At 44.1% G+C, this 135,334-nt stretch overlaps 1 protein-coding gene and 2 pseudogenes across 4 annotated transcripts; 1 reads left to right on the forward strand and 2 right to left on the reverse strand.

The window, feature by feature from the left end:
- Positions 1–644: 644 nt before the first annotated feature.
- PTPN9 (protein tyrosine phosphatase non-receptor type 9) lies at positions 645–120,193 on the reverse strand. 2 transcript variants are annotated; one of them, XM_079768131.1, is made up of 14 exons: positions 97,308–97,377; positions 96,545–96,648; positions 93,740–93,883; positions 75,235–75,324; positions 74,424–74,548; positions 68,532–68,637; positions 44,247–44,357; positions 40,615–40,943; positions 17,295–17,388; positions 12,310–12,376; positions 6,279–6,357; positions 4,903–5,053; positions 4,277–4,484; positions 645–3,546 (listed from the first exon to the last, which is right to left on the reverse strand). In XM_079768131.1, exons 1-14 carry the CDS (start codon positions 97,360–97,362, stop codon positions 3,332–3,334), a joined length of 1,878 nt encoding a protein of 625 aa, XP_079624257.1. In that variant the 5' UTR covers positions 97,363–97,377; the 3' UTR covers positions 645–3,331. The 2 variants fall into 2 exon arrangements, with proteins under 2 accessions (XP_079624257.1, XP_079624258.1); XM_079768132.1 differs by lacking the exons at positions 96,545–96,648; positions 97,308–97,377 and adding an exon at positions 119,716–120,193 and having other exon boundaries at positions 648–3,546.
- Positions 83,372–87,335, reverse strand: LOC307097898 (large ribosomal subunit protein uL22-like; annotated as a pseudogene). Its single transcript has 2 exons — positions 87,209–87,335; positions 83,372–83,815 (listed from the first exon to the last, which is right to left on the reverse strand). The product of its transcript is annotated as a large ribosomal subunit protein uL22-like (transcript).
- LOC307097897 (nucleolin-like) lies at positions 87,870–93,708 on the forward strand (annotated as a pseudogene). Its single transcript has 2 exons — positions 87,870–88,719; positions 90,447–93,708. The product of its transcript is annotated as a nucleolin-like (transcript).
- Positions 120,194–135,334: the final 15,141 nt, after the last annotated feature.

The following is a 135,334-nucleotide window of genomic DNA, read 5'->3' on the forward strand; positions in this document are numbered from 1 at the left end:
TCTTGTGTCCACATGGGGGCAGGATCTTTGACCACATGGGGGCAGCTATATTGTGTGTTGCAGTGATGATCAATCTGTATATTACTCTTTTATTAGATAAGATAGAGGCCTGGTGCACGGGTGGGGGCCAGCTGGTTTGCCCTGAAGGGTGTCACAGATAAGGGTGGGGGTTCCCTTGGGGTGTGGGGAGGCCTGAGCGAGGGGCCTGTGGTGGTTTGCAGGCCAGCCACGCCCCCTGGCAACCCAAGGGGAGGCCCTGGTATCTGGAATTTATTTTCCTTCTACAATTGAAACTTTGTAGCCTGGAGTGGAGCCAAGCCTGGGGCTCCGGCAGCCATTTCTGTGGCAGTTAATTCACCTTCTACAATTGAAACTTTGTAGCCTTAAGCGGGTGAGCCCAGCCAGGGTGTGCGGAAAGCTTTGCTTCCCCTGTTGCCGCCAGCAACCCTGGCCTGCTCTCTCAAGCTCCATTCTACCGCCATTTGTTTGAATTTGTTTACCTTCTATAATTGAAACTTTGTAGCTTGAGTGGAGGCTTAGGCCTGCAATGGCTATGGAAAGCTTGGCTTCCTCTGTTACCTAGGAAACCTTGCTCTCTGTGGCTGTAGCCATCTTGGATTGGGGTTAATTTGCATACTCGCCCTGATTGGCTGGTGGGTGTGGTCTATGTAGCGGAGTGAGGGTTAATTTGCATATTACCATTTTATTAGAGAGGATATATCCCTTCCTCTGAAATCAATTAAAATATATATATATATTTTAAAAATTTGTTTTGAGGGTGAATGAAATAATACCTAGAAAGCACTTTAAACACCTGGACAGTCAAGCACCCAGTAAATGTTAACTGCTATAATTTTTAAGAACACTCCAATATTGTACACACTCCAGGCCAGAACAGTCCCAGCTTGGCAGGCTGTCAATAGGGAGTAGCTATCTGGCATGGGGAATAGGCCTGCATGGATAAAGCTTCTGGTTCCATTCTAAGAGAGAGATGCAAATGATGCAAGATTTTCCCACAAACACGAGTGTACCCATAAGTGTGTAGTGTCCCTAGGAAAATGACCCCTTCAGTACTCTACAGATCTGAAGACCCTACATAAGGAGGTCCTATTTGGGAGAATCAGTCACCAACTCTGTCACCCTTCTAGTCTACTACATGCAAAATGAGCTCAAGATCAATTACCTGGAATTTTAAGCAATGTTTATGCTCTGAAAGAGAACTACAAAAAAGATGTCGTTTCAAAAGACAAAACACTCTATGTTTGAGAAAGCAATGCAGTGAAGAGGCCAAAGGCTTTGTAAGCAGACCAACTTCAGCTCTAGTTCTAGAGCAAATCACTATAACCTTCTGGACCTTACCTTCTTCATCTATATAGAAATAGAATGAAGAGAGAATAATCTTTCATTGGATTGTTGTTCGGTTTGAATGAGGTAATGAGAAGAAAAGCACCAAGCATAGAGATTGGCACCCCATAAGCACTCAACTGGTACGGATTCCCTATTTCTGCCCAGAGGTAAGGTCATGGCCTACAGGCAAGGTAGATAGATGGCTTTCAGACCTGAAAGTCTCAGATATTGAGGCCTTGGGTCCCTCCCTGCCTCTCTATCCCTCCCAGACCAGCTCTTAGACCCTCTCCTTACCTTCCCAGCCCAACACTGCTACTAAATTGATGAAGCTAAAAGAGTTTGATCATGTCAGTATATTTATATGTAAACACAAAACTATTGGTATAAGATACTGAATATGAACATTTACAATTATTTTCTGAATCTGACTCAATCCATTGACATTAAATACAAAAGGAAAAGATTGTAAAATAAGAACATATACATTCAAGAGCTTATTACAGTATAAAATTATTGAGGTCTGATCAGCTACCAACCTCATCTGTGATGGAGGAAGCTTTAGGGGTTCCTGGGATTTTCTTGGGAATATAGAGCACTGGGGACTCGATTCCATCCCTGGCATATCAGGCTGGTAGGCTGGGAGCAGACAGGGATAGGGTGGGTGAATGGGAAGGAAATAGTAATTGCAGGGGGACTGCTATACCCAGTCAGGAGTTAAGATTTTTACTGTCATAGAACCCACCCAGCTTGAGCTCCAGGGTCTGGCAGGCTACTAGGCAGAAAGAACTGGTTATTTGAGTGGATATGACCAAGCTGCATAAGGAAAGGAACCTTTTGGCAAAAGAAAATGGGACCCTAGCACATTCTCCCAGCGCCAGAGTCTCATAGTAGTTTCCTTCTCATACCTAGGCTCCTTCTCTTTCCTTCTAAGAAACTGCTTTTGGCTCTGGCTGCTCAGTGAGTTCATCTCTACTCTCAGGCTTCAATCCCCGAGGGATAGGAAGAGAAAAGAGAATCACAGTGGAGGTCTATTACCAAAATCAGCAAAGTAAACGGAGGAAATCATTAGGTAAGGGCAATCTAAGCTGAATTAAACCAGTGTCACCACAAACCAGTATTTTTGGCTCCAAAAGGTAGCATTCTGGAGTGAGAGAAGTCATTACATAAGGATGAAGGCCTGTGGCAAAAACACGAAGAGTAGATGTACCTGTGTCCTCTTCCACCACTCTGTGGTCTGACAACAGGAGACATGATCCCCAACCCCAGCTAGTCCAGGATAAACAGTAGGGCACAAGAAGCAACGAGTCCTAAACTGCAACATGGAGCCCCAGGAACTTTTATAAAGGAGTAACTGTGTGTATATGTATTTATAGAATACCACCATATTGTCACATACAATATATATTTATATACACACGTACATATGGACCCATACACATGAGTGTGTGCGCGCGCGCACACACACGCGCACACACACACAGAATAACAGAAGAGACTCGAATACACGCTCTAGGTATAAACGTGCTTGGCACTCGGGACTTTCTCTGGAACATATAACTTGGTCAAGCTTTCTGGGAAGGAAGGTGGATGCTCACCAAACCTCCCATCAAATCCTAGCAATGGGGAAGGAATGGGAAAGAGATCTCCAGAAGAAGAAGGCATTGGGAAAGGGGGGCGGGGGGTTCCTTTCTCACTTACCTTGCTTAGAGCCTCTAGCAAAAATCAATAGCCACAATTTGGTTTTAATAAGGCACAGTTCAATGGCAGGTGCTAGGAATTAAGAACACATTGTTGCTGGCCCTTTCTAGTAACCATTTCACCACATCTACCTAGCCAAAGGGAAAGGCCGTCCTGCGTACACTGGGAGACACAAGAAGGAGGTTCATCCATGGCTTCAGTGTCACTGATGGCAGCCTAGAGGCTCAGCGGTGTCCAGGGAGTTTAAGGAAGAAGGCTGGCTAGCAGGAGGAGGCTCATGGGACAGTTACTGACTCTCCATAGCCACGATGTTGTGGCTGGATGGCACCATGCCCTCCCTTTCTGCGAACTCCAGGATTGCCTTGTAGCAAAAATAGTACTGCTCAGGGGTCTGAATACTGAAGGCCCTCTGGGTCCTCATGCGGGACACCGTCTGGAACACATTAAGGGTACCGAGCTCCTCCAACTGTGCCAGGCAGATGTCCAGTGAGCAGAAGGTACCTGAAGGAAGAAAGGAAGCAGTCATATGTGACCTACCTCTCCTCTCCCCACCCTTCCACCAAATAACTCAGGGAGGACTAGATTACTGAATTTAAAGGCAAGGGGCCTTCGGCCTGAAAGTCAAGGAGGAGGGCACAGTGAGTGCTGGAGGCCGGAGAAATGAGAGGGCATATATATAGAGGGAATAGGAAGAGGTGGGAAAGTGGCAATCCTGATAGAACAATAGCACTCCCACACCTGGGCCCTAATTTTCAGACTCACAGTTTCTCCACAGAGGCCTAACACAAACCCGTGCTTCCTGACCTTCTCCCAAAGGGATCTCTGACGAGAAATGCCAGCATCCCTTCAATAATCATCCCCTTAAGGCTAAAGTTGCTAACTGGATCCAGAATGGAGAGATAAAACAAGGTGGAAACCTCCCCAAGGAGAGAGATGGGAAGGAAGCAACAGCACAGCTGAGCTCTCTGAGACACCCAGGTGACTGATGGGGTCAGAAGATGACCATGCTGATGGGATGTCATCAACCCCCAGAGAACTTGGCTTGTGAAGTGTATGCTCTGGACACACACTTAGCACTAGGGATACCAGAAATACATTAAAGAAGAATTTTTCATGGCAATTCACCTCCACTGGACCAAATTCTCTTAACCTGGCAAGGAAGAGCTTGGTTATTCCTCCCCACCCTTACTGCCTCCAGAGGCTATGAGAGCTGCATCAGGTGCATTATTACCTGTCCTGCCAATGCCTGCACTGCAATGGACCACAATGGGTGGTTCAGGGCACTGCCCTTTGGAGTGTGCTCCCAAGCTGCTGACGGCCAACCTCTGCTGGCTCCTGACTGCTCTCAAGAAGTCAATGAGGGAAGCCGCTGAGGAGGGTACACCATAATCTGGCCAGCTCAGGAATTGAAAGTGAGTCACCTGGCGTTTCTGCCGCTCCTTGGATAGAAAAAGAAGAAAAAGTTAGTGAGGTCACTTCTGCTTGCCCTGACTACCTTCAGCTTTTCTAGTTCTTGACATCCTGGGATCTCTACCACCAAGATTCCTGCCTACCACCCTCAACTTTCTCCACAACTGCTTCTCTACAAACCCAAAGGAAAGGCTTAATGAATGGAAAGGGCAGAATTCCTATTTGTAGGATCCAGATTTCTTCTAAGTTTTATTCCTACTTAATGCCACTATTGAGATAATACGGTTATATTGGCTCTGAATTAAATATCCTGATCCTCTTCCCAGAAAAAATGGAAGTAACTTATAGGCCCCCTGGAAGCCTGCCTATTTCCCTTTGGATATTTTCTTTACAGTAATGGTTCTCCCTTAGCTTCAAAAAAGTGAGAAAATAGAAACCTGGATTTACCTCTGTGTTATGAATTTCTAGCGTTGTTTTCTTATAATGGTTCATGTTCTCCACGCCTAGATTGGTCACTGTGAGGAAGCCAAATCGGATCCGAGAGTCTTTTTCTAAAGGCCAGTACTGGCCACACTTCCTCCTGCCGCCCTCCTCAAAGCTGAAGATACACAGAGCAAGGTAAGCCTTCCGCCCTTCCTCTCCACACCGTTAACCATGCCCTCCCCAGGGGCAGGAGTATCACCTCTTGCATCGTTTCTAACTTACACCCTTGCTTTTTGGCAGAAAATAAAGAAAACCCTCATTCTAAACAGATGTAACAACAAAAATTTCTGCAAGTACTCAGTATGCAGACTTTTACTGAGCACCTACTCTATCATTTGGCCCCTTTCCTCTGGGTCCTCCTCACACATCTGGGATAAATACTGGGTGGACATATAAAGACAGTAGATAAAATGTGGTGGGCCAGATTGAACTCTCTGCCTTGTACCTCAGCCACTGTTCATTTTCTTCCCCAATGAGGGCCCTTGAGGAATAGAAGAGTAGGAAAGGCACAGCTCCTAAATGCCAGCCCTGAGGTCTGTGTAAAGGCCTAAAGGCCACCTCTTTACGCATCAGTGGCTCCAAGTTACTCCAAGGGGACACTTCTTCCACAGCCTCCTCTCCAAATCAAAGGTGGCTGTGACAGTACCATGAGAAAGCAAAATGAGCTAACATTCTCATTAATTCTTTTCTCCTCATCTAAATAGGTTATGATGATCAGAATGATAATAGTAATGCTAATGAAATAGTAATTCCTGACGTTTTGGCAGATGTGTACACCAAAATTTCAAAAATACTATTTTCATCAAGAGCTTCCTGCCTACGTGAGCAGAAAATGGTCAAAGTAGCAGGGGAAGGGAGAGCAAAGGGGAACTGGTAACTCAGACACCACACTTGGCATGTCGGTGTCTGACTTGTTAAGTATAATTTAAACGGAGTGACAGTCACTGCCCTTCATATTATTTTTTATACAGCTGCCCTTTGCAAGTATTCAAAGTGAACTGTCCCATGTTTCCCAATACTTCCTTTAGTGGACAAGACCAGGATAGGCTTTAACAGAGCCATGGATTAAAGCTTTGACAAATTAGATCTATCGATTTCCACCATACCCTGGCTGTGTTAACTTTGGATCAGTTAAAAAAAAAAAAAAAAAAAAAAGAGCTACAACACCTAAACTCTTGGCCATGGCTTTCTTAATCCTCATTGCGTCTAAGAGCTAAATGCCTCTTTGCAATCACCCATGATGCGTGTGTGTGTGTGTGTGTGTGTGTGTGTGTGTGTGTGTGTGTGTGTAGGGGGTCGTGGGGGGCAGAGAGCAGTGGGAAGAAAAGTGATGAACTCACCGAGTGGTCATGACAATCACCAAGACTTTTTGCTCCCATACCATGAGCCAAAAATCACGATAAGTATTCTCCAAAGGGCCTGGAATGAAAGGAGAAGACAAGGTCCATGAGCGTGTTAGAAATCACATCTGCATGTTAACAAGGCCCCCAGGAGGAACTGTAGTAGGTTACAGTCCGAGAAGCACTGTTACGGAACTTCTTAGAGCCTTATTACCAGGGCTTCAACTATCATATCCAGACTGACAGTGTCAACTGTGTACAAGTCTGTAGCTGCTTTCATTTCATCTAAGCCTTATAGTCAATCACCAGTTGCCAAGTGAACGGTCCCCTTCCATGTCCCATCATCTCCTCAGACTCAACATACTTGCAATTCAGCTTTCTCCTTCAAAACTAGCTTTCTCTCTACACTTTCCCATCTCTATTCACGGTACTGGCATTCTTCAATCACCCAGTCTTAAAAAGTTGAAGCCAATTCTGACCCATTTTTTCTAAAATTGTTTTTTTAAAATGTATTGATTTGAGAGGGGGGTGATGAGGGGAGAGAGAGAAAGAGAGAGGAAGGGAGAGAGGGAGGGAGGGAGAGAGAGAGAGAAACACATCCATTTGTTTTCCTCTTATTTATGCATTCATTGGTTGAGTCTTGTGTGTGCCCTGATGAGGGGGATCAAATCTGCAATCTTGACATATCGGGATGACACTCTAACTAACTGTGCTACCCATTTTGGCCAAGGTCTTTACCCATTTTCTTTATCTAACAAGTCCTTGAGATTTTTTGCCTTTGAATTGTTTTTGTTTTTTATTCCCATCCTGATCTCCCTACTCAATTTCACTGCTATGAGAACCAACCATATCATCTTTTGTCTGAGTTACTATACTTCCACCTTGGTTTACTTTTCTGAACAGGACTCTCTCTTCCAATCTATTCTGGATACTCCTGCCTGTTTAATCTTCCTAAAAAATTGCTTCATCACAATATAGACACATTATGCTCACTTCTGCCTCTATTCCCTTGCTCAAGCAATCTCTCTCATCTCCAAGGCTTTTCACTTCCTACCCATTTTCAAGTGCTGCCTCTCCCTTGCAGCTTTCTCGGACCACCACACTCCTTGTAGGACCTCCTCTTGTCTCAGATCTTGATGGCACGGCTAGATCAAAACAGCTTAACCATTTAATGTATATGGTCTTACACCAGTCATTTTACTTTGTGAGAATTAATCACATCTCAGCAAACATGGTGCTGAGGGCAAGGGCCATGTCATCAAGTTATCCTTCTGTCTTACAACCTCACAGGATGGGCATTCAGAGGGCACTTGGAAGATACTCGGGCCAGCCAACTCCCTTTCACTCAAAGAAGTAACACCTCAGGGCAGTTCCTTTTACTTTCCTAGTGCTTTTTCCTCTTCTGGTTTCAGGGAAGCACGAGGGTTGATTTTATCCTGAAAGTTTGCAGGTTTCACTACCATTTTTGCTAACCTTTTTAGCAAGCACTGACATTGTATGACACTAGAATTTCCTCTGTGCAGAAGTGGACACTGTGAAGTCTTGAAAACAAACTAAATGTCTAACAAAAGAGGATTAAAGTATCGCATATCCCTAATTTAAACAATCCATATGGTAATAAGATCTGTATCTTTTGCTCTGGAAAAGAGTGCACATGATATCATCAAGTGAAAAAAAGAGAATGTATATAAAGAGCCCATTTTGTTAGATATTTTATAGGTCTATACCTATTTATATGCATAGAAAAAGGTTTAGAAGGAGATGCTGAAAAATGTTAACATTATCTATGGGTCTCAGGTTTATGAGTGATTTTCATCTTCATTTTCTGTAACAGATATGCATTACCTTAGTATGCACATCAAAGATAAAATGAGAATACCCTTGCCCCATCTCTGACTCCCAGCTTATCCAACATCTCACTGCATTGTACCACGCAGCTCACAGTTTACTTACCACATTCAAACCACTGACAAGTTGGTATTGCCTATCAGAGCACCTGATACCACTCAAACTCAGGCTGGGCAGAGAAGGTCATAATTTTCCCAAAGGCATGAGAGAGATTTGGAAGGCAAAGTTGTACTCCCCAGATTAGACTCTTTAACAGCAGACTTTTCTGAAGAAATAGTCACCAGTTTGTACTGACATGGGTAAAACAATCCACTGACTAGGCTTGCTAGGACTTTAAAACCAAACAGACATATTTTCAAATCCTGGCTTTGTCACTTACTAGCTGTGTGATACAAGGTCACCTAAGCTATTTGGGCTTCAGTTTGTTCATGGATTAAAAACCTTCCTTGCAAAGTCTCTATAATAATTAGATGGGGATTATGTTCCTGGTATATACTACATACTCTCAATAGAGACATATATTGTTACTAGAAATATTATGATTAAAAATCAGAATACTATAAATATAGCCAGGAATATTAGCCAGACAAGTGAAACCAGTCTTCTCAACATCACAGGCCCCCATCTCCTGGTACTAACACCTTCTAAATGTTATCAATGTTTGACTCAAGAAACCCTCTGTTGTATATTCCTGGAGTTTCTTCTCCTGGACAGGGCCTACAGAGCCAGCCTGAAAGAGCCAAGCCTTGCATAATTAGCAATGCTAAGCAGTACCCTTGCCTTCTAAACCTGGAGGCAGGAGCATTCTGAAGCCCCCTAAAGCCAATCCTTATCCTCTATAAGCCCAACCATACCAAGACCATCCTCCTAAATAAAGGCCCTACTCTCTCAGGCATCACATCATATCCTATACCTGCCAACAATCTTCCCTGATGGTTCTCTTGTTTCTTCTGGAAAGGACTCCTTTTGGAGGGAGGGGTCCCTCTTAGAGAAAAATAAACCTGTGACCATAAGACCAATGGACAATGTACCAAGAATCCAAAGGCCCTTTTCCTTTTTGTTATCCCTTAACTTTTATTTTGAAAAATGTGAAAACCTCCAAAAAGTTGAAAGAATAGTACAGTGTACTCACATTCTTTAGTTCAAAGATATAATTTTTAGCTACCATTTTGCAACGTTTGCTTTTCTCTATACAGTAGTCCCCCCTTATCTGTAGGGGATATGTTCCAAGACCCCCAGGGGATGCCTGAAACCACAGAGAGTACCAAACCTATATATATAGATATGTATAGATATATATAGATATATATATAGATATATATAGTTTTTCCCTATACATACATATGATACATAACATAAATTAGGCACAGTAAGAGATTAACAACAACCAATTTTAAAAATAAACTGTAACAAAAGTTATGTGAATGTGGTCTATCTCAAAATATCTTACTGTATTCTACTCACCCTTTTCTTGTGATGATGTGAGATGATACAATGCCTATGTGATGACATGAATGAGGTGAATGACTTAGGCATTGTGACATAGTGATAGGTTACTATAAGGGTGACTTGAACACAAACACTGATACTCAATGGGATAACTGAGATGGCTACTAAGTGACTAACAGGCAGGTAGCATATATAGTGTGGATACATTGCACAAAGGGTTGATTCACATCCCAGGTGGGATAGAATGGGACAGGCTAGATTTCATCATGTTACTCAGAAAGCATGCAATTTAAAACTTATAAATTTTTTATTTCTGGAACTTTCCACTTAATATTTCAGATCACAATTGACTATGGGTAATTGAAACTGCAGAAAGCAAAACCGGCCCTATCCAGTTTGGCTCCGTGGATAGAGCGCTGGCCCACAGACTGAAGGGTCCTGGGTTCAGGTCCGTCAAGGGCACGTACTTTGGTTGCAAGCTCAATTCCCGGCCCTGGTCGGGGAGCACATGCGGAGGCAACCAATCGAAGTGGCTCACATACTAGTAGATGTTTCTCTCTCTCTGTCTCTCCTTCTCCTTTCCACTCTTTCTCTCTAAAAAACAAACAAACAAAATCAATGGAAAAATATCCTCAGGTGAGAATTAACCAAAAATTAAAAATAAAAGCAAAACCGCAGATAAGGGGAGGCTACTGTATATAAACACACACACATTTCCTTTTTACGGAACTATTCAAAAGTAAGTTTTAATTCTTTGGAAAATATAATAAAAAATAAATAAATAAATTTTAATGTAAAAATTCTAACTCCCAGAAATAAACACTGTTTATTTTTGGTAAACAAACAAACAAACAAAAAGTTTCATCATGCGGAGTCTCCCTCGGTCTCCCTCTGGGGAGCATGCCTTTCCCTTTCCCCTCTCCTTCCCTCAGGCACATTACTGAGCTCTGCCTTGCTCTCTCCTTGGCCCCAAGGACCCTTCCTCTGCCTCTGTAACTTGTTTCCTTAGCCTAAGCAGCCCAGCTGACTCACTTCTACTACCTCTAACTTTCTAAAGAAACTTTCTTATAATTTGGAACCAAAAAAAGTAAGTTTTAGACATTATGACATTTCACTCCTACATACTTGACCACATATTTAGAATAACAAAGATATTCTCCTACAGAACAATAGCATTATCATACTTAAGTAATTAAACACTGATACAATAATATTATCTAATGCATAGTTTCTAATTGTCCCAATAGTTTGTCCTTAACAGTTTTATTCTCCAAACACAGGTTTCAATCATGGATCACACATTAACTTTGGTTATCATGTCTCTTTAGTCTCCTTTAAACTAGAACAGTTCTGACTTTTTTTTATGACATGAACTTTGAAGAGTGTAAGCCAGTTTTCTTATTGTATGTCCAAAATCTGGATTTGTCTGGTTTCTCATGATTAGATTTGAACTTAAAAGCTATCAACATACAACATAGGCTGATAATGTTCTCACTGTTTCACAACAGGAGTCATATAATATATGTTTGTCCATTATTGGTGCTAAGTTTGATCAACTGGTAAAAGAAGTATCCACCAAAATTGTTGTTATTTTATTTTTTTGTTAATCCTCACCATAGGTTATCTTTTCCATTGATTTTTTAAAGAGAGAGTAGAATAGCCCTCGCTGGTTTGGCTCAAGGGATAGAGCGTTCTGAAGGGTCCCCGGTTCGGTTCAGGTCAAGGGTACATGCCCGGATTATGGGCTCAATCCTCAGTGGGGGGTGTGCAGGAGGCAGCCGATCAATGATTCTCTCTCATCATTGATGTTTCTATCTCTCTCTCCCTCTCCCTTCCTCTCTGAAATCAATAAAAATATTTTAAAGAGAGAGAGAGAGAGGAATAGATGGGGAGAGACATAGAGAGAAACATCGATGTGAGAGAGACACATTGACCATCTGCCTCCCACATGCTGGGGATTGAGCCTACAATCAAGTTATATGCCCTTGTCTGGAATCATATCAGCGATCCTTAAGTCTGCAGACTGATGCTCTAACCACTGAGGCAAAGTTGCTAGGGCTCCATCAGATCTTTTGCTGGCCATGTCCTGCAATGGTCAAAGGGCCTTGAGACCATATGGGCCTGTTATGTCCTCCTGTGTTGTGATTTCTTTCCACCTTCTTAGAAGGCAACCTGATATTCTCCTTGAGATGGCAGAGGCCAGGTAGGGGGAGTAGTAGGCACACAGCAGCATTTATAAAAACTCCATCTGAAACCCTGAGAACATAGTACTGCACTCTCAGAAGACTGCTGAGGTGCTCTGTGATGGCACAGGGATCAGCAAAGCTTCTCAGGACATCAACACCCATTCAAGATTGGACTTAATTTCCGGGAAGTCCCACTGCCATTCCTGGCCTTCTACTGGCCATAAAGAGCATTTAACTGGCCAATGAGTTCTTCTGATATCCTATCTCCGTGGGTTGGCAATACTAAGACAGAGTCCAAAAATTGTACTAGCGCTGTGTGTTGAAATTTCCAATTAATCTCTATGCAGTGAGTTTCCAGGCACATATGTATAAACTCCGCACCTCTTATCTGCCTTCCTCAATAACCCCCAATCTTTATGAAAAACCAAGATCTAATGGCCACAACATCACAGAAAGTAACCATTCCTTTAAAAATTATGCTATCATCTGGTGCAAAGAACTACAGGTAGATGACTCAAAACCAATTTGTGAGGGGTGGACTAACTTACCTTGTGTACCAATGTAAGCATTCTTCTGCTTATAGCCATCCATGAAACTGGCATTGATGTAATCTGTCTAATGATAAAAAGGAAACATCATTGCAGCTGTGTGGAATACACCATTTGGGTGGGAAAATAATGTACTAGTAGGTAAATAAAACCAAGGGTATGGCTATTCTTGTCAGGAAAAAAAAAGAGAGAAGCAAAAAGGCCAAGTCAATTCAAAACCTCACTTCCACAAATATTGCTGGAACAACTGGATATCTACATGCAGAAAAAGAAAAAAACCAAGCTGAATCCTTCCTCACACCATACACAAAAACTAACTCAAAATGGATCACAGACCTAATGTAAAAGCTAAAACTATAAAACTCCTAGAAGAATCTATAGAATTAAATCTTTTTGACATTAGGTTAAACATGGCCTTCTTAAATATGACACTAAAATCACAAGCAGCAGCCTGGCCAGCAGTGGTTGAGTGTTGACCTATGAACCAAGAGATCACAGTTTGATTCCCGGTCGGGGCACGTGCCCAGGTTGCAGGCTCGATCCCCAATAGGAGATGTGCAGGAGGCAGCCAATCAAGGACTCTCTCTCATCATTGATGTTTCTCTCTCTCTCTCTCTCTCCCTCTCCCTCCTTCTCTGAAATCAATAAATAACTATATTTTAAAAATTAGCCCTAATCGGTTTGGCTCAGTGGATAGAGCGACAGCCTGCGGACTGAAGGGTCCCAGGTTCAATTCTGGTCAAGGGCATGTACCTTGGATGTGGGCACATCCCCGGTAGGGAGTGTGCAGGAGGCAGCTGAATCGATGTTTCTCTCTCATCGATGTTTCTAACTCTCTATCCCTCTCCCTTCCTCTCTGTATAAAATCAATAAAATATATATTTTAAAAAATTATAAGCAACCAAAGGAAAAAAAAAACAGATAAATTCAACGCATTAAAATTGAAAGCTTTTGTGCTTCAAATGATACCATCAAGAAAGTGAAAACCAACAAAAAATACCACAGAATGCATATATTTGAAAAGAGATTTATACCTAGAATATATAAAGAATTCTCACAACTCAACAGTAAAAAGACAACCCAATTTTATTTTAATTTTTTAAATGGATTTTAGAGAGGGAGACAGGGAGAGAAAGAGAAACATCGACGTGAGAGAGACACATCTATCAGTTGCTTCCTGAAACGTGCCCCAACCAGGGATGAAACCCCAAGCCTGCTACCGTCCAGTGCACAGGATGACACTACAACCAATGGAGCCACATCGCCAGGGCAAAGGCAGCCCAACTTTAAAATGGGCAGAATAACTATTTCTCCTAAGAAGATGTACCAGTTAAAATCATAACAAGATACCATTTCACACCCACTAAGATGAATATAGGTAAGAGATAATAAATGTTGGCAAAAATGTGGAGAAATTAAAACCCTCATTCATTGCTAGTAGTAATGTAAAATGTTGTAGGCACTTTGGAAAAGAGTCTGGCAGTTCCTCAAAATGTTAAACACAGTTAACATATGACCCAGCAATTCTACTTAGGAAAATGGAGTTTATTTTTCAGGTGATTAAAAAGTTGATTGTGGTATTGGCTGCACAATTCTGTGAATACATTTTTTTTTATTTCTTTATTGATTAAGGTATCACATATTTGTCCTCATCCCCCCATTCCCATCCCACCCCCCTCTCCACACATGCCCCCACCCCCCTGTTGTCCTTAACCGCTGGTTAGGCTCATATGCTTGCACACAAGTCCTTTGGTTGATCTCTCCCCTTTACCTCCACCCTCCCCTCCCCTCCCTCTGAGGCCCGCCAGTCTGATCCATGCCTCCCTGTCTCCAGGTCTGTTCTTGTTCATCAGTCTATGTTGTTCATCATTTCCCCTAGATGAGTGAGATCATGTGCTACTAGAAATACACTTATAAGAACTGAAAATGAGACAAGCAATAATGGTTATGCTGACAGGCAAATGAATCAGTCTGTAGTGAGTTTCTTTCTGGGCCAACAGTTCTTTTGAGACCCAATTTCAATGTCAAACCGTTCCTTTATGTGTACATGTCAGCCATGACATTTCAGTTCTGGATGGTGGACAAATACCATACAATTTATCCATTTAAAGTGTATAATTCAATAGTTTTAAAAAATGTATTCACTGTGAATACATTTTTTAAAACTATTGAATTATATACTTTAAATGGATAAATTGTATGGTATGTCAATTATATATCAAGAAAGCTGTTATTAAAATCGAAGGAAGGAAGGAAGGAAGGAAGGAAGGAAGGAAGGAAGGAAGGAAGGAAGGAAGGAAGGAAGGGAAGGAGGGAGGGAGGGAGGGAGGGAGGGAGGGAGGGAGGGAGGGAGGGAGGAAGGAAGGAAGGAAGGAAGGAAGGAAGGAAGGAAGGAAGGAAGGAAGGAAGGAAGGAAGGAAGGAAAGGAGGGAGGGAGGGAAGAAAGGAAGGAAGGGAGGGAGGGAGGAAGGAAGGAAGGAAGGAAGGAAAGGAGGGAGGGAGGGAAGAAAGGAAGGAAGGGAGGGAGGAAGGAAGGAAGGAAGGAAGGAAGGAAGGAAGGAAGGAAGGAAGGAAGGAAGGAAGGAAGGGAGGGAGGGAGGGAGGGAGGGAGGGAGGAAGGAAGGAAGGAAGGAAGGAAGGAGGGAGGGAGGGAAGAAAGGAAGGAAGGGAGGGAGGAAGGAAGGAGGGAGGGAAGGAAGGAAGGAAGGAAGGAAGGAAGGAAGGAAGGAAGGAAGGAAGGAAGGAGGGAGGGAAGAAAGGAAGGAAGGGAGGGAGGGAGGGAGGGAGGGAGGGAGGGAGGGAGGGAGGGAGGGAAGGAAGGAAGGAAGGAAGGAAGGAAGGAAGGAAGGGAGGGAGGGAGGAAGGAAGGGAGGGAGGGAGGGAGGGAGGGAGGGAGGGAGGGAGGGAGGGAGGGAGGGAAGGAAGGAAGGAAGGAAGGAAGGAAGGAAGGAAGGGAGGGAGGGAGGGAGGGAGGGAGGGAGGGAGGGAGGGAGGGAGGAAGGAAGGAAGGAAGGAAGGGAGGGAGGGAGGGAGGAAGGAACACTTGCAGGACTATAGCTCAGAACCAAAAAGGAGGCAAGCCAAGCACCTGAGCAGGACATCCCGTCAATGCTGCCACACATGAAAGGCAAAGTGTGACTGAAAAAGGAAGAAAGCTATACCTCATATCTAGGACCATCAGCAGCACGGGCCTCACACCCAGCTCCATTACTACCTGAATATTCAATAGAAACTATGACTAATAGCTTTATGATTTCAGGAGCAAGTCTGGTGAACAATTCACCTGACTCCCCCATTTACTGTGGAAATAAAGCCTCTGTCATTGTTTATAGTAATGAGAGGGATTATAACTCAAGTGATGATCTTCAGATTAATTACACGATAACTAGAATAGTCTCCTGGTACACTAAGATTCACTCATTCCTTCACAGATAATTTACTGAACGTCTGGTATATACCAGGCACTGTTCTAAGTATTGGAGACAGAGCATTCAGCAAAACATAAATATAGACATCTCTGACTCCAGAGCCCCAACTTAGCCCTTATATTCTGCTTGTTCAATAGCATATACTGTGACAATCTCAATAATACTGATGAATTTGCCCTCAGTCAGCCAGGCTCTTAACTAATGCTCCTGCAAGAAAACCTTCTGTAAGGGTCCTAGACTGGAATTCAGTTTATGTGCTTAAAACATTAAGGTTACAAGATCCATGCACTATATACAAGGCAATGATTTTCTAAAAACTTATCCCCTAGAAAAAGAAGAAGGGATTTAACAATTCCCTATAATATGTGTCATGTTAAAGTTAAGGGTACTATTTAAATTCCTTTACTTTCAACCTCAACCAATGCTGTTTTTGTGGGGTTTCTTTTTAAATGTGTATATAAGCCACCAGACAAAACTGGTATAAAAGAAGGAAAAAGAAAAAAATGTAATACTTTTTTAGTCATTGACCTCAAAATTGTAAGTGCTGGATGTTGCTGTAAACAAATTATATTAAGGAGGACTTTAAAAAGGAGTAAATGGCCCAGCCAGTGTGGCTCGATGGTTGACCATCAACTTATGAACCAAGAGGTCTGGGCACATGCCCGGGTTGTGGGCTCAATCCCCAGTAGGGGACATGCAGGAGGCAGTCAATCAATGATTCTCTGTCATCATTGATGTTCCTATCTTTCTCTCCCTCTCCCATCCTCTCTAAAATCAATAAAAATATATTTTTAAGAAAAGGAGTAAGTGAATGATTATGCTATAGACAATGCATGAGGTACAGGATGAATGAAAAAAAAAACTGTGCTAGTGTTATGCTAATAGATTTTTCTCGTTTAGAATAAGCTTTCCAGTAACATCACCAAGTACTTAAAAGGAAATAAAAATGATGTGCTCTAGAAAACTTTTATATTAACTCAAAAAGTAGATCCAAATGAGGACAAAACACTGATGTTAAATGTTTGAACAACATTTTCACTAAATATCTCTACTAATGCATTATATGTGATAAAAATATATATCTATTGATTTCAGAGAGAGGAAGGGAGAGGGAGAGAGAGATAGAAACATTAATGAGAGAGAAACATCAATCGGCTGCCTCTTGCACACCCCACACTGGGGATCCAGCCCGCAACCCGGGCATGTGCCCTGACCCAGAACCGAACCAGTGACCTCCTAGTGCATGGGATGATTCTCAACCAACTGAGTCACAACCAGCCATGGCAATAATTTATCAGGCACCTACAATATACCAGACCTTGTGCTATCAGCATTTACATAAAGTATGTCATTTAATCTCCGCTTAATACTATGAGATGGACATATAGGGACTTGCCTATGGTAACAATAGACTAGTATGTAGCAACATCAAAACTCAAACAGTATCTTTCTGACTTAGAATCCATGTTCTTTCAACTACAGTATTAGTAAGCTTCACTTTGTAAGAGGTTTCAATTTCCCTCAGTACTCCTGAAAAGATGGAATTTATCTGTCTACCTGAGTGTGGCCGCTTCGTTTTATCAGCTTTACTCTTGTTTGGTCCAGGCAGGGTACATCCCCATAGCGGTTCTTCTCTAGGTTTCCTGGAGACCTGAAGAAAATGAAATCAGCAAAATAAAGAAAAAGAAAAAGTGGGGGTAGTATGTATGTGTACGTACAAAGCCTGGCAGTGCTAAGGTGGGTATCAGTTACTGTCAGGGGCAGGTATATTGAGCTTTTCATGATCTAGTCTATATAATTCCATATCATTTAATATTTTAATAATAAGGAAGTACTATAGAAATATTTCCATTCAAAAAAGAAAAAAAGAGAAATAGAAGTACAACACCAAAAAAATCTAGCTGCAAATAACATTTTCTACTACTCATTTCCAAAAAGATATTCAAAATAAATCTCTTAAGTTCCAGTTTAACAAGGTAGGTTGGTAACATGTTTGACGCCAGTCCATCCATCAACCTCATTAAAATAAAAAAGGAGCCCCTCCAGTTGTGGCTCAGTGTTTGAGCGTTGACCTAGGAACCAAGAGGTCACAGTTCAATTCCTGTTTGGGCACATGCCAGGGTTGTGGGCTCAGTACCCACTGGGGGGTGTTCCTCCCTCATCCATGTTTCTATCTCTCTATCCCTCTCCCTTCCTCTCTTTCTAAAATCCTATATAACAAAAGTCTAATATGCTAAGTGTCCCGTCATTTGATCATCCGTTCAACCAATCAAAGTGTAATATGCTAATGATATGCTAAGGCTGCTCAACCGCTTGCTTTGGTGTGCACTGACCACCAGGGGGCAGACACTCTGACCAGTAGGTTAGCTTGCTGCTGGGATCTGGCCGATCGGGACTGAGCGAGACAGGCTGAACACACCCTGGAGCCCTCCTGCGGTCCCTCCCTGACTGGCCAACCTCCTGAGTCCCTCCCTGGCCCCGATCGTGCACCGGTGGGGTCCCTTGGCCTGGCCTGTGCTCTCTCTCAATCCGGGACCCCTTGAGGGATGTCAGAGCGCCAGTTTTGGCTGATCCCGCAGGCCAGGCTGAGGGACCCCACTGATGCACGAATTCGTGACCGGGCCTCTAGTAAAAATAATAAATAAATAAATAAATAAATAAATAAATAAATTTTTATAAAAGGAACTAATCAGTACAAACCCAAAAGTGACAGCAGAGACATAAGTGAACAAAGAGGATTACACCCATTTTGGCAGAGAGAAAAATGGAAGGATTTTTGCTGACTTGGCCAATTATAGAAAGCTAGAACTTCTGGCCCAGCATGGCTCAGTGGTTGAGCATCAATCTATGAACCAGGAGGTCACGGTTCGATTCCTAGTCAGGGCACATGTGGGGTTTCAGGCTCCATCCCCAGTAGGGGGCATGCAGGAGGCACCCTATCAGTGATTCTCTCTCATCACTGATGTTTCTACCTCTCTCTCCCCCTTCCTCTCTGAAATTAATAAAAGAAAGAAAGAAAGAAAGAAAGAAAGAAAGAAAGAAAGAAAGAAAGAAAGAAAGAAAGAAAGAAAGAAAGAAAAAGAAAGAAAGAAAGAAAGAAAGGTGGGAAACAAAGATGGTGGCATAGGTAAACACACCCGAACTGCTGCCTCACACAACCACTTCAAAACTACAACTAAAAGACAAAACAGACATCATCCAGAACCACAGGAAAGCTGGCTGAGTGGAAATTCTACAACTAGAAGGAAAGAGAAAGCACACTGAGACTTATAGGAGCTGCGGAAGTAAAGTGCAGAGGTACAGAGGCACGCGCTGAGAGGGCTGGCAACTGAGTGCGCGGCTGGCTTTCTCAATCGGGAGGGAGACAAAAGCTCCCAACTGCTCTGAACTCCGGTTCGGGGCGAGACTCTGAGGACCCAGGCTCATACGGGGAGAAACTGGACTGTCTGGCAGCGGGCGAAACTCGAGGGTGGCTTTCTCTCAGAGGTGCTTGCAGCGATTACTGCAGGACACTGAGACCAAGGGGCCTCTTAGGGCAAGGCTGACGGGAAGCCATTGTTGTTTGCACCAACCTTAGATCCCGCCCCATGACGCCATTGCAATTTGCTCTACCCCGAGAGTCCGCCCCATTCAAGCTGAGCCCAGAGGCTTTTGCATATGAATGGCCTGGTCCTTTGAAATCTAAACTTACCTAACAAACTGCAGCTGAGTCAGTGAGACCCAGAACATCCAAAAGAAGGCCCAAGGCTCCGCAGCAGCTTGCATTGCTTCACAGCTGGGCCTCATCTGGGCACCTCCAAACCCCAAACAAAGAAGAAGAATCTGCAGATCTCTCCATAGCTCCTGCTGGGTGGCCTTAGGCAGAAGCTAAATTTGGACCTCCTTGGAGATCCAAGAGCCAGTGTACTCAGGGGTCAGAGTGGGACCATCCAGATTACAACTCCTCAGATCCATAAGGGACACACTCAGGGAGCAGACTCAGTGAGCACCAAAGCCCCACTGAAGCAAGTCTTGTCTCATAAGGGTGTCTCCAGCACAGAAGTTCTCCCAGCATAGACACAGCTGATCCTCACAGCCAATTGGCCTGGTGGTCAATTCCTCCCAGTAATATCAACAACAATCAAGGCTTAACTACAAGACTGTGCACACAGCCCACAAAGGGGTGCACCAAGAGTGTCCACCTCAGGTAACTGGGGAGGCTGAGCCACTGGGCCCTATAGGACACCTAGCACACAAAGCCACTCTATCAACTCAGGGAAGCAGCCAAAATGTGGAGACAAAGATACAGGTCACAAATGAAAGAAATGTAGGAAAGCAAACTACTGGATATAGAGTTCAAAACCATGGTTATAAGGTTTTCCAAGAATTTTCTAGAAAAGGCCGATAAATTTAGTGAGACCCTCGAGGATATGAAAAAGGACCAACTAGAAATTAAGCATACACAGACTGAAATAAAAAATAATATACAGAGATCCAACAGCAGACTAGAGGATCACAAGAATCAAGTCAAAGATTTGAAATACAAAGAAGCAAAAAACACCCAACCGGAAAAGCAAAAAGAAAAAGAATCCAAAAATATGAAGATAGTGTAAGGAGCCTCTGGGACAACTTCAAGCGTACCAACATCTGAATTATGGGGGTGCCAGAAGAAGAAAGAGAGCAAGATACTGAAAACCTATTTGAAGAAATAATGACAGAAAACTTCCCCCACCTGGTGAAAGAAATAGACTTACAAGTCCAGGAAGTGCAGAGAACCCCAAACAAAAGGAATCCAAAGAGGACCACACCAAGACACATCATAATTAAAATGCCAAGAGCAAAAGACAAAGAGAGAATATTAAAAGCAGCAAAACAGTTAATTACCTACAAGGGAGCACCCATACTATTGTCAGCTGATTTCTCAACAGAAACTATGCAGGCCAGATGGGAGTGGCAAGAAATATTCAAAGTGATGAATAGCAAGAACCTACAACCAAGATTACTCTACCCAGCAAAGATATCATTCAGAATTGAAGGTTAGATAAAGGGCTTCCCAGCCAAGCAAAAGCTAAAGGAGTTCATCACCGCCAAACCAGTATTATATGAAATGCTGAAAGGTATTCTTTAAGAAGAGGAAGAAGAAGAAAAAGGTAAAGATAAAAATTATGAACAACAAATACATATCTATCAATAAGTGAATCTAAAGATCAAGTGAATAAAAAATCTGATGAACAGAATAAACTGGTGAATGTAATAGAATCAGGGTCATAGAAAGGGAGTGGACTGACAATTCTCGGGGGGAAAGGGGTGTGGAGGGTGCGGGAAGAGACTGGACAAAAATCATACACCTATTGATGAGGACAGTGGGGTGGAGGTAAGGGCAGAGGGTGGGGTGGGAACCGGGTGGAGGGGAGCTATGGGGGAAAAAAAGAGGAACAATTGTAATAATCTGAGCAATAAAGATTTAATAAAAAGGAAGGAAGGAAGGGAGGAAAGAAGGGAGGGAGGGGAGAAGGGAGGGAGAAAGCTAGGACCCATAGAGGTATTTATAGAGATACATAATGACTCACCCTTATAAATCCCACACCCTGTAAGGCAAGGTGAGGCACAGGACTAAAAACAGAGGAATAAATAAAAATCTGAATGACAGACAGTGAGAATACCTTGCCCCACTCTCCCTGTCTTATCCTGTCTTATACTCAGATCCACGCTTGGACCCTACCAGTCAAGAGAGTGGAGAATTCCTCTCTGGAAAAAGTGAATAGCCCTACATAAAAGAATTCTGTCATTCGGAGTAAATAAACAACAAGCTAGCTGATCAATTTAATTTGAAGCTCACTCATGCAGCTTTTAAAAAAAAAATTCCATTCTTCTTCTTTTTTTTTCCCAAGAGGAAGGGAGAAGGAGAGAGAAGTTGAAACATCAAAGATGAGAGAGAATCACTAATCAGCTGCTTGCAACCCAGCTTCTGCACACACACACACACACACACACACACACACCCGCCCCACTGGGGACCAAGCCTGCAACCCGGGCATGTGCCCTTGACTGGAATCGAACCCAGGACCCCTCAGTCCACAGGCCGATGCTCTATTCACTAAGCTAAATCAGCTAGGGCCAAGCAGCTTTTAAGGACCCCACTCCTAAGTGTGAACTAACAGCCAAGGATCTCCAGGTAGTTAAGAAAAGCCCTTAACACAAAAGAGATCAATTCAAATACTTGGGGTGGGGGGGAGAGCACAAAACAGAGTTTATATGAGAAAATGAGTTCTAAAGGGGTACAATTAATAACCTCAAAGAAAAAAGGTACTGCATACATGAAATAAGAATAGGATGCAATGAAAAAGGAACAAAGAAGAAAAGCTCTTAGAAATTAAAAAACATATCCAAGATAAGAATTTTAAAAGAAAAGACGAAAGAGAAAGTAGAGGAAATTTCCCAGAATAGGGAAAAAAACATCAAAGTGATGCAAAATGTGAAAAATTTAAGAAAATAAGAGAATCATTCTAGACAGAACTTGGAAAAGTTTGGCCTGGCTACCTGAGTTTATAAATAAAAGTTTTATTGTAACACAACCAAGCCCATCAGTTTAGTACTATCTGTGGCTACGTTCACACTACAATGGCAGAGTTGAATACTTACAATAGACTGCAAAGGCTCATGAGCCTAAAATATTCACCATCTTGCCCTTTTAAAAAAATTTTGTCAATCTCTGCTTTAGGAAATGTAACCAGACTGACAGGAACATCCCAGTGAGAAAGAATTGACATAATACAAGGAGAGAAAGAATGGGGAAGAAAGTTTTTTAAAGTCCCAGAATTAAAGAACACAAGCTTTCAAAGTAAAAGAACCTATTACGCACCTAACAAAATGAATGAAAAAAGGATTCACACCAAGGCACATCATTGTGACATTTTAAAACAGAAAGATACAGATCTAAAAATCTCCAAAGAAAAAAAATATTTAGAAAGACTTGAGAAGGAATAAGAATAACATCAAACAATTTAGTAGTTTTACGCCGAGACCGGTTTGGCTCAGTGGATAGAGCGTCGGCCTGTGGACTCAAGGGTCCCAGGTTCGATTCCGGTCAAGGGCATGTACCTCGGTTGCGGGCACATCCCTAGTAGGGGGTGTGCAAGAGGCAGCTGATCGATGTTTCTCTCTCATCGATGTTTCTAACTCTCTATCCCTCTCTCTTCCTCTCTGTAAAAAATCAATAAAAATATATTTAAAAAAACAAACAAAACAATTTAGTAGTTTTAGGTTTGAAAGAATAATTGAATCAATACCCCTCCCTCGGGGATTGACTTTCAGGGCATTTCACAAAGGACATTCCACTTGCTAAGACCATTCATTATCTTTCCTCTCAGGACTCGCCTAGAGAATTCTCTGCCCAGAAAAAGCCTGCGTAGAGTCCTTTAAAACCTCTGACTCCCCATCCCTGCGTGCTGGTGCCATTTGGGGGCTCAGCCCATCGGGTTTTCTAGATGACCTAATAAATTCATAATTCTTTACCCCCTTTGGCCTTGTGTGTTCCTCCTTCGGCGACCCTAATAAGTAGCATTTTTAGTAATTAGAAAGACATTGCATTAAAAATTCAGAGATAAAATTATTTCCAACCTAGAATTCCATGCTGTAATACAACAATTTTCAACCTTTTTCATCTCATGGCACACATAAACTACTAAAATTTTGCAGCATACCAAAAAATATAATTTTTACTAATCTGACAAAAAAAGATAGATGTAATTTTGATTCATTCACACAGAATGGCTATTGTTGTGTTGGCTGTTATCATTTAAAAAAATATATATTTTCATTGATTTCAGAGAGAGGAAGGGAGAGGGAGAGAGAAAACCACTATGAGAATCATCGATAGGCTGTCTCCTGCACGCCCCACTCTGGGGATCAAGCCTGCAGCTTGGGCATGTGCCCTGACTGGGAAGCGAACCCGGAATCTCCTGGTTCATGGGTCCAATGCTCAACCGCTGAGCCACACCTGCCAAGTGGCTGTCGTCACTTTTGAATTTGACAATCTAAGATAAATTAGTGCCTCTGACTAAAGAGTCAGGGAATGTATAAAAATTATTGTGGCACACGGGTTGAAAATCACTGCTCTAGCAAAACAGAATATAAGTAAAGGAAGAAGAAACTAAACATACAATCACCAGCCCTGGCCAATGTGCTCAGTTGCCTGGAGTGTCATCCCGTATACCAAAGTGTGAGGGTTCAATTCCCAGTCAGGGCACATACCCATGTTGAGGGTCAATCCCCTGTCGGGGCAAGTGCAGAAGGCAACAGATTGATGTTTCTCTCACATTAATGTTTCTCTCCTCTCTCTCTAAATTCAATAAAAACATATTATCAGGTGAGAATTTAAAAATATATAAAACATACAATCACTATGACCTAGCAATTGCACTCTTAGACAGTTACCTCAGGAAAGAAAAGCCAATAAAGGGAAATGGGGAGGGGAAACAACAGGATGAAAGCTGAGGAGCAACCACAGTTTAGACTTGAACAAAAACCTCCCGAAAGTTTTGAAAGTGAGGTCTCTAGGGGAAAAAATAAAATCAGCTAATTATTTGATATATTTGACCACTTATAAAATGAGAATTTAAAATAAATCTGACTTAGCATAGAAAGAAATAAGGATAGGCACATAGAAAACTAAGAGCAAATAAAAAAAGTAGGTCATTACCTCCAGAACAAAAAATGGAATTAATAAGATTTAATATATTTGATCATTTCATAGAAGCACACTTACCTCTGCAATTAAAAAAAAATTACAGACATAATAATATAAACACTGACTTAGTAAAAAATGTGACATAATTATATGGGAAAACAGACAAAAGGGAACTGGAGAAAGAGCATAAGACCTAAATGCCTATCTACCATAAAAATTAATAAAATTTATATAAGGACTAGAATGGGCTTCCAGTCAAGATGGTGGCATAGGTAAACGTGGTACTAGAATCCTCTCACAATCAAATAAAAAATACAACCAATCTTCAGAACCACCTGAAATCTAGCTGAATGGAAGTCCTATAACTCAGAAGCCAAGTAGGGATGGGGACACGAAGGCATGGAATATGTTGGTCCCACACCCATGTGTGGCAGTTTTTAATTGGAAGGGATATCTTTGTTATGGAGGTCACCCCTTGAGAAGTGAGGGATCCCAGCACCACACCAGCCCCCCAGCCCAGGGATGCAGTGCCAGGAAGAGAAGTCTCCATAACTTTGAGCGATAAAAACCAGTGGAGATTGTAGCTAAATGACACCAAGCTACTGGAGTCCCAGGCAGTTCTTCTTAAAGAGCCCAAGCACAGACTTACTCGGACTCACTCCCTTTGAGCTCCAGTGTTGGAGCAGAAGCTTGAAAGAAACCAGGGACACATAGGGAGGAACTAAATTGTCTGGCATCAGGGTAAGAGCTGGGGGGGCGGGGAGAGCTTTCTCCCAAACAAAAGTGCTGGCAGAGGCCACTGTTCTTTGCTGAGCCTCCCCACCACAGCACTGACAGGTAGGTACCATATCTGAGTCTCCATCAACCTGGCTCACACTGTTCACCCCCACTAGTGACTCCCTGAGACCCTGCACTACCTAACTAGCAGGATAATCCAAGCCATTTCCAATGACTTTTCCATACAACTGGCCTTTCTTGCCTCATGTTTGGACTTTCCTAAAATCTCTTAAATAATGCCCTGACAGGTTTGGCTCAGTGGATAGGGCATCGACCTGTGGACTGAAGGGTCCCAGGTTTGGTTCCAGTCAAGGGCATGTACCTTGGTTGCAGGCACATCCCCAGTGAGGGGGTGTGCAGGAGGCAGCTGATTGATGTTTCTCTCTCATTGATGTTTCTAACTCTCTGTCACTCTCCCTTCCTCTCTGTAAAAAAATCAATAAAATATATTTTTTAAAAATAAATAAACAATAAAATAAAATCTCTTAAACAAGCAGCAGCTGGCCTCAGCATGCTCTGTACCTCTTGCTAAGTGGTGCCAGGCCGAGCACTAGCAGCAGCTCGCCTTGGTTCACAGCTTGGCCTCTCCTGGGCACCTTCAAGCCCAGCACAAGTAGCAATCTGCAGATTGCTCGGTAGATCATGCAGGGGAAACCCAGGCACAGCACAGGCAGTGGCTGACTTTTTTTTTTTTTAAATGATTTCTTTCTTTTGTAAAGAAATTATATTTTATTAATTTCTTACAGAGAGGAAGGGAGAGGGACAGAGAGTTAGAAACATCGATGAGAGATAAACATCAATCAGCTGCCTCCTGCACACCCCCTACTGGGGATGTGCCCGCAACCAAGGTACATACCCTTGACCAGAATTGAACCCGGGACCCTTCAGTCCACAGGCTGATGCTCTATCCACTGAGCCAAACCAGTCATGGCAGTGGCTGACTTTTTACCTCCTAGGAGGCTCCAGAGCCAGTGTACCCATTAAACAATTTCAGACCATGCTGGATTATAACCCTACCACCTCCACGAGCAACATACACAAGGGGTGGACTGATTGAGCACCAAAGCCCCAATGAAGCAAGTCCTGCTCTGTAGGGTTGACACCTGCACAGCAGTTCCTTTGCTGTAGTCACAGCTGATTGGCCTGGGGAATCAATCCTTCCCAGTGATGCCAATAGCAATGAAGGCTCAACTACAATAGGACATTGTACACAACCCACACAGGGGTGCAACTGGAACGCCCAGCTCAGGTGGCCTGGACCCTACAGAACACCTACTACACAAGGCCACTCTATCAAGTCCAGGAAACATAGCAGTTCTACCTAATATACAGAAACGAATACAGGGAAGTAGCCAAAACATGGAGACAATGAAACATGTTGCAAATGAAAGAACAGGAGAAATCTGAAAAAGAACTAAATGAAATGGAAGCAAGCAAACTACCAGATACAGAGTTCAAAACAATGGTTATAAAGATGCTCATGGAACTTAATGAGAACTTCAAGGAACTTATTGAGAACTTTAACAGCCTGAAAAAAGACGAACCATAAAAAGGAACCAGTCATAAATCGAGGATTCACTAATTGAAATGAGGAATAAATTACAGGGCATCAACAGTACGGTAGCAGACACCGAGAATCAAATCAGTGATTTAGAATGCGAGGAAGCAAAAACAAAACAAAACAGAACAAAACAAAAAATCAAAACAGCAAAATGAAAAAAAGTATCCAAAAATATGAAGCCTCTGGAACAATTTCAAGTATACCAACATTCACATCATGGGGGTGCCAGAAGGAGAAGAGAGAGAGCAAGAAATTGGAAGACCTGTTTGTAAAAATAATGACAGAAAACTTCTCTTACCTGATGAAAGAAAGAGACATACAAGTTCAGGAAGCGCAGAGAGTCCCAAACAAGATGAACCAAAAGAGGCCCACACCAACCCACATCATAATTAAAATGCCAAAGGTTAAAAACCAAGAAATAATCTTGAAAGCACCAAGAAAAAGGCAGTTTGTTACCTAAAAGAGAGTTCCCATAAGCTTACTCCTCAGCAGAAACTTTGCAGGCTAGAAAGGATTGGCAAGAAATATTCAAAGTGATGAAAAACAAGGACCTACAACCAAGATCACTCTACCCAGCAAAGCTATCATTTAGAATTGAAAGTCAGATAAGGGGTTCCCAGCCAAGAAAAAGCTAAAGGAGTTCATCACCACCAAACCAGGATTACATGAAATGTTAAAGGATCTTCTTTAAGAAAAATTAGGGGAAAAAGGATAAAAAATATTAACAATAAAATGGCAATAAATACATATCCATCAACAATCGAATCTAAAAATCAAAATAAACAAACAAGCAGAACTGAAACAGACTCAGATACAGAGAACATTTTGACAGTTGCCAGATGGGAGGGTATTGGGTGTATGGCTGAAAACAGTGAAGGGATTAAGAAGTATAAATTGATAGTAAGAGAATAGTCATGGGGATGTAACGTACAGCATAGGAAATGTAGTTAATAATGTTCTAATAAGTAGGTATGGTGTCAAATGGGTATGAGATTATTGGGGATGATCACTTAGTAAGTTTCATAATGTCTAATTCTGGGATGCGCACCTGAAAATCCTCTCTAATAAAATTGTAATATGCAAATTAACCATCACTCCGCTACATAAACCACGCCCGCCAGCCAAGCCACACCCACCAGCCAATCAGGGCGAGTATGCAAATTAACCCCATCCAAGATGGCTACAGCCACAGAGAGCAGGGTTTCCCAGGTAACAGAGCAAGCCAAGCTTTCCATAGCCATTGAAGGCCTAATCTCCCACTCAAGCTACAAAGTTTCAATTATAGAAGGTAAACAAATTCAAACAAATGGCGGCAGAATGGAGCTTGAGAGAGCAGGCCAGGGTTGCCAGCGGCAACAGGGGAAGCAAAGCTTTCCGCACACCCGGGCCGGGCTCACCCGCTTAAGGAGACAAAGTTTCAATTGTAGAAGGTGAATTAACTGCCACAGAAATGGCTGCCACCACGGAGGGAGCAGCAGGCTTGGCTCCGCTCCAGGCTACAAAGTTTCAATTGTAGAAGGTAAATAAATCCCAGATACCAGGGCCTCCGCTTGGGTCGCCAGGGAGCGTGGCTGGCCTGCAAACCACCACAGGCCCCTCGTTCAGGCCGCCCCACGCCCCAAGGGAACCCCACCCTGATCCGGGACACCCTTCAGGGCAAACCAGCTGGCCCCCACCCCTGTACCAGGCCTCTATCCTATCTAATAAAAGAGTAATATGCAGATTGATCATCACTGCAACACAAAATATAGCTGCCCCCATGTGGTCAAAGATCCTGCCCCCATGTGGACACAAGATGGCCACCACAAGATGGCCAGCAGGAGAGGGCAGTTGGGAGGCACCCGGCCTGCAAGGGAGGGCAGTTGAGAGGGACCAGGCTTGCAAGGGAGGGCAGTTGGAGGTAATCAACCCTGCAGGAGAGGGCAGTTAGGGGTGACCAGGCTGGCAGAGGAGGGAAGTTGGGGGCAAACAGGCTGGCAGGGGAGCAGTTAAGTATCAACCAGGCTGGCAGCGGAGTGGTTAGGGGGTGATCAGGCTGGCAGGCAGAAGCGGTTGGGGCAATCAGGAAGGCAGGCAGGTGAGCAGTTGGGAGCCAGCAGTCCTGGATTTTGAGAGGGATGTCTGACTGCCCGTTTAGGCCTGATCCCACCAGGATCGGGCCTAAACGGGCAGTCGGACATCCCTCCAGGAGTCCCAGATTGGAGAGGGTACAGGCTGGGCTGAGGGACAACCCCCCGCCGTGCACGAATTTCGTGCACCAGGCTTCTAGTAATATTATATTGTAAGTCAACTGTAATTGAAAAATTTAAAAAATGATTTAAAAAAAGTTATATAATTATTTTATTTAGACATATGGAAGTAATACCAGAAGAAACAGCTACAAGAGTTAAAAATGGATGACTAGAAAAGTAGAACTGAGATTAGGAAGGAGACTGCTGTGGGTTTTTTTAATCATTATTACTAGTGGCCCGGTGCATGGATTCATGCACATTGAAAGGAAATTAATTAGAAGAAATATTTTAATATTGTTATTCGCCCTTTCTCTATAATAGAAGTTTCAACCAAATTCATGATCGACAATGACAGAAACACATGTGTGCTACTGGTGCCAGTGAGAGCTTTATATGTATTGCGTATGTGCGAGGCAACTTAGCCTTTTATAGATATAGAATAAACTTGCTTAATTAGACCTGCTTTCTGATGTAGCTAAACTTTTTCCAGCCCAGTGAAGCACCCCAACTGCTCTTTCAGGTAATTGTCAACAACACAGCAGTAAATATCAACACGAAGCAGGTTATTATTGTAGATCACACAGGGAGAACAAAGGGTAAAATATTTAACTGCAGCAGTGTTTGACTATATTCTGTGCAGTGAGAAAACCTGAAGCCATTTTCAAGGTCCACCATTTCTTACTTCTTTTCAGTCGGGTCAATTTCTAAGTTTTCTAAATCTCCGTTTTCCAGCTAATGAAAAGAAAATAGAATTCCACTGAGTCTCTTATCTACCTATTCCAGGACTTCTGTGAGGATCAAATGAGATGAGGCACAGGAAAACGCTTCACAGACATTTGGTTAAAGTGTGAAATGTTTGCACCTGGCTATAAAGAAAGTCATGTTCCTGGACTGAAGAAACTGCAAGGAGGCTAGTCACTAGGAAGAGGAAGCGCGTGTTGCTACGTGACATCATTACCTGGCACCCACAGCCACCATTTCCAGGCTGGGCTGGGCTATGAGCCGCATTTTGTGCCATGGGGTCTTGGCAGTATCAGCTGCGATTTGGTGGGCTGTTGCTCCGGGGTGGTGGCGGGGCCTGTGTCCCACTTGGGAAAAGCCAAGTGTTGCTTTGTGGGCGCCAGGTCCAAAGTGCCGTTTATTGTTAAATGGCCTGTCGCTAGGGAGAGAAAGCCAGGCATTGCTACATGACGTCATTACCCAGGGCCCACAGCCACTGTTTCTAGGCTAGGCTAGGCTGTGGGCCACATTTTGCACCATGGGATCTTGGCAGCGTTGGCTACAATTTGGTGGGCTGTTGCTCTGGGGTGGTGGCGGGGCCTGTGTCCCACTTGGGTAAGGTGACCAGATCGTCCCACTTTTGGCGGGACAAAACCGATTTTTAACAATTTGTCCCGCGTCCAACGGCGTTTTAAGAAATCTTTCCAAAAATAGGGACTTTTTTAAAACGCCGTGGGATGCTGGACAAATTGTTAAAAATCGGTTTTGTCCCGCCAAAAGCGGGACGATCTGGTCACCTTATACTTGGGGGAAGGCGAGTGTTGCTTTGTGGGTGCCAGGTTCATGGTGCCATTTCTCTGTGTGCATATTAGCCTTATATATATATATAGATTGATTTAGGAGAGAGAGACAGAGACATATCGATTTGTTGTTCCACTTATTTATGCACTTTATTGGTTGATTCTCGTATGTGCCCTGACAGGAGATCGAACCTGCAATCTTGGTATATCAGGAAATGCCCTAACCAATTGAGCTCCTTGGCCAGGGCTAAGATTGCTAATTATATTTTCACTGCTTTTATTTCTTTGGTAGTATTGAGTTTTGTTTTGTTTTTTTTGTTTGTTTTTTTTTAATATATTTTATTGATTTTTTACAGAGAGGAAGAGAGAGGAATAGAGAGTTAGAAACATCGATGAGAGAGAAACATCGATCAGCTGCCTCTTGCACACCCCCTACTGGCGATGTGCCGGCAACCAAGGTACATGCCCTTTACCGGAATCGAACCCAGGACCCTTCAGTCTGCAGGCCAACGCTCTATCCACTGAGCCAAACCGGTTTCGGCGAGTATTTAGTTTTGAAAAATGTTATGTGCATATATTTTTATTAAAAGCAAAAAAAATTAATTACTATAATAATAAAAGCATAATATGCTAATTAGACCAGACTTCCTTCGGGATGAAGCTGGGGCTGCGAGGGAAGCCCGGGTCCCGGATGCCCGCCAGTGGCCGGAGGGAAGCCCAGGTACTGGGTGCCTGCTGGTGGCTGGAGGGAAGCCCAGGTCCTGGGTGCCAGAGGGAAGCCAATGCCGGCAGCCGGGGGAAGGAAGGCCTACTCTTGCACAAATTTCGTGCATCAGGCCTCTAGTATAAAATAATACCCTATATTGTTCATGGATACAAACACATATGTAACAGTATAAACAAAATGGACTGGAAAGAAGCATGCCATATTCATACTAGTAGCTACTTCTGGGAGTGAGAACTTATAGTGAAGAATATAAGGCATTTCAACTTCATAACATTTTCTTTCATATAATAAAAAATGACAAAACAAATTTGACAAAATATTAAAAATTGGCAGTATCAATTTTGATAATGGGAACATAGTTGTTTGTCATTTTATACTGTATTTTCCCATATTTTAAAGAACTCCCTCTTCCCCCACAAATAAGCCCAATTAACATTTTACAAAGTTCCAAAGAAAATCCAATAGAGGATTTTTGGTACTAGAGTAATTATATATACATAGCTTCCCCCACCCCCAAATCAACCTAATCCTTATACATTATACAGAAATTCATAGATTGAAAATGGAAGTGTAAAATATAAAACCATAAAATTTTTAGAAACGGAAAACCCTAGCTGGATGACTACATTAGTTGGAGTCTCGACCCAGACACCAAAAGGTTGAAGGTTTGATTGATATTTCTCTCTCACATCCATGTTGTTGTTGTTGTTTTTCTCTCTCTCTCTTCCTATCTCTCTAAAAATCAATGAAAACATATCCTCAGGTGAAGGTTAATTAAAAAAAAAAAAAAAGAGAAAAAAATCTTTGGAATCTAGGGCTAGGCTAAGTATTCTTATACTTGGTGCCAAGAGTGTAATCCATAATAGGTAAAACTCAGAAAAAGGACTTCAGCAAAATAAAAATGTTTGCTTTCCAAGAGACCCTGTGAAGAGGATGAAAAGACAAGCTACAGACTAGAAGAAAATACTCCCAAACCATATATCCAACAAAGAATCAACATCCTATATAATAAAGAGATAATATAGCCCTGGCCAGTTTGGCTCAGTGGATAGAGCATTGGCCTGCAGACTGAAGGGTCCCAGGTTCGATTCTAGTCAAGGGCACATGCCTGGGTTGCGGGCTTGATCCCCAGTAGGGGGCGTGCATGAGGCAGCTGATCAATGAGTCTCTCTCATCATTGATGTTTCTATCTCTCTCTCCCTCTCCCTTCCTCTCTGAAATCAATAAAAATATATATTTTTTAAAAATAAAGCGGTAATATGCAAATTGACTGTCACTCCAACACACAAGATGGCCACCCCCATGTGGACACAAGATGGCCGCCACAAGATGGCCGGCAGGGGAGGGCAGTTGGGAGGGACCAGGCCTGCAAGGGAGGGCAGTTGTGGGCGATTAGTCCAGCAGGGCGGGACCAGGCCTGAAAGGGGAGGGCAGGTGGGGTTTATCGGGCCAGCAAGGGAGGGCAGTTGGGGAGGGACCCAGGCCTGCAGGGGAGGGCAGTTGGGAGAGACCAGGCCTGCAGGGGAGGGCAGTTAGGGGTGACCAGGCTGGCAAGGGAGGGCAGTTAGGGGTGACTGGGCCACCAGGGGAGGGCAGTTGGGGGCAACCAGGCCTGCAGGAGCGGACAGTTAGGGGTGACCAGGCTGTCAAGGGATGAAAGTTAGGGGTGACCAGGCCTGCAGGAGAGGGCAGTTGGGGGCGACCAGGTCTGCAGTGGAGGACAGTTAGGGGTGACCAGGCTGGCAGGGGAGGGCAGTTAGGGGCAATAGGGCCAGCAGGGGAGCAGTTAGGGGTCGATCAGGCTGGTAGCAGAGTGGTTAAGGGCAATCAGGCATGCAGGCAAACGGTTGGGAGCAAGCAGTCCTGGATTTTGAGAGAGATGTATGACTGCCCGTTTAGGCCCAATCCCGGTTGGACTCCCTTGAGGGGTCCCATATTGGAGAGGGTGCAGGCTGGCTGAGGGACACATGCCCCCCCACCCCCATGCACGAATTTCATGCACCGGGCCTCTAGTCTAGAATAAAGAACTTTCAAATATCAATAGGTTTTCTTTTAATCTTCACTCGAGGATATCTTTTTCATTGTTTTTGAGAGAGAGAGAGAAAGAGAGAGAGAGACCTCTAAGTGAGAGAGAACCATCCATTGGTTGCCTTCTGTACACACTCCAACCGGGGACTGAACCTGTAACCCAGGTATGTGCCCTGACTGGAATATCAAACCTGCCATCTTTCAGTGTACTGGGGTAACACTCCAACCAACTGAGATACACCCATCAGGGCTCTCATATTTTATTAACTTTTTTACAGAGAGGAAGAAAGAGAGATAGAGAGCTAGAAACATCGATGAGAGAGAAACATCTACCAGCCGCCTCCTGCACGCCCCCCACCAGGGATGTGCCTGCAACCAAGGTACATGCCCTTGACCGGAATCGAACCCGGAACCTTTCAGTCTGCAGGCCGACGCTCTATCCACTGAGCCAAACCAGTTTCGGCTCAATATTTTTTTAAAAATACAAATAGAAAATAGGTAAAAGCCATGAAAAGACATTTTACAAAAAGAATATACAGATGGCAAATAAGCACATGAAGAGATTTTCATTAACTATTAGGGAAGTGTAAATTAAAACCACAATGGGATCTCATTACACACCTATCAGAAAAGCTAAAATAAAAAAACTGTGACACTGAATGCTGGTGAGGATGCAAAGAAAATGGATCCCTCATATATTGCTACTGGGTATGCAGAATGGAACAACCACTCTGGAAAACAGCTAGGCAGTTTCTCATAAAACTAAACATAAAATTACCATATGACTAGCAATTGCACTCTTGCACATTTATTTCAGAGAAATGGAGTTATGTTTATACAAAACCTAGACAAAAATATTCATAACAGCTTTATTTTCATTTTTTTGTTAATCCTTAACCAAGGATATTTTTTCCATTGATTTCTAAAGAGAGTTGAAGGGAGGGGGTTGGGGTTGCGGGGGGCGGGGGGGGGGGGAGAGAGAGAGGAAAAGAGGAAGAGAGAGAGAAACATTGATGTGAAAGAGACAGACCGACTAGCCACCTCCTGCACATATTCCAACAAGGACCTAGGATTTAATCTGCAATACCCTTGAATGGGAATCAAACCCATGACCTTTTTGGTGCACGGACCAATGCTCCAACCAGCCAGAGCCCTAATAGCTTTAGTTGTAATAGCCAGAATCTGGAAACAACCCAGATGTCCTTCAATAGATGAATGGTTAAACCAAAATAATAATCATCCTACCTAATAAAAGAGTAATATGCAAATTAACAGCACTCTGCTACACCCACAAACCACACCCACCAGCCAATCAGAGCGAGTATGCAAATAAACCCAACCAAGATGGCTACAGCCACAGAGAGCACGAGGGAGGCTTGGGTTTCCCAGGCAACGGAGGAAGACAAGCTTTCCGCCTGCCCTTGCCGGCCTAAGCCTCCACTCAAGGCTACAAAGTTTCAATTATAGAAGGTAAACAAATCCAAACAGAAATGGCTTCCAGCCACAGAGGCTTGGCTCCACTCCAGGCTACAAAGTTTCAATTGTAGAAGGAAAATAAATTCAAGATACCAGGGCCTCCGCTTGGGTCACCAGGGGGCGTGGCTGGCCTGCAAACCACCACAGGCCCCTCGCTCAGGCCACCCCACACCCCAAGGGAACCCCCACCCTGATCCAGGACATCCTTCAGGGCAGACCAGCTTGCCCCCACCCATGCACCAGGCCTCTATCCTATCTAATAAAAGAGTAATATGCAGATTGACCATCACTCCAACACACAATATGTCTGCCCCCATGTGGTCAAAGATCCTGCTTCCATGTGGACAAAAGATGGCTGGCACAAGATGGCCAGCAGGGGAGGGCAGTTGGAGGCGATCAACCCTGCAGGGGAGGGCAGTTAGGGGTGAACAGGCTGGCAGAGGAGGGAAGTTGGGGGCAAACAGGCTGGCAGGGGAGCAGTTAGACATCAATCAGGCTGGCATGGGAGTGGTTAGGGGGTGATCAGGCTGGCAGGCAGAAGCGGTTAGGGGCAATCAGGAAGGCAAGCAGGCGAGCAGTTGGGAGCCAGCAGTCCTGGATTTTGAGAGGGATCCCAGATTGGAGAGGTTGCAGGCTGGGCTGAGGGGCACCCCCCCCCGCCCCCGTGCATGAATTTCGTGCACTGCGCCTCTAGTGATGATGATGATGATGATAATAATAATAATAATAATAATAATAATAATAATAAATTAATAATAATAACAATACTACTCAGCAATAAAAATGCACCAACTATTAAAACATGACAATTTAGGTGAATCATTAGTAAATTGTACTGAATGGAAAAAGGTTACATACACTACGATTCCATTTATATAGTAACATTCTTGAAATTACAAAATTATAGTAATGGAGAATAGATTAGTGGTTGTAGGGATTAGGGATGGGGAGGGGTGGGACAGCGGTATGTGGTAATGGGATTCTTTTGTATCTTTTCCTGTGGTGATGGATACACAAACCTATGTGTATAATAAAAGTTACAAATACACACACACACTCACACACAAACACAAAACCCGGGAAGATCTGAAATAAGACTGATAGATTACATCAGTGTTAAGATCTGGTTCTAATACTTTGCTATGATTTTGTACTATGATGTTACCATGGGAAAACTGTGGAAAGGTACATGTGATCTCTCTGTATCATTTCTTACAACTGCATGTGAATCTACAATTATTTCATAATACAAGTTAAATTTAAAAACATCGTTTTAAAAAATAATGTGTAAGTGGAAGAAAAAAGAAGAGAAAGTCTTGGTCCATGGGCATCCTGGACAACAGTGAGAACCTTGATATCTATGCCATAAGCTAGAATTCCAAGGCAGAGTCTGGAACTTGATGTAAGACAGAGGTCTGGAGTTGATGAGGATTCTGGGTTCTAGTTCCTGAAGTGGGGGGCTCATTCATCTAATAAAGAGGCAAGATTAGGCCCTGGCTGGTGTTTCTCAGTGGTTAGAGCATTGGCCTGCTCACTGGAGGGTCATGGGTTTGATTTCTGGTAAAGGGCACATATCTTGGGTTGCAGGTTTGATCATCTGCCCCGGTCAGAAAAAATATCCTCTGGTGAGGATTATCAAAACAAAACAAAAAGAAGCGAGATTAGGATGTCCTTCCATAGGATTGGGATGTGTTTTCTAATTATAATATAACTAGAGGCCTGGTGCATGAAAATTCATGCACTGGAGGAGGGGGGTCCCTCAGCTCAGCCTACCCCCTCTCACAGTCCGGGAGCCTTCAGGGGCAGGAGGTGATCAGGGGAAGGTGACGCTCCATCACACCTCTGCTGCTGCCACTGCCGGCAGCGCAAGCCTCGGCCAACCATGGTTACCTGAGCCTCGGGCAGCCCTGGGCGGCTGGACAGCCGCCATCTGAGGCTTGCCTGTGCCTCAGACCAGCCCTGGGTGGCTGGGGGGCTGAGGGGACTGGGCGCCACCATCTTGTGGCTGTGGGCACCGCCATTTTGAGGGTGTGGCAGTCAATTAGCATATTCCCTCCTTATTGGCTGTGGGCGCCACCATCTTTGTGAGGGTGTGATGGTCCATTAGCATATTCCCTCTTTATTAGATAGGACAGCTGTTTTGGTTGGTGCCAAGAGAATAATTCAAACCTGCTTTTTTCTTTTTCTGTTTTTAATCCTCACTTGAGGAACTGCTTAGAGAGAGAAAGGGAGGAAGGAAGGAAGAAAGGGAGAGAGGGCCGAAACCGGTTTGGCTCAGTGGATAGAGCGTCGGCCTGCGGACTCAAGGGTCCCAGGTTCGATTCCGGTCAAGGGCATGTACCTTGGTTGCGGGCACATCCCCAGTGGGGGGTGTGCAGAAGGCAGCTGATAGATGTTTCTCTCTCATCGATGTTTCTGACTCTCTATCCCTCTCTCTTCCTCTCTGTAAAAAATCAATAAAATATATTTAAAAAAGAAAAAAAGAAGAAAGGGAGAGAGGAAGAGAGGAAGGAAAAGAGAGAGAGACACACAGAGAGAAACATCAATGTACGTGGATCAAACCTGCAACCCAGGCATGTGCCCTAACCGGGAATCAAGCCCAGCACCCTTTTGGTGCACAGGACACTCAAACAGCCTCGCCGCTCCGGCTGACCAAACCTGTGTTTTGATGGGGGGACGAGGTCATGGCAGAAATAACATCTCAAGGATCCCACAGCAGAAGCACTAGAACAAGTCAAGAATCCATAGGACAAGTGTGCATCCTCTTATAGCAGCACAGAGCTCCTCCCTGCTCCACAATATAACTCTGATTCAAAACTACAGGGGGCTTGGCTCAGTGGATAGAGCATCGGCCTACGGACTCAAGGGTCCCAGGTTTGATTCCTGTCAAGGGCATGTACCTTGGTTGCAGGCACATACCCAGTGGGGATTGTGCAGGAGGCAGCTGATCGATGTTTCTCTTTCATCGATGTTTCTCTCTGTCCCTCTCCCTTCTGCTCTGTAAAAAATCAATAAAATATATATTTTTAAAAAACTACAGGGGGGAAAACTGGTTGGGAAAAATACTGGATGCATATAAGGACCTTGAACTGTTAGGGAAGAAACAAGGGCAATGTGGGAGAAAAGAATACTCCTCCCGACTTGATATATGTGCTTTCCTTTTTCTTCTCTTACTTTCCTTGCATTCTTTTTTTTTTTTTAAATATATTTTATTGATGTTTTACAGAGAGGAAGAGAGAGGGATAGAGAGTTAGAAACATCGATGAGAGAGAAACATCGATCAGCTGCCTCTTGCACACCCCCTACTGGGGATGTGCCCGCAACCAAGGTACATGCCCTTGACCGGAATCGAACCTGGGACCCTTGAGTCCGCAGGCCGACGCTCTATCCACTGAGCCAAACCGGGCTTTCCTTGCATTCTTGATCTGCTTATTGACTTTTTTCTCCATCACTTCTCTCTTACTTCTTTACCTGTTTCCTAACTCATTATTTTCATCTTTTCTCTTGTTAAAAGGCTCTCTCCCTGCATCTTCTTTACAGCACACTAACAGGACAGGAATCACAAAGGGGAAGATGTACTCACAGAATCATGGATTCCTAAAACATTTAAGTTAGACAATACGTGGATATCAGAGTCTAACATCACAGGAAAACAGAAGTACAGAGGAGGAAAATAACTTGTATAAGTCACAGAGGGGATTTTTGGCTAAGCTGGAATTTAAGCCTGGGTGGGACCCACTGGGACAACTTTGCCAATTTCTAGAGCTCAGCTTGGAGAGAAAGAAATGTCTGCTGCAGCCAATGAAAACATGGTAATATAAATGAGAGCAGTACTAAGAGAAATGGTCTATGCTCTGTTGCCACAACAGTTATCAAGTAGCTCTGAATCAGTTATACACTAACCTGGTGGTTTGTAGTACAGTTTGGGTTGAAGGAAAATCACATAGGCTAAATTTCTAAGAGGCAACTCTTCTCTTACTGTGAATCATTTTGTTGTTGTTTTTTGATTGTTTTGTTTTCTCTTTTCAGAGGCCATTTACAGTCCCTTTCTTCTTGCTGCTCTTGCCAACTCTGACACCAATGCAAACCAAGTTCTTTCATAATTCTAAATATCAAATTTGCAAAGTACAACTGAGCAGTGTATGAAGGAATAAGCAGCAATAAAAAATACAGCATTGCAGTTTTTTATATTTCTTGTGTTTTTTGAAAAATCCTTATTGTTGTTAAAATATATTTTGCTGGCAGATATTTCAACTACTTTGTATTTTTCTGGAATACAGATGCTTAGAGAAACCGCTTAACTGTAAGGCTGGTGGGTGGTATCCTTAGCGTCACAACCGTAGAGGAATTCTGAGGCTGGGCTCCCTGAGATACAACTTGAAGTGATTGGAAGTGTTTCTGTCAGAAACACAGGCATTTCCTCACAAACTAGAGATTATTTTTCTGCCTTCACAAAGCAATGTAGAACATTTACTTGGTTTTAGAGCTGGAGTTACTAGAGATACGCTCAAGACAGAGGAATATTTTAAAAACTGAATCTTTGAATCCTTACATGCAAATGGAAAACACTAGGTACTGCATTCTGTCACCATATCAGTCAGTGCATCAGTACTTATGCTTCTTGAAAGCAAAGAACAAGAGAGAAGGGAAAACTGAGCATTGGCTGTGTAGGCTTGGTATCCATGGAGCACGCTATGAGGCGGCTGTTAGGGTAACTAGAAATCAGGCACAAGGAAGAAAAGAAATAGCACAAATGAGAGGAAGCTCTGAGACTAGGTTGATCCTTCACAGTATGTGGGAACCAGGAATGTCCACATTTATGACTTGTTAGACAAAGATAGGTGGTATGAGAGAAAAGGAAAATTAGAATTTCAAATAGAAAATATATACAGCTATGAGTTTTGTAAAATCTGTTCTTTTGTAGAAAACATGACATATAAACTTACTTTGACTTAATATGGCGTCTAGAGATGTGGCTACTGCTTTCTGAGGGAAAACTCCAAATAGCTTTCCTTTTGAGCATAATTAGAAGAGAGACTCATGTGGAAATATATTCAGCTACTTGTTTACCTTGATCTCAGTTAATTATTATTAAAACTCCTAGCCCTCCTTCCCCTTCTTGCCAGGAGGCCAGAATACATGTTGACTAAAGAATGTCTCTGCCCTGGCCGGTTGCACAATGGTTAGAGCGTCAGCCCTTGGACCAGAGGATCGGGGGTTTGATTCCAGGTCAAGGGCACATACTTCAGTTGCGGGTTCAATCCCCAGCCTGGTTGGGGTGCATGCCGGAGGCACCCAACTGATGCGTCGTTCTTTCTCTCTCTCTCTCTGTCCCCCCTCCCTTCTACTCTATCTGAAAATCAATGGAAAAATATATCCTCGGATGAGGATTAAGAAAAAAGGAATGTCTAAAACCCTGCAGAGAATTTTTATAAGAATTTATTTGAGGCAAAACTGACAATTGCTGGGAGATCAAATGCTTCCATGAATTATTTTGAATGCACCTGCACCCCTCCCTCAAAAAATAATGTTAATAAATGCTCTATAGAGAAACTGCCTAAATGAAAGGACCAAAGTTCACTCAGAGGACAGGACATTTTTGTTTTTTCATAAAAATACCTGCATTCCAGGAAAATATTTCTTAAATGTGTCCATTATTATAGGGTTCCCCTTTTGGTACCAAAGATCATCAGAAATTTCAGAACATAAAATACTGGCAACAAGTACCAAAGCAGGAGATGCCTCTTTCTGGAGGAGAGAAACCATCATCTAAGTGACAGTGATGCTCCCTAACCCAGGAAATCTCAGTTAAGGACGTGAGGTGTGGAAGGAGCTGTTGCCATCCCATGCCAGAGCATCCTAGTTGGCTCAAACCTTTTTCCTACTTACATGGAACAGTGGAAAGTGCCAACAGGGTTCTCACGACGAATGTCTTCATACTCCTCATATATTCCCCGCTTTTGCCTGGTGCTCACGTAATTCATCAGCTCCTGGATGGTCATGGCTTGAGGACCTGGAACATGCACTGAGTCCCAGTCTAAAGCAGGAGGGAGGGAGAACAGGATGATCTCATCGAAGGGGTCCGGGTGGCCATTCATCTGGGGTAGGAATTGGAAATTCCAAGTGGCGAGGTCCATTTTGACGTACCCACCCAGGTTTTCTGGAAGGCACTCTCTGGGCAGGTGCTGGGTGACCTCGGATGTCTTTAATATCTGAATCTGGAAGGCCAGAAAGAACCATGTGAGTATGTGTATGTGTGTGTGGTGGGGAGACAAATAATGAAGATAAAGAACAAATGTGGCCCTAGTCGGTTTGGCTCGGTGGACAGAGCATTGGCCGGTGCACTGAAGGGTTCCGGGTTTGATTCTGGTCAAGGGCACATGCCTGGGTTGCAGGCTCAATTCCCAGCAGGTGGCATGCAGGAGGCAGCCAATCAATGATTCTCTCTCATCACTGATGTTTCTATCTCTCCCTCTCCCTTCCTCTCTGAAATCAATAAAAATATTTTTAAAACATAAAAATAAATGTGCTTCGGGGATGTAAAGTACAGCACAGGGAATATAGCCAATATTATAATAATTATGTATGGTGCCAGGTAGGCACTTAAATAATGGGGGGGGGGGGCGGTTACACTGTAAATTATGATTGTCTAACCACTATGCTGTACACCTAAAACTAATATAAAATAATATTAGGTTTGGAGAACAGGATGAAATTTACTTGCAATACTTAGTATACTTGTAAACACAAACTGTACTTCATCTGTCTAGGATTGAAGTCTTTTGAATTTCCCAGAGAATGTATATCAAATTCCCAGAATGTATAGCACATTCACTCCTGAAAATAGGTGCTCTATTATACACCTTCTAAAAGGAAGGTATAGTGAACAAAGGCGTTATTTTATGCTATTAACAAGGCTTCCCAGTAACATCTGCTGAAGGTAATTCATCTTCTGACTACCAAGAATGAATAGGTAGTGGTTATTTTTGTCAACTTTATACTAAGCCTGTTATAATTTACTTTATTCATATCTTTGTATGGATGTTCTTAGAGATAGGTTTCTATGAAAGTAACACAAGACAAGTTACCCATACACAGGGTAGCCCAGGAAAAATGCTGGAGAAGTCAGCATAATACCTAATTCTGCTGTCTGCTGGAACCCAGCCATACTGGACAATATTAGCCTAGTTGGTTAGTCTTGAAATCCATGTGGAATGAAGGTGATGACCTCTCTTGCTATTGCATTTTCTGGAATGCCCTCTTTCCCTCCTCAGCCTCTTTAAGGACAGCTTATAGCTCATGAATCCCATCTGCCCAGGCAATGTTCTCCTTCATGCTCCTGCAGAGCCACACTCCTCTCTCTGCACTTGTCTTTCTCTGTGTCCCCTATCAAGACCATGAACTCCTCTAGGAGAATTGGGCAATTTTTCATTCCCAAGGCCCAGAGCCTGGATTGTAAAGGTCCTCAATATATTTTGAGTTTATACACGCATTTATGTTTGAATATAAAAGTGTAAGAACTTGCCTAAGGAGTCTTCTCAAAGAGTTATATTAGGAAAGATATCCCCTACTCTGAGTCATTAGGTCCCTAAGTAGTTCCATAGAACCAAATCAGTTTCTCCTTGCCAACTCAAGTCACCTCAACTATAAAGATCTGCATTATTATTCATATAACCTCATAATCCTATACTACAAAAATCTCTGATATTCCATAACAACTTTATTATCTTAAATCTAATTGTGTCAATGTTTCATATGCCCTTCCTTTCAAGGGTAGAAATGAATGAGTGAATTAGTAACACCATAACCTTTCAGTCCTGGAACACTCCGAGAATAATGGAATTGAGATAATTTTAGATAACACTTTTGAAGTTAGGAAGCAACAAGCTGTTTTAAAAGAAAATGCCAAACCCTAGTCAGTTTGGCTCAGTAGATAGAGCATTCGCCCAGGCACTGAAGAGAAAATGCCAGAAATTTAGGTAGAAAGAGACATAGTGAAATACTCTTCTCTGCCCCCTTGGTGGTCTAAGGACTGAATGGTATTTCTAGTTGAACAAAGTCAAACACCAGTTCAACTAATGCAATTATATTATACACTAGTGGCCCAGTGCACAAAATTCGTGCACATTAAAAGGGAATTAATTAGAGGAAATATTTTAATATTGTTATTTGCCCTTTCTCTATAATAGAAGTGTCAGAGATGAAAGAAAATTAGTAAAATGCATATAAAAATAATATATAAATTTATTAATAAATAAACAATCACAACATGATATAACAACAACAAAGACATGATATAAAAACAACAAAAGCAGAATGTAAAAACAACACCGATACAATGATTGATAAATTGATTAAACTTATTCTAATATCTCCCTGTATACCACATTAAGAGTGAAAACATCTTCAGAGTGCTTGTCTAATTTCCCTTGTGATGAAGTATTTACAACTTTAACTTTAACAACACATGCTTTTCAAACTCTAGAGAAAGCAACATATAATTGACGATGTGTGAAAACAAGTTCAGATAGGAATATTCCTACTCTGTCTAGAGTTTGTCCTTGTGATTTATTAATAGTCATCGAAAATGTTGGCATCACGGGAAACTGTCTTTGAATTAACTTAAATGGGAGGTCAGTGTCAGATCAGGGTCTGGGGTGCAGCAGAATGGGATTCCTGGCTGGCAGGCCGCTGACAGCAAGCTGTCCAACAGCTGATTCTGCGAGGAATGGGGCTCCCTCCTCCCTCCTGTCAGGGTCCAGTTTGAAGACCAGCAATGCCCCCCATTGCATGAGACCCAGAGTGCTGCTGCGCCCCGGCAGGGGCCCAGAGCTCCTTCCCACCGCCGCCACGCCCAGGCTAGGGCAGGGAGGGAGCTGGTCCGTCTGGTCGTGTAGGTCGTGACGGCCCCTGGGTTTTTATATATTAGGATTGTTAAATATTAAAGGTCTGTATAGTAATAGGCTAAATTTTGGTAGTAGCTATCCCTAAGTTACCCAGAGAACACATTCCTTCAGTACTATTTTTATGCAAAGTGCTATGATGGGAGAGTGTCCAGTTCCTAACTTCAAGGAACTTGTAGTGCAGTGGGAGAGCCAGCCTGTACTGAGCCAAGAAAGAATAAAGCAGAGCCCTAGTCAGTTTGGCTCAGTGGATAGAGTGTAAGCCCATGGACTGTAGGGTCTCAGGTTCAATTCCAGTCAAGGTCACATACCTCGGTTGTAGGCTCGATCCCCGAGTCAGGGTGCATGTGCGAGGCAACCAATCAATGTGTCTCACATTGATGTTTCTTTCTCTCTCCATCTCTCTCCCTCCTTTCCACTCTCTAAAGATCAATACTGGGTGAGGACTAACAACAAAAAAAGAAGAAAGCAGAGAATACACCTGATACACTGACAGAAGCAGAAAGCTCTGGAAGAAAAGACAACAGGATTTTTTGAAGGTAGAAAACTGGCAGGTTTCAACAGCAAAGATGGAAATCTCTATCCACCTCCAAATAAAATAAAGCTAGCTTGCCTTACCCTCTCCCGGACTTTGTCCTTCAGGAGGAGGCTGATGATGGAATAGGGCACTCGGAACCATATGGGTGCTCCCACAATCAGCACTTTCTTCAAACGAGCTGGAAATGCCCCCTGTGGAAAACACATGAGGATTTCAAAACACCAAACACGGCACTGCAAGAGAGGCAAATGGAACCTGTGGCCATTCAAGCCCAGGTTTTCTGCTCTTCTACCCATTCGTACCCAGCAGGGGGAGTGTACAGCATAATTCAATTTTCACTTGAGTAGCTGAAGAAAAAGTGGTTTAAAATAAAGAAATTAAAAGCTGATTTACCTTTAAAAGTATTGATGTTATGTTCTTGTAGACATAAGCTTTGTGGATCAAAAACTATCCTGACTTTTCTTATCAGCAAACATGTGTGCATCCTTAGGTTCTGCTTATTGAAATTTTAAGGAAAAAATAGATCATGGATAAACTGAATATGAAAGAAACATTTCTCTCATAATTTTTCTTTTATTCTGGTATCTGTGTATTCATAACAATTTATTTTTTTACCCAATTCTTCATCTATTTATGTATTCATTTACTTATTGCTAAATATGATCTAGAGTGCCCAAGGGCAAATGAGATCTAAAAGAAAAGGAGACACTGCACAAAGCATAAGAACAAAAAGCAATGACCCTAATCCCACAGCTCTCAATTTCTTTTAGTTTCTCAATATTTCAGCCCTTCTCGTAGGCAGGGAGACCATGTAATATTGGCAATCTAACTGGGAAGAAATTATTTCCAATGAATCAAAAATAAGAGGAAACATACCTAAATATCTACTACCACTTTCTCTCCATTGTTTTTCAAAAGACTGAGTCTCAATTTGACACATCACTCTCTGGCCACTCTTCAGTTCTACTAATTTTGGGGTCTGCAAACATTTCCTCTAAATATACAGCATCCAGAACAAAATTCTTCAAAGGCCTCTTCATTAAAGTTTGAGGAAATCACCTTTCATCTCTTCCCTCAAAGATGCAAAAAATTAACAGGGGAACTTACATGCATATATGCATAGCCCATGGACACAGACAATAGTGGGGTGAAGGCCTGGGAGGGGCAGGTATGGGGTGGAGGAGATCAATGGGAACACATTAAAACAAAAAATCAAAGGGGACATTTGTCATACTTTCAACAATAAAGATAAGTAAATAAATAAAAAGATGCAACAACTTATTTCAGGGCCTAAATATAAATAGCCAAGGCCCCTTTAACTGACAGATCAAAAATCAATCTCAAGAAACACCTATACTTCCACAAAATGATAAATAGAAAGTAGAAGCCATTACCTCTGCTTCCTCAAAGCAATGAACTACAGACTCAGACCTAGTTCAGCAAAATGACTTTTTGGCACCCAAATATACTGCGGATGGACAGAAAATTAGTAACACCTTCTATAAGGCATTTGGCTTTATATATATATATGTCCTTAAAAATGTATACTTTGATCAGGTAATTCCATTTCTGAGACTCTATTCTAAGAAAATAGTGAGTAACACAAAGATTTATAAATAAAAACATTTACTGTACTTTTATTTTTGACAGTGAAAAATAATACTTTAAAACTGAAAAGAACATATGTCTGAAAATGGGTAGTGGTTAACAAAAATTGGTATATCTTTTTAAAAGATCGTTATATAACCTTTAAAATGAACATTTGAAAGCTTTTTAAAACTGGAAAATGCTCACAATAAAACTTAAACAAGATCAAAACTATAATCTTAATTTTGTTTAAAAAATGACACACATATGCATTAACAGAAAAAAGATAATAAAAAATTTTATCTAAAGCTAAATAGATTTTATCTCTGATAAGTGTGATCCTGAGTAGTCTTAATTCTTCATGTTTTATTTTCTATGATACTCTGTATTACTTTTACTTTTTACAATCTTATTAAGAATGATTAGAGTCCTTGTTCCAGTAATTTTACTTCTAGAAATTAACTTCAAGCAAATAACTTAATGTGCATACAAAAATAGGGATATAAAAATGTTGGTTGAAAAATTATTTATTGTAAAAAAAAGTTTTAATTTGACAACATAGAAATAGTTAAATTATTTATAGTAAATAATTTAAAGTAAATACAGGAAAGACTATTATTCAGCAATTACAAGTGTTCATAAAATAAAGTTGATGAAGCTTATTGTGTAGAAAAATTGTATGAACATAACTAAGACCATATTGAAAAACTTCTAGAAGAAAGTGATACACTGCCGAAACCGGTTTGGCTCAGTGGATAGAGCGTCGGCCTGCGGACTCAAGGGTCCCAGGTTCGATTCCGGTCCAGGGCATGTACCTTGGTTGCGGGCACATCCCCAGTAGGGGGTGTGCAGGAGGCAGCTGGTCGATGTTTCTCTCTCATTGATGTTTCTAACTCTCTATCCCTCTCTCTTCCTCTCTGTAAAAAAATCAATAAAATATATTAAAAAAAAAAAAAAAAGAAAGTGATATACCAAAATGTCAACAGAGGTTATTTCTGCATGATAGTATTAAAGGTCATATTTTTTCTTAATGTTAACAATTCTGGGTTGTCCAAAATTGTCTACAATAATTTTTTTCTAACTACAATGGTATTTTAAAGTATAAAAGATAAATATGAAAAAAATTAACCATCCTATAAATGATAATAAACATAAAAGTATAATGATAAAAATCTGATTTATAACAGCGCTTGTGCATATACACACTACCCACACACCCTGTCTATTTGCAGGTTCAGAATGTTAGAGGATTTCAGGGCAGGAGGAATAGGGAAACTGAGACAGAAAAGTTAAAACAAGAACAAACAGTGTAGGCAATTTGCAGCCAGCTTGTAAATAACAAGCCATTATCTTCCCAGCCAAGGACACAGAGCAAATGGTTAATAAACTTCCCTAAGGAGAGAATGCAGAAAGGGAAAAGGAAAAAGGGGTTGTTTTACTCCCTAAGCAGAGAAGCCAGCAGTCTCAAGGCTTGGAAAGATAAAGTTGCCAGATGCTTCTCATAAATTCTGGAAACACCACAACAAAGTAAAAAGGGACCTGGAGAATTAATCTGTGCCAAAATAGTCAGCAGAGAAATTTTGAAGCCTATAGACAGGAGGGTATGTATATAACACCTCAGTCCCCCACCCAACTTGCTCCTCAGATTAGCTCAGAGCCCATCTGCTCTTCATAAACCAGATGTATAGGTTTGCTTGCTTTGCATTTTCAAGAAAGGCGCATGCTTTAATAAATTGGCTTTTCACAAAGTAGTCAAAGGCTCTCGTATAAATGCATTTATATGAGAAGACAAGGGTCGAGGTTGGGGACAGCCCTCTCCCACTGGCTCAGGGCTGTCTTGTCTAGTGACACCTCTCTGGTATCGGTGAGAGGTGCCTACAACACTTTCATGGAGGGTAACCTAGTAAAGTATATGAGAGATTCAAGAATATTCACAACCATTACCCAAATAATCCAAATATTAGAAGTATCTTCTTAAAATAATTTTAAAAGAAAAGCTAAAATGATTACAGCAGCATTATTTAAACAACCTGAATAACACAGAGAGTTAAAAGGTTCATTAAATTGTCTATAGTACATGAAGTCACCAGGTTATTGTGACAGTTAAAACTGACAATTATAGGGTATCCCCCCAAAATTTAAACACACACTTTGAATAATTATAAAGGCAGTGGCTACTAAAATACATTTCATTTTTTAAATTGAAATATTCATTGTTAAAGTGTGTATACGTTTTTTGGGACACCCTGTAGTCAAGTTTTACATATTAAATATATAAAAAAATAGCTATCCACATGGGGAAAAAAGTTAAGATTCTGCCTGGCAGGCGTGGCTCAGTGGTTGAGCATCTATCTATGAATTCACGGTCAGGGCACATGCCCAGATTGTGGGCTTGATCCCCAGTGGAGGGATGGGGGTGCAAAAGGCAGCATATCAGTGATTCTCTCTCATCATTGATATTTCTATCTCTCTCTTCCTCTCCCTTCCTCTCAAAGTAAAAATATATATATATATATATTTTTTTAAAAAGTAAGATTCTGCCCTAGCTGGTTTGGCTCACTGGATAGAGCGTGGGCCTACGGAAGGGTCCTGGGTTCGATTCCAGTCAAGAGCACGTACCCCAGTTGCAGGCTACTCCCCGGCCCCGGCCCTGGTCAGGGCGCGTGCAGGAGGCAATCAATCAATGTGTTTCTCTCACATCGATATTTCTCTGTCTTTCCCTCTCTAAGCCACTCTCTCTAAAAATCAATGGAAAAATATCCCTGGGTGAGAATTAAAAAAAGAAAAAAAGTAAGATTCCCACATCTCATACCGTACTCAAAAATCAACTCCACAAAATGGAAACCGCCTCTCCTTCCCACCCCCCAACTCCAGATGGATTAAGGTCATAAAAACAAAAATTGAAACTTTTAAAAGAAAATAGCTCCTCAAAAAGTTAAATATAGAATTACCACATAATCCAACAATTCTATTTCTAGTATGTATGTAAAAGAATTAAAATCAGGGACTCAGATACTTTGTACACCAATGTTCACAGCAGCATTATTCATAATAGCAAAAGGTAGAAACAACCCAAATATTCACCCAGGTGACTGGGTGAATAAAATGTTGTGCATACACATGATAGAATATTATTCAGCCTTAAAAAGGAATAAAATTCTGATGTATGCAACAATATAAATGCATCTTAAAAACATTATGCTAAGTAAAATAAAACAAAAACAAAAGGACAAATATCATGTGATTCTACTTCAATGAGGCCCTAGAATAGGCAAATTACCAGAGTCTGGGGGAAGGAGAGTATAGGGAGACATTGTTTAATGGGTACAGAATTTCTGTTTGGGATAACAAAATAGTTCTGAAAATAAATAGTGGTGATGGTGGCATTGTGAATGTACTTCATGGCACTGAACTATACATTTAAAAATTGCTAAAATAGGCCTGACCAGTGTGGATTAGTGGTTGAGCATCGACCTATGAACCAGGAGGTCACAGTTCAATTCATAGGCAGGGCATATACCCGTGATGCTCAATTCCCAGGGTGGGGGCAAGTAGGAGGCAGCCAATCATTCTCTCTTATCATTGATGTTTCTATCTCTCTCTCTTCTCACTGAAGGGTACCAGGTTCGATTTCCTATCAAGGGCACGTACCTGGGTTACAGGTTCAATTGCCAGCCCTGGTCAGGGTGTGTACGAGAGGCAACCAATCGATGTCTCTCTCTGTCTCTCTCTCTTCCCCCCCTTCCTCCCTCCATTCCACTCTCTTTAAAAATCAATGAAAAGAGCCTGGCCAGTGTGGCTCAGTAATTGAGCATCAACCCAAGAACCAGGAGGTCGCTAGTTTGATACCAGGGTTGAGGGCTCATTTCCAAGGGGGTCTGTCTGGGAAGCAGCCAATTGATGTTTGTCTCTCTATTCCTTTCCCTTCCACTCTCTCTAAAAATCAATAAAAACACTTTTTTTAAAAGATCAATGAAAGGAGAGAACCACGTTGACAGTGTAGGTAAACGCTGGTACTTGCCCCCTCCCACAACCACATCAAAATTACAACTAAGATATAGAACAGACATCACTCAGAACCACCTGAAAGCTGGCTAAATGAAAGTCCTACAACTAAAGAAGAAAGTACATTGAGGAAGATAGGAGGTGGGGAGGCTAGGAATGAGCTGGTCCGACATCCATGTGTGGTGTGTTTTTAATTGGGAGGGATATATCTGCTGTGGAGGCCACCCGTGAAAAGCAAGAGGTCCAAGCCCCACCCCCCCACTCCCCACCCCTTGGCCTAGAGAAGTCCCTGTAACTTCTAGCTCTAAAACCAGCAGGAATTGTGGCTGAGTGACACAGAGGCTGCTAGAGACTCAGGCAGTCCCTCTTAAAAAGCAGTGCATGAACTTACACTGTCCTATTCCATCTGAGCTCCACTGCTGGGCAGCAGCATGGGGGGATCCAGGGACATACAGAGAGAAACTGCATTGTCTGGTCTTGTGGCAGGAACTTGGGGGCAGCTTTCTCCCAGACAGAGGTGCTCCCAGGGGTCATTGTTCTTGTGTTGGGACCTCCCACATCAGAGATGATAGGCAGCCATATCTGAGTTTCCATCAGCTTGACTTACACGGTTTTTTCCACCCTGAGACCCTGCCCCATCAAATTTGCAGCCCCACCCAAGCTGTTTGCAGAGGCTTTTGCATATGAATGGCCTGTCCTGGCTCAGGCTTCAGACTTTCCTAAAATCTCTCAACCAAGCTGCAGTGGAGTCAGCAAACACCATACCTATCAATAAGAGGCCCAAGACTCAGCTTGGCCTCGCCTGGGCACTTCCAAGCCCAATACAAATATCAGCCATCTACAGATCGCTGGGTAACTCCTGCCAGATGGCCCCAGGCAGTGGCTGACCTTGCACTTCTGGAGAGGCCCCACAGACAGTGCACCTGGTGGACAGCTTCAGACCATAGCAGATTACAACTCTACACCATCCACAAGCGACACACTCAAAGGGCAGACTCAGTGAGCACTATAAGTCCCACTGAAGCAAGTTCTATTCCATAAGGGTGTCTCCTGTACAGCAGCTCTCCCACTGTACTTGCATATGGTCCTCACAGCCAATTGGCCCAGAGGTCAACTTCTCCCAGTGACACCAACAGCAATTAAGGCTCAACTACAATAAGACTGTGCACACAGCCCACACACACAGGGGTGCACCTAGAGTGCCTAGCGCAGGTGACTGGGGAGGTTGAGCCACTGGGCCATACAGGACAACTATTACACAAGGCCACTCTATCAAGTCCAGGAGACATAGCAGCTCTACCTAATACATAAAAACAAACACAGGGAAGCAGCCAAAATGTGGAGACAAAGAAACATGTTGCAAATGAAAGAACAGGTGATATCTCCAGAAAAAGAACTAAATGATATGGAAGCAAGCAAACTACCAGATACAGACTTCAAAACAATGGTTAAAAGGATGCTCAAGAAACTTAATGAGAACTTCAAGGAACTTAGTGAGAACTTCAACAGCATGAAAAAAGACATAGGAACCATAAAAAGGAACCAGTCAGAAATGAAGGATACACTAATTGAAATGAAGAATAAGTTACAGTAGAGTAGCAGACACCAAGAATTAAATCAGTGATGCAGACTATGAGGAAGCAAAAAAACACCCAATCAAAACAGCAAAAAGAAAAAAGAATCCAAAAATATGAAGATAGTATAAGAAGCCTCTGGGACTATTTCAAATAAACCAACATTCACATCATGTGACGCTAGAAGAAGAAGAAAGGAGGAGGAGGAGGAGGAAGAGGAAGAGGAGGATCAAAAATATAAACAATTAAAACATAGCTATCAACAACTGAATAAAAAAATCAAAATAAACAAATGAGGAATCTAATGAACAAAATAAACTGATGAATAAAACAGAACCAGAGGCATGGAAATATGGAACAGACTGATGAATTTCAGAGGGAAGGGGGAACGTGGGAGCGGGGAGAGATTAACCAAAGATGGTATATGCATATATGCATTACCTATGGACAGAGACAATAGGGTGGTAAAGGCCTGGGGCAGGGTAGAAACTAGGACAACGGGGGAAATGGGGCAAAAAAAGGGGGGACATTTGTAATACTCTCAACAATAAAGATTTTAAAAATAAAAATAAAATCAATGAAAAAAATATCCTTGAGTGAGGATTAACAACAAGAAAAAAAGGACTTAGCTCTCCCTCCCGGGGGAATGCCTGTGTCTTCTTTCCCTTTCCTCTCTCCCTCCCCCTCCTCCAGGGATGTTACCATTAGCTTCCTCACTGCCAAGCTCCAGGGGCCCTTCCTTTACCTTCATAACTCATTTCCTAAGCCCATTTCCTCTAGGAATTACTTCATCTATGCCTATAATTTACCCAAATAAATGTTCTCTAACAACAAAAAAAGAACTTTATAAAATGTGAAAAATAAAGACAGTATCTATCTATACTAATAAAAGGGTAATATGCTAATTCGGGTGAACGTCTTCCAGATGTCCATCCGGATATCCATCCGGACAAAGCCATAGCAGCTGTGAGGCCTGGGGCTCAGGCAGCCGTGAGCCCTGGCAGCTGCGAGGCCCGGGGCTCAGGCCTCACAGCTGCCACGGCCAGCAGTGGCAGTAGCAGCGGGGTGATGGGGGTGGCGCCTTCCTCTGATTAGCTCAATCGTCTCCCGCAGAGGAAGGCCAGACTGCAGCTTAGGACTGCTCCCTATAAGGAGCAGGCCAAAGCGGTCAGTAGGAGATCCCCTGAGGGCTCCCGGACTGTAAGAGGGGGCAGGCTGGGCTGAGGGACACCCCCGCCCCCGTGCATGATTTTTCATGCACCGGGCCTCTAGTCCTATCTAATAAAAGAGAAACATGCAAATTGACCGTACCTCTGCTATGCCCCACAAACCACGCCCACCAGCCAATCAGGAGCAAATATGCAAATTAACCCAACCAAGATGGTGGTTAATTTGCATACCCAGGCGCAGAGAGAAGACTGAAGACAGCGTAGAAGGAAGCCAAGCGCTGCAGAAAGGAGCGAAGCTGCAGAGAAGCAAGCGGGGCGGTGGAGACTGGAGGGAAGCAGGCGGGGCTGGGGAAACGGGAGGGAAGCAGGCAGGTCGGGGGAGAAGGGAGGGAAGCAGGCAGGGTGGCAGAGACCACCGCAGGTAGCCCTATTGCAGGAATCTTCCTGCAACGGGCCTCTAGTATATATATAAAAGCCTAAGCAACCGAAAGACTGGTCCACCAGTCGCTATGACACACACTGACCACCAGAGGGCAAATGCTCAATGTAGGAGCTGCCCCCTGGTGGTCAGTGCGCTCCCACAGCTCCTGGAACTTATTGAGCAGCTGCGGCAGCAGGCGCAGCGGGGCCTGGGCTCAGGCTCCTCCCTGGCGCCTGCTGCTTTGTGCACTACTACATCCCCCGAGGGGTCCTGGATTGTGAGAGGGTGCAGGCCAGGCTGAGGGACCCCACCAATGCATGAATCCATGCACCGGGCCTCTAGTATATTAATACATATATATTATTGGCTTAGTATCAACAATATGAAAAACAACATAAATGGACAAATGAATAGGAAAATGGGTAAAAACGATAAAAAAGTATTATGTAGAAGAACACACGTGGCAAATAAATCTATGAAGAGATAATCTCACTAACAAGAGAAATGCAAGTTATACCACAAGATACCATTTTATCCCACTTGATTGGGAAAACATTAAGAAGTGAGATATCACAGGTTTCAAGATGGCAGCAAAGTAGGTGGATCTTTCTCTCACCTCCTCCCAGAATGGAACTGGAAATAAAACTAAATTGGGGAGCATTCACCTGAATTACCAACTGAAGGCTAGCTGAAGAGCATACTTTTAAACAAGGAAGGACAGAAACCACCTGCAGATTGGTCAGAGTGGGGTTGTGAGAGGGACTGGCTTATTCCCATTGGCAAAAGGCTAAGGGTGCAGAGAGATACTTGGCTGTGGGGTTGGAGTTGGGGCTGGGGGTGTTGCTTCCCCTGAGAGGAGTGAGGCCTAGAAGCCGGGCGGGACTCTGCAGCCTAGAACAGCCAGTCGGGTAGCATTCAGCAATCATAGGCAGTGGGGATTCCATCTGTCAGAAAGAAAGAGAGCCTGCCAGGGACAAAGCCACTTTTTTTTCCTAAAGGGGCAAAGCACAGGATTTTCTTTCACAACTACTCACTCTGGACTTCGGTAGATGGAAGGTGGTGCACACTGAAGTCACTTGAGGAGAGTCTGGAGTGGGAGGCATTAGGGAGTGATGTGGGAGAGCTGCTACTGGGATCAATGTACTCAGTCATCCCACCACCTCCCCCCCATACTGCAGCAGCCATTTGTCCTCAGAGGTGCAAGTCCCTGGCAGTAGCAGCAGTCTGGAGAAAGGCAATTACCCCACTCTGTGGAGTCCCCCTTGCCCCACCCTGCGTCTCAAACCCTGCTGCGGAGGCAGCAGCAGAGGGATCTGGGCAATCTAAGGAGCCATCAGAGACTGGCTTTACAGCAGGGCCATTGCCCAACTTACCAGGAACTTAACTTGCACGTCCCCAAAATGGGAGGGCTGATGGAAACCTCTGGCTTCAAGCAGACCCCATGGGCATGCCTAGAAGGGGGTCCACCCTGCCAATGTGAGGGAAATATTCCAGGACAGATTTAGGCATGTGGCTCCAGGGCAGGGGAGCACATTCATTATCTTTCCTGAAGTCTGAATGGCAACTCACCCTCACAAGAGGTCCCATCCTCCTGATTCCACCAAAATCCCTTTCAGAAACTGCATTTTCAATGACTAAGCCTGTCATCTGGACAGCACGCGGAGGCTGTGGATCCTGAGCTTCCTTGGGCCATTGGAAGACCCACCCATGGACCCCATGCTGCTAACAAGCTGGCCTTAGAGCATACGAGGCCCTTTCCGTTCCATACATAGCTAAACCAGCGTAAGCAGCTACAAATTGTGGAAGGCTAGAAGCTTTGACCAGGTTGCCAAAAGCCAATTGTGGACACCTTCTGACATTGGCTAGCATTATACTACCTTCCGGGAGGCCTGAAACCAGAATATCAAACAGCCTCAGACAACGTAAGAGGGTGATCCAAAGGAAGATTGCAACAGGCACTAAACACTACTGAGACAAACTCCACTTGGTTGTTGTTTTCATTATTTTCTTTATATTGTCTCTTATTGCTTTATTACCTTTTCATTTTTTTCGTATCTCTTCTTTTTCTCTTTCCTTTTCTTACTCTATTTTTCCCTTTCTCTTTTTTCTTTTTGTCCTTTTTGTAATTTTCTTCTTTCTCCTTTTTCCCTTGCATAATTTTTTTCTTCTTTTTTCTATTAACATTTTCCTTTTCCTATTCTTTTAAAAAAATGTTTTCATTGATTTTAGAGAAAGAGGAAATGAGAGTGATAGAGACATAGAAACATCAATGAGAAAGAGAGAGACATCAATTGGCTTCCTCCTGTTATCACCTCCCCGCCCCCAAACTGTGGATTGAGCCCACAACCAGCACATATGCCCAGACAAGGAATCTAACTGGGGACTTCATGGTTCATGGTCAATGTGCAACCACTGAGACACACCGGACTGGCTTCTTTTCTATTCTTGTTTTTTTTTACTTTCCTTTCATTTATTTTTTTAAATCTTTATTGTTGAGAATATTACACATATCCCCTCCTACCCTCCCAATTGCTCTCCGCCACCCAGATCTCACCCTGCCTCAGGCCTTCACTACCCTATTGTCTGAACCCCTGGGTAATACATACATATAAACTGAGTGGCCATATTATTATGACCCCCTGACATTTGTAGGCAAATTAGCCGTACACTGCATCGTATGGGATATGGAAGCTGAAGGCCTGTTCAAACACCTTTGCTGTCTGCAGTTACCAAGATAAAACGTCTCCAATTCGCACAGGAACACAAGGATTGGGCAGTCGAGCATTGGAAAAAAAGTCATGTGGTCTGATGAATCACGTTTCCAGTTGCATCATGCACATAGCAGTGAGAATTTTGCAGAAACAGCATGAAAGCATGCACCCCACATGCATGAGTACAACCCTTCAAACTGGTGGGGGCAGTGTTATGGTTTGGGGCATGTTTTCCTGGCATGATTTGAGCCCGTTAATTTGTGTGGAACAACGTCTGAATAGCACAACATACATAAATATCGTTGCTAATCAAGTTCATCCTATCATGTTGATGGCGTATCCCAATGGAGATGGCTTCTTCCAACAAGACAATGCACCATGCCATGGTGCTCATATTGTGCAGGAGTGGTTTCAAGAACATGAGGGAGACTTTACCTTACTTAGGTGGCCCCCATAATCACCAGATCTCAATCCAATTGAGCATTTGTGGGACGAAGTTAAAAGAGCCATCAGGCAGCTGGTTCCACAACCATCCAATCTCACAGAACTGGACAGTGCTATTCATCAGGCATGGTGTCAGATTCCTCGCATCACCTTTCAACATCTCGTGGAATCAATGCCAAGAAGAATCGCCGCAGTATTGAAGGCGAAAGGTGGCCCAAAGAAGTACTGATGGGGTGGTCATAATAATCTGGCCACTCAGTGTGTGTGTGTGTGTGTGTGTGTGTGTGTGTGTGTCCCTTTTGGTTAATCTCTTCCTGTGTCCACTCTCCCCTTCCCTCTGAGTCTCGTCAGTCTGTTCCATGTTTCCATGCCTCTGGTTCTATTTTATTCACCAGTTTATTGTGTTCATTAGATTCTTTGTTCATTTATTTTGATTATTAGATTCAGTTACTGATAGATATGTATTTGTTACCATTTTATTAATAATATTTTTTATCTCTTCTTTTTCTTCTCTTTCTTCTTCCTCTTCTTAAAGAATACCCTTCAACATTTCATGTAATACTGGTTTGGTGGTGATGAACTCCATTAGCTTTTTCTTGTCTGGAAAGTTCTTTATGTGACCCTCATTTCTAAATGATAGCCTTACTGGGTAGAGTAATCTTGGTGGTAGGTCACCTTGAATATTTCTTACCAATCCCTCTGGCCAGCATAGATTCTGTTGAGAATTCAACTAACAGTCTTATGGATGCTCCCTTGTAGGTAACTGATGGTTTTCTTGGCTTTTATCATATTGAGAAATGATCCATCTATTCCCACTTTGTTGAGTTTTTATCAAAAATGGTGTTGGATTTTGTCTAATGCTTTTTCTGTGTCTGTTGATATGATCATGTGATTTTTGTCTTTCAATTTGTTTATGTGATATATCATGATTATTGATTTTTGAATATTGTACCAGCCTTGCATCCCTGGATAAGTCCCACTTGGTCATAATGTATGATCTTTGTCATATATTACTGGATCCAGTTTGCTAATATTTTGATGAGGATTTTAGCATCTATGTTCATCAGGGATATTGGCCTGTAATTCTCTTTCTTTGTAGTGTCTTTATCTGGTTTTGGAATTAGGATAAAGCTGGCCTCATAAAAAAAGCTTGGAAGTGTTCCTTCCTCTTGGATTTTTTTTTAAAAGTGTGAGGAGTATAGGTGTTAGTTCTTCTTTGAATGTTTGGTAAAATTCTTATGAAGCCATCTGGACCCAAGATTTTGTGTGTTGAGAGTTTTTTAATTACTGCTTCTATTTCATCAGTTGTTATTGGCCTACTCAGGTTTTCTGATTCTTCCTGATTCAGTTTTGGGAGATTGGGTTTTCCTAGGAATTGGTCTGTTTCATCCACATTGCCCAGTTTGTTGGCATATAGTTGTTCATAGTATATTCTTACAGTCCTTTGTATTCCTGTGGGGTCAGTGGTTACTTCTCTGCTTTTGTGTGTTTTTACATATTTGAATCCTCTCTCTTTGTTTCTTGATGAGTCTGGCTAACGGTTCATCAATCTTGTTTATTCTTTCCAAGAACCTGCTCTTGGATTGTTTGTGTGTATTTTTTCTTGTATATTTGTTTTGGGGTTTTTGTTTTTTGTTTGTTAGTCTCTATGTCATTTACTTCTGCTCTAATCTTTATTTTCTTCCTTCTACTGAACCATAAGTACCCCATCTTGTTGTTTAGAAGTTTTCCACTGAATACAGATGGTCCCTTGTTCTGTTAATTAATTCTGCTATCTCTGGCTTCTGTAAGTACACTTGCTCAAATCTCTGCTAACATAAGAGTCTGGCATTGGTTCCTCTCATGCCAGGTGCCTCCTAGTTATCTGAATCATATTGTGCTCAAGGCCACAGGTTTCCTGCAAGATAGCTGCTAAGCGGACTGTCCCCATCTCAGCATATGAGACATTTTTTTGTAAAGCCTGCAAAGGTCCAGAAACCCCATATTTGGGAGACAAAGAACCTAGGAAAGTATAAAAAGAAAACTACCTCTATGTTGTTCTGGCTCAGACTCTGGAAGCAATATTCCTCTGAGTCCGCCGACATAATAAAGACTCCACATTTGGCTTACTACGGTGTCCCCTATTCAACTTGCTGATTTCTTATATAACATTTGGAGATTCCACCAAGATATCGTGTACCAGCACTCGGTCTCAGATGCCGAGGGCAGACAGCCTTCTCCGGCCTGGCTGCCAGCCCCCGGGGAGGTCCCCAGGGGGAGGTGTACCACCTGAGAAGTTCCAGGGCCCCGGAGATACTCCTCGGTGGTGCTAACAGCCGAATGGGGAGATGCCTGACATGCCCCTGCATTCTTTCGGAGTCACTAGAAACGCCTCCAGAGGTTAAGTGAGTTCGATTAAGTGAATTCGAGTTCACTTTCCTGCTTGCATCCTTGTGTGACCGGCCATCTGATTACCGGGAAGAAGGACTGGAGGCACTGTACCTCCTCCGGTAGATTCTCACCGAGCCACGGACGGAGAATCCTGTTCTTGGGGCGTGGGTTCCGGGAGGGCTCCCACGTCTGTTTCTGTTTGGGGAGTTAGACAGGAATTCAGTTAACTGTTTAAGTTCCGAGTGAATGTCTGCTGAAAGAGTGTGAATGTGGAGGGAGGGGGCTTGCACTCTCCTCTCCATTGAGTGGCTCAGGTGGGCATCTGAGTGGATCTACGAAAGTAGATCATCTCCACCCTCGTTTTTCTTGGCATAAGTATCTGTTTACCCCATTTGCTTGTCTTGTCGTTTTCAGTTGTTCATAAGGGTCCTCCTGAGGGACAGAATTTGGTTCTTCCCTTCTCTGTTCACCCCTGACGGCATGTGTGACTGGATTACTGAGCTTTTCTATCAGGATTCCCTCCAGGACTTTAGTCCACTGGGAATTTCCCTGCACACCCTTTTCCTCCTTTGCCTTCTTTCTCTGCCCGACTAAAGCCACCTCTTGTTACAAGCCAGTCCCCGACATCCAGACAGGAGAATTTCTGCTGCCTCTAGTTCCCCCCTACGACTCTCTTTCTTCTTCCTCACCTCAGGCTCCACCCGCACACGAGACACACTTTATTCTGGACGCGCCTCCCTCCCTCCGCCTAGTGGGAAGGGACAGCGGCCCGAGTGGGAGAGCAGGCCAGAGCGCGAGGCCTCCCGCCTGCAGCCAGCCAGGACCTTTCTGCATGAGACAGGGAGGAGGGGCCAGGGCCGGCGCTACCGGGATACACGGCTAAACGCACAGACACAATGGGGGAAGGGCCCAGCACAGCCAAGACACCCTTGGGATGTACGCGAAACACTTAACGGAGGGTTTTCCTCGCGGTGTATATGGCATAAGATTCGCGAAGGGCAGGCGAGGACCTTATGTGAGTCAGAATGGACCACGCTTAGAGTAGGTTGGCCTAACACCAGATCTTTTGACCCCGGGCTTGTAAAGGCAGTCTGGAATGTAGTCACTGGGGACCCCCGGCACCAGGATCAATTCCCCTACATAGATCAATGGTTAGACTTAGTGCAGACCCCCCCCCCACCACGGTTAAAGAATTGTGCTCTGCAGATTGGAACTCGAGTATTAGTAGCTAGCACCAAGGAGAGTGCTGAAAAGGGAGCCAGCAAGGAGAGAGCTGAAAGGGGAGCAACGTCCAAGCCCTCCATGCAGAGGTGGGTGTCTTGTAGACAGCATATAGTTGGGTCATGTTTTTGTATCCGTTCAGCTACTCTATGTCATTTGATTGGAGCATATAATCCATTTACATTTAAGGTTATTATCAATAGGTACTTATTTATTGCCATTTTAATTCTGTATGTCTATGTTTCTCTCTCTACTTCTTCTCATTACAGCAGTCACTTCGGCATTTCTTGTAATGCTGGCTTGGTGATGATGTACTCCTTTAGCCTTTTTTTGTCTGGGAAGCTCTGAAGCATGAGCTACAGAGCAATCTGCAAGTGGCTGCTATTTGTGCTGGGTTTGAAGGTGCCCAAAAGAGGCCAAGATGTGAACCTTGGTAAATTTCTGCTAGTGCCAGATGTAAGGCTACTTATCAAGAGGTGTGGAGTACACTGAGTCCAGCAGATATTTGTTTAAAAGATTTTAGGAAGTTCTGAAGCCTGAGCCAGATAGGCCATTCATATGGAAAAGCTACTGCAAACAGCTTGGGTGGGGCTCCAATATTGGTGGGGTAGACTCTCAGTAATCACCATGGTGGGGCAAACAGTGTGGGCCAGGTTGATTGAAACTCAGATATGGCACTGCCAGTCAGTTCTGGGGGGCTGAGGGGATATCTCAGCATAAGAACAATAACCTCTGCCAGCACTATTGTTAGAGAAAGTTTCCCCCTAGCAGTTGCCCCAATGCCAGATAGTTTAGTTCCTTCCCATAATTCCCTGGATTATTTCAAACTACTGTGCTAGCACTGTAGCTCAGAGGAAGTGAGACCAATAAATCCTTGGGCCCTTTAAGAGGAACTGCCTGTGTATTCGGTGCCTCCATGTCACAGCCACAAAACCCACTGGTTTCCACATACCAAAGGTTCAGGGACATCGCTTCCTGGTCCTGTAACACTGGGCTGAAGGTTCTGGTGTGGAGCTGGGACTCCTTGCTCCACAGAGGAGGCCTCCTCAGCCAAAACATCCTTCCAGATTAAAAACATGCCCAATGTGGGTGTCAGACTAGCCATTCTGTGCCTCTGCCCCTCTTACTAATTTCAATGTAGTTTCTTCTTTAATTCTCTAGTTGTAGGACTTCATTCAGCCAGATTTTAGATGGTTCTAAATGATGGTTGTGCTCTACTGTAACTGTAATTTTGATGTGGTTGTGGGAGGCAGTGAATACAGAGGTCACCTACATTGCCATCTTCTCATACTCTTTTGTCTTCTCCTTTATCCATCTGATATACTTTATTTTATTATTTTTGTTCTCTTTTCTCTTTCCTAATTACCTTTACTCTTATGGTTGTTTTTTCTGTTTTTATTGGGTTCTTTTGTATGTTTTTGTTCTTTTTCTTGTTTTGTTCTGTCAGCATCTGTATAACAGCTCACACAACATGGTCAGGGTTGAGCCTCACAGTCAGCCAGCCTGAGGGAAGACCACCCATAAATGGGACAACAACAATCAAGACCCAATTACAACAGTAAAGCCCAAATAACACACACAATGGACATTTCTAGAGCATTCAGCGTAGGAGACCAAGGAAAGTGTACCACAGGGTCCCACAGGACACTTACTACATAAGACCAACACCAAAGGCTGGTAGTCATAGCAGTTCTTTCTAATACATAGAAACAAACACAGAGAGCAGACTTTTGGGGATGACCTGCTGCTCTCCCATACTGCCGGCAGTACTGGAATAAACACTCATATATGATTCAACCTGTCTGCTTAATTGGCTCAAGTAGTGACAGGCAGCATGGACCCACTGATTGTCCGGTTACATATTCTAGTGACCATGAAGGAATGTAAGCAAGAGACTCCTCCGGGGAAAGCATCGGGAATCCTGCTTGCTGCCTGGACTGGGGCTCCTGGGGCTGAAGCCTGGACTCTATTTGCAGCGCTGCCAGGTATTTTCCTGTTTTGAGTTACAGCTGCAGCCTCAGCAATCTCCGTCTCACCTGAGACCTAAGTTGAATCAAGTGTTTTTTAAGAGGAATCAAGCGTGTTTGTATGGCACGAGAAGCCATTTGCTGCCTCTCATCGGGGCTTCTTTGTAAGGAAGTATTTACTGTGTAGGAGGAATCAAGCGTTTTGTATGGCACTAGAAGCGCTTGCTGCCTCTCATCGGGGCGTCCTTGTAAGGAATTATGTACTGTGTCTGGCAGTACTGTGTCTGGCATAAGAGGCATTTTACTGCCTCTCGTCTAGGTGAGGCTGATCAGCTTTGGGTGGCAATGGACGTCCAGTGGTCCTTGCCTGGTCTCTGAGCCCTTAGTTTTAAGATCCACTCTGGGACGAGAGACATTGCTCTGCTTTGGTCTGTTTTAAACGCAGGGCATTCTGAAGTTTCTGTAGCTAGACAGGCAAGAGCATGTGTGAAGCTCTTATCTGTGCGTTGTGCGTGCCTATAAATATGTTGATTGTTGTTTTGTATCTTTTTCTTGTTTGCTTTAATTTGTTTAAAGATGGGCACATCCCATTTTGCTAGGGACCCCAGCTACTTGTGGCAGGCTGAACCCGTGGCAGGGATTGCAGAAACTTCCCACCAGCTGCCAAGAATTCTTCATCTTGGGGACCCTTCCTGCTCTCCCTCTCAAGGCGACAGCCACTGGACACTCGTAGCTAGTGAGAGTTCCTGTCTGTCTGTGATGTAACTTGGTTACTGATGTTCTTTGCTTGCTTTCTTATCTTGGGAGGACTTCGTTTGCTCTTTGCCATTTTATGAACATAGGAAATCCTCACTCTGTTGCTTGGGCTTTGTGCCACTGAGAACCCATTTGCTGTGCTGGGTAAGTGTGAGATAAGATTCTAAGGCTAATGTCCCAGTCCACCCTTTTGTGAGTACTCATTTATTTACAGGGCTTTTGTTTGTTTTTAGGATCGCTTCTTACATATAAGATTTCATATTGTTAGTCTACTCAGAAAGAAAAAATATGGGGGGAAAAATCTTCTAAACACCCTCCCCAAGTCTTTTTCCTAGGAGGAACACACCTGCAGAAGTGCCCTCCAGCATGCTGCAGAAATAGCAGTGGGGACCACTCCAAATTTGCAAATAAAAATAAAATAAAATAAGTACTTTCACATTAAAGTCGCTGGAGGCCCATGAGTTATTCCTGTTATAAAACTTGCCAAGAAAATGCCTTGGGTAATAATAATTGGCTTTAAAATCTCCAAGTTGTAAAGGCAAAATAAATATAGCTAAAATGAATGGTATATAAGAAAGCTTTTTCAGTGATAATTAATTAAGCCTAAACATCGTTTTCTTTGGTAACTTAAAACTTTGGAGGAAAATGCTGGGTTAAATAGTAAAAATTATTAACTATCTAGGTAGTTTGAAATAACAAGATACTGAAATATTATTAATCCGAGTTTGCCTCATATGAAAAATCTAGAAGATAGATTTGAATGAATAAGTCTTGTATTTTATTTGAAATCTCTTAAAATGTGAATATTGCTAATCTGAGGAATGTTAATTACTTATGTCACCTAAAAATAAAGGTTCCTAAGGGTTATGAATTCTAACTAATTGGAAAGAAATTATGGTTTTGGTGAAATAGAAGGCATGAGGCATGGAGATGCATTTTGAAGGAAAAAGAAAGTGGATTATAAAGCTGGTTATTCCTGAAAGTTGTTAGGTTTGTGAATAAAGGTTTGTGAAAGTTGTAGAATGTTTGTAAAGAAAAATGTTGAAAGTAAGTTGTATAAATGACAGAGGCCAGTGAGCCAGGAGTAGTAGAATAGGGAAATTGAGATGGTTAAACAGCAATTTGGAGCCCTTTGATAAATCCTATCTTCCCTAAACCCAGGACACTTAAGAGTAAATGATTTGCATTTTGCCTCCCAAACCAGAAGGTAAATAGCTTATATCAACCTACTCAGGGAGACAGAGAGCAGAAATCCAATTAGTATCATGTGCTGACCACACCCAAGGACAAATGAAGTCAGAGAATAAACCTCATTTTGGTTAGTCCTTTTCTAGTCTTAAAAGGGAAAAAGTTTTTCCTGTTTTTGCCCAGGAAGCAAACGTTCTATAAGTAATTAAAATGGTTATCCTATCTAATAATAGACAATTATGCAAATTGACCATACCTCTGACACACCCACAAACCACGCCCACCATCCAATCAGAGCGAGCATGCAAATTAACCCAAACCAAGATGGCTACAACCACAGAGAGCAAGGTTTCCTAGGTAACAGAGGAAGCCAAGCTTTCCGCCTGCCCTTGCCAGGCCTAAGCCTTCACTCAAGCTACAAAGTTTCAATTATAGAAGGTAAACAAATTCAAACAAATGGCGGCAGAATGGAGCTTGAGAGAGAAGGCCAGGGTTGCCAGCGGCAACAGGGGAAGCAAAGCTTTCCACACACCCTGGCCGGGCCCACCCGCTTAAGGCAACAAAGTTTCAATTATAACCCCAACACAAATGGCTGCCGGCCTCGGAGGGAGCCCTAGGCTTGGCTCCGCTCCAGGCTACAAAGTTTCAATTGTAGAAAGAAAATAAATTCCAGATACCAGGGCCTCCGCTTGGGTTGCCAGGGGTCGTGGCCGGCCCGCAAACCACCACAGACCCCTCGCTCAGGCCGTCCCACACCCCAAGGGAACCCCGACCTGATCCGGGACACCCTTCAGGGCAAACCAGCTGGCCCCCACCCCTGTACCAGGCCTCTATCCTATCTAATAAAAGAGTAATATGCAGATTGATCATCACTGCAACACACAATATAGCTGCCCCCATGTGGTCAAAGATCCTGCCCCCATGTGGACACAAGATGGCCACCACAAGATGGCCAGCAGGAGACGGCAGTTGGGAGGCACCCGGCCTGCAAGGGAGGGCAGTTGAGAGCGACCAAGCCTGCAAGGGAGGGCAATTGGAGGTGATCAACCCTGCAGGAGAGGGCAGTTAGGGGTGACCAGGCCGGCAGAGGAGGGAAGTTGGGGGCAAACAGGCTGGCAGCAGAGTGGTTAGGGGGTGATCAGGCTGGCAGCAGAAGTGGTTGGGGCAATCAGGAAGGCAGGCAGGCAAGCAGTTGGGAGCCAGCAGTCCTGGATTGTGGGAGAGATGTCCGACTGCCCGTTTCGGGATCGGGCCTAAACGGGCAGTTAGACATCCCTCAAGGGGTCCCATATTGGAGAGGGTACAGGCTGGGCTGAGGGACAACCCCCCTCCGTGCACGAATTTCATGCACCGGGCCTCTAGTATGTTATATTAGTCAGGTACTTGATTATTAAAAAAAAAAAAAGCATCTTAATCATGGGAAGTGAAGGTTGCTACCGTATGTTTGTGTTTAATACCCTTTTGTCACCTTGAATGCATAATAATAATGATGTCTGATTTTTTGGTAAAATAAGTTTGACAACCTTCCCAGGGTTTGAATTTTAAGATACTTTTTCTTTTTTTTGTTATGTACCTTTTATTGAGATGGTAAAAGATACATCCATTCATTCAATAATTCTTTATTGGGCATGATACTTTTTCTTAACCTAGAATTGTCTTTAGGTCATTCCAATAGGCTCTGCAATGCCTCAAGAATTTGTTTTCTCTCTCATGAAGGAAAATTTTCTGCTTAAGGTACATTAGAAGCTTTGTCAAATAAAGAAATAACTATATTCTATTTATATGTGCATATTAGATAGATTCTGATATGCTTTCATTTATAACTAATTGTTAGTTATAATATTGTGGAATATTATATTTTGCAGAAAAGACAATATTCCATTATAATCAAGTCCATAATCAACTCATTTTAAATTTCTTCTTGTCATTTAGAGACAGTCACTGTTGTGTTATAATGCATCTGAAAAAATACACATCTTCTGAGGGATCCATGGAAAGGACTGACATTTTCAGATCATCCCCTTCAAACAGGGTGAAAATTATTAGAACTCTTTAAAGTATCTGGATTTGTAAAAAGTACTGGCAGGAAAAATTAGAAAGAAACAAAAATTTGATTATGGGGCTGAACGAACTGTAAATAATTATAAAGTTTTGGTAACTTTTGTTGAAAGTATTGCTGGTTCTTAAACTTTTTGTTTGTCAGATATAAGGAAGTATCTTTAAAGCAATTTCATAGATTATAGACTTTTCTCCCTACCTGTCCCTCCAGAATTTGGCAGTTCTTAATAAATGGCAATATGTTGTTTCTGTGCATGAGTTAAATAAGACCTGTTTCCAATTGTGGTTATGTTAACCAAGACTTTGACTGGAATGTCTCTCTTAGAGAGACATGCTGGGACTCTGGATGTCACCAGAAAGCTTTAAGGAATGAAGCCAATAAAAGCACCTTGGAGAAAGCCTGGTACCTTGCTTGGTCACATGGTTCGTGGCAGTCTTTTCAGGTAAGGAATGAAAGTTGCTTTCCTGTGAGATGGCAAAGAAGGAACCTCAAGACATCATTGGGGACCTCAACTTGAGGACTTCACCCATATCTATAGGTATTGCAGGCAAACCTGATGGCAGCTAGGTGGCTCAGCTTCTTTGCCCTGCAGGACTAATTAAAGCTCGATCATGAGTTTCCAGCAAAGCTTTTTTTTTTTTTAATGCTTATGTGGTCAACTGTTATTCTTATTGTGTTTATGCAAAGAATCAAGCCAAATTGTCTTTAATAAAAATGAGGGTGATTTTAGGGAGAAAAATTATGTTTCAATAGGAAATTATTAGAACTGAAATGGTTTTTTCCTTTCACCAGACCATTTGTCATAATTCTTGCTATTCTAACTTTTGCCCAATACTAAATTATATAACACAGTTTGTTATAACACAGTTTGTTATATAAAAAAGACCTGAGGCTGCACTCTCCACCTGGCGGGGCTTGATAGGGGACTTGAGGCTGCGCCCCCCACCTGGCGCCAGGCCAGGGGACCTGAAGCTGTTCCCCCCACCAGGTGGGGCTTGACAGGGGTGGAGCCTGCTGGGTCTGGGTCTCACACGATTATGAGGCGCCGTGGGTGGGCGGGGACTTGATTCTGGGTCCCGCGGCGCGCCCCAGACTCTGACAGGAGGAAGATTTTCATATACATTTTACTAATTTTCTTTCATCTCTGACACTTCTATTATAGAGAAAGGGCAAATAGCAATATTAAAATATTTCCTCTAATTAATCCCCTTTTAATGTGCACGAATTTCATGCACCGGGCCACCAGTAGTAAATAAACACCTCTAGAAATCTAGTTCCTCAGTACTCGCAAGTGAGGTCCTGGAACAAAGAGTGCATAGACTCCTAGATGAATGTTTGTCACTCAGTGGGTCCTGAATTTAATTTAGTAGGTCATAACTAACATTTTTAAAAAAATGAAATAGAAGCGAGTAATCAAAATGACTGCTCACAGTAAGGGTAAACCTTGTTTTGTTTTATAAATATGTATACACAGATACACACATCCCTATCCACAGATTCTAAAATCTAAACAATTCTGAAAACCTTAAATTTTTTTCATAAGTTTGGTGCAAAAATTCACAGGGCAGCCCAGCCAGTGTGGCTCAATGGTTAGGCATCGACCTATGAGCCAGGAGGTCACAGTTCGATTCCCAATCAGGGCACATACCCAAGTTGTAGTCCCCAGTAAGGGATGTGCAGGAGGCAGCCAATAATGATTCTTATCCTTGATGTTTCTCTCTCTCTCTCCCTCTCCCTTTCTCTCTGAAATCAATAAAAATATGTATTTTTTTAAAAATTCACAGGGCAGCAAAAGCTAATCTGAAATACCCTAGGCTATTCATAGCCTTTATTCTTTTCCACTCTTTATAATACATTCCATTGCAGAAATATTAATGTTTGGTTATAGCATGGCATACATATTATCTTCTTTTTTAAAAAAAATATATTTTTATTGTTTTCAGAGAGGAAGGAAGAGGGATAGAGAGATAGAAACATCAATGATGAGAGAGAAGCACTGATTGGCTGCCTCCTGCACACTCCCTACTGAGGATCAAGCCCACAACCTGGGCATTGTGCCCTTGAGCAGAATCTAACCTGGGACCCTTCAGTCCACAGGTCGACGCTCTATCCACTGAGACAAACCAGCTAGGGTCATGTTATCTTTTAAAGTTCAAGGTATTACAAAAGACTTCTGGACCTAGGAGTTTGTGATAAGAGATTAAGAACCTTATCTATGTATGTAACTCTACATATATGTGTAAGTATACATATACTTTTGTGCACTAAGTCATAATGTAAAACATATTTCTGGCCCTGGCCAGGTGGCTCAGTTGCTTGGAACGTTGACCCATATACCAAAAGGTTGCGGGTCGATTCCTGTTCAGGACATATACCTAGAATGTGGGTTCAATCTCTGGTCAGGGCAAGTACAAAAGGAGGCAATCGATAGATATTTCTCTCTCACATTGATAGTTCTCTCTCTCTCTCCTTTACTCTCTTTCTAAAATTAATAAAAACATATCCTCAAGTGAAGATTTAAAAAATTTTTAATTAAAAAACCCCCACACATATTTCTGACTAGGTTGAATTAAAGTCTGAAAGTCACTGGCTAATGACATTTTTCATGGACACTGGCCACTTTATTCATTCTTATTCTACAAAACTCCAGGAAAGAAACATGTCACACCTTTATGATTCAGAATGTTCTTGTGCATTTTTTATTTAAATTCTTCCCATTTTACTTTTAAGACCATTTCTTGTTCTGAGGAAGCAGTAATCAGTTAGTCATCTTTTATAGGTGACCTTTAAATGGAACACAATGTCTAAAATTTACATCATTCCTAAATTCAAAGAATAGAAAAGAAATATCCCAACCATTATAGGAGTTAAGAGGGCCCTGTCACAGCCTTACCTTCAGCAGGTTTAGGACTTTCTTGCCAAGATCCAGCTCAAAGTTGGTATAATTAGAACCACACATGTCATAGATAAACACCAGTCCATTTCTCTGTGTTTCAAAGCTGTAAAGCAACCATTGAACAAAAACATTTAAGTAATCAGATGAATGAGGCAGATTGAAAGCCTGGGGCAAAAACAAAAGCATGGGACACATTTGGGACCAAAATAACGGCCTCCCTGAACACTAGCCTTACAAAAAGATGATTTACCTTTGGTATCTGCTATGCTTATTGTGATATTGTGATTTGTAATAAGAACTATATACTGTATTTGGTCTTTGACCCTGCTCCTGGCATAATTCTGAAAACTCGGAATTTCCTAAGTGAAGAGCTCAATAAAGGTGTCTGTTGTAATTGAGGTAACTGCTGGAATGTCACTAAGTTACCAAGTATGGGTGCTGGTTGCCAGGGAAACCAAACACTGGGAAGGAAGCGTGGGGGAGGGGCTAGAGACTGAGTTCAATCACCAATGGATAATGATTTATTCTATCACACCTAAGTAATGAGGCCTCCATAAAAATTCAGAAGGATGGGGTTCAAAGAGCTTCCAAGTTGATGAACATGTTGAGAGGTATTGGGAGAATGGCTCTCTCAGAGAGGGTATGGAAACTCCGTGCTCCTTCCTCATCTCTTGCTCTATGCATCCCTTCCATCTGGCTGTTCCTGGGTTATATCCTTTTATCATAAATCGGTAATCTACTAAGTAAAATATTGCTCTGAGTTCTGTGAGCCATTCTAGCAAATTCATCAAATTAAGGAATGGGTGGTTGAAACCTCTGATCTACACAGCCTATATTGGTCAGAAGCAGAGGTGACAACCTGGACTTGCCAGTGGTATCTGAAGGGGGTAGAAGGAGACAGTGTTTAGGACGGAAAATCCTTAACCCTGTGGGACCTGAGGCCATCTCCAGGTAGACATGTCAGAACTGAGGCGCATTGTGGAACCCTGAGCTGGTGTGGAGAACTGCTTGATAGTGTGGGGAAAAGCCTCACATGTTGGAATTGGAATTGGAATGATACTTACTGATGCATATTTGTCCAGATTTATCAAGTACAAATCTCCTAAGTTGAGAATGTTCCAGAGCATCTAGGTTATTGAAATTTGAACTGTTTTCTTGTATGTCTCTGAATCTGCCTATCCAAATTCTATAACATTCCATGTTCAGCTCAAAAGTTTCCCCTTCCATGAAGATCTATCTCCCTGATAACTATAATCAAATGTACTGCCATACTTCACCTTCTTGAAGCCCCACAAATCTTCCTGTGGGTCTTTATTACAGCTCCTAACGTATGCCAACTTTGTATAGTTATCTGATTCTCTCCTAGAGTGGAAATGTGTTTTGTTCACTCATTATCCCCAACAGTTCCTAGCACAGTCCTTGCAACACAGGCCCATAATGATTGGTCACTGAGTTGTGATCCAGTGGACTGGAAGCTCTCACTAAGAAAACACATTATACTTGAGGAAAACTAAAACAACAACAACAAACAAACTCTAAGCTCAATGGCTGTGAGTTTGTATATTCTGACTTGTAGGAAGAGGACCCACAAATGGTCTTTGGAAAACATTCTCAAAAGTAAATTGGCCCAAGCCTGTTGGCTCAGTGGATAGAGCATTAGCCTGTGGACTGAAGGGTCCTGGGTTTGATTCCCTGCCAAGGGTACATACCTTGGTTGCAGGTCAGGGCACGTGCAGGAGGCAACCAATGGATGTGTCTCTCTCACATCGATGTTTCTCTCTCTCCCCGTCCCTTCTACTCTCTCTAAAAAGCAATGGAATCTACCTCTGTAATTTACCCAAGAAATGTTTTCTTACACAAAAAAAGGTAAACTTTTTTTTTGTGAAAGGTGATGAGCCTATTCCCAGACTGAAGTTGGGAACACATGAAGATATTAAAAGTAGTCCTCAGTGCAGCCTTAATGCCTAAGTACTTTTCAAAGTTGCCTCTTCTACCAAGCCAGATCCTTACTTGTTTTATTCTATACACAGAATAAATTATTATTTGACTGGACTATTCACAGGTGATTGCAAGAGTTTTCACATTTATTTAAAATTGAGAACAAATTTTGGCTCAAAACACAATCCTGAAATCAGGGTGTCATGTTATTTTGTACACTAATTTTTTTGTATGACCTCCTGGAAGCTTCTATACCTTTATCCTTTCAATAAAATCTAAGACAAAGCACCAATTCACAAAGTAGTACTTAAAAAATCTCGAATTGTGAGGTACACCCAAGTTTCTCTAGCACCCCTTCAAATAGCCCCTAATATGTTAAATCTTGACTCTTTTTATGACCCCAGAGAGATTATGCTTCATCAAGAGCAAAGATGCTATTAATCGAATGGCACAATTACTATCCAGATCTAGAGACTTGTCATTTCTTCACAAGCTCATCAAAGATCAAATTCAAAGAATTATAGATTTTCCCTCACAGCTCTACCTTCAGGCAGGAGACTGAAAAGAGAGAAGACAGTGCCAGAGGAAATATAATTTAATTTTTTTAAAAATATTTTTTTAATTGATTTCAGAGAGGAAGGGAGAGGGAGAGATAGAAACATCAATGATGAGAGAGAATCATTGATTGGCTGCCTCCTGCACGCCCTCCTCCCACTGGGGATCGAGCCTGCAACCTGGGCATGTGCCCTTGACTAGAATCGAACCCGAGACCCTTCAGTCCGCAGGCCAAAGCTCTAGCCACGGAGCCAAACTGGCTAGGGCAATATATATATTTTTTAATCCTTACCTGAGGATATTTTTTCCAATGTTTTTTATTTATTTATTTTTCCATTGATTTTTAGAGAGAGTGGAAGAGAGAGGGAAAGACAGACAGAAATATCGCTAGAGCATTGGCTAGGGCCCAAGCCGAGGAGGAGCATGCAACCAAGGTACATGCCCATGACTGGAATCCAACCCGATACCCTTTGGTCCCCAGGCCGAAGCTCTATCCACAGTCAAAGTGGCTAGGGCTAGAATTTAATTTTTAAAAAGCAATCTTCAAAACAATGCAGGTTCTATATTTCCAAAAACTGTTCATCCTTTGAAGGCGCATGAAATAAATAAAAATGGGATAGGATTTTCACTTTTCTGGGTATAGCATATGAGGTTTACAATAACAGCTTATTCCCTACTAAGAATAATTGCTTCCCTCCTGAATTTGATTCCTGAGCTGGATGCTACTAGTAACACCAAGAAGTTTAAAACACAGTCCTTCACATGCTTCAAAATAATCGAGGGGAGGGGTGGGTGAGGAACTATCAATGAAACAAGATTGGTTACAGATCACTTTGAAGACCATGGATGATGGGCATGTGGAAATTTATGGTAGCATTTCTTCTCCACCTAGGGAGATTTGGAAATTTCCCCTTATGTAATGTTAAAAAAGAAGGTACTCTACCCTTATGGAGCTTACAATCTAGTAATAGATTAAAAATAATAATAATATAAAATAAATAACATCATAAAGCCACGCATAATTAAACACAAAATGATCAGTATTGGTAATAACTGCTATTAAAGTCAGAATAAGAATTTTATTTGTGACAGGGCCAGTCATAGAGGTTGGACCTTAAAAAAGGGCATGATATAATGAAGAAGAGAGCTTTCCTCCTCTTCCATCCTGGTTCAAGGTAACATGGGAAAACAAGAATTTCTTCTCACTATAGAGAAGATTTTCCTTGGAGAAAAGAGTTGACATTTTAACTTGTATGCACCCTCTGAATAATGAGGAGTCACTAGGGGTTTTTAAGAAAGAAATGAACATCCTGAAAAATGTTATGATTTTACCTTTGTGGTGCTCCTGTGGGATCCAACACTCACACTGGAAAGAGCAAGCTTTGGTTACTGCCATGCCTATATGAGAGCTCTGACTCTCTAAGCTGCCCAAGGAGGAAGGCCAATACTGAATTTTCTGGTAAAGGGGTCTTTCATTCATTCCCCTGAGTTAAAGTAGAATTTCAAAGGAACGTATATTCTGGAAATCATGCCTGAAGACCAATCACCAAAAAAACCTGAGACACTCCACACTTCTGATTGTGCAGTACTGGGCCCCTGAGACCATTGGACCTCTCTCCTTAGTAACTTCTCCTTTTCAGAACAATACTGTGTGTAGTTTAGATATATCTCCCACTAAGCACCAAAAGCAGAAGCTAAATACTATGAAAATAACATTAACAAGGCAGTAACAAGTAAACTAGACAGAGAGCTTCAACTGAGACAATCCTTTGGCTATTCCCATCCCTTAAATCCATAGTATGACTAAAGCTGTGCACAGCTCTCTTACTGTATCAGTCCTAAATATATCACTCCTAACCCAGAGGACCAGCCCATAACATTCAGAGCAATAATAACCTGTAAAGGCAAGCACGGAGGTAAAAAGTACAGCAGAAATACAACATAGTAGGGTACAAATGCTCTAGCCAAGAGAAAAAATATACAGGATCTTAGAACTGCTTGGGCCAATATGTGACAACTGTAAAAGAGTCATATAACTTCTTGGGACTTCAGTTTCCTTTTCTATAGAATATTAATAATATTATTTACCTTAGAGGGGGAGAGATATAACCTGAACTGGGTGTTTTTTTAATCTGTCTATTGATAAACAAGATTTTACTTAACTTTATACTTTTGGACTCTTCACTCATGATTGTCAAAATCCTCTGAGCTAAATGCCATTATTCCTATTTTACAAAGAAACTGAGGCCCCAAAGGGTTTTGAAAAGTCATCAATCAGGGAAGAGTAAACAAAAAGAACCAGCACAGTCCCTGACCAGGTAGCCCAGTTGGTTAGAGTGTTATCCTGATATGCCAAGGTTGCAGGTTCAACCCCTGGTCAGGGCATATACAAGAAGCAACCAATGAATGCACAGATAAGTGAAACAACAAATTGATGTTTCTCTCTCTCTAAAATCAATAAATAAATATTGCCCTGGCTGGTGTTGCTCAATGGTTAGAGGGTCAGCCCTGGAACTGAAGGGTCGTGGGATCGATTCCAGTCAAGGGCACATACCTCGGTTGCAGATTCCCCACCCTGCTTGGGGCAAAAGGGGGAGGCAACCAATTGATGTGTCTCTCTCACAGTAATGTTTCTCTCTCTCTTTCCTCTCTCCCTCTTCCCCTCCCTCCCACTCTCTCTAAAATCAATGGGAAAAATATCCTCTAATGAGGATTAACAAAAATAAAAAATAAAAAAGGGTGGGGAGACCAGCCTGGTGGTTCAAGTGGTTGAGCATTGACCTATGAACCAGGAGTTACAGTTCAATTCCCAGTCAGGGTACATGCCCGGATTGTGGGCAGCTAATCATGATTCTCTCTCATCATTAATGTTTCTGTCTCTCTCTCTCTTCCTTCCTCTCTGAAATCAATTTAAAAAAAAATTTTTTTAAGGGACAGCGGAGGCTGGTCTGGGGGGTTCAGAGAGGTGGCCCAACAGCACAAGAAAAGGAGCCCCAGCAGGGGGGGGTCGTCATCCGCCACACAGCAGGGAGACCTTGGAAGCACTGCCCGGACTCTGACTGTACACAACACCACTGCAGCCAAATTACCCTTCAGCCATCAAGTAGAATAAAGGCGTTTTCAAAAAAATAAAAGAAATATTTTTAAATTGTTATTTAATTTGCTTCCTCAGTTTGTTATTCTGAAAAGAGACAGCAGGTAAAGATACAAAAAAACCACCAGCTTGATAGTACCTGGAAACATGCCAAGCCTTGAAGGATATGGGACATTTTCCATACATAGCACTCACTGCTCAGGACATATCTGAGAAACATATGGAAAGCACTGCTAAGTTTTATCAAATCAAGAACTGTCACTTTCCCATCTGAATGGTGACCACCTAAAAGATAATCTCACCTATCCACAGCTCTGTCTAACAAGTAAAACAGAGCCTGAAGTACCACATGTTGCACCGACTTGTGGGGATGATGCAATCTGGCAGTGAAGAGGGCAATGGAGGCTCCTGTTGGGTCCCGAACATCCTAGAGCAAATAAAACAAAAGATATTTAGAAATCAAACAGAAAATTCCCATAACCTCTAAAGATTCTTATATCCTGGACACAGCTTTCTGATATGAAGATAACAGATACTGGCAATACTTCTCTGACTTGCATTAATTGCTTCAGAAAGGGAAGGGAAGAAAGTTTATGTCAACCCATGACTGATTCTAAGCAAGCCCCCACCCCAAACTATATTTCAGTGATAGGGAAAAACACGTTATCTTAAATCTTCAATTACAGAAATTAAAATATGGTCTACACTGGCTGATTAGCTAATTTCCCAGGCAGGATGCCAAAAGAAACAAACAGCAGATGAAACTATAAATTCCACCCATTGTTACTTACCTGCAAGGCTATAATTTCTAATTGGAGCTTGCATTCAATAACATAGGACAGATTTCTGACATATTATATACCCATTCCAAAGGCCTTGACTGTTATGGATCAATGAAAAACACTTTTCTAAATCTACAGTACAACTGATTCTCAATAATTTCAATTATTACTAGAATAATTTTATGCCAAATTGCACAGCTGCTTCACATCTGCTCCTGACTGTAGAAACTCTCTAGATTCGGGATAAGGTATGCAGCAACAAAGTCCAAAGAGGACAACAGCTACAAAAAGAAATAATGAGACATTCCAAGAGGGGTCCATGAAGACTCACTAAGATGGTGAATTTTCCACTAAGAATCTCAGAACGGAGAGGTTCTTCATGAGGTTTCAGATTCACAATGCCTTCCTTCCTTCTTGTTTCCTAAAAATAAAGCACACAAGATAAATTAATACAAAAATACTATGCACCCTAGTCAGTGTGGCTCAGTTGGGTTGTGCGTTGTCCCATGCACCAAAAGGTTCCCCAGTAGGGGTCGTGCAGGAGGCAGTCTATCAATGTTTCACTCTCATCTTACATCAATGTTTCTTTCTCCAGCTTCCTTCCACTCTCCCTAAAAAAAATAAAAAAAAATTTAAATATATATATTTTTTTAATTTTTAAGAGATTAAAAATGGTGGCAGAGTAAGTTAATGCTGCATGGACACACTCCCAGGAACAAACTGGAATTACAACTACAATACAAAAAAAACTTACAGAATAATCAATGGAAGACAAGGGTTGCTGTCTGCCAGGAAGAGATGGCTAGAAATGCAGGCAACCTCTTAAAGGGTCAAAGCACAAAATTTAGTGTGTAGCCATTCACCTTGTGCTCTGGCAGAGGGAGGGCAGAGTGCACTGGAGCTGTGTGGGCAGAAGCCAGATCAGGGGCTCTGGAGTTAAAGCTCACAAGTCAGACACCCTGGTTTCCTGTGCTGAGTCATCTTTCTCACACAGATATTTGCTATACAAGTGGCTTTGCCTGGGGGTAAGAAAATTGATCCACCATATTGGAAAACACCTTGCCCCAAAGTGCGAAGTTCTGAGGCCCAATAGGAGACAGAATATGACAGTTAGCCTCCAGGCAGAAGCAATTGCCCCACCCTGTTGAAAAAACTCTCACCACACCTGTGAATGATTACTTAAGGACTATTCAAGACAGAATCCTATCAGCCTGTAGGAAGTGGAGGTCTCTGGAGGATTTGAGTCTTTGCCTGATCTAATTAATCAGAAACAGCAATTGACACTATCCTGCACTAGAAGTTAGTGTAGCAGATCTACCTAATACATAGTCACAAACCCAAACAGGCAGCCAAAATGAGGATACAAAGAAAAAACCCCAAATGTAAGAACAAGAGAATTGTCCAGACAAAGATATAAATGAAATGGAGATAAGAAAATTATCTGATATAGAGTTCAGAATAATGATGGTAAAGATGCTCAATAGCATGAGGAAAGATGTAGTAACTATAAAAACGGAAATAAAGAGTGACATGGCAAAAATAAAAGACATATTAGAAGGAATACACAGCATTCCTTGTGTAATGGGGAAGTGGAGAATGGAATCACTGAATTAGAAGACAGGATTGAAAAAAATGACCCAATCAGAGAACATAAAACAAAACAAAAACACACACACAAAAAAAACGGAGGACAGCTTAAGAGATCTGTGGGACAACATGAAACGTAACAATATTTAAATAGTAGCTGTGCCAAAAGAGACAGAGAAGGAGAAAGAGATAGACAACATGTTTGAAGAAATAATGGCAGAAGAAAAAAGTCAGACAAATTCAGGAGCCATAGAGAGTCTCAAGGAAGAACTGAAACAGTTCCATGGCCAGACACATCATAATTAAAATGCAAAAAGTTAAAGGCAAAGAGAGAATCTTACAGGCAGCAAGAGAAAAGCAAACTGTTACCTACAAAGGAGCTCCCATAAGGCTGACACCTGATTTCTCATTAGACACACTACAGGCCAGAAGGGAATGGCATGAAGTACTCAAGGAAATGGAAAGCAAGGATCTGAAACCAAGATTACTATATCCAGCAAGACTGTCATTCAAAGTGGATGGTGAGATGAAGAATTTCCCAGACCAAAAAAAAAAGGCTAAAGGAGTACATCACCACCAAGCCAGCATTACAAAAAATGCTAAAGGGACTGCTGTAATGAGAAGAAGAAATAGAGAGAGAAATCTAGGCATACAGAATTAAAATGGCAATAAATAAAAACCTATCAATAATAACCTTACGTGTAAATATATTAAATGCTCCAAATGAAATAGGGTAGCTGAATGGATATAAAAACATGACCAAATATATGCTATCTACAAGAGACCCACCTTAGGACAAGACACACACAGGATGAGAGTGAAGAAATGGAAAAAATGTTTCCATACAAAAGGAAAAGAAATAAAAGCTGGAGTAGCAATACTCGTATCTGACAAAATAGACTTCAAAATGAAGGCCATCACAAGAGACAACAAAGGTCACTACATAATACTAAAGGGACCATCCAACAAGAGGATATAACCCTGGTAAACAAATATGCTCCCAAATAAAGAAGCACCTAAATATATTTTTTTAAAAAAAACACATCTAGAGGACTTTAAGGGAGAGATCAACAATAATACAGTCATAGTAGGAGACTTTAACACCCTGCTGACTTCACTGGATAGATCTTCCACACAAAAAATTAACAAGGAATTAGTGATTCTAAAGGACACACTGGATCAGATGGAGTTAATTGACATTTATAGAACATTTCACCCCAAAGCTGCAGAATATACATTCTTCTCAAGTGCACAGGAGTCATTCATAAATACAGACCACATGTCAGGACACAAAGTAAGTCTCTACAAGTTCAAGAAGATTCAAATCATATCAAGCATCTTCTCTGATCACAGTGGAATGAAATTAGAAATCAACTACAGTCAAAACACCCCAAAACATTCAAACACATGGAGGGTAAATAGCATATTATTAAATTATATCAATAAGGAAATCAAAACACTCCTGAAAACAAATAAAAATGAACACACAACGACCCAAAACACCTGGGACACAGCAAAAGCAGTCCTGAGAGGGAAGTTCATAGCACTACAGGCCTACTTCAAAAAAACGGGATAAACATAAATAAACTATTTAACCCTAAAACTAAAAGAACTAGAAAGAGAACAAGAAAAGCCCAGAGTAAGCAGAAGGGAGGAAATAATAAAGATTAGAACAAAAACTAAAAATCAATGAAACCAAGAGCTGGTTCTTTGAAAGGATAAACAAAATTGATGAACTGAGCCAGACTCATCAAGAAACAAAGAGTGAGAACCAAAATAAATAAAATCAGAAAGAAAGTGGAGAAGTAACCACTGAGACCACAAAAATACAAAGGATTTTAAGCAAATACTATAGACAACTATATGCCAACAAGCTGGACAATGTGGAGGAAATGGACAAATTCCTGGAAAACTACAATCTCCCAAAACTGAGTCAGGAATAATCAGAAAACCTGAATAGACCAATAACAACTGATGAAATAGAAGCAGTAATCTAAAAAACTCCCAGCAAACAAAAACCTAAATCTGGATGGCTTCACAGGGGAGTTTTACCAAACATTTAAAGAAGAACTAACACCTATACTCCTCAAACTATTCCAAAAAATCCAAGAAGAAGGAACACTTCCAAGCTCTTTTCATGAGGCCAGCATTATCCTAATACCAAAACCAGATAAAGACACTATAAAGAAAGAGAATTATAGGCCAATATTCCTGATGAACATAGATGCTAAAATCCTCATCAAAATATTAGCAAATCGGATCCAGCAATATATGAAAAAGATCATACACCATGACCAGGTGGGATTTATTCCAGGGATGCAAGGCTGGTACAATATTCACAAATCAATAAATGTGATACAGCACATAAACAAATTGAAAGACAAAAATCACATAATCATATCAACAGACATAAAAAAAGCATTAGACAAAATCCAACACCCATTTTTGATAAAAACTCTCAGCACAGTGAGAATACAAGGAGTATCTCAACATGATAAAGGCCATATATGACAAACCCTACAGCCAACATCATACTCAAAGGGCAAAAACTAAAGCCATTTCCCCTAAGAACAGGAACAAGTCAGGGATGTCCATTTTTACCACTCTTATTACGTATAGTACTGGAAGTCCTAGCCACAGGGATCAGATAAGAAAAAATAAAAGGCCCTAACCGGTTTGGCTCAGTGGATAAAGCGACGGCCTGCGGACTCAAGGGTCCAAAGGTTCGATTCCAGTCAAGGGCATATATACCTTGGTTGCAGGCACATCCCCAGTAGGGAGTGTGCAGGAGGCAGCTGATTGATGTTTCTCATCGATGTTTCTCTCTATCCCTCTCCCTTCCTCTCTGTAAAAAAAATCAATAAAATATATTTTTAAAAAATAATAAAATAAATAAATTCATCTTCCCCTTATTTAAAAAAAGGAGAAGAAGAAAATGAAACAAAAGGCATCCAAATTGGAAAGGAGGAAGTAAAAATAATTATTAGCAGATGATATGATATTGTATGAAGAAAACCCTAAAGACTCCAGAAAAAAACCCACTAGAGGTAATAAATGAATTTGGCAGGATACAAAATCAACACCCAAAAATCGATGGCCTTTTTATACATCAATAATGGATTCTCAGAAAGAGAAAATAAATAAGCAATCCCATTTACCACTGCAATTAAAACACTTAGGAATAATCTTAATCAGGAGTCAAAAGATCTGTATTCGTACAGTTCGGACTCCTCTCGTTCACGCACCTCACTCGGCTTCCTCTGCGATATGGCTGAGATTGAAAAATTCGAAATTGAAGAAGACAGAAACACAAGAGAAAAACCCAGTGTCTTCAAAAGAAACAACTGAACAGGAGAAACAAGTAGGCGAATGGTAATGAGGCACGCGCCGCCAACATGCACTGTACGTTCCACAAACACTGCCTTCTCATTTTACTTCTTTTAGCAGTCTAACTTCGTAAGATGCAAAGAGGCTGGATCAGTTCAAGTGACTGTGCTGCCCCTTTTCACATCAGCACTGCTGACAACGAAGGCCGCCCCTGCCGCTCCCATCTGCCCGGCTGGCTGGCGGGGAAGAGAAAGAACTTGCATGTTGGTGAAGGAACGAGCTGGGTGGGACAACAGTAAAATCTAGAGTAAAAACTAAGCTGGTCAAAGATGTCCCAGGGGCTGTAAAATGCAGTTTAACCAGAGTGCCATTTATTTGTTGTTCAAATGATTTTAATTATTGGAATGCACAGTTATTTAATATGCAAATAAAAAGTTTTAAAACCTGAAAAAACAAAAAGAGATAGAAGAAGATGTAAACAAGTGGAAGAATAGATTATATTCATGGATTGGTAGAATCAATATCATTAAAATGTCCATACGACCCCAAGGCAATCTACAGATTCAATCCAATCTCTATTAAAATACCAACAGCATATTTCACAGACCTAGAACAAATACTCCAAAAATGTATATGGAACAACAACAACAACAAAGACTCTGAATAGCCACAGCAATCTTGAGAAAGAAGAACAAAGTTGGAGGAATCACAATACCAGATTTCAAGTTATACTACAAAGCCACCGTAATCAAAACAGCCAGTACTGGCACAAGAACAGGCATATAGATCAATGGAAAATAACAGAGTACCCAGAAACTGACCCAAGCCATTATACTCAATTAATATTTGACAAAGGAGGCAAGACCATACAATGGACAGTCTCTTCAATAAATGGTGCTGGGAAAATTGGACAGATACATGCAAAAAAATGAAACTAGACCACCAACTTACACCATACACAAGAATAAACTCAAAATGGATAAAAGACTTCAATGTAAGTCAGGAAGCCACAAAAATACTAGAAGAAACCATAGGCAGCAAAATCTAAGACATTTCTCCTAGCAAAATGTTTACAGATAATCTCCTAGGGCCGTGGTCGGCAAACTGCGGCTCGCGAGCCACATGCGGCTCTTTGGCCCCTTGAGTGTGGCTCTTCCACAAAATACCACGGCCTGGGCGAGTCTATTTTGAAGAAGTGGCGTTAGAAGAAGTTTAAGTTTAAAAAATTCGGCTCTCAAAAGAAATTTCAATCGTTGTACTGTTGATATTTGGCTCTGTTGACTAATGAGTTTGCCGACTACTGGACCTAGGGCAAAGGAAACTAAGGAGAAAATGAACAAATAGGACTACATCACAATAAAGTTTCTGCATAGCAAAAGAAACCAGCAACAAAATGAAAAGGGAACCCACTGTATGGGTGAACATATTTGGCAATGATACATCTGATAAAGGGTTAATATCCAAAATATTGAAGGAATTCATACAACTTAACAAAAAGAAGACAAACAATCCAACTAAAAACTGGGCAAAGAAACTAAATAGACACTTCTCCAAAGAGGACATACAGATGGCCAAGAGAAAAAATGCTCAAAATTACTGATCATCAGAAAGATGCAAATTAAAACGACAATGAGGTATCACTTCACACCTGTCAGAATGTCTACTATCAACAAATCAACAGCCCTAACTGGTTTGGCTAAGTGGATAGAGCGGTGGCCTGTGGACTCAAGGGTCCCAGGTTCGATTCAGGTCAAGGGTACATGCCTGGGCTGTGGACTCGATCCCCAGTAGGGAGTGTGCAGGAGGCAGCTGATCGATGATTCTCTTTCATCATTGATGTTTCTAACTCTCTCTCCCTCTTCTTCCTCTCTGAAATCAATAAAAATATATTTTAAAAAAACAAACAACAAAAGCCCTAGCCTGTTTGGCTCAGTGGATAGCCTGTGGCCTGAAGGATCCCGGGTTCAATTCTGGTCAAGGGCACACGCCCGGGTTGTGAGCTCCATTCCCAGTAGGGGGCATGCAGGAGGCAGCTGATCTATGATTCTCTCTCATCATCATTGATGTTTCTATCTCTCTCTTCCTCTCCCTTCCTCTCTGAAATCAATAAAAATATATATATTTTTTAAATCAACAAATGACAAGAGCTGGCAAGGATGCAGAGAAAAGGGAATCCTAGTGCACTGCTGGTGGGAATGCAGACTGGTACAGCCATTATGAAAAACAGTATGGAGTTTCCTCTAAAAATTAAATATGGAACTTCCATTTTACCATGATCCCAATTCTAGGAATATATCCTAAAAAACTCAAAACACCCATCAGAAAGAAAGTATGCACCCCTATGTTCTTAGCAGCACAATTTACAATAGCTAAGATCTGGAAACAGCCCAAGTGTCCATCAGTAGATGAATGGATAAAAAAGCTGAGGGACATTTATACCATGAAATACTATGCAGAAGTAAAGAAGAAGAATCTCTTACCCTTTGAGACAGCATGGAGGGACCTGAAGAGTATCGTGCTAAGTGAAATAAATCAGCGAAAAAACAAGTACCACATAATCTCACTCATATATGGAATCAGTAACAAAATAAACTGATGAACAGAGTGGATCCAGAGACATGGAAGCATGGAACAGAGTGCGAAATCTTGTAGGGAAAGTGGGGGAGGGTGGGTGGGTGGGAGGTAATCAACCATGGACCTTGTATGCATATATGCATGGCCCATGGACACAGACAATGGGGCGGTGAGGGTCTGATGTGGTGAACGGGGGTGGGCTGGAGGGGGTCGATAGGGGAAATAAGGGGATATATGTAATACTTTTAATAATAAAGATTTTTTTAAAAATACTGTATATCTAGGACAGCTTTATGTAATCACCAAATTTCAGAGATAAGGGACTTTACAAGTCAACTAACCAAACCATAAATTCCTTTTTAACCCTCTTCCAGGTCAACTGAGTTTTATCAAAATTCCTGTCCAATGACACCTTGTCAGTCTCTTAGGTAGAATAGTTTTCTTTGAATCACTGGGAATCCTGATTCTTAAGACCAATCAGTATGCATCATTAGTGTCAGAGTCAAAGTCCTTAAATAAGTAGCAGCACAGATATTGCACCAGGATGTTAAAATATGTACTCAAAAAGGGTCTGGGAGCAGACATCCTCATACATCTTCCAGGCACAGGCTTATCCTGTTGTAAATAAGAGTCACCCCTCACCCTGGCCGGATAGCTCAGTTGGTTAGAGCATCATCTGGATATACCAAGATTGCAAGTTAGATCCCTGGTCAGGACACATAGGAGAATCAACCAATGAATGCATAAATAAGTGGAACAAATCTATGTTTCTTTTTCTTTCTTTTTCTTTCTTTTTCTTTCTTTTTCTTTCTCTCTCTCTCTCTCTCTCTCTCTCTCTCTCTCTCTCTCTCAAATCAATTTAAAAACAAAAGTCACCCCTCTCTTTGATATCCTCTGCAACAACAGCTACCATGATATCATTTTCCACGGCCAGATTATTTGGTTTTAAAACTTTTATTAGTATTTACTTCATGCTGAATTTACTCCAGGGCCGTAAGTTTTTCTTTCTTCAGTTTCTTCTGGGATATCTTTTTCTTCTGTGCCACCTCCTGCTCTGGTTTAGGAACAGTCTGCTCCTTTGCAGTGAGGATCATCTCAATGTGGCCGGGAGAGCTCGTGTATGGGTTCATCTGCCCATGAGCTCCGTAAGTTCTGCGCTGCATCCTGGGAGCTCTGTTCACCTGGATGTGCTCGATGACCAGAGAATCTACATCTAAACCCTGAAGTTCAGCATCACTCTCTGCATTTCTAAGCGTGTGCAGCAGGAATCCAGCACTCTATTTGGGCCACTCACCCTGTGTCCAGCCCCATGTTTGGCCTGGGCACACCTACCAACTGCACCACGGTAACAACGAAATGGCACATACTGCTTCTGTAAAGTGACATCGTTCAGATACTTGGGGGCTTTTCAAATACACAAAGCCCTGATTGCTTGCAAAGTTTCGTAAGTGTTGTTTTTTATTTTTAGTGGTGGTGTGTGTGTTTTTTAAAATCTTTATTGTTGAGAGTATTACACATGCCCCTCTTTTCCCCATTAACCCCCTCCACACAGTTCCCACTCTGGCCCTTCACCACCCTACTCTGTGTGTCCATAGGTAAGATCTTTGGTTAATCTCTTCCCGTCCCCACCACCCCCCCTTTCCTCTGAGATTCATCAGTCATTTCCATGCTTTCATGCCTCTGGTTCTATTGTATTCACCAGTTTATTTTGTTCATTAGATGTCTTATTTGTTGATTTTTATTTTTAGATTCAGTTACTGATATATATATATATATATATATATATATATATATATATATATTTGTTACCATTTAATTGTTCCTATTTTTAATCTCTTCATTTTCTTCTCCTTCTTCTTCCTCTTCTTAAAGAATACCCTATAACATTTCATGTAATATTGGTTTGGTGGTGATGAACTCCTTTAGCTTTTTCTTGTTTGTGAAGCTCTTTATCTGACCTTCATTTCTAACTGATAGCTTTGCTGGGTAGAGTAATCTTGGTAATAGGATCTTACTATTCATCACTTTGAATATTTCTTGCCACCCGCTTCTGGCCTGCATAGTTTCTGTTGAAAAATCAGCTGACAGTTTTATGGGTGCTCCCTTGTAGGCAACTGACAGCTTTTCTCTTGCTGCTTTTAAGATTCTCTCTTTGGCCCTAGCTGATTTGGCTCAGTGGCTAGAGCATCGGTCTGCTGACTGAAGGGTCCCAGGTTCGATTCCAGTCAAGGGCACATGCCCAAGTTGTGGGCCCAATCCCCAGTAGGGGGCATGCAGGAGGCAGCCAATCGATGATTCTCTCTCATCATTGAGGTTTCTCTTTTTCTCCCTCTCCCTTCCTCTCTGAAATCAATAAAAATACAACAACAACAACAACAACAACAACAACAAACATCTAAATGCACAGCACTAAAAAAAAATTTTTTTAAATGATACTCTCTTTGTCTTTAACCCTTGGCATTTTAATTATGATGTATCTTGGTGTGGGCCTCTTTGGGTTATTCTTTTGGGGTTTTTTTGTATATATATTTTTATTGATTTCAGAGAGAGAAAGGGAGAGGGAGAGATAGAAACATCAATGATGAGAATCATTGACCGGTTGCCTCCTGCCCACCTGCTACTGGAGATTGATCCCACAACCCTAGTATGTGCCCTTGATCGAAATCGAACCTGGGACCCTTCAGTCCGCAGGCCAATGCTCTAACCCCTGAGCCAAACCAGTCAGGGCTGGGTTCCTCTTGTTTGGGACTCTGTGCTTCCTGTGCTTATAAGTCTATTTCTTTCACCAGGTAGGGGAAGTTTTCTACCATTATTTCTTCAAATAGATTTTCAATATCTTGCTCTCTCTCTTCTCCTTCTGGCACCTACATATTGCAAATGTTGGTACGCTTGAAGTTGTCCCAGAGGCTCCTTACACTAACTTCATATCTTTTTATTCTTTTTTCTTTTTGCTCTTCCAATTAGGTGTTTCTTGCTTCCTCATATTCCAAATCATTGACTTGACTCTCAGAATCCTCTACTGTTGAATCCCTGTAAATTATTCTTTTTTAAATATATTTTTATTGATTTCAGAGAAGAAGGGATAGAACCATCAATGATGAGAGAGAATCATTGATTGGCTGCCTCCTGCATGCCCCCTACTGGGGACCGAACCCACAACCTCAAGCATGTGCCCTGACCAGGAATCAAACCTGCAACCTCTTGGTTCTTGGGTCAATACTCAACTGCTGAGCCACGCCTGCCAGGCTGTAAATGATTCTTTATTTCAGTTAGTTTATGCTTAATTTCTGACTGGTCCTTTTTCATGTCTTTAAAATTCTTACTAAGATTCTTGAAAGTCTCATGAAGATCCTTAAGTAAGTTTATGACCATGGTTCCATTTCTTTCATTTGTGACATGTTTCTTTGTCTCCTCATTTTGGCTGCTACCCTGTGTTTGTTTCTGTGTATTAGGTAGAGCTGCTATGACTCCTGGAATTGGTAGAGTGGCCTTGTGTAATAGGTGTCCTGTAGGGCCCAGTGGCTCAGCCTCCTCAGTCACCTGACCTGAGCATTCTAGGTGCACCCCTGTGTGGGCTGTGTGCACTGTCCTGTTGCAGTTGAGCCTTGATTGTTGTTAGTGTCACTGGGAGGAGTTGACCCCCAGGACAATTGGCTGTGAGGAACAGCTGAGCTGCTGTGCAGGAAACAACCCCTGTGGAACAGGATTTGCTTATGTGGAGCTTTGGTGCTCACTGAGTCTGCCTCTTGAGTGTCTCGCTTGTGGTTGTGTAGAGTTGTAATCTGCTATGGTCTGAAGCTGTCCACTGGGTTCACTGGTTCTGTGGCCTCCAGGGAGGTGCAAAGTCAGCCACTGTCTGGGGCCACCTGGCAGGAGCTAAAGATGTATTTGCAGACAGCTATTTGCTATTTGTATTGGGCTCGGAGGTGCTAGGCGAGGCCCAGCTGTAAAGTAAAGCAGCCTGGTGCTAGTGCTGGGTCTTGGGCCTTTTATTGACAGGTTTGGGGCAAGCTGTCACCAGCTGCAGCTTGTTTGAGAGATTTTAGAAAAGTCTGAAGCCTGAGCCAGAACAGGCCATTCATATGGAAAAGGTGCTGTAAACAGCTTGGGCGGGGCTGCAAATTGGATGGGGCATGGTCACAGGGAATCCCAAAGAATCCTGAGGGTGGACCAAACAGTGTACTCCAGGCTGATGGAGACTCATATATGGCTGCCAATCAGCCCTGTGACAGGGGAGGTCCCAGCACAGGAATAAAGACCTTTGTGAGCAACTCTGTCTAGGAGAAAGCCATCCCTGAGTTCCTGCCCTGATGCCAGACAATCCTGTTCCTCCCCGTAGGTGTCTGGATCCCTGAGTAAGTTCGTGCACCAGCCCTTTCAATGGAACACCTGGGACTCCAGCAGCCTCCTTGTCACTCAGCCACAATCCCCACTGGTTTTTACGGCCCATAGTTGCGGGGACTTCTCTTCCCAGCTTTGGAACCTTGGGCTGGGAGTCTGGTGTGGGGCTGGTACCCCTTGCTCCTCATGGGCAGCCTCCACAGAGACAATCTCCCTCCCAATTAAAAAAGTAGCCCATGTGGGTGTTGGACCAGCCCATTCCGGGCCTCCACCCCTCCTATTAGTGTCAATGTCCTTTCTTCTTTACTTCTCTAGTTGGAGGACTTCCATTCAGCCAGCTTTCAGGGGTTCTGAATGATGTTTGTTCTGTATTTTAGTTGTAATTTTGATGTGGTTATGGGAGGCAGCAAGTACAGGTGGTTACCTATGCCGCCATCTTGATTCTTTTGCCAAGCTATTTCTGGTTCAGCTTTCACTGAAGGTCTTCAAAATGGTCCTCACAAGTGTTCTTAAAGTGAATGTGAAGACTTGAACCTCTTGATTTGCAAGGATTTGTGGGGTTTTCTGAGTCAAGTGAATAGCAAACCATTTTCAGAGGTCACCTCAGGCTGCTTTTGGGAAGAGCTATGGCCAGATTATTTAAGCTCACCTTCAGGTCCCTCATGCTCAGTCTACTGCATTCTCATGTCCTCTAATTACAGAAAGACCTTCCTGTCACTGAATCCAGTGGGCATTTTCAATCCTACTTTATGTGACCAGGTTAACCACTCACATTCCCTTCTTCCTGAGGCATTTTCTATCTTTCATAGAGAATACTTTCTGGGTTTTGTTATTTCTTCAATTATTCCTTCTAAATCTCTTTGTGGGCTTCCCCCCAACACCATTCATTTGCTTACTCACTGACTCATTCATTTATTCTGCAAATATTTGTAGAGCAACTATTACGTGCCAGGCACTGAACTAAGTGCTAGGAATCTGATGATGAAGAAAACAAACCAGCTTTTGACTCAGTCTCGAGCTCTAGCTGGTAGCGAAACATACACGCGCCAGTTCTTCACTACCATCGATGTTGTTTGGTTCCTCTGGCCACATCTGTGCCACTCACCACCACACATTCCACTGTCATAAGCCATCATCATGGTGAAGCTCGCAAAGGCTGATTAAAATCAAGGTGACCCCAAGAAAATGGCTCCTCCTCCAAAGGAAGTAGAAGATAGTAAAGATGAAGAAGACGAAAGCAGAAAAAAAGGCAAGAAGGCTACCACAACTCCAGGAAAGAAGGTGATGGTTTTCCAAACAAAAAAGACTGTAATTGCCACACCAGCAAAAAAAGCAGTTGTCACCCCTGGCAAAAAGGCAGCAGTTACACCAGCCAAAGCATTAGCCACACCTGGCAAGAAGAAAGGTACAGCAGGCAAAGCGTTTGTAGCAACCCCTGGTAAGAAAGGAGCAGCCACCCCAGTCAAGGGAGCAAAGAATGGCAAGAATGCCAAGAAGGAATACAGTGCTGAGGAAGATGATGATGACAGTGAAGAGGAAGGTGAGGATGAAGATGGTGATGAAGATGAGGATAATGACAAAGAAAGTGACTCTGAAGAACCTATGGAGATTGCACCAGCCAAAGGCAAGAAAGCTCCTATAAAAGTTGTTCCCATGAAGGCCAAAAGCACAGCTGAGGATGAAGACAAAGACAATGATGAAAGGAGGACGATGAAGATGATGATGAGGAAGATGAGGAGGAGAAGGATGAAAAGGAGGAGGAAGAGCCTATCATAGAAGCACCTGGGAAACAAAAGAAGGAAATGGCCGAACAGAAAGCGTAAGCCACAGAACCAACTACGGCTTTCAATCTCTTTGTTGGAAACCTGAACTTCAGCAAATCTGCTCCTGAATTAAAAACAAGTATCAGTGACATTTTTGGTAAAAATGATCTTGCGACCTAGGTGGTTTGGCTCAGTGGATAGAGTGTCAGCCTGCGGACTGAAGGGTCTTGGGTTTGATTCCAGTCAAGGGCATATGCCCGGGTTGCAGGCTCGATCCCCAGTGGGGGGCGTATGGGAGGTAGGCAATCAATGGTTCTCTCTCATCATTGATGTTTCTATCTCTCTCTTCCTCTCTGAAATATATATATACTAGAAGCCCGGTGCACGAAATTCGTGCACGGCGGGGGGATGTCCCTCAGCCCAGCCTGTACCCTCTCCAATATGGGACTCCTGGAGGGATGTCCGACTGCCCGTTTAGGCCCGATCCTGGTGGGATCGGGCCTAAACGGGCAGTCGGACATCTCTCCCACAATCCAGGACTGCTGGCTCCCAACTGCTTGCCTGCCTGCCTTCCTGATTGCCCCTAACTGCTTCTGCCTGCCAGCCTGATCACCCCCTAACCACTCCGCTGCCAGCCTGGTTGATGCTTAACTGCTCCCCTGCCAGCCTGTTTGCCCCCAACTTCCCTCCTCTGCCAGCCTGGTCACCCCTAACTGCCCTCTCCTGCAGGGTTGATCACCTCCAACTGCCCTCCCTTGCAAGCCTGGTCCCTCACAACTGCCCTCCCTTGCAGGCCGGGTGCCTCCCAACTGCCCTCCCCTGCTGGCCATCTTGTGGTGGCCATCTTGTGTCCACATGGGGGAAGGATCTTTGACCATATGGGGGCAGCTATATTGTGTGTTGCAGTGATGATCAATCTGTATATTACTCTTTTATTAGATAGGATAGAGGCCTGGTGCACGGGTGGGGGCCAGCTGGTTTGCCCTGAAGGGTGTCACAGATAAGGGTGGGAGTTCCCTTGGGGTGTGGGGCGGCCTGAGCGAGGGGCCTGTGGTGGTTTGCAGGCCGGCCACGCCCCCTGGCAACCCAAGGGGAGGCCCTGGTATCTGGAATTTATTTTCCTTCTACAATTGAAACTTTGTAGCCTGGAGCGGAGCCAAGCCTGGGGCTCCGGCAGCCATTTCTGTGGCAGTTAATTCACCTTCTACAATTGAAACTTTGTAGCCTTAAGCGGGTGAGCCCTGCCAGGGTGTGCAGAAAGCTTTGCTTCCCCTGTTGCCGCCGGCAACCCTGGCCTGCTCTCTCAAGTTCCATTCTGCCGCCATTTGTTTGAATTTGTTTACCTTCTATAATTGAAACTTTGTAGCTTGAGTGGAGGCTTAGGCCTGCAAGGGCTATGGAAAGCTTGGCTTCCTCTGTTACCTGGGAAACCTTGCTCTCTGTGGCTGTAGCCATCTTGGATTGGGGTTAATTTGCATACTTGCCCTGATTGGCTGGTGGGCCTGGCTTGGCTGGTGGGCCTGGCTTATGTAGCGGAGTGATGGTTAATTTGCATATTACCAATTTATTAGAGAGGATATATATATATATATATATTTATTTATTTATTTATTTATTTATTTATTTATTTTTTAATGATGTTTCTATTGTGGATGTCAGAATTAGTGTGTCTAGGAAGTCTGGCTATGTGGATTTTGAAGAAGCTGGAACTGCTGGAAAAAGCCGGCCTGGCTCAGTGGTTGAGCATCAACCTATGAACCAGGAGGTCACAGTTCAATTCTGGTTAGGGTACATGCCTGGGTTGCAGGCTTGGTCCCCCATGTGGGGCCTGAAGGAGGCAGGCAATCAATGATTCTCTCTCATCACTGATGTTTCTATCTTTCTCTCCCTATCCCTTCCTCTCTCTGAAATCAATAAAATATATATTTTAAAAATAACAATTAAAAAAAAGTCTTTGGCAATGAAATTGAACTAGAAAAACCAAAGGGAAACGACAGTAAAAAAGATCGAGATGCAAGAACAATTTTGCCTTATAAAGTTCCTCAGGACGAATTAAAAGACGTGTTTGAAGATGCTATGGAGATCATATTAGTCAGCAAGGGTGGAAAGACTAAAGGGATTACTTATATTGAATTTAAGACAGAAGCTAATGCAGAGAAAGCTTTGGAAGAAAAGCAGAGAACAGAAATGGATGGGCGATCCACTTCCCTGTGCTATATGGGAGAGGAAGGTCAAAATCAAGACCATAGAGGTAGAAAGAATAGCACTTGGAGTGGTGAATCAAAAACACTGGTTTTAAGCAACCTTTCTTACAGTGCAAGAGAAGAAACTCTTCAGGAAGTATTTGAGAAGGCAGCTTTTATCAAAGTGCCCCAGAACCAAACTGGCAAATCTAAAGGGTATGCATTTTATACAATTTGCTTCATTTGAAGATGTTAAAGAGCTTTAAGTTCCTGTAATAAAAGAGAAATCGAGAGCAGAGCAATCAGGCTGAAATTGAAAGGACCCAGGGGATTTCCTAATGCAAGAAGCCAGCCATCCAAAACTCTGTTTGTCAAAGGTCTGTCCGAGGAGACTACAGAGGAGACATTGAAGGAGTCATCTGATGGCTCTGCCCAGGCAAGCATAGACACCAACCACGAGACAGCCTCTTCCAAAGGGCTTGGCTTTGTAGACTTCAACAGTGAAGAAGACGCCAAAGCCACCAAGGAGGCCATGGAAGGCAGTGAAATTGATTAAAACAAAGTTAGTTTGGACTGGGCCCAGCCCAAGGGTAAAGGTGGCTTTGGGAATTGAGGCGGAAGCAGAGGTGGTGGCAGAAGAGGCTAAGGTGGATTTGGTGGCAGAAGCTGGGGAGGTTTTGGAGGTAGAGGAGGATTCCAAGGAGGCAGAGGAGGAGGAGATCACAAGTCACAAGGAAAGAAGACGAAGTTTGAATAGTTTCTTCTACCCCTCTCTTTTCCTCTTCCATTTGAAAGAAGGACTCTGGTGTTTTTACTCTGTTACCTGATCAATGACAGAGCCTTCTAAGGCTATTCCAAGATAGTACACAGTCCTGTGGTCTATTTGGAAATCCATTTAGATAACATTTCAAAGGAGATACCCTGTTGGTGTTGGTTTTGACTAGATATTCGTATGAACTTTTTAAAGAGATGAGTGATAAACCTAACCCTTATCTGTCAGTTTTGAATTTATGCTGTTTCTTCCCGTGTACAAAACCATTTTTTTCCAACAAATAGTTTGTGTGTGTGTGTGTTGGGGGTATAATGGAAAGCAAAATGTCTTATCATGATTTTGCTTCAGCAGCTTTGGGACAAATTAAAAGTCCTAAACTCTGAAAACAAATAGAATAAAATAAAACAAACCAGGTCTTCCTAATCCTTCTCTAAAAGCAAATTCAAATGCGTTCAGTAGCAAATGAAGACTGTGTCAGTGGTGGGATCACAGGAGAGTGCATGCCCTACATAAAGCATTCAAATTCAACCTATAAGAACAACTTTTCAACCAAGAAAAGCAAAAAGTCTGAGGTGAGATTCTGCCCTACATGTCTTCCTATTCCTCACACTCTCCAGAGTGACCTCACCCATTCTCATGGCTCCAATATTCAGCTCTACTTTGGTCACTCCAAAAGCTCTACTTGTATCCAGATTTCTTTTCTGAACTCTAAATGCATATTCCAACTGCTTATAGGACAAGTCTATTTAGATATCCCAATGGCACTTCAAACTTAACATGGCCAAACTAAACTCATGACCTTCTCTGTCCATATACCTGCACCCTTCAGTGTCTCCTATTTAGTGAATGCCCCCACCATGTACCCTGTCATTCAAGGCAGATACCTAGAACCCTAGTCTCCTCTTGCCTCACACACCAGTTTAAGCAACACTGTCCTACCAATCTTACTTCTAGAATCTGCCCACTTGACACTACGCCTAAAGACACCACAATAATCTCTTTTCCTATAAGTACAAGAGCCTTTTCTTCAGTATAACCATTATGATCCATTTTCTAAAATACAGAGAGAAAAATCTTTCCAGAATGCAAATCTGATCAAGTCATTCTGCTGTTTACACCTTCAATGAATTTCTCTACCCTTAAGAAAAAGCAGATAGATACTCCCTTATCTGGCCTTGTTTACCTCTGCTGCTCAAACTCTTCCCATACCCCTACTCCCACTTAGTGTTTCTCCTCAGCTCAATTTCTCTCTGGGTATCTGAAACTTGCTGTTCTCTCTGCCACACTTTTGCAAGCTTTATCTCCCTGTCTGATTCCTACTCATTCTTCTTTTTTTTTTTTTAATCCTCACTTGAGGATATTTTTTCCATAGATTTACTTTTTTAGAGAGAGTGAAAGGGGGGGAGAGGAGGGGGAAAGAGAGAAACATTGATGGGAGAGAGACACATCGATTGGTTACCTCCTTCTTGTGCCCCGACTCGGGCCAGGGATCGAACCAGCAACTAAGATACGTGCTCTAGGTTGGGAATCAAACCAGTGGCCCTTTGGTCTGTGGGCCAACACTCTAACCACTGAACAAACCAGCCAGGGCCCTATTCATTCTTTTTCTTTTAAAATATATTTTTATTGATTTCAGAGAGGAAGGGAGAGGGAGAGAGAGAGATAAAAACATCAATGTTGAGAGAGAATCATTGATTGGCTGCCTTCTGCACGCCCCACACTGGGGATCGAGCCTGCAACCCAGGCATGTGCCCTTGACCGGAATCGAACCTGGGATCCTTCAGTCCGCAGGCCGACGCTCTATCCACCGAGCCAAACCAGCTAGGGCCTATTCATTCTTCAGATCATAATTTAGAAGTCATTTCCTTCAGGAAGGCTTCAACAGAACCTAGTACTGCCCTATCATAACACTTCTATAATTGTTTGTTTACTGCCTTCCTAAATAGTAATCGCTACACCTGGAACATAGCAGGTATACAGTAAATTTCTGTTGAATAAATTAATGAATACTGAACGAGATGACCATAAAATAGGCCTACTTGAGCTTTAGAATTAAACCAATCCTAGTGCTTCTTATCCCTCCCGCTCCTTTTTTTTTTTTAATTTAGAAAGCTATCTCTTCAGAAGTATTCGCTGACCCCAAGGTAGAGCTCTTGAGTACTGACCCACTTTTTATTTATTTTTATGAGAGTGGGAAAACTCAGAACCGCTGTCTGTAAAGCGTGGCAGAGAACACAGCAACACAGAGAGACAAGCTGCAGCAGGCCTGGTCCATCCCGAGCTACGTACCCTATAGGAGTGGAACAACTCTACGGCGCGGAGCACATCAAACTTCCGAGCCATGAGGAACTTGACGGCCACGTTCCAAGAGAGAGGGGGAACGTTGTACTGAACTGTCCACTTGTTAATCTCTTCAAGAAATTGCTTGGTGGCCTGTTTAACAAAGAAGATAAAGAATAATGAGTAAGTAGAGAACATATTTACTGAAACAAAAAACAACAATCAATCTTTCCCCCAAGCAGGTCTGAAACCAAAGATTACTACAGGGAGCTAGTGAAGACAAAAGTTTGAAACCAGAAATAGTGAAAATTCATTGGTACAATTCAATGAGGCCAGAGGAGGAGACAAGGATCCCAAATGAGATGCAAACAATTGGCCCCAAAACAAACAAAAAAAAACCCAGCAGTTTGTTTTTCGTTGTTTTTTTAAGGTTAAAATATTCGATGGGCCCTAGCTGGTTTGGCTCAGTGGATAGAGCGTCGGCCTGTGAATTGAAGGGTCCCATTTTTTATTCCAGTCAAGGGCACATGCCTGGGTTGCTGGTTTAATCCCCAGTAGGGGGCGTTCAGGAGGCAGCCAATGATTCTGTCTCATCACTGATGTTTCTATTTCTCTTTCCCGCTTCCTTTCTCTCTGAAATAAGTACAAATATGTTTTTTAAAAAAGTTAGATGGGCCCTCTGAAGGGTTACTGCACAATGTGCAGTACAATACATTGGAATTAGCAGTACTATTTGAGAGCAACAAAACTTAAGAAGAATTTAACAAATCAAAAGGACAACTGTTCTTTGCAGCTGACTGACCCCACAGGACCTCTTCATGCTTCACATGGTAGCCCAAAACCAGACACTAGTGCCCAAAGAGTCATTAACAGCCGCTCTGGATAGTGGTTTGGGGGAGGGGCAGTGGTGGAGAAGGATGAAATTTTTTCATTTTCACCGTATGATAACAAGCTGGCAAGATGCCTGTTTGTTCCAATTTCTTCATCAAACCATATTTTTTAGCCTCTTTCACCCTGTTTCTCCTTACATTTTTAACCAGTTTCCACTCTAGTGATGCTATCTTTCTGTTTCTTCATTAAGAACAGGATTTACATGGGGATTTTTTCACAAATATTGTAAACTCCTAAACCTTTTCTGTATAGCTATTCAGTCCCTTCCATCCAAAAACTTTTCTCACATATTTGTCTAAAAGGTGATCAACTTGATGAGAATTCTGAAATTTAGTTGATCAACCAATCAACCCACAGTTAAAATGTATTTATTTAGCTACTAGACGCCTGGTGAGGGTCCCTTGGCCTGGCCTGCGGACATCACGCAAGGGGTCTCAGATTGCGAGAGGGTGCAGGCCAGGCAGAGGGACCCCACCAGTGCACAACAGGGCACCACACAATAGGGGCTGGGGAGGGACTGCTGGAGGGCTCCAGGGCGTGTCCGGCCTGTCTCACCCCATCCTGTTTGTCTCGCCCAGTCCTGATCAGCTGGACCACAGCAGCAAGCTAAACCATCATAGTGACTGGTCGAATGGTCGAAAGAACAGTTGGACACTTAGCATATTAGGTTTTTGTTATATAGGACTAGAAGCCTGGTGCACGAAATTCATGCACTGGAGGGGGGGGTTCCCTCAGCCCAGCCTGCACCCTCTCCAATCTGGGACCCCTTGGGGGATGTCTGACTGCCGGTTTAGGCCCGATCCCTGTGGGGGATCCACAGGGGTCGGGCCTAAACCGGCAGTCGGACATCCCTCTCACAATCTGGGACTGCTGGCTCCCAACAGCTCGCCTGCCTGCCTGCCTGATTGCCCCCAACCGCTTCTGCCTGCCAGCCTGATCACCCCCTAACCACTCCCCTGCCAGCCTGATCGACACGTAACTGCTCCCCTGTCAGCCCAATTGCCTCGAACTGCCCTCCCCTGCAGGCCTGGTCCCCCCCAACTGCCTTCCCCTGCAGGCCTGGTCGCCCCCAATTGCCCTCCCCTGCTCACTTGATCGCCCACAACTGCCCTCCCCTGCCAGCCATCTTAGGGCAGCCATCTTGTGACCACATGGGAGCAGCCATCTTGTGCGAGGGTGTGGCGGTCAATTTGCATATTACCTCTTTTTATATAAGATTATGTTATTTATTAACTATTGCTAATAGTTGTACTAAGAAGTATAAGGAATAAAAAAATGAGGTGTGCTTCAAAAGGTGTAAGACCAATGTACTGTGTGATCTTGGACAATGTAGTTCTCTTTACCTCTAAATTTTCTATTGAAAAAACAAGGGGAGAAAAGGTAACAACAATGACCTATTTTGAGAGTCTTAGCAATTAGTCCTAGCATGCAAATACAATCCAAATTGCTACATATATGTTTAAACAAATAGCAAACTAGAGTCACAGAAGAGTTAGTAATCCCTCACTACAGAGCACCTGATTTATTCATCCCCCAATTTATAGGAAAGAAAAAAGGCACTTATAAACCAGAGTGAAGTTTAAGAGGACCGAGACTGCATCTGAGCTTTAGAATCTTCCAAGTGAGGCAACATAACTTACAATACTGAAAAAGGAGAGAAGCAAAACGAATCAGGCAAAGTGCATAAAATGAGCCAAGAAATAAAGGCCATGAAGGAATGCTTTCAGATGATCACTTAGGCCTAGAAGCAGTTCAAGCTAGACCAGAGAAATGAGTCCCAGAGAAGAAAATAGGACAAACTTAGAATGTCCCCCCAGAAAAGAGTTTGAGTAGCCGTGGTGGGGTGAGTGGCCAGCATCAGAATGAGGAAACACTGAATGGAAAAAGAAGAGAAGTAGGCACAGAAATATCCCAGAAACAAACCTTCAGCCAGCTCGGAAGTTCCCCAGGAGATTTTGTAAAGGGTGTGTGTTTTTTAATTAACATATCCTCTTTCAACTCCAGCCCTCTCCCGAGTATTTCTGAAGCTGCTTTGTAGAATAAAACACCAGAATATTGGTAAGAATATTATTTTCCTCTTTTTCTAACAAAAACAATAGACATGTCAATATGCAGGCAGGAGGGAAATAAATATATAGTTAAATGACCAGGAGGTGATATGAACTCATCACATATCCAACTGTTATGACAATTATTAATTTTTTCATAAATAAGCCATGCTCCCATAAGAGACATACAGGTTTCAAACACTTACTTCGACGTACATATTGGCTTCCTTCTATTAAACTCAGTTCTTTCAAGGTTCTTAATGTCCTGTAGATCCCAAGAGCTTTTGCCTTAAACTGACCTCTGTCCCCTGCTGGTTAGAATGTTATTCTTGGCTTTAAACAAGGGAACAATTCCTCCTGATTTTGCCTGACTAGGTCTTGCATGAAGAGAATCCAGTGTACAGTAAACAGCGACGTGATGTTTACAGATACAAATAAACACACACACACACACACACACACACCGCCTGCTATCCTCAGCCTCAGATTCACCATCCTATACATCCCAATCCCTCTGAAAGAAGTCAGAAAAGATGGTCTCATCTTCAACAACCTTTTTTTAGAGTTATTCAGATCTCTCTTTTTGTTTACACATGGATTTGGTACAACCAGTGAGTAAAGACCAAGTTGTAAGTTACCAGAAAAGAAGTCCCAGATATTTGAGAGAGCCACAAACTCTTCAGAAGGGATCATTGAAATTCCTGAACTCAATATTCAGTGTATTTCCTGGTGAAAGAAAGAATAAGCCAAAATATGTTATTTATTTAGTTACCAGAGGCCCAGTGGGGGTCCCTCGGAAAAGGTTTAAGCTCAGCTAGATTTTATCTTCCCCAGTAGGAAAAGGTTTAGAATATTTAGCTTACAAAATACTTCAACTCGAGGTCAATGGTTTGAATCTATCTAGGCTTCTGAATAACCATAGTGGTTAATACCTGGCAGCTAAGTAGTGGTCACAGTTCAATCAGCTTTGGTCTTCCTTTGGGAAAAGGTCTGAACTGATGTACAGAAAAACTAACATTAGCACTTACAACCCTCCTCAACCAGCTTTTCAGGTACAGGTAAGATTTGTTTTAGCTTAGTCAAAAGCTTCCTGGAATTATATACTTCTCCCACAATCATGTTTAAATGGATAAGACAAATTTCTTAACTATGGACATAAGGAAAAAGCTACTAGAGAACCTGCTCTAAAATGGCTAAGAAATCTGTCAATTGAGCCCTGACCAGTTTGGCTCAGTGGATAGAGTGTCGGCCTACGAACTGAAGGGTCCCAGGTTCGATTCCGGTCAAGAGTATGTACCTTGGTAGCGGGCACATCCCCAGTATGTGCAGGAGGCAGCTGATCGATGTTTCTCTCTCATCGATGTTTCTAAATCTCTATCCCTCTCCCTTCCTCTCTGTAGAAAATCAATAAAATATATTAAAAAAAAAATATATCTGTCAATTGAATGGATTATATCCCGGACACTATCCACTGGTGTTGAAATACGATGTAGGAGAAATAATACCAACAACATAAGTCTTCATGTTATATCAAAGTCCCAAAAAGGTCAAGAAAAATGTACTGGCACACTCATTCCACAATTAGTACCTTAAATCCTGTATTCCCAGTTAATGTGGAAAAGAACGGAAGAGCCAGGCTTAAGAATCCTGTTCTTGACATAAACTCCTGGGTATCAATCACCTAAACACCAAGGAACAAGTGTAGTATACTAACTGGTTTGGTGCTCAGCAAAAACCATCCTCTCACTGCTGTGTGATATTTGGGCTAGTCATTTAACCTCTCTGAACCTCAATTTCCTCATCTGAAAAGATAAGGCTTGAAGAGACAAAAGATAGTCCTAGCCAGTTTGTCTCAGTGGATAGAGCATCAGCCTGTGGACTGAAGGGTCCTGGGTTCGATTGGGACTAAGGGCACATGCAAGCTCGATCCTCAGTAGGGGCGTGCAGGAGGAAGCCAATCAATGATTGTCTCTCATCATTGATGTTTCTATCTCTCTGTCCCTCTCCCTTCCTCTCTGAAATCAATAAAATAAAATAAAAGAGCTAATGCTTTCTAAACTAGGGTTTTATAGCATCTGGAAAGGAAAAGCTTTTAAGAGATATTTCTAATTTTATCATGTTATGAAACAATGTAATAAAGGAAATTTGCAAAAAGAAAAGGTTACCCATAATTCCACACACCTGTTTTCATGTTTTTAATAATTTTAAAATTAAAATATTAATAAATATATCATTTTCTAAGTATATGTCCTCCCAATCACCTCCACCAAAAAAAAAAAAAAAAAAAAAAATCTTGGGAGAGGGAGGGGAAGAGAAAGACAACTTTTTCAAGTATACGTTGTTCTAGTTCAGAGAATCATTTCCTCTCTGGCAACTTTCCTTGCCTAGCAGCATCAGTATTCCCCTTCAAGACAACAGAACAGTAGAGCTCTTTCAGGTATCCAGTTATGTTGTCAGTCAAGCATTCACAAGTATCTGTTTGAGGGCCTACTTGGTGCTAAGCATATAGTAGCTGCTGAGGAGACACAATTTAGAGAGATACTCTATTCTGAACAGTTGACAGTCATTTAAAAATGGAGACATGTATTAATAAGTTATTATCATATAATTTTAATATGTTTTTATTGATTTTAGAGAGAAAGGGAAAGGGAGAGAGAAAGAGAAACATTGATGTGAGAGAGAATCATTGATTGGTTGCCTCCTGCATACCCAACACTGGGGATCGAGCCTACAACCCGGGCATGTGCCCTGACCAGGAATTGAACTGGTGACCCTTTGGTGCATGAACAACCCTCAACCAACTGAGCCACACCAACCAGGGCAATTATCATATAATTTGATAAGTTCTAGGGCAGAGCTATGAACAGAGTGCTATGAGACTTGAACTCTCTCCAGAAGAAGTTTTTAAAAATTCTTTTAGAGCCCAGCTGGCATGGTAGTAGTTGAGTACCAACCTATGAACTAGGAGGTCACAGTTCAATTCCCCATCAGGTGAGGATTAACAATGAAAATAAAATCAATAAAATAAAAAACAAGAGCTGTCAACAACTATTTCAGAGGGAAAGGGGTCAGGGGTGGGAAGAGATTAACCAATGAATTTACATGCATAGCCCATGCACAGATAATAGTGCAGGGAAGGCCTGGGGAGAGGACTGGAACAGGGTGGAAGGGTTCAATGGGGGGAGGGAGGGGAAAGGAGACATCTAATACTTTCAACAATAAAGATAAGTTTTTTAAAAAAACAAGATATGTTGCCCTGACTGGTTTCGCTCAGTGGATAGAGCGTCAGCCCTCGGGTCCCAGGTTCAATTCTGGTCAAGGACATGTACCTTGGTTGCAGGCTTGACCCCAATGGGGGGTGTGCAGGAGGCAGCTCATCAATGTTTCTCTCTCATCAGTGTTTCTGACTCTCTATCCCTCTCCCTTCCTCTCTGTAAAATTGCAATAAAAATATCTTTAAAAAAAACACACAAAAAACAAAAAACAAGATATGTCAAATATCCCCTACAAAAAAATAATACCAACCGGCTGAGATGATTTTTACGCCATATTCTATTAAACTTCCATCACATAGTTAGACAGACATGAGCAGAGTAAGCACGACGGGCCAGGTACAGGTCACCAGGGTGGAAAGCCCCAGTTGCCTAGCAAAGGACAGTTGTAGGGTGAGACCTCACCCCCAGGGTGACCTTTCCCCTAGCAGAAAAATGGTCATGCGATTTGGGTGGGTTTTTTTCTTTATTGATTACGGTGTTACATGTGTCCTTATTCCCCTATTACCTCTCTAGCCCACCCCCCCACAATGCTTTTGTTTTTGTTTTTGTCATGCAATTTGGACCCCTGATCTTTCGTATCACTGGTCATGTGATTTAGACCCCCTGACCTAAAGATAAGATCTAGCTGAGCCTCAGTTGTATTTCAGGCCCAGAAAAGCAGCAAAAGCAGATGAGTGATGCATGGCTGCCTCAGGACCAGCTGCATTGACTAATGACCTCTGCCCTGGCACCGACCAATAGTGAAGACCATAACCCTAAAAGAGCATGCCTGGAAAGCTGATGAATATTCTATGGAGACCCTCCCCTGAGACCTCCCTTAAGGCTTCCACCTGCAAGAGAGATAAATATGCTCAGGATGAAGGACCCAGAGAGTGCTCTGCCCCTGGGAGCATACCCAAGCCATTCCCCTCTCCCTTCTTTCCTCCAAGGGCCACCAAAACACTTACCACCAGGGGAGCAGTGGGCAGTGGCAGCTTGTCCCAGGCTAACCCCCTGAACCTGTCTCTACGTGATACCATTATAATAACCCGGTCATTATTTAACAGGAAAGGAGTAAAGGGAAGATTAGATAATATAGATATGCCATTTATACAGCTTTGCTAATTTAACACTCTCCAAGTATGCTCCCTGCTGATCGATGGGGGACGGGACTGGACAAAGGCAGTTTGGACACTTACCCAGTAAGGTTGAGTTACATTTATTTGGAAATCAGAGAGGTAGAAGAGGTATAAGTGAGTGAGAAGGTGCTTACCTGTTGGTCACACCTGTGAACAAATTAATGGCCAGAATAGGTGTGGCCACTGCAAGGATGAGAAACCTGAATTTTTTTATTTTTAAATATATTTTTATTTATTTATTTATTTTTTAAAATATATTTTTTACAGAGAGGAAGGGAGAGGGATAGAGTTAGAAACATCGATGAGAGAGAGACATCGATCAGCTGCCTCCTGCACACCCCACATTGGGCATGTGTCCGCAACCAAGGCAGGCCGATGCTCTATCCACTGAGCCAAACCAGTCAGGGCTTTTTATTGATTTTTAGAGAGAGAGGAAAGGAGAGGAAAGGAGATAGAAACATCGATGAGAGAGAAACATCATCAATCGGCTGCCTCCTGCACGCCCCCAAGTAGGGATCAAATGGCAACCCAGGCATGTGCCCTGACAAGGAATTGAACCAGCAACCTCTTGGTTCCTGGGTCAATGCTCACCACTGAGCCACACCAGCTGGGCCTGAATTTTTTGTTTGTTAATCTTCACCTGAGGATATTTTTTTCCCATTGATTTTTATTTTATTTATTTAAAATATATTTTACTTGATTTTTTACAGAGAGGAAGGGAGAGGGATAAAGAGTTAGAAACATTGATGAGAGAGAAACATCAATTAGCTGCCTCCTGCACACCCCCCACCAGTGATGTGCCTGCAACCAGGGTACATGCCCTTGACCAGAATCGAACCTGAGACCCTTCAGTCCACAGGCCAATGCTCTAACCACTGAGCAACTGGTGAGGGTGAGAAACCTGAATATAAACTCCTAGACAAAGGAGCACGCTCTTGGCTCTTGGCTCGCTAGCTTGCTGTTTGTGCCTGACTTCACTTGCAGGGGGTGCATTCCCCTGCATTCGCCCATGTAGCCCACAGTCATGTGGACTCCACACAATGAACTAATGGACTTTAATTAACCTGATACTGGACTGGACCCCGGGTGAACATGAAACAGAAGCTCTGGACACTGGCTTTGCTTTTGGCTTTGCTGAATCAACAGCTGTACCTCTTTCAGGACTGGCTTAAGGGGCGTGCGACTTTACAACCCAAGAAGTGTAACTACACACCATTCTCCCGTGTGAGTCTTAGAAAATTCTTTCTCTGAAGCTATCGCAGACCCACCCCACACACCCAGCAGTCGGGGAAATCGGACCCCCTAATTTCTCCGGTAACACAAGGCCCCCTATTCTCTGACTTCTCAGTGAGCTAAAGCAGCTCAGCCTAGGCTCTTGTTACTTCTTCTATGCACCTTCCTTGTTTCACTGCCCTAAATATATTTTTGCTGCAGCCAAAAAATTATTACTTACTTTGATACACTTTGTCTCTTGATTGAAATCTCTCCTTCAAGAAGCCAAGAACCAAGGTCTCCTCATCTTACTAAATGGTGAAACACTAAGGTTTCTTTTTTTTTTTTTAATAAGAGAAAATTTATTTAGAAAGTCACAGAAGTATGAGTGAGTAGTAGAAGAAATGGGCTCAGAAAACACGTTATAGAGGCAGAAGAAGGGGCCCTTGGAGCTTTAGGAGAGTGAAGAGTAACGGTAAAATACCTGGGAAGGTGCGGGGGAGATGAAAGGTGCCAGCATGCTCCCTGGGTCCTCTGGCCTAAGGGCTCTTGGGAGTGATTTTAGGGACGGTCCCAGGGAAGGTTCTCAATAGAATATTCATCAGCTTTCTAGGTGTGTCCTTTCAGGGTCGTGGTCTCCACTGATTGGTTGGCACCATGGAGGAGTCCTTAGTTAAAGGAACTAGTCTTGGGATTTCCCACCCCTAACCCCAGCACCCCAGCTTGGCTGCTTTTCAGGGCCTGGAGCTGAAAAGTACTTTTTTCTATTAAAGATGGGAAGGCCAGGAGGCCTTTTTTTACCACTTCTATGTAACACTGTACTGAAGGTCATATAATGCAACAAGACAAAAAGAAACCTGATACATAAAGACAGGAATTTTAAATAAAGAATCCATGCCCTAACCAGTTTGGCTCAGTGGATAGAGCGTAGGCCTGTGGACTGAAAGGTCCCAGGTTCGATTCCGGTCAAGGGCATGTACCGTGGTTGCGGGCACATCCCCAGTAGGGGTTGTGCAGGAGGCAGCTGATCGATGTTTCTCTCTCATCGATGTTTCTAACTCTCTATCCCTCTCCCTTCCTCTCTGTAAAAAATCAATAAAATATATTTTAAAATATCCTACCTAATAAAAGGGTAATATGCAAATTGACCGCACCTTCGCTATGCCCAAGCCATGCCCACCAGCCCAAGCCACGCGCACCAGCCAATCAGGGCAAGTATGCAAATAAACCCAACCAAGATGGCTACAGCCACAGAGAGCAAGGTTTCCCAGGCAACAAAGGAAGCCAAGCTTTCCGCATGCCCTTGCCAGGCCTAACCCTCCACTCAAGCTACAAAGTTTCAATTATAGAAGGTAAACAAATTCAAACAGAATGGCGGCAGCCACGGAGCTGGAGAGACCAGGCCAGGGTTGCCCGTGGCAACGGAGACAGCAAAACTTTCCGCACACCCTGGCCGGGCCCAGGCCTCCGCTTAACCTTTTGCACTCAGATGTCGAGTGTGACAGTTATTGAATGTATCAATAATTTGAAATATAAAAAAATCCAAACAAATAAGTTTGTATGAAAAGAAACTCCAGTTTTTTATTCTACTGTCGCGCTTTGTAAAATCTGGGGAATTTAAAAAATTAAATCCCGAGTAGAATAAAGGAATCGAGAAAAAAGCAAGCGAGTGCAAAGGGTTAAGTCTACAAAGTTTCAATTATAGAAGGTGAATTAACCCAAACAGAAATGGCTGCCGGCCATGGAGCATGCAGGAGGCTTGGCTCCGCTCCAGGCTACAAAGTTTCAATTGTAGAAGGAAAATAAATTCCAGATACCAGGGCCTCCGCTTTGGTCGCCAGGGGGCGTGGCCGGCCTGCAAACCACCACAGGCCCCTTGCTCAGGCAGCCCCACGCCCCAAGGGAACCCCCACCCTGATCCGGGACACCCTTCAGGGCAAACCAGCTGGCCCCCACTCCGGCACCAGGCCTCTATCCTATCTAATAAAAGAGTAATATGCAGATTGACCATCACTCGAACACACAATATGGCTTCCCCCATGTGGTCAAAGATCCTGCCCCCATGTGGACACAAGATGGCCACCACAAGATGGCCAGCAGGGGAGCGCAGTTGGGAGGCACCCGGCCTGCAAGGGAGGGCATTTGGAGGTGATCAACCCTGCAGGGGAGGGCAGTTAGGGGTGACCGGGCCAGCAGAGGAGGGAAGTTGGGGGCAAACAGGCTGGCAGGGGGGCAGTTAGGCATCAATCAGGCTGGCAGCGGAGTGGTTAGAGGGTGATCAGGCTGGCAGGCAGAAGCGGTTAGGGGCAATCAGGAAGGCAGGCAGGTGAGCAGTTGGGAGCCAGCAGTCCTGGATTGTGAGAGGGATGTCCGACTGCCCGTTTAGGCCCAATCCCACTGGGATTGGGCCTAAACGGGCAGTCGGACATCCCTTGAGGGGTCCCAGATTGGAGAGGGTACAGGCTGGGCTGAGGGACACCCCCCCTCCATGCACGAATTTCGTGCACTGGGCCTCTAGTATATACATAAAAATTTAAAAAATAAAATATACATAACATCTATCATTTTTAAAATTCCTAAGTATAGCCCAGCCAGTGTAGCTCAGTTGGTTGTGCATCATCTCATGAACCAAGAGGTTGCTGGTTTGATTCCAGTAAGGGCACATGCCCAGGTTTTTGGCTCAATTCACAGTTAGGGGTGTGCAGGAGACAGCTGATGGATATTTCTCTCATCGATGTTTCTATCTCTCTCTCTCCCTCTCTTTCTAAATTCAATAAAAACAGCCCTGGCCAGTTTTGCTCAGTGATTAGAGCATTGGCCGTTGGACTAAAGGGTCTCGGGTTCAATTCTAGTCAAGGGCACGTACCTTGGTTGCAGGTCCAATCCACAGTTGGGGTGAGTGCAGGAGGCAACCAATTGATATGTCTCTCACATTGATGTTTCTCTCTCTCTCTGTCTCCCACTCTCCCTTTCACTCTCTCTAAAAAATAAAAATAAATTAAAAATAAATCAATGGAAAAATATTCTCGGGTGAGGATTAACAACAAAAAACACATAAAACCAATAGAAACATTTTTTAAGATATATTTTTATCAAGTTCAGAAAGGAAGGGAGAGGGAGAGAGAGAAACATCAATGATGAGACAGAATCATTGATCGGCCATGTCACACATGCCCCCTACTGGGAACCAAGCCCACAACCCAGGCATGTGCCCTTAATCGAATCAAACCTGGGACCCTTCAGTTTGCAAGCTGACACTCCATCCACTGAGCCAAATCAGGTAGGGCAATAAAAACATATTTTAACTTCACAAGTATACAATTCAGTGGTATTTAATACATTCACAATGATGGGAAACCATCACCACTATCTATACCCAAAACTTTTTCATAACCCCCAACAGAAACTATACCCATTAAATAGTAACTCCCCCTCCCCATGTTCCCCCTGCTCCTGGTATTCTACCTTCTGTCTCTATGAATTCACCTATTTAAGGTACCTCATATAAGTGGAATGTCTGGCTTATTTCAGTAAGCATAATGTTATCAAGGGCCATCCATATTGCAGCATATATCAAAATTTCATTCCTTCTTAAGGTTGAATAATGTATATTAAATTTTATTTATTTATTCATCTGTCCATGGACACTTAGGTTGCTTCTACCTTTCAGCTATTGTGAATAATGTTGTTATGACATGAACCTACAAGTATGTATTCCAGTGCTTGCTTTCAATTACTTTGAATATACATCTCAGAGTGCAATTGCTGGGTCATATGGAAATTCTGTTTAATCTTTTGAGAAACTGTCAAACAGTTTTCCACAGTGGCTGCACTATTTTACATTCCCATTGCCACCAGGAATGCCAACACTTTTTTTTTTTTTTAATTATAGCCATCCTGATAGGTAGTGCTTAGCCACTATTATTCTCACAAGTTTTGATATGGGCTTTTCAACAATACTTGTAGCACTATAAGGGCAGCATGACAACAAGTCAGAGGTTCTGACTAGTTTTCAAGTTCAAGTGGTCTTAGCCGTTTCATTCAAAACATGTTTCCAGTTGCTTCTAATTTTCTCACAAAACCATCTTCAAGGCTAGCATTTACCTAGCTTGATATCAACTAGGAAAGAAAATGACTCCTTGGGTAGCTAAAGAAAAAAAGATGGTTTTCCACTTTTAAAAAAATCTCTCATACCTTAATTCCAAATAATGCTGAGTTTTACCTATAAACAAAATGGTGCACTGACATTCAGTTCAAGAAATGTCAAATGGCTCCAGCTGATGTGGCTCGGTGAACTTTGACCTATGAACCAGGAGGTCAGGGTTTGATTCCCAGTCAGGCACATGCCCAGGTTGTGGGCTGATCCCCAGTGTGGGGTGTGCAATGATTCTCTCTCATCATTGATATTTCTCTCTCTCTCTCCCTCTTCCTTCTTCTCTGAAAGAAAAATATATTTTTTTAATGTAAAGTGGTTTTTCTAAAACATTTATAATTCTAATCTAAAAGGATTTATTTTTTGAAACAAAAGTATATTGGAAGTCCCTGGCCAGATAGTTCATTGGTTAGAGTGTTGTCCAATAGGCCACGGTTACAAGTTTGATCTTCGGTTAGGGCAAATACACAGGAGGCAACCAATCCTATCTAATAAAAGAGTAATATGCAAATTGACCGCACCTCCACTACACCCACAAGCCACGCCCACCAGCCAATCAGGAGTGAGTATGCAAATTAACCCCAACCAAGATGGCTGCGGCCACGGAGCGAGCAGGAGGCTTGGGTTTCCCCTGCAATGGAGGAAGCCAAGCTTCCCACACACCCTGGCCGGCCCTGGACTCCACTCAAGGCTACAAAGTTTCAATTATAGAAAATAAATAAATCCCAACAAAAATGGCGGCAGCCACGGAGCTGGAGAGAGCAGGAGGCTTGGGTTGCCCCTGGCGATGGAGGAAGCCAAGCTTCCTGGCCTGCCTTGGCCTCCGCTCAAGGCTACAAAGTTTCAATTATAGAAGATAAATAAATCCCAACAAAAATGGTGGCGGCTACAGAGCAAGCAGGAGGCTTGGGTTTCCCTGGCGATGGAGGAAGCCAAGATTCCTGGCCTGCCCTGGCCTCCACTCAAGGCTACAAAGTTTCAATTATAGAAGATAAATGAATCCCAGATACCAGGGCCTCCACTTGGGTCACCGGGAGGCGTGGCCGGCCTGCAAACCACCATAGGCCCCTCGCCCAGGCCACCCCATGCCCCAAGGGAACCCTCACCCTGATCCAGGACACCCTTCAGGGCAAACCAGCCGGCCCCCACCTGTGCACCAGGCCTCTATCCTATCTAATAAAAGAGCAATATGCAAATTGACCATCACTCCAACACACAAGATGGCTGCCCCCATGTGGACACAAGATGGCCGCCACAAGATGGCCAGCAGGGGAGGGGAGTTGGGAGGGACCAGGCCTGCAAGGGAGGGCAGTTGGGGGTGATCAAGCCTGCAGGGGAGGGCAGTTGGGGGGGGACCAGGCCTGCAGGGGAGGGCAGTTAGGGGTGACCAGGCCTGTAGGGGAGGGCAGTTAGGGGCAATCAGGCTAGCAGGGGAGTGGTTAGGGGGTAATCAGGCTGGCAGGCAGAAGCAGTTAGGGGCAATCAGGAAGGCAGGCAGGCAAGCAGTTGGGAGCCAGCAGTCCTGGACTGTGAGAGGGATGTCCGACTGCCCGTTTAGGCCCAATCCTACCGTGATCAGGCCTAAACGGGCAGTCGGACATCCCTCGAGGGGTCCCAGATTGGAGAGGGTGCAGGCTGGGCTGAGGGACACACACACCCTGTACACGAATTTCGTGCACCGGGCCTCTAGTGAATACCTAAAAATAAGTGGAACAGCCCTAGCCGATTTGGCTCAGTGGATAGAACGTCAGCCTGTGGACTGAAGGGTCCCAGATTAGATTACAGTCAAGGGCACATGCCCGGGTTGTGGGCTCCAACCCCAGTAGGGGGCATTCAGGAGGCAGCCGATTGATAATTCTCTCTCATCATTGATGTTTCTATCTCTCCCTCTCCCTTCCTCTCTGAAATAAATAAAACATGAATCATTTTTTAAAAATAAAACATGAATCATTTAAAGAAAAATAAGTGGAACAAAAGTATATTGGAAAACCCTGTATATTTTAACCTTGCTAGCTATGTCACTTTTAAATCTCTCACCTAGCCGAAATACCATTTCACTTCACTTGGGTTTTCCAGGTATGGAAGAGCTAAAGTCTCAGTGAGACATAGGACCATTCCTAAATAAAACTGCTTGCTTGTGCTCATGTATTATGTTCAAGGTTTCAGACCTTTCAGTAACTCTTTTTCTTCTTTTATCAATATAAGAAAGTGAAAATGTAGAAATAGATCAAGTAAAAAGGAGAAAAAAATCTTGTTTTTATAAATGTTTTCTTCCTCAACTTTTACATTTTGCAAGAGTTGAGGGAAAAAAACCTAGTAGTAGCTTAGGTACAGACAAAACATGGGCAGCCCTAGCTGGTTTGTCTCGGTTGGCCTGTGGACTGAAGGGTCCCAGGTTTGATTCCAGTCTAAGGCACGTATCTTGGTTGCAGGCTCAATCTCTGGCCCTGGTTGGGGCTCGTGTGGTAGGCAACCAATCGATATGTCTCTCTCACATTGAAGTTTCTCTCTCTTTCTCTCCCCCTCCCTTCCACTCTCTCTAAAAATCAATGGAAAAATATCCTCGATGAGGATTAATAACAAAAATAATTAACTTTTAATTAATTAATTTAAAAAGTAAGTACTTAAGGTCAACTTCCTTCCAGAAAACATCCAGGTTCCTTAATATTCACAAAAGTCCAAGACCCTTGATATGCTCAGAAATTTTAAGAGTAAAATTCTCTTATCAAAATGAGATTTTTACCTAATTGCTAATTACAGTATCATTAGTTACTGGCAGTAATGAAAATAATGAGGATTCTTCAGCTCTGCCTCCTCTCCTTTCCCTCTCTGGAAAACCTTAACTTAATATTATAAATCATTTGGTCCTTGACATATGGCTACTTCCGGGGAGAGCAGCTGACATTTAGCATAGGACATTTGAGGCTCTGGGAAAAGAGAAGTTCTTGGCCACAAGAACCAAGACAAAAACCCTGACCTTGGAAAAAAATGCCAAAAATTTCTAGACAGATAAACTTTTAGCTTTAGAAGATTCTGTTATAAGAACAAACCAGAGGGCGGAATTAGAATAGGTTTTTGAAAAACCTACACTATAAAGTTACAAGATACCTATTTTCTAGCATTCTTAAGAATCCATGCTAAATTATGGTTCCCGGGTGAATATGAATATTTCCCCCCTTAGGATTGGTTTAAGCTAACTTGGCTCTAAAATCTTTTACTATTTGAAGACAGAATGTCATGACAATGGCTAACTTTATGAAGTGCTTACTATGTAAGCATCAGGCTAAGTGCTCTAAATGCATTAGGTTACTTTTAACAATTCTAGAAGCTCTAAACAATATAAACTCTAAAATAGGAATTTTCTTTAGAAACTTTGAAAATAAATATTAGAATTTTTGTTACAAAAACTTTAAAGAACTCATGAATTCTTTTTAATGTGAGAAAAGTACTATATGAGTTATTAAAACCTTTTTTGGTCTAAAATAAAAATATGAGTAAAAGCCTCAGTACATTAGAAAACTGTAATTCTACCCTAACAATCGCTATTTGGGAAATCCATGTAAAAACAAAAAGACAGTGAAAGACTATAATTGCTGAATTCAAAAATCCTCCGAATCCTAGTTAAGAGTCTTTGTTTTATGGTTTATTAGAGTTCTCCTCACAACTTATGCCCAAAAGGATGTAACCTAAGGAGCCTCACTTAACTTTCTGTTAGTCACACAGACATAGAGCTTAAGAATATAGGCATATAACATAAAATACATATATGTTTTTTTGTTAATCCTCACTTGAGGATATTTTTCCATTGATTTTTAGGTAGAGTGGAAGGGAGAGAGAAACATCGATGTGAGAGAGACACATTGATTGGCTGCCTATCACATGCGCCCCAACCAGAGCCAGGGATCAAGCCTGCAATCAAGTTACATGCCCTTGACTGGAATCGAACCCAGGACCCTTCAATCACCAGGCTGACACTCCTTCCACTGAGTCAAACTGGCTAGGGCACCATAAAATATTTTTAACTACCCGTGGTGGTCAAGTTAATTATAATTTAGTAAATTCAAAAATTTCAGATCCAGTTACAAATGTGAGTATATGCTTTAGAAAAGTAAAATTAGGCCCTAACTTGTTTGGCTCAGTGGATAGAGCATCGGCCTGTGGCCTGGAAGGTCCCAGGTTCGATTCCGGTCAAGGGCAATGTACCTTGGTTGTGAGCACATACCCAGTAGGAGGTGTGCAGGAGGCAGCTGATCAGATGTTTCTCTCTCATCGATGTTTCTAACTCTCTATCCCTCTCTCTTCCTCTCTGTAAAAAATCAATAAAATATATTTTTTTAAAAAAAAAAAGAAAAGTAAAATTAGGATAATTAGTAACATAGTAAGAATAAAGACTAGTACTAATGTGTAGAAATTACCCATCACACTTCCAAATTTACAATTTTGCCAGCATATTAAACATAAAAAAAGAATGTAGTCCTGACACAAAAACACCTTGGTTTTTATACTTTGATGAGATAATATTCTTCATATTTGGCTCCAAAATAGTTATTTCTCCTGTATAAAAGAAAAAGAAGAGGTGTCTGCTGAATTGGCTCAAGTAGTGACTGGAAGCCCAGACCAACTGATTGTCCGGTTTCATATTCTGGTGACCCAGACAGGATACAAGCGGGGTAATCCCCTTGGACTCAGCTCAAAAATCACCTCCTCACTCTGGCTGGTTTGGCTCAGTGGATGGAGCATCAGCCTGCGGACTGAAGGGTTCCAGGTTCGATTTCGGTCAAGGGCATGTACCTTGGTTGCAGGCACATCCCCGGTAGGGGGTGTGCAGGAGGCAGGTTGTCGATGTTTCTCTCTCATTGATGTTTCTAGCTCTCTATCCCTCTCCCTTCCTCTCTGTAAAAAATCAATAAAATATATTTTTTAAAAAACACAAAACTTAAAGCTTTAGAGATTAAAAACAGTGGTGGAGCCCTGGCCATTTGGCTCAGTGGATAGAGCATTGGGCTGCAGACTGAAGGGTTCCAGGTTCGATTCCAGTCAAGGACACATGCCCAGGTTGTGGGCTTGATCCCCAGTAGGGGGCGCGCAGGAAGCAGCCAATCAGGGATTCTCTTTCATCATTGATGTTTCTGTCTCTCTCTCTCTCTCTCTCTCTCTCACTCTCTCTCTTTCTCTCTCTCTCTCTCTCCCCCCCCCCCCCACTTCCTCTCTGAATCAATAAAAATATTCTGAGGGAAAAAAATGGCAGTGGAGTAAATGGGTACTACACAGACTCTCTCCCAGGGTCAAACTGGAATTACAAGTAAAATACAAAAAAAAAAAAAAAAAAAATCCTAAATAATCAACTGGAGACTAGCTGGAAAGAACACTGATAACCAAGGATGGAAATCGGAGACCAAATAGAGAGCATAGAGCAGTGATGGGCAACCTTTTGAGCTTGGTGTGTCAAACTTCACCAAAAAACTGAGCATAACTCGGGTAGCGTGTCACTTTGAGGAAAAAACATTATTTCGCAAATGTTTCATCCTCAGGAGCAGCAAATGTTTCATCCTCGGCATGCGGCCGCCTCAGCGGCCGCGTGTCATCAGAAATGGCTACGCGTGTCAGTGCTGACACGCGTGTCATAGGTTCGCCATCACTGGCATAGAGACTGGTAGGAAGGGCAGAGGTGTGAAAGGCCTGGCCAGGCTCCCACAGACAGCAGCTGAAGGTCCGGAGAGATACCTCAGATCTGGGGGGTGGCCACTGACAACTCTGAGGTCTAATCCCCAAGCTGGGCCCCCCATCATAGGGCACCAAAACAGAACGGTGGCCACATAATATCTGGCTGTGAAAAGCTGCAAGGTTGCTCTCTGCCAGGGAAAGACAGCCAGAAATGCAGTCACCCTCTTAAAGGACCAACACACAAAATACCCTGTGCAGCCACTCATCTTGTGCTCTGGCAGAGGGAGGGCAGGGTGGACTAGAGCTGTGTGAGCAAAGCCAGGGTTGAGGGCTCTGGGGTTAGAGCTCAGATGATGGGCACCCTGGTTTCCTGTGCTGCAGAGGTCATCTTTCTCACACAGACATTTGCTATGAAAGGGTTTTGCCTGGGGGGAAATCAGTTGACCACCCTATTGAAAAACACCTTGCCCCAAGGTGTGGAGTTTTGAGGCCCATTAAGAGACTGAGAATAGCCAAAACCGGTTTGGCTCAGTGGATAGAGCGTCGGCCTGCAGACTGAAGGGTCCCAGGTTCGATTCCGGTCAAGGGCATGTACCTTGGTTGCGGGCACATCCCCAGTAGGAGGTGTGCAGGAGGCAGCTGATCGATGTTTCTAACTCTCTATCCCTCTCCCTTCCTCTTTGTAAAAAATCAATAAAATATATTTAAAAAAAAAAAAAAAAAAAAAAAAGAGACTGAGAATAACAATTAGCCTCCAGGCAGAAGCAGTTGCCCCACCCTGTTGGAAAAATAAACCTCACCACACCTGAGGACAATTGCCTGAGGGCTACTCAAGCCTGAATCCAATCAGTCTGCAGGAAGAGGCGGGTCTCTAGAGGCTTTCAGCCTTTGCCTGATCTAATTAGTCAGAAACAGCATTTGACACTGTCCTGCACTAACAATAGAGAGGTGTAGCAGATCTACCTAATACGCAGTCACAAACCTAAACAGGCAGCCAAAATGAAGAGACAAAAAAAAAAAAAAAAAATACCCCAAATGAAAAACAAGAGAATTCTCCAGAAGAAGGGATAAATGAAATGGAGATAAAAAAAATTTATCTGATATAGAGTTCAGAGTAATGATGGTAAAGATGCTCAATAGCAGGAGCCGCCGCTCGCACCCACTGCTGGCACCAGCCTCACTCGCACCTGCTGCTGGCACTGGCCCCAATCACTCCACACCATCAGTGGGTGCGAGCGGGGCCGGCGCCATCAGGGCATGGGAGCGGCAGCGGTGGGAGCGGGGCTGCCAGCAGAGAGAGGACCAGGGGCTGCAGTGGGAGGGGCGCGGAGGATGAGCCGAGACCCGCTCTGTGCCCACCGCAGCCTTGGGGCACACAGTTCCTTTCAAGGTGCACAAATTCATGCACTGAGCCCCTAGTATAATAGAAAAAAACATTTGCAGTGGAAGCAGAATAACCTAGTTCTGGGTGGAAATCATGGCTCCAACACTTCTTAGCTATGTGACCTTGGGCAATTTCCTTTTCTCAGTCTGAGTTTTCTCATTTGCAAGATGAAGTAATAATTCCAATCTTATCATGTGTAATATGCCCAGCACAGAGCCTGACTCAAAGCAGGAGCTCAGGAAACAGTTACTGTTATTACGTTGTTATTCATGTAAACTCCTTAAAGGCATAGCGTACTTTTTTTCCTGTAATTCAACTGAAGGCTCTATAATTGAGAACTGAAAGAGTAAAGGCAAGAAACATCAAAGTTATAAATGAGGATTTGGTATAATATCAGTTCAACACATGCCTATATAGGACATGACACTATGACCACCATACATACATACGACCGTACGACCGACCGACCAGCCGGTACATATGATGCGCACTGGCAATCTATAGATATAAAAGCCTAAGCGACCGGATGACCGGACGACCAGACAACTGGACGACTGCTTGGTAGCTATGACGCGAACTGACCACCAGGGGGCAGACACTCAACGCAGGAGCTGTCCCCTGGTGGTCAGTGCGCCCCCACAGCGGGAGCGCCACTCAGCTGACAGATGGGCGGGCGCCAGACACCAGGCTGACAGCTGGCAAGCGCAGCTGCGGGGGCGCAAGCCTCTCCTGCAGACACTCCCCCTGAGTGCCCGAGCAGTGGCGGCAGGCGCAGTGGGGCCGGGATGAGCGGGAGCGGCGTGACACCCAGCCCGGCTTGCACTCCTCCCCAGCCACCTGCCGCTTCGCACACTACTTTGTGCTGTGTGGGATCGGTGCGGACAGTGGGCTGGAGCCCCATGAGCTGTCGGGTAAGGCTGGCTGCGGTGGCGCAGAGGTCCACTGATCCCCACAAGCCAGGCCGAGGGACCCCACTGGTGCAGAATCCGTGCACCGGTCCTCTAGTTTAAAAATAAGCATTGACTCGTGCATGCGTGATACATATAAAGCTCTCGCTGGCGCCGATCACATGAGTGTTTTAATTTTATAATACTACTAGTGGCCCGGTAAACGGATTCGTGCACATTGAAAGGAAATTAATTAGAAGGTGGCCGGCAGGGCAGGTCTGGGCTAGACGGGCCGGACATACCCTGGAGCCAACCTCCTGTGATCCCTCCCTAGTTGGCTGCACCTGGGGTGGCGCCGCAGCTCGAAGGGTGTCTGCGGAGTGAGCAGGGTCCCTCTGGCAGGTGAGGTCCGTTGGCCTGACCTACGGGGATCTGGCCGAAACCGGCTCTTTGACATCCCCCAAGGGGTCCTGGAGTGCGAGAGGGCACTCTGCAAAGTTCCGCCGCTGCCAAGTCACTGCAGCTCTGCAGCTCCTGCTTTGAGCGTCTGCCCCCTGGTAGTCAATATGCATCATAAGTAGTGGCCAGTCAGACGGTCAGACAGTTGCTTAGCCTTTTACATATATAGATATTACATATACTATTTTTTAAAAATTTTTTTATTGATATAGAGGAAGTGAGAGAAACATCAATGATGAGAGACAATCATTGATTGTCTGCCTCCTGCATGACCCCTACTGGGAATTGAGCCTGCAACCGGGGCATGTGCCCTTGACCAGAATCGAACCCTGGACTTTTTTAGTCTACAGGCCGACACTCTATCCACTGAGCCAAACCGGCTAGGGCTACATATACTATTTTGACGCGTAATTTTTTGCAGTAACGTAATTAACACAGAATCTTTCTTCTAATTAATTTCCTTTCAATGTGCACAAATTCGTGCACCAGGCCACTAGTAAAGTAATAATAATGACCTTCAACACATATCAAAATAAGCAATGTCCTTATTTTCATAAGCCATTCTAAAAGGAGATGAATGCTGTCTGTGTATAAATCACATACAGGATTACTTTAACTCATTCCACAAGTATTTTCTGAATGTCCATTAGGGGACAGTCATTATGTTAGGCAATGTGCCTATGATGGTAAGCAAAAGCAGACACAGTTCCAATCCTCATGGAGCTTCTGGTCATGCAACCGCACAGAATGTAAACTTGTGGTAAGTGATATAAAGGACAGTACATATTACTCTGAGAGCCAGTAACAGAGATCTAACCTAACTAGGGACATCAAGGACGGCCTTTCAGAGAAAGTGAAATCTGAGAGCTAAAGGATGAAGGGAGTTAGCAGTGGAGGGTATTTCCAGACAGAGGAAAGCAGGAAATGGGCAAGAGGCAGGATCAAAAGGCCAGTGTGCCTGGAGCAAAGATGAGGTGTGAGAATTAGCTAGGGTTCTAGACCACTCAAAGGCTGAGGCTTTGCAGATCATATTCAAGAGTTGTAATGAGCCCTGGCTGGTTTGGCTCAGTGGCTAGAGCATCAGCCTGTGGACTGAAGGGTCCCAGGTTCGATTCCAGTCAAGGGCACATGCCCAGGTTGCAGGCTCGATCCCCAGTGGGGGGTGTGCAGGAGGTAGCCGGTCAGTAATTCTCTCTCATCATTGATGTCTCTCTCTGTCTCTCTGTCTCTCTGTCTCTCTCTCTCTCTCTCTTTTTCTTTCTCTCTCTCTCTCTCTCTCTCTGCCTTCCTCTCTGAGATTAAAAAAAAAAAAAAGAGTTGTAATGACCCCAAGAACATTGAAAAAGTCACTGAATGGTTTTTTATAAATGCTTATTTGGGGGACAGGTAGGCTAAAGGGAAGATGCAACCAGATATGCAGTTTACCTTTGGCTTCTGGAATAAGAGCTAAGAAATGCAGATAGGTCAGGTAGGAAACAGAAATTCTGTTAGGATATGAAGTATCTTGGGGACTTGGGTGATAAAGGTGGCGGCGGAAGAAATTAAACAATTCAAGAGATATTCAGAAAAACCTGATGATCCTATATAATAAAAGCCAAGCAATCGAACGGCAGAATGACCAATCGACCAGTCGCTATGATGCACACTGACCACCAGGGTAAAAGCTCAATGCAGGAGCTGCCCCCTGCTGGTCAGTGCGTTCCCACAGTGGAAGTGCCACTCAGCTGACCTGCTCCCACTGTGGGATCAGCTGCTCAGAGGGCGGGTCCACAGCCGCTCAGCTGATCGGGATGAGCAGCATTCCCACAGCGGGCTGATCCCACAGGCCACGCCCCCCCACCAGTGCACAGATTCTGTGCACCAGGCCTCTAGTCCTATATAATAAAGGGGGAATATGCTAATTGACCCTCATGCCATCACAAAGATGATGGCGCCCACAGCCAACAAAGAAGGAATATGCTAATTGACTGCCCCGCCCTCAAAGATGGCAGTGCCCACAGCCAATAAGGAGGGAATATGCTAATTGACTGTCCCACTCTCAAAGATGGCAGCACCCACAGTCAATAAGGAGGGAATATGCTAATTGACTGCCCCACCTCAAAGATGTCAGCACCCACAGCCAATAAAGAGGTAATATGCTAATTGACTGTCACGCCCTCAAATATGGCAGCATCCACAGCCACAAGATGGTGGCGCCCAGTCCCCTCAGCCCCCCAGCCGCCCAGGGCCGGCCCGAGGCACAGGTAACCAGGGCCGGACGAGGCTTGCACTGCTGGCAGTGGCAGCAGCAGAGGTGTGATGGGGTGTCGCCTTCCCCTGATTGCCAGATCGCCTCCTGCCCCTGAGGGCTCCCAGACTATGAGAGGGGGCAGGCTGGGCTAAGGGACACCCCTCCAGTGCATGAATTTTCATGCACCGGGCCTCTAGTCCTACATAATAAAAAGGTAATATGTAAATTACCATCACTCCGCTACGCCCACGATTGGGCCAGCAGGAGGCACAGGGGGCGGGACTCGGGGTGGCCGGGGTGGTGATTGGGCCGCCAGGACGCTGAGCTCGCGTCGCCAGCGGCGGCACGAGCTCAGCGTCTGCGCCATGGCTGTGCTGCAGCACAGAAGGGGCCTCTGGGGCAGCGAGCCGGGCGTTTGGAGGCCCCGGCTGACGAGGTGGCGCAGGCGGGCGGGTGGCGCGGCTCCCCGGGGAGGAGTCTGGCGGCAGTTGGGCCGCAGGAGCGTACGGCGGTGTCCAGAGGACGCAGGTTTCCACGCAGCCCAGGCCAGCCGAGGGAGGGCTCATGAGGGAGCCGGAAGGCAGAGGAGGCGGCGGCAGCCCCAGCCTTCCTGGGCGGGAGGCAAAGGCAAGACCCCGGCCTGGGCTCCCGCCACCGCCGGAGGACCAAGCCCCCGCCCCGCCCCGCCCCGCCTCGCCCTAGGGGCCCAGGGACTTCGGAGCTGCCGGCCACACCGGGTCCTGACCAGCGGACAGACAGCTACATGTGCATGATTTAATCATGCACTGGGCCTCTAGTGTATATATAATATACACGGGCTGAGAGAGAGCAGTGTCCATGAATACTTCTGGGTTTCTGATTCACATGACTGTATGAGAGGTAGATACCATTCAGGAGGGATCTGCTCCAGAAACATCTGTAAGGCAATTTCCACACCCCAAAAAGGGCCTAAATGCATTTCAGTTTTGCCTTAACCCAGTTTGACCGCCTACTTTACTTTTGAAATAGTGTTCCAAAAGATTTTTTACTATTTCCAAAAATCAAATTGCCTCTCAAAAGTACAAGATTTTTCCAACATTGAAAATACTTCAAAGATTCCACCACAGCTTTGAAATAAATTCTAAATGAGTTCTAAAATTGGTTTGAGCAATGGACTAGCATTATGGAATAAATGTGTTATTTCCTATGATGACCACTATTATAAAACTATACCCATTTGCAATTTAATTTAAATACTTTAAAGACATCTTTACAGTTAAGGGTACTCTTCCATGGTATTAAAGTAAAATATAAAATTTTACCAAGCACTGCAATAATTGGAACTATAATACTTGGAACTACGCTGCTTTTATGTTTGTTTCAAAATTTTGAAATGCCAGTGGAAAACAGTTGTTTCCACCCAGTCCTTGCTAATAGCCATCACATTCATTTGATATAAACGGTTTTTACTAAACCACTTTATCAATACCTTATCAATACTTTAATATTTGCTTTCCTTGGTTTTAATTTTTAAATTTGCAACCTAATGCCATCTTCATAGTGGAATACTGATGCCATTAAGTCTTAGAAACACAGAAACTTCAAATCTGAGTAATCCCCCAACAAAGAAGTGCATGAAAGAGCTGTGTCCCTTTGAAATCAATCTCGCACATCACACCTTAGTACTAAAGTATTTCTCTAATTCTGGCAGGGTTGGCTCCGGGGCCCTGCTTGCTCTAAGCCCTGACTAGCATTTTGTTAATGCTTAACTGCGGTTACCAGAATGTTACCGAGCCCTGGACAGAGCAGCAGAATTCTTTTTCCCCGGTGCTGATTTTATCTCAAAACGTCCAAAGGAAAGACTGTGGTCTGAGGCTAAATATGAAAAATGTCATCTCCACAAATGAGGAGAAACGGGTTTTTAATCAATCAACTATTAAACAAGCCCATTAACCAATACTGGTTTGTGGAACCAGACTGTCTCCATACTAGGAACTGGACTATCAAATGTGGTTCTTGGGAACAAGGGCTGGAGAGTTTGAAATGGGTGACCATCTTATCCCAGACGAGGAAATCCATCTTATTAAAACACGGAATCGGACCATATGGCTCTATCTGGCATGGCTAAGGCCGGGTATGGCAGCGCCAAGGAAGAGGCAGGGGAATCTGTAGGACTCCCACCTTCTCAGAAGGTGTGGTCCGGGTCTGTCCCGCAAAAACGTGAGCGAGCCCTCACAATGACACCGCAAACCACTTCCTCCGGGCAGGACGGTCCCGAGCGGTCAGGGACAATGGAGCCGAAGGGCTCCGGGAAGATGGAGACCGGTCGGACGGGAGGGAAGTGGGCGTGCAGGACCGGGAGGGGGGCCCGAGCCCTCCAGGGCGTGGGAAGGCCGGCCCTCCGGAGCGCGCCCCTCACCCGGCCAGGGCGCGGCCCGGGCCCGCGGGGCTCGTCCGGAAGCCGGGGGCATCCTCGGAGAACAGTCCCCGCGGGCCCTGCCCCGACTGGGGCTTTCTGCCCAGAAAACAAACCCGCAACAAGGAGCAAAGCCTGTGGGGGAGGCGAGGCCGGAGGCGAGGAGCCCTGCCAACGGGGGGCCGGGGGCGGGGGGGCCCGCTTCGGGGGCGGGCGGCAGGGGCGCGGGGCCCCCGGGCTCCGACAGGCCCACCGCCCGGCCCGCTTACCTGCTCCTCCTCCGGGGTCAGCTCCGGCGCCATGTCGGCCTGGGGCGCGGTCGCGGGCTCCATCCCGCCGCCGCCGCGAACAGAGCCCGCTCCGGGGCGCGAGGCGGCTCAGCAGCGCGGGGCCGGCCCGGGCATGCCGCGCCCGGCGCCGCAGTCTCCTCGCCGAAGGCTCCCGGCGTCGCCGTCTCTGGGCGGAACCTGGTGTGGGTTCTCCTCCCGGAAAACAGCGCCGCCGCAGAGCCGAGGGCCGAGCGGGAGGAAAGAGGAGGAAACGAAGAGCGGTCCAGGCCTCGGCGGCGGCGCCGCTCCTGCCCGGCGCGACGGGTCCTCGGCGGCGGGTCCGGCCGCCCGCCCGCCAGCCGCCTCAGCGCCTCAGGCCGCGGCCGGGGGCCGAGGGGAGAGACGGAACGCCGCGCCTCCCTCCCGACTCACTGCGCCCCCGCGGCTGCCCGACCCCCCGCCCCGCGGCTCCATTGAGAAACTACGCGTTCCGTTCATTAAGGGGCGGTCGGCGAGCGGGGCCCTTCGGGCCGGACGCAGCCCGGGAGGGGGCGACAGAGAGGAGGGGGCGGGTGCCGGGGGGCGGGGGCGGGCGGGGAGAGGAAGGCGGGAGTGCGCGTTCTCGGAGGCGGTTCCGCGGAGGAGGGAGGGCACAGAGGCCGGGCGGCCCGTCTCCGCGGTGACCGGCCGCGAGGACCCGGCGAGGAAGGCACCTGCTCCCGCCGCCGGCGGCCGGGAGGCCCCTGGACAAGTCTGCCGCGTCCCGGCTGCTCCGGGGGCGAGCCTCCGGTCGGCCCCGCCTGGCTCCCGCTCTGCCGCGGTATCCCGGAATCCATCGCCCGCGGGAACTAACGCAGCCGCAGCCTCGGGCTTGGAACCCGCTTCCAGAACACTGCAGCTCCTGCGAGCCTCCGATTTCCCGCAGGCTGTACACTATGGGGGCGTCTTACTGCGCCGTCTGGGCCAGTTCGGAGTCACAGGGAAGGCAGGCTGGCTCCGCTGTGTCTGCGTCATTCCAGACCAAAAATCTATAATAATAAAAGCGTAATATGCAAATTGATCAAATGACCAAACAGCAGAACGACCATCTGGACGACCTTCGAGACAACCTGCTATGACACTCACTGGCTCCAGGCCAGCCAAGGTGGGTGCAATGCGATTGGTCAGGGGCCCGGCCAGCGCCCCATGATTGCCCAGCAGAGGGAGGCCCAGGCCACTGGCCAGCAGGACAATTGATTGGGGGGCTCCACGATCCGCAAGCAGGTAGCCTGGGCCTCCCTCTGCGGGGGCAATCCATTGAGGAGCTCCAGCCGGGTGGACGGGGCCTACCTTTTTGGGAAGATTGATCGCGGGGTTCCCAGACTGTGAGAGGGCACAGGCCAGGCTGAGGGACCCCCACCCCCTGAGTGCACGAATTTCGTGCACCGGGCCTCTAGTAAATAATATAAAAGGGTTGAAGCCCGACGGAAGGTCTTCAGACCGCTGAGGAAGTTCCTTCCAGGACTTGAAAAACAGCCTCTGACCTCACTCATTTCTGCATCGTTGCAACAGGAACTTTCTTAGTTAAAAAAGAAGCCCCTGGTACTTGAGGAGGTTATTTTACCCTTTTCTTCAGGAAGGCTGACTCCGGGTTGACTTCACAACCACTTGCAGGAGTTACGGTTTTATTATTACAACCAGGTGCTCCTCTGGAAGACACTGTCTATTTAACAAGAATATTTATATACAGGCCCTGGGGTTACTTCCACATGTTAGAATTTGGAATCATCCCTAAGCTATATTATGAGGTGAAAAAATCAAGACTCCAGTGTGCATTTTATGCTGTCACATGTATAAAGAAAAAAATGAACATACCTTTGTAAACTTATTTATACACTAGAGGCCTGGTGCACAACATTCCTGCACTGGGGAGGGGCCGTCCCTGCGCCCTCTCGCAGTCCTGGAACCCCGGGGGATGGCCACCTGCGGGCTTAATGGGGCAGTGGGACATCCCTCTCTCTTGCAGCCTGGGATTACACCTGCCTGCTTGCTGCTCCTCACCACTGGGCTGGCTGCTCCTCAGCGCTGCCTCGGAGGCCCCAGGCCCCCTGCACTCACCAGCCTGAGCCTGGCTTCCGGCCGAGCGATGCTCCCCTGTGGGAGCACACTGACTGCCAGTGGGCAGCTCTTGTGTGGAGCGTCCAGGCTTCCTGCTTTCTGGTTGATTTGGGTATTAGGGTTTTATTTTTATTTTATTTTTATTTATTTTTTTTATATTAAACCAGGAAGCTTTATTTACACAGTAAAAGTAACAAGTGAATTCCCGAGACTAGAGGGCTCTAGTGCAAGGCAGCGTGGCCCGTGTGTGGGGGGGGGGGGGGGCAGCTGCGGGGCGGAGGTGGCCAGACCCCACGCCTGGGCACCCGGGGCTCTGCCGGGCAGGGGCCTGGCCTACCCTACCCGCTCAGGCCGCCACCCTTCCTGGAGTTTTGGCAAGACACGCCACAGCCCCGAAACAGGCTCTCTGTCACCGAGCCCCCAGGACACCCCACACCGGCAACACAATTTGCCGGAGAGACTGCTGGCAGGTCAGGCTCCGTCCCCGCCGTGGCCTGCGACATCGTGTTCTCTTTCCGGAGGCCTGGCTCTCCGCTGGCGCCGTCGGAGGGGTCTGAGCAGCCGTCCGGGCCGCACCCCCGGGCCAGGCAGGGAGTGCCCAGGCCCCGGCACGGCCCCAGCGGCCTCCCTAGGTGGCCGGCCCCGGGCAGAGGGCGGCCGTTGCCCTGAGCAGAGGTGCGGGCCGCCGGGAGGGGCTGCGGGCCCGGCAGCCCGAGGCCCCGGGCAGCCCCCGCGGGTGGGAAGCCACGCGCTCTGGCGCAGGGACAGCCATTCGGACGTCAGGTTTGGTTTGACCACGTGGCTCCTCCTTTATTGGCACTTTCCTCCGGGTACCAACTCACGAAACTTTCCTGCTACAAAAACCTTGTTGAAAAGTAAGGCTTTCTGAGAAGGGAAACGGGTGTGTGGCCAGAGAAGCCCGTGGGCCTGGGCCCGGCCGCCGGGAGTAAGGCCCGAGGTGGCGGCAGGAGAACGGCGAGGCCGCAGATTGCACCGCCTTCCGGGCCTGTGGGCCCAGCGGCTGGGGCGGGGCCTGTGGGGTGGGGGCCCCGCACCCCCCGTGAGAGGGGGCCTCGCCCCATGTCGCCCAGAGCCACCACCCGGCCCTTGTCCGGCAGCCCCGGCAGCCCGCCCTCCCTCCCGGCTCGGATGTCCTCCGTGCCCTCGGAGCAGGAGGTCATGGGCATCGGCCGAGGCAGGACCCCGCAAAAGTGAGGCTCCGGCCGAGGCAGGACCCCGCAAAAGTGAGGCTCCGGCCGAGGCAGGACCCCGCAAAAGTGAGGCTCCGGCCGAGGCAGGACCCCATAAAAGTGAGGCTCCGGCCGAGGCAGGACCCCGCAAAAGTGAGGCTCCGGCCGAGGCAGGACCCCGCAAAAGTGAGGCTCCGGCCGAGGCAGGACCCCGCAAAAGTGAGGCTCCGGCCGAGGCAGGACCCCGCAAAAGTGAGGCTCCGGCCGAGGCAGGACCCCGCAAAAGTGAGGCTCCGGCCGAGGCAGGACCCCGCAAAAGTGAGGCTCCGGCCGAGGCAGGACCCCGCAAAAGTGAGGCTCCGGCCGAGGCAGGACCCCGCAAAAGTGAGGCTCCGGCCGAGGCAGGACCCCGCAAAAGTGAGGCTCTGGCCGAGGCAGGACCCCGCAAAAGTGAGGCTCCGGCCGAGGCAGGACCCCGCAAAAGTGAGGCTCCGGCCGAGGCAGGACCCCGCAAAAGTGAGGCTCCGGCCGAGGCAGGACCCCGCAAAAGTGAGGCTCCGGCCGAGGCAGGACCCCCCAAAAGTAAGGCTCCGGCAGGGCGAGTCCCCCGGGTCAGAGGGAGCCTCCCGCCAAGACCAGGGGGCTGGGGGTGGAGCGGCCGGGCCTCTCCGGGCAGGGTGGCAGAACCTTCTAGAAGTCTGCCCTCTCCAACCAAAAGACAAATACGCAGCCAGCCCACGGCTCCCCCTCCGAGAAGGGACAGGGCCATCCCTCCCCGCTGCTGCGGTGTGGGCGTGCCAAGGAGCAGCGATTAGGGTTTTATTATATAGGATTACAAAAGGTTTGGGAGGACACGCAAGAAAGGTAACAGTGGTTGTTTCTCAGGAGGGGACCGGGAGTCAGAAACAGAAGGGATTGGGAGACTTTTCCCTATACACTCTTTTGTACATTTTGAGGGTGTTTTTTTTTTTAACTTTTTAAGTACACATACACAAAAAGTGAAAATGTTCGTACTTTCATAAACTCAACATACCCATGTAACCAGCACACAGATCAAGAAATTAGAGCATTCCCAACTTGCCAAAGCCCCAATTAGTCACTACCCCCAAGTAACTACTCTCCTCAAGAGTAATCACCATCTTGGTTTCTAACAGCATTGTGTGTGTGTAAGTTTTCCATGTAGATGTATAACCTTTTCCAAAAAAATTTAAAAATAGTAACAAATACAGTTGACCCTTGAACAAAATGGGTTTGAAGTGCACAGGTACACTTATATGTGGAAATTATTGCATAGTTTTTCTTCCTAAGCAGGTAGATGGCTGTAGGACTAAGCTGGAGGAAGAAATGGCAGGACCTGAGTAGTACAAACCACTGAGTAGACACAGAAGAGGATGTTTTGTCCAGTAATCTTCAGTACACCAAGGGCACACAGCTAATTAATTTGTATTGAGCTAAAACCTGAACCCAGGCATTCTAACTCCTAGTGCAGGGAGAATTAATAAAGGGAGAAGTTTAACAGAGTGAACCCTGAACAGAAAACTCAGGTTTTTAGAGGCACAGTTGTGTGTAAGGGCCTGTGGTTGTGTAAGGGAACAGTTCTCAGAACTGTTGCCTCTCACAGTCCTCACAGGACAATGTTTGGAAGTTGCTGAGCAGAGACGTGGATAACAAAACCAAGTGCAAGGCAGCTGGCTGGATTTGCTCTAAGAGGTAAATCTTAGGATAATCAGAGTAAAAAGGCTAGTCTATGCAGGCTCAAACCAAGGAAATCAAGTATGGTATTGTCATCCTGCTCAATCAGATCTTAGAGATGCAAAATGGTTTGTAATAGCAAAAGAATGAAACAACAAAATGGCCTATCAATAGGAAAGTCCGTAAAATAAATTATAGTACATACATACACTGAAATAATAATTTCACATTTATTGTGTCCTTACCACATGCCAGAAACTGTTCTGAATGACTTTCTTCTACTCTCACTATCATAGTATGAGATAGCTGAAATTATGATCTGTGTGTGTGTGTGTGTGTATACGAGAGGCCTGGTGCATGAAACTCGTGCATTGGGGGGGGGGGGTCCCTCAGCCCAGCCTGCACCCTCTCCAATCTGGGACCCCTCAAGGGGGGTCATCCCTCTCACAATCCAGGACTGCTGGCTCCCAACAGCTTGCCTGCCTGCCTGCCTGCCTGATTGCCCCTAACTGCTTCTTCCTGCCAGCCTGATCATCCCCTAACCACTCCCCTGCCAGCTTGATCGGCGCCTAACTGCTCCGCTGCCAGCCCAATTACCCCTAACTGCCCTCTCCTTGCCAGCCTGGCCGCCCCTAACTGGCCTCCCCTGCCGGCTGGTCCCCCCCAACTGCCCTCCCCTGCAGGCCTGGTCCCCCCAACTGCCCTCCCCTGCAGGCCTGGTTCCCCTCAACTGCCCTCCCCTGCAGGCCTGGTCCCCCCAACTGTCCTCCCCTGCAGGCCTGATCACCCGCAACTGCCCTCCCCTGCAGGCCTGGTTCCCCTCAACTGCCCTCCTCTGCTGGCCTGGTCACCCCTAACTGCCCTCCGCTGCTGGCCTGATTGCCCACAACTGCCCTCCCCTGCAGGCCATCTTGTGTCCACATGGGGACAGCCATCTCGTGTGTTGGAGTGACAGTCAATTTGCATATTACTCTTTTATTAGATAGGATATAAGATCCATATGTACAAACATAGCCTTCTTGCATTTTTAAATGCTTGGCTATAGGTCCTCTGAAGGAAGGCTAGGGTAGGGTTGGGGGAGTATTGGTGACAATCACATTTTTATTAAATTAACATGAGGGTGGGGAGAAGAGAGGGAAGGGTACAACTTGATGGAAGACTTTGGAAGGTGAGCACACAATAGAGTATAGAGATGTATTATAAAGTTGTATATGTTAAACTTATATGTTATTAACCAACTAGAGGCCCAGTGCACGGATTCGTGCACCGGTTGGGGTCCCTCATCCTGGACTGTGCCCTCTTGCAATCCGGGACCCCTCCGGGGATGTCAGACTGCTGGTTCCATGGGGATGAGGCTGAAACCAGCAGTCCAACATCCCCCAAGGGCTGTAGCAGTGCTCAAAGCGGCCGAACCCAAGCAGGGCTCGGCGCTCCTAACCACTTGCCACTCACTCCTAGCCACTCACCGCTCGCTCCTTAGTGCTGCTGCAGAGGCGGAAGACATTGCCGCTGTGCTCGCTGGCTGTGAGCCCAGCTTCTGGCTGAGGAGCGCTCCCGCTGTGGGAGTGCACTGACCACCAGGGAGCAGTTCCTGTGTATGATCTGCCTTTTCTCACCTGGCACACCTACTTACCAATCCCAGATCTGCCCCCTGGTGGTCAGTGCACGTCCTAGCAACCGGTAATTCCGGTCGTTCCGTCATGACGGTTGCTTAGGCTTTTATATATATACTAGAGGCCCAGTGCATGATTGAATCATGCACGTGTAGGGTCCCCTACACGCTTTCGCTTTTCGCGGTGGAGCTGGGTGCCTGTCCGCTGGTGCACCAGGCCTTTCAGAAGCCTCCGGCTCGGTGGAGGCTTCTGAAAGGCCTGGTGCCAGAGCACACAGGCACCCAGCTCCCCCACTTTTGATGGTCCGCAGCCGCTGAGGGGGGCTACCCTGCTGTTGAGAGGCGCAGCTGGGTGTCCGCGGCAGGCCCCCTCAGCGGCCTTGGATCTGGCCGTTGAGAGGCACAGGGGCCGGGAGTCCCGCCCCCTGCACCTCTTAACAGCAAGGTAGCCTCCCTCAGTGGCAGCGGATCCGTGCCTCTCAATGGCCGGATAGGCCACCCCGAGTCCCGCCCCCCAGCCTCCCGCCGCCCAATCATGGGCGTAGCGGAGTGATGGTAATTTACATGTTACTCTATTATTAGATAGGATAGATGTTCCCCCCAGTTAATTTAATATAATTAATTAATTAACATGAACTGATATTTAAAAGTGGAAAATAAATTATAAAGAGGAAACCTTAGTGGGGTGTGTTATGGGTTGTATTTTTTAAAAATCTATTTTATTGATTTTTTACAGAGAGGAAGGGAGAGGGAGAGAGTTAGAAACATCGATGAGAGAGGAACATCGATCAGCTGCCTCCTGCACACCCCCTACTGGGGATGTGCCCACAACCAAGGTACATGCCCTTGACGGGAATCGAACCTGGGACCCTTCAGTCTGCAGGCCGACGCTCTATCCACTGAGCCAAACCGGTTAGGGCTATGGGTTGTATTTTTGCTTTTTGTAAAAATGTGTTTTTATTGATTTTTAGAGAGAGAGGGAGAGGGATAGAGAGATAGAAACATTAAGGAGAGAAACATCATCGATTGGCTGCACAGCCCCCAATGGAGATCAAGCCTGCAACCCGGGCATATACCCTGACCAGGAATCAAAACAGTTACCTCTTTGTTCACGGGTCGATGCTCAACCACTGAGCCACACCAGCTGTACTGTTTTTTGCTTTTTAAGCATAGGTTTCAGGTCTCTGTCTAGAAAACATCTTCTTCTCACCTTCTTCACCAGACGCATCTGACTCTTCCTTAAGGTCTCAGCTCAAAAGTCATTTCCTCAGCAAAATCTTCTGTGACTACTCCCTAAACTGAATAAGACTCCCTGTTACTCTCACAGAACCACCCTTTTTTACCAGAGAGCTGATCATAACTTGCAATTATGTACTTGTTCATTAGCCTAGTGTCTGCCTGCTCTGAGACTATAAGCTCCAGGAAGGCAGGAACCATATCTGTCCTGTTGGTCCCTGGACCCTCAGTGCCGAGAGCCTTGTATCTAGTAGGCTGGCCCTTCATGAATGTGTGGTGAATGACTAAATCAATGAAGATAGCCATCTTAACTATGGGGCCTCTATCTTACCTTTTCTCCTGCCTTGTTTATATCTGTTCTTATCTAAGAATAGAGATACTTCCAAGCTGTGATTGGAATTTTTGTTGTTAATCCTTACCTGAGGATATTTTTTCCATTTATTTTATTGATTAAGGTATTACATATGTGTCCTTTTCTCCCCATTGCCCCCCCCCCCAACACCCCCTGATTGATTTTTATTTTTTATTTTTTTCCCTGTTGATTTTTAGACAGAGAGTGGAAGGGAGGGAGAGATAGAGGAGAGAAATACTGATTGGTTGCCTCTGGCATGTGCCCCAAAGACAGCTGGGGGATGGAACTTGCAATCCAGGTGTGTCTTTTTGACCAGGAATTGAACCTGCAACACTTTGGTGCTGGTCAATGCTCTAACCACTGAGAACACCAGCCAGTGCATGGAATTTTATAGCCTTTCCCCCAGAACAACTTTACTCCTCTCAAAACATTGCTCCAAAATATTTACTGCCTATAAAAGAGACATGTTGTGCTATAGACATACTTCAGCTATAAAAAATTCAAAAAAGTTCTGATAATTTTTCCAAAAGACAAACAGATACAGAGTAAAGAGGTCATACTGTTATCCAATGTCGTAAGTTAAAAATTATGTTTTTGTTTACTCATAGGCCACATCTATAATCACTAGGATGGCTGAAGGTGAGCTCTGTAAGGTGAAAATCTATAGATAACATTTTGCTCCATTACCCAGTACTACAGGGACTGGTCCTTACCATAGCTATTTTCTGCTTTTTAAAAAAATTAAAATATTATCTGCCTCTTTTCTCACCTGGCACACCTACTTACCAATCCCAGATCACAGGTTAATTACTATACTTTGGCTCAGTGGATAGTGTCGGCCTGTGGACCAAAGGGTCCCGGGTTCGATTCTGGTCAAGGGCACGTACCTTGGTTGCAGGCTCCTCCCCAGCCCGGGCCCTTGTCAGGGCTTCTGCAGGAGGCAACCAATTGATGTGTTTCTCTCACATCAATGTTTCTAACTTGCCCTCTCTCCCACTCTCCCTAAAAAAATCAATGGAAAAATATCCTCGGGTGAGGATTAACAACAACAACAAATATATATATAATTTCAAAGAGGAAGGGAGATGGAGAGAGAGAGAGAGAAACATCAATGACGAGAATCATTAATCAGCTACCTCCTGCAAGTCCCACACTAGGGATCAAGCCAGTGAGCCTGTAACCCGGGCATGCGCCCTGACCAGGAATCGAACCGTGACCTCCTGCTTCATAGATCGAAGCTCAACCACTGAGCAACCCCAGCAGGGCTATATTATGTTATTTTTATACCTGATACTTGTGTCTAGAGTTTATCCAACACTCTGAATTATAATTGCTTCCTTGTTAGTCTCTCCCATTAGTCCATGAACTCTTTGAGGGCAGGGACCATGTCTTATTCATTTCTCTCTTCAGAACCAACACAATATACAGTACACAGTAGGAGGTGCTCAATCAATGTTTGCTGAAAGAATGGATCTGTCCTTTTCTAGCATGGGCAAAGTTCAATTTTTACCAAAGAATACCAAACAGGTTTGGTTACCTTGGATATTTAATTACTTGTGAGAAACGTTAATATGAGAGGTACCACCTAAATCACATTGCATTGCTTTCGTTCACTTTGACTTATGTGTGTTAAGGGGGAGGCCAGAGCAAACAGAACCTTATTTGAGCCAGTTTCAGTTTCCTCCCTTATAAAAGCTTTTGCTAAAGTTGCCAATGGGAAGCAGAACTGACAGATTTGAGTTCCATCTTTTATTTCCCTAGTCTAACAGCAGAGAAAACCTGAAGGGCAAGAAGCAGGAGAGCCCTAGCCGGTTTGGCTCAGTGGATAGAGCATCAGCCTGCAGACTGAAAGGTCCCAGGTTTGATTCCGGTCAAGGGCACAAGCCCGGGTTGTGGGCTCAATCCCCAGTAGGGTGTGCAAGAGGCAGCCAGTCAATGGTTCTCTCTCATCATTGATGTTTCTATCTCTCCCTCTCGCTTCATCTTTTAAATTAATAAAAATATTTAAAATAAAAAAAAGAAGGAGAGACAAAAGGCTCAAGCCCACTGGGAGGGAGGGAGGATGTTGGCTACAAATGCTAATCATCTGTGTCAAGTCCTAGCCAGAAGAGGTCTCTAGGTTTCAAAATTTTCCTCTTCCGGTCCCACACTGTCCCTCAAGATGGGGAGAATGCCTCTGGGCTGGGCCTAATAGTGAGGCTCACCTTCCAATTTCCCAGACTGCCTCTGGCCACTTTTCTGTCTCCACAAAAGGCACAACATTCAACTTTTCGAATCACCATCACTTGGAATGGATGAGTGTGAAACGTGGGGTTTGGGGAGTGGATCTCCTCCTTGCAGCAGGTTCTTGCCTCACGAAGATTGAAGAATAAAATTCACGGACTAAAAGGACTTGTTAGTAAAAGAATGGAAATTTATTGGAAGCAAATACAAACTCCCACATAGGGAGAGGTTCCCAATGGGGTAACCCACCAAGCCCCTTTTTCTAAGGTTTATAAAGGCTGTAGTTCTTTGTCTCTTCATGCTTCCTTCTAATTGGACCCCTTCCCCATTTTATGACCCTGTGCTTTTCTAATTGGTCACTCTTTTGCAGAATATCAGTTTCAAAGTCCAAAACCCACATGGTGCCTCCCCTTTATCTTGCAACATTCCTCTATCTCCTGTGAAAATGTGTTTCCCTTTTTCCGGCATCGGTCGACATTTCTCTATCCTCTGTGAGAGTATGTTTCCTTCCTCCCGGTACTCTATGACTTTTCTTTATCCTCTGTGAATGTATGCCTTCTGGCGGCTCCAAGCCCTCACCTATGCATTCCTCCCCCATGGACCCTCTTTATTCCCTAAACCGGCCTATTTTGTCCCTAGAATTCCTTTCAAGAGGAACAAATACACACTTGTCCCTTCCCACATATTTGCTGCCTAAGGCCATTCTTAATTCACCTTCTCTACTGCCAGCCTCCTAGCTCTCCCAGGTCCTCTCCACCTGCCTCTTGCCTTTTCTTTCTTTCTTTATTTTTTTAAATACATTTTATTGATTTTTTACAGAGAGGAAGGGAGAGGGATAGAGAGTTAGAAACATCAATGAGAGAGAAACATCGATCAGCTGCCTCTTGCACACCCCCTACTGGGGATGTGCCCGCAACCAAGGTACATGCCCTTGACCGGAATCGAACCTGGGACCCCTCAGTCTGCAGGCCGACGCTCTATCCAGAGCCAAACCGGTTAGGGCCTGCCTCTGCCTTTTCATTTGATGGTGGACCTTCTGAGATGTTTGGAGGAGGTAAGTCACAATCAAAAAAGGCCCCAAACCAAATCTCTCAGCACTTAGTGAAGAAACAAACTTTTAAAATTTTTTGAGAAAAAGGGGGTGGGAGGAGGTCAATGAGGGCACAGAGGGGATAGTGATGGGAAAAAAAAAAAAAAATCCTAAAAAAATTTATTTGAAAAAAAAAATTCTTCTTTGATGTAAAAATGGGGTATAATCATAGAATCCAAAGACAGGATGTGACTCAAATAACACCTCATCTTACCAAAGCAAGCAGTCAAGTCACACTCCAGTTAAACTCACAAGGCTCTGTCTGCTTTTCCTGCCCTACATATCAGAAGGCATAAAACAAAAGATACATTAGCTTAAAAATATATTGTGGGGGGAAAAAGCAAGCAAACTAACAAACAAACAAAAATATATAGTGGGGTTTTTACTCATCCCCTTATTAGAAAGGAAGTCTGTAGCTAAGAAGTTTGTTTTTTTCCCTCCTCCAATGTACAAGGTGAGAAGTTTTTAGGCTATACTTTTAACATCTGCAAAACTAAATATAGTTCTTTTTTTAAAAATTACTTTATTAAGTATCACATATTTGTCATCAACCCTCCCCCATTCCCTTCCCAACCCCCCCATAAATATAGTTCTTGTTATCAGAAGTCTGCAACATATCCAAACACCTGTTTAGCAGCCAGCCACACACCTCCAATCAACCTTCTCTCCAAGGTCACCCCTGTGCAGCCAGAGAGGGGAGGGGCTCTCTCCAAACTGCCTTCTCATTCCATTTCATCATTTCACTTAACCAACTTTTATTGAAGCAAGTGCCAAGCAGAATGCCAGGCACGGGGATCTAAAGATGAATAAGACCAGGTCCCTGACCTAAAGGAACTTACAACCTAATAGAGGGAGTGTAAAAAATTTAACTTTTTGGGTTTTTTTTATTGATTTTTTTAACCTTGCTCAAAGGTTGGCCTTTGCCCTGGGCTCCTATAAAGTAACTTCTAAGCCCTTAGAATGACCTGCCTAATAGTAGTGTCTTTCTTTACCTAGGGGTGTTTGTCCACACAAGAAGTCCAACCATGTGGTGGGGGGTGGGGTGGGGGAGACTTTGGATCACATGTTATCAGCTAGAACCCTGGAGGGGCTGGAGACTAGGTCTATGACAAGGCCCCGATAAAAAACATTGGACACCAAGTTTTAAAATATTGGACACCAAGAAAGTTTAAAATACTCTGTATTGTCACATATAGTTACCAAGAAAGTTTAATGCTGTCCATGACTCCACTGGGAGAGGACAACTGGAAAATCCACACTTGGAACTTTCCTGGATTCTGCCCCATGCATTTCTTCCCTTGCCTGATTTTAACCCATTTTCTTTCACTTTGATAAACTGTAACCATGAATATAATGGCTTTCAGTGAGTTCTGTGAATCCTTATGGTGAATTATCACACCTAAGGGTGGCTGAAGCGGGGGGGGGGGGTATCCCTAACCTGCAATTAGTGTTAGAATAAGGGTGGTCTTGCGGATCATCACCAATATGATGGCTAATTCTGTCTACAGAAGTAAAGATTCAAATAAATATCTGTTGGCTCTGGCTGGTATGGTCAGTTGGTTGGGTGTCATTGTGCACTGAAAGGTTGCCGGTTCGATTCCCAGTCAGAGCACATGCCTGGATTGCAGGCTTACTGTCACATCGATGTTTCTCTCTTTCCCCCTCTCCTTTCCTCTGTCTCTAAAAATTAATAAAAAATATTTGTTAAAAAATAGTTATCTGTTCAATGGAGTTTTTCAAAGATGAATAGGTATACTAGTATTCACCAGGTGAATGTAATCAGAATAAGGAGGGATGGTGTGTGGGAGAGCGGCATGTATGAAACACATGTGTACAGAGAACAAGAAGCAACATCAGTGGAGAGGAGGCAGGAAAGGAGGCAAGATACATTAAGGCCAGGTCACAAGGAAGTTTCCTAGCCTTGGTGACTAAATGATATGAGCAAGGACAAAGATCCCAGAAAGAGCATGACTGAAGGAGAAAGATGAGTTCAGTTTGGGACATGCTGAGTCTGAGGTGACTGGGAGATGACTGGTAAGTAGTCATACATACACACACACACACACACACACACACACACACAGATATGTCTACAATAATAAAAGTGTAATATGCTAATTAGAGCAGACATCCTTCTGGACGACCTTCCTGACAAAACTGGGGCTGCAAGGGAAGCCTGGGTCCCAGGTGCCAGAGGGAAGTCAGTGCTGGTAGCTGGGGGAAGGAAGGTCTACTCTTGCACTAATTTTGTGCATCAGGCCTCTACTGTGTGTGTATACACACACACACACACACATACTGAGTGGCCAGATTATTATGATCTCTGAATGCATAATAATCTGGCCACTCAGTGTATATCCTATATAATAAAAGGCTAATATGCAAATTGTCCCCTCGACCAGGAGTTCCACCAGCAGGCTGGCCGGACAATCACCCATGTCCCCTCCCCCTGACCAGGCTGGCTGGACCCCACCCATGCACAAATTCATGCACTGGGCCTCAAATATATATCTACACTAATAAAAGAGAAACATGCAAATTAACAACCACTCTGCTACACCCACCAGCCAATCAGGAGGGAATATGCAAATTAGGAGAAAGATGGTGGCCGCCCAGCTGCTCCAGGCGCGAAGTGGCCGGGCGGGGCAGGACGCCTGCTATGAGAGGGAGGGCGGGGAGTGAAGGGATCTACAGGAGCGGCATTCTGACCACAGTGAAGACGAAGACTGCAGACTCCAGTTTGCAGCAAAGACAAAGACGGCAGACTCCAGCCGGAGACTGCAGCAAAGATGAAGATGGCAGACTCTGGCCAGAGTCTGCAGCGAAGACAAAGATGGCAGACTCCAGCCTGAATCTGCAGCGAAGATGGCAGACTCCAGTTGGAGTCTGCAGCGAAGATGAAGAAGGCAGACTCTGGCTGGAGCGAAGGCCTGGGTCCCAGGTGCCGGAGGAAAACCGGTGCTGGAAGCCAAGAGAAGGAAGGCCTATTGCACGAATCTCTTTGTGCAATGGGCCTCTAGTGTGTGGAGACACACACACACACACACACACACACACACACACTAAGTGGCCAGATTATTATGCATTCAGAGATCATAATAATCTGGCCACTCAATGTATATATACGCACACTAGAGGCCCGGTGTGCCACTGGGGAGGGTGTCCCTCAGCCCAGCCTGCACCCTTGCCAATCTGGAACCCCTTGGGGAATGTCTGCCTGCCTGTGGGATGGGACCTAAACCGGAAGTCGGACATTCCTCTCACAATCCGGGACTGCTGGCTCCCAACCGCTTGCCTGCCTGCCAGCCTGATCGACGCCTAACTGCTCCCCTGCCAGCCTGATCGACGCCTAACTGCTCCCCTGCCAGCCTGCTCGCCCCCAACTGCCCTCCCCTGCTAGCCTGGTCGCCCCCTATTGCCCTCCCCTGCCGGCCCGGTCCCCCACAACTGCCCTCCCCTGCTGGCCTGATCGCCCACAACTGCCCTCCCCTGCTGGCTATCTTGTGGTGGCCATCTTTGACCACATGGGGGCGGCAATCTTGTGCAAGGGCATGAGGGCCAATTTGCATATTACTTCTTTATTATATAGGATATAGATAGATATTACACTGAAAGATTGCTGATATATATATATATATATATATATATATATATATATATATATATATATACACACACATACATACATACATACACACACACACAGAGTGGCCATATTATTATGATCTCTGAACGCATAATCATCTGGCCACTCAGTGTATATATACAGTATATCTGTACACACACACACACACACACACACACACACACACACACACACACGGCTGATGATAAGACAGAGAAGGCATCAGCATATACATGGCAGGTAAAGTTAGGTAAGAGAAAGTCTGGGAAATGTCCCTTAGATTTGGAAAACAGAAAGAGCACTGGTCACTGGATGAGAGCACTTGAAGTGATATGAACACAAGTCAGATTTCAGACATAAGTGAGAAGAATGGAGATAAACTGTTACTGGAGAGCCCTCTGAGTGGAATGGGGTTGGCTCTCCTCTCCTTGACGCTTATCAGCTCTCAAGAAGGAATTCAGATGAATAACAGACAGCAGTGTTGAAGCAAAGCAAGCAAATT

Source organism: Cnephaeus nilssonii (assembly GCF_951640355.1).
Source record: "Cnephaeus nilssonii genome assembly, chromosome: 4".
Lineage (NCBI taxonomy): Eukaryota > Metazoa > Chordata > Mammalia > Chiroptera > Vespertilionidae > Cnephaeus > Cnephaeus nilssonii.

Coding starts and splice junctions, on each gene's coding strand:
- PTPN9 (XM_079768131.1), bottom strand. CDS start 97,362: ATGATCCCTTCTGAAGAGTTTGTGGCTCTCTCAAATATCTGGGACTTC. Junction 75,325..93,739: donor AGTTGTTCCACTCCTATAGG/GTACGTAGCTCG, acceptor CTTTATTTTTAG/GAAACAAGAAGGAAGGAAGG. Junction 44,358..68,531: donor AAGTCCTAAACCTGCTGAAG/GTAAGGCTGTGA, acceptor TGTTTTCCACAG/GGGGCATTTCCAGCTCGTTT.